Source organism: Bos taurus, chromosome 6, assembly GCF_002263795.3.
Source record: "Bos taurus isolate L1 Dominette 01449 registration number 42190680 breed Hereford chromosome 6, ARS-UCD2.0, whole genome shotgun sequence".
NCBI lineage: Eukaryota > Metazoa > Chordata > Mammalia > Artiodactyla > Bovidae > Bos > Bos taurus.
In genome coordinates this window covers 113,051,393-113,193,844 of record NC_037333.1, presented here as the reverse complement: position 1 = coordinate 113,193,844, position 142,452 = coordinate 113,051,393, and the positions used below count along the sequence as shown (strand labels likewise).

Here is a 142,452-nt window from a genome sequence, read left to right as displayed (position 1 = left end):
TAAACTTATTTTTGGCTGTGGAGGATCTTCATTGCTACATGGGCTTTTCTGTATTTGCCATGCACAGGCTTCTTACTGTGGCAGCTTCTCTTGTTGGAGAGCATGGGTTCTAGGCTGTGCGGGCTTCAGTAGTTCAGATCTTGGGCTCTAGAGCACAGGCTCAATAGCTTTGGTGCACCGGCTTAGCTGCTCCTCGACTCATGGAATCTTCCCAGATCAGGGATCAAACCTGTGTCTCCTGCATCGGTAGGTGGATTCTTTTATCACTGAGCCACCAGTGAAGCCCCTAACACCTTGCCTTTGACCTTGTCAGAACCAAAGCAGAGAAAACTGCTAAATTGACTTGGACTTTGGGTTTTCAGAACTGTTAAAATAAATTGTGTTGTTTTGAGGTGCTAAATTTGTAATTTGTTACAGTAGCAATAGAGAACTAGTGCAGGAGGGGGCTGTTGGAAGTGGGGCTTGAAGTTTAGCCTGTGGAGCATTTGTATAAGGTTAGAAGAAAGTTGGTCATGAGCCTAAGGATACAGGAAGGTGAATAAAGACCCCCCCATGTATGCAGGTCAGGAAGCAACAGTTAGAACTGGACATGGAACAACAGACTGGTTCCAAATAGGAAAAGGAGTCCGTCAAGGCTGTATATTGTCACGCTGCTTATTTAACTTATATGCAGAGTACATTATGAGAAACGCTGGACTGGAAGAAACACAAGCTGGAATCAAGATTGCTGGGAGAAATATCAATAACCTCAGATATGCAGATGACACCACCCTTATGGCAGAAAGTGAAGAGGAACTAAAAAGCCTCTTGATGAAAGTGAAAGAGGAGAGTGAAAAAGTTGGCTTAAAGCTCAACATTCAGAAAACGAAGATCATGGCATCCGGTCCCATCACTTCAAGGGAAATAGATGGGGAAACAGTGGAAACAGTGTCAGGCTTTATTTTTCTGGGCTCCAAAATCACTGCAGATGGTGACTGCAGCCATGAAATTAAAAGACGCTTACTCCTTGGAAGAAAAGTTATGACCAACCTAGATAGCATACTCAAAAGCAGAGACATTACTTTGCCAACAAAGGTTCGTCTAGTCAAGGCTATGGTTTTTCCTGTGGTCATGTATGGGTGTGAGAGTTGGACTGTAAAGAAGGCTGAGCATCGAAGAATTGATGCTTTTGAACTGTGGTGTTGGAGAAGACTCTTGAGAGTCCCTTGGACTGCAAGGAGATCCAACCAGTCCATTCTGAAGGAGATCAGCCCTGGGATTTCTTTGGAAAGAATGATGCTGAAGCTGAAACTCCAGTACTTTGGCCACCTCATGCGAAGAGTTGACTCATTGGAAAAGACTCTGATGCTGGGAGGGATTGGGGTCAAGAGGAGAAGGGGACGACAGAGGATGAGATGGCTGGATGCATCACTGACTCGATGGACGTGAGTTTGAGTGAACTCCGGGAGTTGGTGTTGGACAGGGAGGCCTGGCATGCTGCGATTCATGGGGTCGAAAAGAGTTGGACACAACTGAGCGACTGATCTGATCTGATGCCTTCTCACAGCTTTATTATTCTCTGACCTCTCTTTTCACTTATCTTTGACTCTCTCCCTCTTCTCTCTCTCTTTTGCTAAGATGTATGTGGCAAATATCTTCTCCCAATTGAGACTTGACTAGTTTTTAAAATAGCCTTTATAAAACACTTTTTGGTTTACAGAAAAGTTGAGAAGATAGTAGAGAGTATGTGGTTCAACTTTTCACTTTAAGTTTTCTTTGATAAATGCAAGATTGTAGTTAAATTTTTTTTAAAATTATGATAAAGTATGCATAACATAAAACCTGCCATTTAAACCATTTAAAAGTGAGCAGATCAGTGGCATTAAGTATATTCACATCACACAACCATTTGTTGTTCAGTCGCTAAGTTGTTTCTGACTCTTTGTGACTTCATGGATTGTAGCATGCCAGGCTCCTCTGTCGGAGAAGGCAATGGCACCCTACTCCAGTACTCTTGCTTGGAAATTCCCATGGACGGAGGAGCCTGGTAGGCTGCAGTCCTTGGGGTCGCTAAGAGTCAGACACGACTGAAGCGACTTAGCAGCAGTAGTAGCAGCAGGCTCCTCTGTCATCCGATATCTTCCGAAATTTGTTCAAATTCATCTCCATTGAGTAAGTGATGTTATCCAACCATCTCATCCTCTGCTGCCCCCTTCTCCTCTTGCTTTCAATTTTTCCCAGCATGAGGATCTTTTCCAATGAATCAGTTCTTCCCATCAGGTGGCCAAAGTATTACTACCGTCCATCTCCAGAACTTTTTCATCTTTCCAAATTAAAACCAAATTGGACCTATCAACCAATAACTCCTAATTTCCTTCCCCCAATCACTGGTAGCCACCATTCTGCTTTCTGTGTCTGTGAATTTGTGTGCCCTAGCTTAAAAAAACGGAGAAGGCAATGGCACCCCACTCCAGTACTCTTGCCTGGAAAATCCCATGGACGGAGGAGCCTGGTAGGCTGCAGTCCATGGGGTCGCTAAGAGTCAGACACGCCTGAGCGGCTTCACTTTCACTTTTCACTTTCATGCACTGGAGAAGGAAATGGCAACCCACTCCAGTGTTCTTGCCTGGAGAATCCCAGGGACGGGGGAGCCTGGTGGGCTGCGGTCTATGGGGTCGCACAGAGTCGGACACAGCTGACGCGACTTAGCAGCAGCAGCAGCAGCTTAAAAAAAATTGAGGTGAAAATCATGTCACATGCAGTTAATCAGTGTAAAGTGTAGAATTCAGTGACCTTTAGTGTATCCACAATGTTATGTGACTGCCAGTTCTCTAGTTTTTTGTTTTTGTTTTATAAAAAATTTTTCAGCTCTCTACTTTTCATCGCCCCAGAAAAACACTCATTACCCATTAAGTAATAACCCCATGCTCCCCTTCGCCTCACCCCCTGGCAGTCACTAGTCTACTTTCTGTTTCTATGCACTTACCTATTCTGGATATGGGCTTCCCAGTTGGCGCTGGTGGCAAAGAACCCACCTGCCAATGCAAGAGACATAAGAGATGGGGGTTTGATCTCTGGGTTGGGAAGATCCACTGGAGGAGGGCAAGACAACCCACTCCAGTATTCTTGCCTGGAGAATCCCATGGACAGAGGATCCTGGTGGGCTACAGTCCCTGAGGTCACAAAGAGTTGGACGTGACTGAAGTGACTTAGCACGCACACTTTTTGGATATGCTGTATGTAATAGTCAGCTAGGGCTGCCACAGTAGAATGGCACAGAATGAGTGGTTTAAACAACAGAAATTTATACCCTTACAGTTCTGGCGGATGGAAGTCCAGGATCAAGGTGAGAGCAGGTTGGTTTCTCCGGATTCTCTCTCCTTGGTGTGTAGATGGCCATCTTCTCCCTGTTTCCTCACATGGCTTTCCTCTGTGAATGAGCATCCTTAGTATCTCTTCTTCTTCTAAGAACACCAGCCGTATCAGATTAGGATGCCACCCTTATAACCTCACTTAACCTCAACTACCTCTTTAAAGGCTACCTGGTTGCCATGGTCTGGCTGTTTGTGTCTCTCCCAAAATTCATATGTTGAAATGTTAACTCCTGGGACTTCCCTGGTGGTTCAGTGGCTAACACTCCACATTCCCAATGCAGGTGGTCCGGGTTCAATCTCTGGTCAGGGAACTAGATCCTGTGTGCTGCAACTAAGACCCAATGTAGCCAAATAAATAAATATTAAAAAAGAAATCTTGACTCCCAGTGTGAAAGAATTGGGAGGGAAGTCACGAGGGTTGTGGAATTAATTAAAGAAAGAATCCTGAGCTGAAACTGGAGTCAGGACAGACGATGGATTGTCAACAACTCCAAACAGGAAGAGATCCATGCCTACCTCTCAGACAAGAAGGTATCGCCTACTTTACTATCCGGCAGTAAGAAGAAGACTTCTCTCCACCAGATGACAGTCCAGCCAACCAGAGACTGTAGCACCCCAACCGGTAAGAAACCTCCATACTTTGGACTGGACTCCTGGTTCCTCCACTGGACTCTGGTTATTATAGCCTTTCCCAAAGATCCCTTTTCCCCTATAAAAGCAAGTTACTCTTCCTTGTTGTCTGGATTTGCCTGTGGTACACCATAGTTTCAATATTCCAAATGCAATTCCCCTGGCTTTTCTTAAATCAGCTCAGTTCTGCTGGTAAAATAACCGACTATTATATTGTTAAAGTTGGCAGGGTAGAGTCCCCATAAATGGGATTAATGCTGTTATCAGTGAGACCACCCAGTATGTTCTAACCTTTCCCACCATGGGAGGATTTCGTGAGAAGGCTCTAGCTATAAACTAGGAAAAGAGACTCAGCAAAACTCAACCATGCTGGTGCCTTGATCTTAGACTTCCAGATAATTTTGTTTCTAGAAACCTAGATAAACTCTGCTAGTAATGCTGAAGCTTCCCTGGTGGCTCAGACAGTAAAGTGTCTGCCTGCAACGCAGGAGACCTGAGTTTGATCTCTGTGTAGGGAAGATCCGTTGGAGAAGGAAATGGCCACCCACTCCATTACTCTTGTCTGGACTGGACTGTAATAACCAAATGGCTGTAATAACCAAAGAGTCCAGTGGAGGATTTAACTATGCTGAGGATTTAATTTTCATTGTTGTTGTTCAGTCGCTAAGTCGTGACTTAGTGACTTAGGGTTAGGTCAACCCTTTGTGACCTTTGAACTGTGAGAAATAAATTTCTGTGGCTTATAAACTACGAAGTCTGTGATATTTTGTTATAACAGCCCAAATGTTAGACAAAGTCTTAGTCACATTTGGGGTCAGATCTTCAACATATGAATTTATTTATTATATTTGTTTTCAGATTCTTTTCCATTATAGTTTATTACAAGGTATTGAATACCATTCCCTGTGCTATATGTTTATCTATTTCATATATAGCAGTTTGTATTTGCTAATCCCAAGCTCCAAATTTAGCCCTCCCTCCCTTTTGCCTTTGGGAACCATAGTTGGTTTCCTATGTGAGTTTGTTTCTGTTTTGTAAATAAGTTCATTTGTATGATTTTTTTCGGATTCCACATAAGAGTAATATCACATGATATTTGTCTCTGTCTGACTTACTTCACTTAGTATCATAGTCTCTAGGTCCATCCGTATTGCTGCAAATGGCAAGACTTCATTCTTTTTATGGCTGAGTAATACTCCATTGTATGTGTGTATTTATATAAGGAGAAGTGGTTGGCAGAGGATGAGATGGTTGGATGGCATCACCAACTCAATGGACATAAATTTGAGCAAACTCTGGGAGATAGTGGAGGACAGAGGAGTCTGGCGTGCTGCAGTCCATGCAGTTGCAAAGAATTGGACACAATTTAGCGATTGAATAATGAACAACAGTATACATATCATATCATCTTTATCCATTCATCTGTCGATGGACACTTAGGTTGTTCCCAGGTCTTGGTTATCGTAAATAGTGCTGCTATGAACATGGGCTGCATGTGTCTTTTCAAATTACAGTTTTCTCCTTATATATGCCCAGGAATGGGATTGCTGGGTCATATGGTAACTCTATTTTTAGTTTTTTAAGGAAACTCCACACCATTTTCCACAGTGGCTGCACCAATTTACATCCCCGCTAACGGTGTAGGAGGGTTCCTTTTTATCCATGCACTGTCCAGCTTTTGTTATTTGTAGACTTATTTTTAATGATGACAACTAAATTAGCTTTATGGTAAGTATTGATATCTGGTTAAGTATGGCAAGTTCCTTTCCTGGTTCTTCCTTAGAAATGTCCTGACTTTTAAATGGTTAATTATTTTCTGGCTGCAATGGGTCTTCATAGCTGCATGGGCTTTTCTCTAGTTTCGGTGAGTGGGGGCTACTCTCTACTTGCAACAACAACAACAATGTATTTTAATAGAATATTATAATCTTATGCATGAAGATTTTACATCTGTTTGGTTAAAATTTCCTAGTTACTATTTGTGCTGGATTGAACAGTGATCTTTCCCCAAATTCATATCCTCTCTGACCCTCAGAATGTGACTGTATTGAAAACAGGTCTTTGCAGATGTAATGAGGTGAGATGAGATCTTACCGGCCTAGGGTGGGCCCTCAGTCCACGATGTGTATCCAATGTGAAGGCCAAGCAAAGACACAGAAACACTGGGAAGGTGGCCACGTGATGACAGAGGCAGAGACGGGGCTGAGGCAGCCACAAGTCAAGGAAGGCCACAGAGTGCCAGCTGTCACCAGAAGCTGAGGGGGCACAGAGAGATTCTCTCCTAGATCCTTCGGAGGGAGCATGGCCCTGCCAGCACCTTTACTTCTGATTTCTACTTTGCAGAACTGTGAGAGAACCAATGTCTATTATTATTACTATTTTAAATTAATTACTTTTTGGCTGTGCTGAGTCTTCACTGCTGCACGTGAGCTTTCTCTCTAGTTGCGGTGCACAGGCTCCCCACTGCGGTGGCTGCTCTTGTGGCAGAGCATGGGCTCTAGGGTGCTCAGGCTTCGGTAGTTGGGTCACGTGGGCTCAGCAGTTATGCTTCCTGGGTTCTAGAGCACAGGCTCAAACCCGTGGTGCACCAACTTAGTTGCTTCAAGGCATGTGGGATCTTCCCGGATCACAGATAGAACTTGAGTCTCCTGCACTGGCAGGCAGATTCTTCACCACTGAGCCACCAGGGAAGCCCCAGTCTGTATTATTTTAAGCCACTCAATTTGTGGCAATTATGGTATCCAAAGGAAAAATAATATATTGTTAAAAATGTTTTTGAATAAGTAAATGGGACCTTATCAAATTTAAAAGGTTTTTCATAGCAAAGGAAACCATAAGCAAAATGAAAAGGCAACTTACAGACTGGCAGAAAATATTCGCAAATGAAGTGGCTGTCAGGGGTTGATTTCCAAAATATACAAATAGCTCATGCAGCTCAATATCAAAAAATCAAACAACCCAATCAAAACATGGGTAGAAGACATAGACATGTCTGCAAAGGAGACATACAGGTGGCCAACAGGTACATGAAAAGATGCTCAACATCCCTAATTGCTGGAGAAATGCAAATCAAAACTACAATGAGGTATCACTTTATGCCAGTCAGAATGGCCATCATCTAAAGATCTATAAACACTAAATGCTGGAGAGAGGGTAGAGATAAGGCAAAACTCCTACATTGTTAGTGGGAATGTAAATCGGTGCAGCCACTATGGAAAACAGTATGGAGCTTCCTTAAAAAACTAAAAATAGAGTTAACATATAGTCCAGCAATCCCATTCCTGGCGCACATAAATAGACAACTCTAATTAAAAAAGATACATGTGCCCCAATGCTCATAGAAGCACTATTTACAATAGCCAGGACATGGAAGTAACCTAAATGTCCAACAACAGATGACGGGTTAAAAAAGATGTGGTACAATATGCAAAATAGACAGCCAACGGGAATTTGCTGTCTGGCTCAAGAAACTCAGACAGGGGCTCTGTATCAACCTAGAGGGGTGGGATGGGGAGGGCAGTGGGAGGGGGGTTCAAGAGGGAGGGGATGTATGTATACCTGTGGCTGATTCATGTCGAGGTTTGACAGAAAACAGCAAAATTCTGTAAAGCAATTATCCTTCAATAAAAAAATAAACTAAAAAAGAAAAGAGAAAACCAAAGAAAGATATGGTTCATATATACAACGAAACATGACTCAGCTATAAAAAATGAAGGAATAATGCCATTTGCAGCAACATGGTTGCAACAAGAAATTATCATACTGAGTGAAGCAAATCAGACAGAGAAAGACAAATATCACTTATATGTGGAATCTAAAAAATCTAAAAAATAATTTAACTGCATTTATTTATGAAACAGAAACAGACTCATAGACATAGAAAACCAACTGCTGCTGCTGCCAAGTCGCTTCAGTCATGTCCGACTCTGTGCGACCCCATGGACTGCAGCCTACCAGGCTTCTCTGACCATGGGATTCTCCAGGCAGGAACACTGGAGTGGGTTGCCATTTCCTTCTCCAATTAGAAAACCAACGTAGACGTAGAAAACCAAAGGGAAAATGTGGGGAGAGGGGAGGGACAAGTTAGGAGTGTGGGACTAACAGATACACACCCCTACATATACAATATATAAACAATAAGGATAATACTGTATAGTACAAAGAACTATTTTTAATACTTATAATGGAAAATAATCTGAAAAAGTTATATATAACTGAATCACTTTGCTGTACATCTGAAGCCGACACAGTATTATAAATCAATTATACACGAATAAAAAATTTTAAAAAGTGTTTTTTGGGTTTTTATTTTATTTTTTTTACAAACAATACCTTTCAGAAAATATATTTCTTTGGGGAATTCCCTGGCTGTCCAGTAGTTATGGCTCCAGAGTTTTCACTGCTGAGGGCCTGCATTCAAGATCCCGCAAGCCAAAAATGTGGCCAAAAAAGAGTGAAAAAAAGAAAAGAAAGTATATTTTTTCTTTGTTCCTGGTGAATAGAAACACTACTTACTTTTAGGTATTGATTTTTTTTCTAGAAAACGTGAAAACTTGCTACTTGCTAAGTACTAAACTCTACTACTAATCTGATAATTTAGACTCTTTCAAATCTATGATGTCTTAAAAACATTTCATCGGATTGTAATGATAATGGCTGTGGTGGTTTTAATGTGTCCACAAATTCCTTGCTATTTCCCTTGTTGAGTGGGGGAACTTTTTTTTTCTGGCCATGCCATGCAGCTTGTGTTATCTTAATTCCCTGACCAGGGATTGAACCCCGGCCCACAGTAATGGAAGCACTGAGTCCTAACCACTGGACCACATGGGAATTCCCCAGAGGTGAAACTTGATCCCCCTTTCCTTGGAATGTGGTTCTGGCCTGTTGCTGACGAGGCAAAGCAGAACCGTTGGTATATTTCACTTGTGATATCAAGTTGTCAAAAGACTGCAGCTTTTGGGGAATTTCCGGCAATCCATGGGTTAGACTCTGTGCTCTGACTGCTCAGGTGTTGTTATTGTTCTGTCTCTAAGACCTGTTTGATTCTTTGTGACCCCTTGGACTGCAGCACGCCAGGCTTCCCTATCCTGCACCATCTCCCGGAGTTTACTCATACTCATGTCCATTGAGCCGATGATGCCATCCAAACATATCATCCTCCGTCGCCCCCTTCTCCTCCTGCCTTCAATCTTTCCCATCATCAGAGTCTTTTCCAATGAATCGGGTCTTCGCATCAGGTGGACAAAGTATTGGAGTTTCAGCTTCAGCATCAGTCCTTCCAATGAATACTCAGGGTTGATTTCTTTTAGGGTGGACTGGTTTGATCTCCTTGGGTTCCATCCCTGGTTGGGGCACTAAGATCCTAGGAGTTCCTGAGGTGCTGTTACAAAAAAATAAAAGACTGGAATTTTTACCTGTGCTTTCTCCGTGTCTCTCGGATCATTCTCTTTGGGGGAAACCTGCTGCCTCGGAGTTGGTAAAAGACCACTGATTACAAGTTCCATTCAGAAAAGGGAAGAACGTTCAGCACACAGCCACCAGAGTCCACAGGCGGAGGGCAAAGCCCCAGCTCAGCCATCAAGCGCCTCCTGCTTTGCTGTGTAAGAGGACCTATGCAGGGAGGCTCTTCCTTGTCTTTCGCCTTCTCCGGCCACAGATCAAATACACCCTGGGGGAGTGCACCCTTTTGGGGGTAATGTAGCTTTGGAAGCCTGCTTCTTGCTGCTGCAAGTGCCAGACTCAGGAGTTCCTCCAAGGTTTAGCACACCTGGTCTGGAATTTCTTTGGTGATGTCATGTCTTCAATACCCAAGTATGCTTCCTGTTTACTTCTGGTCAGGTCAGTTCTAATGGGAAGGTAATCACAGACAAAAATCTCACGAAGACGCTTGGGTTTTGTTCAGTGGTCTCTGTGACATCCCTCCCGACTCTTTCAGCCCCATGATGTCTGTGTGAAGCGGTGGCCTTGATAGGACGGTGACAGTAATCCTTTGGTCTCTGTTGCTTGGCAGGCATTCACCATCTGGGGAAGCACCTTTAAAGGAGACACGTGAAAACAATCTTGGGGCCTCGGTCTCATCTCATCTGGAAGGCAACTTCTGGAGCCATCTTACAGCCGTTTCAGGTTGGGGTGCAGAGATCCTCGCCACTGTCCACCCCAAAGGACAGCGGTGGTGGCCTCCTAGATCTCCTTCAAGGACGCCATTCAGGAAGCACAGTTGGGTGACAACCTTCAGCCACAGCTTCTTTGGCTCCACCATACTGTTCATGGGGCTTCCCCGGTGGCTCAGTGGCGAAGAGTCCACCTGCCAAGCAGGAGACTCAAGTTTGATCCCTGGGCTGGGAAGATTCCCTGGAGGAGGAAATGGCAACCCATTCCATTATTTTTTTTTTAACTTTAAAAACATTTTATTTATTTTAAATTGGAGAATAATTGGGGCTTCCAAGGTGGCTCAGATGGTAAGGAATCTGCCTGCAGTACAGGAGACTGGGGTTCCATCCCTGTGTTGGAAAGATCCCCTGGAGAAGGGAATGGATACCCACTCCAGTATTCCTGCCTGGAGAATTCCACGGACAGAGGAACCTGGATACAGTCCATGAGGTCACAAAGAGTCAGACATAACTGAACGACTAACACTTTTACTTTCTGCTTTACCATAATGTGTTGGTTTCTGCCATACATCAACATGAATCGGCCACAGGTATACATATGATCCCTCCCTCTTGAACCTCCCTCCCACTTCCCACACCAACCCATGCCGGTATTCTTGCCTGGGAAATCCCATGGACAGAGGAGCCTGGCAGGCTACAGTCCATGGGGTCCCAAAGGGTTGGGGCATGACTTAGTGACTAAACAACAATAGTGTTCACACCAAAGGGATACCCTCCTCCCCGAGGAGATGGGGTTCGGGACTGCCTGTCACCCCTGTTTCTCCTGTGGATGATGCAAGTAGATGTCAGCCTTGGGTGCTATTCTTCTGCCAAGTTTCCCATAAAGCTCTCCTCCCCCAAACCCTCTCCTGAGCCACAGCTTCACGTGCCTGGCTCACCCACCCCCATCTTGCCCCTGGCTGGACTGTCCACGGAGAATTGTGCCAACTCTGTACTCAGGCCCGTGGAGGGAAAGCTGCTCAGTTCCCTGTGTTCCTCGTGCGTGCTCCTCCCCCGGCTGTGGCTACACTGCTGCTGTCTTCCCCGTGTCTAATGGACAGACATGCCTTTGGTGCTTGCTGCTCATCTGACAGTCCTCTTCCTTTGTCATCCTCCAAGCCCCTCCCCCACTGCATGGATGCCCCACCCACTGCAGGTTTCCCACCTGGCCCCTGGGCCTCTTCCCCACCCCACACCCTGCCTGCCACCATCATCCTAGCTGAGTTCCATGCTCATACGGTCACCATCCCACACCTGGGGCCCCAGGTCCTCAGTCTCTTCGTATCCAATAAGCAGTTCCCACTAGCTCAGGGCATTGTCCAAAAAAAAAAAAAAAATCTTTTTCTTTCCTTGGTAGCTGTTTGCTCTCCTCTGCCCTCTAATGACCCCAAGGCAAATCCATCCTCCCCCTTCCAGGCAGCAGATAAACATATTTTCACCATCTTCCAAAAACAAGTGGGGATTTGTTATCTGTGGCCAGAAAAATCTAAGTCCAAACAGGGCTTGCTTCTGTCACTCACTCCTAAGTGTGACTTAAGGCTTGTTACTGCCCCCAAACCTGCTTAGTACCTGCTCAGTCCTCTTTTCTGATCTCAACCCCATCCTTCCCACCATTTCCACTATAGTCGCTAGAACCGTTTACCTTATTTATTTGACTGCCTTGGGTCTCAGTTGGGACACTTGGGATCTTGGTTGCCTCGTGCAGGATCTTTCGTTGTGGTGCAAGGACTCAGTAGTTGCGGTGAGCCAGCATTTGGGATTTTAGTTCCCCGACCAGAGATCAAACCCATGTCCCCTGCATTGCAAGGCAGGTTCTTAACCACTGGACCACCAGGGAAGTCCCCACTGGCACCCTTTTTAAACTTCACCAGGCCCTCAGCTCACTTGAACAGCTTTCTCCCCTGCTCATCCACTTAGTGGGCATGGTCATGGTTGAAATAACACCCTTGTCATAACCCCAACCTCTTACTCCCCTTTTCTTTTTTTGCCCTTCATTCCTCTCTGTTGAAGAATGCAGCCCTTGATTGATTGGGTGTTGGAACCATCACCAGTGGGGCAGCAGGAAAGCCCAAGGCTTGGTGGCGTGTGGGGAGTCCAGTCTCAGCTGTTACACATGGTAAAGAAACTTTGTTTGAAGAGTCAAAGAATATGGATGAGTCTGGGAATAACAGAATGGAGGATTTTATGAGTCACAGAGAGCTTGAAGAAAGAAGGAATGGGGATATAAATCAGGAGAAAAGAACTACAGAGAAAGGGAGAAAGGATCAGGGGTGGGGCTTACTTCCAGCAGCAGCAGAAGCACTCCCTGTTTGGACTTAGATTTTTCTGGACACAGCATTAAGCAGATAACAAATCCCTACTTGTTTCTGGAAGATGGTTAAAACTCATGTTTATCTGTTGCCTGGGATGGGGAGGATGGATTTTCCTTGGTGTCATTAGAGAGCAGAGGAGAGAAAACAGCTACAAAGGAAAGAAAGAGAAAGATAATGTTTTTTTTTTGGACAATGCCCTGAGCTAGAGGGAGATGTGAGGATAAGTGAACATACAGGCCTCAGAGAGAAGGACAAGGCTTTCATCAAAACACAGGAAAGGAAAGGAATGAAAGTATCAGTCATCTCAGTCTAGACTGTGTCATCCTAACAATTTCCAAATCTCAGTGGCTTAAAACAAGCAAAGTTTTTCCTTGTTTGTGCGACATGTTCATCACTGGCCGGCAAGGAACACAGGCTGACAGTCAACCACCATCTGGAAAGTTGTGTCCCTGAGCCAGAAGAAAGAGCTCTGGATGGTCTCATGTTGGAGAATTTGGCTTGGATGTTTCCCTCACAACTCACACACACACACACACACACACACACACACACACACAACACAACCATAACTGCCGGGGGTCAGATGCATGCAAGGTGAAGAACTGGAATTTATTTCAACAGTACTCAGGACTTCTATGGCATTTTTACCTCAGATGAGCTTTATGCCAAAGAACTGATGTTTTCTAATTGTGGTGCTAGAGAAGACTCTTGAGAGTCCCTTGGACAACAAGATCAAAACAGTCAATCCTAAAGGAAATCAACCCTGAATATTTATAGGAAGGACTGATGCTGAAGCTGAAACTCCAATACTTTGTCCACCTGATGCGAAGAGCCGATTCACTGGAAAAGACCCTGCTGTTGGGAAAGGGTGAGGGTAAAAGGAGAAGAGGGCAGCAGAGGATGAGATAGCATCATTGACTCAATGAACATGAATCTGAACAAACTCTGGGAGATAGTGGAGGACAGGGGAGCTTGGAGTGCTGCTGTCCATGGAGTTGCAGAGTTGGACATGACTGAGCAACTGAACAACAAAAAGAAACCCAGGGCTGGAAACCTCAGAGACAAGCCAATACTTGCCCAAGATCACAGAAAGCGGCAGTGGGCTGACTGGGAGCCGGGTCTCCTGTCCTCCAGCCCCTGGATTCTGAGCTTTTATCTTTGGCAAGGTTAGAAACACTTGACTCACCTCCCTTCACCTGGAGTCAGACTTTCACTCATGCTGCCACACACCCTGCCTCAGAGTTGAAAGTGTCCTTGGCTATTGCCAGTACTTCTGTAGTGTCCACTAGAATTTTCTTTTCTCCCTGGGGCCATCTCAGCTGATGAAACCAGATGTCAAAACCTTTGTAGCACGAATTTTTGATCTCCCCAGCCTGATTGTGATCAAGTAGGACCAGCAGATTTTGAACATTCTGCACTTTTCATCAGATGTTCTGTTACGAAATACCATGTTTATCTCCTCCTGAATGCCTCTCCAGACCCCATGCTCCCACAGCCCTCATGCTTCTTCCTGTAATAGCACTTTGATAAAAAAAGGTCACTTGTCACATCTGAGCAAAGATAGATTCCAGCTCCAGTGGGCCTCTGCTAGCAGGAACCTGTCCAAGGACCCCAACAAGGCTTTTTGCACAGCTGTCCATGACCTACCTCTGAACAGCCTGGGGCCCAACAGGGACATATGGATCCATGGTAAAAATTCTGGCAACCCTAGTTAGACTCAATCTAACATTATACAGCCCTATCAGACTACCTGTCAGATTGGCTTCTTACCATTCTTTGCCCAGAAAAAGCAAGATTGAATTGCTCCAGCTGCTAGCAAGCCAAGACTGATTTCAGCAAATGGAGAAATTGGGACTTATCGGCTGCACTGTTAGTGAAATCATAAGAAAGACGAATTAAGGAGTGAAAATAATCTAGGACAAGTCTCAAACTTCTGGGTATGTAAGAAACCACCTCTGACTTCATAGTTCAGTGAACAAAATTCAGTCTTTTAAAAAAGAATGCAGGCCTGGACGTTTGGCTAGGTTTAACAGCCAAACTATAGTTTTAGGTGGAAAAAAAAGTCAAAGGACAGTCATAGATCAGTGTGTTCCTATTTATGCAAAATAAAAAGGTTGGAGAGAGCTATATATGTGTATGTTCAGACATACACATTTGGAAGGCTACACAAGACCCTGATGCTGGGAAAGAAGGCACTGAAGGAGAAGGGGCCGACAGAGGACGAGATGGTTGGATGGCATCACCGACTCAATGGACATGAGTTTGAGCAAGCTCTGCGGGTTGGTGATGGACAGGGAAGCCTGGCATGCTGCTGTCCATCGGGTTGCAAAGAGTCAGACACGACTGAGTGAGTGAACTGAACTGAACTGACCGATAAGACGCTAGTGAATGGTCATCTTCGAGGGGAACTGGGACGCTAAGGAGAGGGTCACTTTTCTTTTGAATTTTGGGCCATTTATATTACTTCTTTTAAAAATAAATCACCAAATGCAATGTGATATCCTGACAGAAAAAAGTGTTAGTGGGAAACCAGTCAAATTAGAATAAAGTATAGTCTAGTTAGTAGTACTGTACAGCATTAATGTCCTTGTTTTGGCAAATGTACCAAATGCAGCTTTTTTGGTGACTTTTTCCTGGTTCTTTTTTCATCATGCCCACTCTTCCCCATTCCTGGAACTCTGGCTTTTTCTCATGCTATTCCCTGCGTGTGGGATGTTCTCATTCTCTCCTCCTCCAACGCTGCACCCATCCTTCAAGGCCAAGTTCACCAGTTACTTGCTCTGAAGTGCTTTCCTCACCTTCCTTCCCTCAGTGCTCTAAGGTACCGTATCTGGCTGTGACAGTTGGTTTACTCTTGTTTCTTACTTGCCATCAATTGGATTCCCCACGAATTAGACTTTAAGGTGAAGACTGAAGTGCAGCTAAGTTCTGCAGGATGCAGAATCATGGGTACTGAGGGTTGGAGGGCTGACTGTGCTGTCATCTAACAAGGACCTTGAGTAGCCCTGGATTTGGACCTGTGGGAAGGTGGGGGTCCTAGAACCACCCCTTCCACCCTCTAGAGTGACAACTGCACTTTTTTCAGTCACACACAGCAACGAACCTTCCTTATGAGCCAGGCTTACTGAGAGCCTCAAAAACCGTAAGCAATGATAACATTAAATTTCATTCTTAAAGAAACAAAACTTCTTAGTCAATAATCTTTCAGGTCTTTTGTCTTTCCAAGCAAATGAATACTTTTATTAACATGGTAAATTGTTTTTAAACACACGGTAGGGTTTTGACCTCAAACGCTTGTCAGGTCTGCTACTGAAATGAACTTACAGCTAGACAATTTACAAATCTTGAAGATACCTAGTCCCTGTCCAGTTTAGGGTCCAAAATAGCCATTGCTTTTCTTCCCCAGACCCTTAAGGGCCTTTGCAAATATCGCTTTCATGTCCAGAACCCCCTGAAATGTATCAGGGTATCACAACCATTACACAGAATACGGAGACCTAGCTTGCGTCCTATTTTAGGTTCCGTGTCACATAAAGCTGAGTTACCTTTTCCAAACGAGCTGACCAGACAGGTTACATCAGTGTGCCGCATAAAACTTAAAACTTTGAACAAAATACATTTCTCCTCCTTTGGTCTCACACAGAAATCAAAGTCCCCAAACATAATATCATCCTCCAGCCCTTCTTCTGGTTCATCAGTCCCAGCCAGATCAGCTCCAGTCACATTCCCAGTTGAAGTCTGGTCCCTTCTTCAGCTTCTTTAGCGATCGTTGCATGGAGTCATCTTCCAGAAATAATGTAGTTCCTTCAGGACCTTCAGAGCCAGAGAACCCCAACTCTGAGTCTCATCTGTCACACACAGACCCAAAGTTCCAGGGAGCTATCAGGTCACACAAGAAAGAGCAAAGCACCTCAAAACTTAGGAACAAGTTTAGAAAAGCCCAGGAACAAATGTGGCTGCTGTAAGAGCTTACAATCTAGGCCCTAACTCTTGTGAGTGCATTTTCCAAATTTAAGTTACCTCTCCAAACAAAAACATTTAACAGTCAAAACTGAAATTGAGGTCATTAACCACAGACCATAGCAGAAACGTAGTGTAAGTGAGAACAGAGTATAGACAGAAAGGTGGGGGGTGGGGAGGGGGCGGGAAAGAAAGAGAAAACAAAAGGCTCTCTGGTTTCAGCTTCTCCAGGGTGTCAGCCAATCTCCATCAGTTGACCAGAATCCATTGGCTGTAAATCTAAAGTGAAAGTGGGAGAAACTCATCATTAACAGGTTAATCCGGAGTGGGAAAAAAACAACTCAATAACATTACAAATTCAGCCTCGCAGGAAACCATCTCTTCCGGAGGCCATTTGACTCCTTCAAGCAAAATCTGGGACCGTCCAATAATGGCCTTCTCTCTGTTAATTCTGTTATTTCTATCCCCGTCTGCTTAATGGTCTATACTGTGATTTTTGTTGTTTATTACCCTAGTAGTTATCCTAATGAGCGTGATTTTAGCTTTCAACCACTTACTAAGTCAAAACCAACCAACTGGCTTTCCCCCTAATTGCCAGTTCAAGAGTAAACAATTTTTGTACGCCCTAACACCTCCTAACGTAAAAACTTGAGTAGAATTCTATTCTCTTCTCCCAACTCCCACCCGCCAGGCATCCCCTGTAAACAAACGTCCCCGAGGCCGACCCAACCGTCGGGCAACCGCTGGGACCCCCCTGCTGTCCCCCACCCCCCGCCTTACCGCCGACCCTCCTTCAGGACGACTCGCTCTTCTCTATCCGCCGCACCAGCTCCACCAGCATCTCTGCCATCTTCGCGATCTCCTTGGCCTTCTCCTCCGCCTTCTCGCACCGTTTGGTCCCCCGGCCCTCGGCTCCGTCGTCCGGATTCTGCAGATGGTTGAGCGCGCTCTCCTCCGAGGCCTCCACCTGCGTCTTTATCTGGATGAGCATATTGTCCATCTCCCACAGCTTGCTTCGGTTCCGCAGGTAGGCCCGCCCGTGCTCACGGGAGAGTGCTGCGATGTCCTCGCGCATCTCGTTGATGACCGGCAGCAGGAACTGCTCGAAGTCCTCCTCGGGCTCCAGCACCTCCACCTCCTCCGGCTCCGCCAGCTCCACGATGTCCAAGGGCCGCATCTTCCCCGCTCTTCCCGAACCACAGGATGCGAGGCGGCTGCAGAGAGAAAATGGAGACCCGCGGGGCTTACCAACACACTTCCAGAATATTCTTTAAAACTTTCACCCCTTTTAAACTTTTCGCCTCACAGAAGCTACGGAAGACGAGCGACTTACGAGCAGAGAAGCGGAGGACAAAATGGAGGCTCAGCCGTCAACCAGCGCCCTGCGTGTTGCGGCCCCTTTCACGACACCGCCGTGCCTCTTTACGGTCACGCCGCTGGTGGAACTAGCTGCGGGCTCGCGCACGTCAGTAGAGGGCGACGCAACCCGCTTTACTGCGGCCGCACGCGCGCACACCCAAGCTCTCTCTACCCCTTCGCCTTCGGGCTGCGTCCTTCTGTAACACACGCACGCGCAGACGCACACGCACGAGCTCACTTATCTCCCTCCCCCTTCACCCCTGGCGGCCCGCTGCTGCTAACCCATGCAGTGTGCACGTGGGCTCTCGTGTTCTCCTCACCGTTACCATCATGCTGCGCTCGCCTCCGCAACCCACGCAGGGGCAGGCAACACTCCCTCTTGTTTCGCTTCGTTTTCATCCCCAAACCTCCATCCGGCTGCTACGCTGGCTTTGGGCCTGGGTCCAAAGTGTGTCTCCTGAAGGAATTTGTGTGTGTGGTTGTTATTGTTTAGTCCCTAAGTCGTGTCCAACTCTTTTGTAACCCCCCCGCGCCTTTGGATTGTACTCCCTGGTGGCTCAGACGGTAAAGCGTCTGCCCACAATGCGGGAGACCCAGGTTCAATCCCTGGGTTGGGAAGATCTCCTGGAGAAGGAAATGGTAACCCACTCCATTATTCTTGTCTGGAAAATCCTATGGACAGAGGAGCTTGGTAGACAACAGTCCAAAGAGTTGGACACGACTGAGCGACTTCACTTTGACTTGGGACTGTAGCCTGCCAGGTTCCTCTGTCCATGGATTCTCCAGGCAAGAATACTGGAGTGGGTTGCCATTCCCTTCTACAGGAGATCCTCCTGACCCAGGGATTGAAACCTGGTCTCCTGCATTGCAGACTGATTCTTTACTGTCTGAGCCACCAGGAAGCCCCCTTTATTCATAATTGCTAAAATTTGGAAGTGACCAAGATAGCCAACATTCGCTGTATCATCGAAAAAGCAAGAGAGTTCCAGAAAAACATCTATTTCTGCTTTATTGACTATGCCAAAGCCTTTGACTGTGTGGATCACAATAAACTGTGGAAAATTCTGAAAGAGATGGGAATACCAGACCACCTGACCTGCCTCTTGAGAAACCTACATGCAGGTCAGGAAGCAACAGTTAGAACTGGACATGGGACAACAGCTCAGTTCAGTCGCTCAGTCGTGTCTGACTCTGCAACCCCATGAATCACAGCACACCAGGCCTCCCTGTCCATCACCAACTCCCAGAGCTCACTCAGACTCACGTCCATTGAGTCATTGATGCCATCCACCCATCTCATCCTCTGTCGTCCCCTTCTCCTCCTGCCCCCAATCCCTCCCAGCATCAGAGTCTTCCCATGAGTCAACTCTTTGCATGAGGTGGCCAAAGTATTGGAGTTTCAGCTTTAGCATCATTCCTTCCAAAGAAATCCCAGGGCTGATCTCCGTCAGAATGGACTGGTTGGATCTCCTTGCAGTCCAAGGGACTCTCAAGAGTCTTCTCCAACACCACAGTTCAAAAGCATCAATTCTTTGGCGCTCAGCCTTCTTCACAGTCCAACTCTCACATCCATACATGACCACTGGGAAAACCATAGCCTTGAATAGATGGACCTTTGTTGGCAAAGTAATGTCTCTGCTTTTGAATATGCTATCTAGGTTGGTCACAAACTTTCCTTCCAAGGAGTAGACTGGTTCCAATAGGAAAAGGAGTACGTCAAGGCTGTATATTGTCACCCTGCTTATTTAACTTATATGCAGAGTACATCATGAGAAATGCTGGGCTGGAAGAAGCACAAGCTGGAATCAAGATTGCTGGGAGAAATATCAATAACCTCAGATATGCAGATGACACCACCCTTGTGGCAGAAAGTGAAGAGGAACTAAAAAGCCTCTTGATGAAGGTGAAAGAGGAGAGTGAAAAAGTTGGCTTCAAGCTCAACATTCAGAAAACGAAGATCATGGCATCTGGTTCCATCACTTCATGGGTAATAAATGAAACAGTGGAAACAGTGTCAGACTTTATTTTTGGGGGCTCTAAAATCACTGCAGATGGTGAATGCAGCCATGCAATTAAAAGATGCTTACTCCTTGGAAGGAAAGTTATGACCAACCTAGATAGCATGTTCAAGAGCAGAGACATTACTTTGTCAACAAAGGTCCATCTAGTCAAGGCTATGCTTTTTCCAGTAGTCATGTATGGATGTGAGAGTTGGACTGTGAAGAAAGCTGAGCACTGAAGAATTGGTGCTTTTGAACTGTGGTGTTGGAGAAGACTCTTGAGAGTCCCTTGGGCTGCAAGGAGATCCATCCAGTCCATTCTAAAGGAGATCAGTCCTGGGTGTTCTTTGGAAGGAATGATGCTAAAGCTGAAACTCCAGTACTTTGGCCACCCCATGCGAAGAGTTGACTCATTGGAAAAGACTCTGATGCTGGGAGGGATTGGGGGCAGGAGGAGAAGGGGACGACAGAGGATGAGATGGCTGGATGGCATCACCAACTCAATGGACATGAGTTTGAGTGAACTCTGGGAGTTGGTGATGGACAGGGAGGCCTGGCGTGCTGCAATTCATGGGGTCACAAACAGTTGGACACAACTGAGTGACTGAACTGAACTGAAGGTAGCTTTCAAAAGGTGGATGGAAAAGTGTGGTATATCCAGAGGATGGCTTATCAGTTCAGTTCAGTTCAGTCACTTAGTCGTGTCTGACTCTTTGCGACCCCATGAACTGTAGCACGCCAGGCCTCCCTCTGTCCATCACCAACTCCCGGAGTTCACCCAAACCCCTGTCCATCAAATTGGCGATGCCACGCAACCAACTCATTCTCTGTTGTCTCCTTATCCTCCTGCCCTCAATCTTTCCCAACATCAGGGTCTTCTCAAATGAGTCAGCTCTTCACATCAGGTGGCCAAAGGATTGGAGTTTCAGCTTCAGCATCAGTCCTTACAATGAATGTTCAGGACTGATTTCCTTTAGAATGGACTGGTTGCAGTCCAAGGGACTCTCAAGAGTCATCTCCAAAAGCATCAATTTTTTGGCGCTCAGCTTTCTTCACAGTCCAACTCTCACATCCATACATGACTACTGGAAAAACCATAGCCTTGACTAGATGGACCTTTGTTGACAAAGTAATGTCTCTGCTTTTCAATATGCTGTCTAGGTTGGTCATAACTTTCCTTCCAAGGAATAAGCGTCTTTTAATTACATGGCTGGAATTACTGTCTGCAGTGATTTTGGAGCCCACCCAAAATAAAGTCTGACATTGTTTCCACTGTTTCCCCGTCTATCTGCTGTGAAGGGATGGGACTGGATGCCATGGTCTTCGTTTTCTGAATGTTGAGCTTGAAGCCAACTTTTTCACTCTCCTCTTTCACCTTCATCAAGAGGCTTTTTAGTTCGTCTTCACCTTCTGCCACAAGGGTGGTGTCATCTGCATATCTGAGGTTATTGATATTTCTCCCGGCAGTCTTGATTCCAGTTGTGCTTCTTCCAGCCCAGCGTTTCTCATGATGTACTCTGCATATAAGTTAAATAAACAGGGTGACAATATATAGCCTTGACGTACTCCTTTTCCTATTTGGAACCAGTCTGTTGTTCCATGTCCAGTTCTAACTCTTGCTTCCTGACCTGCATATAGGTTTCTCAAGAGGCACATCAGGTGGTCTGGTATTCCCATTTCTTTCAGAATTTTCCACAGTTTCTTGTGATCCACACAGTCAAAGGCTTTGGCATAATCAATGAAGCAGAAATAGATGTTTTCTGGAACTCTCTTGCTTTTTCCATGATCCAGCGGATGTTGGCAATTTGATCTCTGATTCCTCTGCCTTTTCTAAAACCAGCTTGAACATCTGGGAGTTCATAGTTCATGTATTGTGGAAGCCTGGCTTGGAGAATTATGAGCATTACTTTACTAGCGTGTGAGATGAGTGCAATTGTGCAGTAGTTTGAGCATTCTTTGGCATTGCCTTTCTTTGGGATTGGAATGAAAACTGACCTTTTCCAGTGCTGTGGCCACTGCTGAGTTTTCCAAATTTGCTGGCATATTGAGTGCAGCACTTTCACAGCATCATCTTTTAGGATTTGAATTAGCTCAACTGGAATTCCATCACCTCCACTAGCTTTGTTCATAGTGATGCTTCGTAAGGCCCAGTTGACTTCACATTCCAGGATGTCTGGCTCTAGGTGAGTGATCACACCATCGTGATTATCTCATTCAGTACTAAATGGAAATGAACTATCTATGGAGGAAATGCAATTACACATCACAAAGTGAAAGAAGCTAATCTGAAAAGGCTACATAGTGTGTGATTCCAACTATATGACATTCTGGAAAAAAAAGCAATGGAGACAGTAAAAAGAGCATTAGCTGTCAGGGGTTTAGAGTCTGGGGTAAGGAATAGGTGCAGCACAGAGGAGTTTTTAGGGCAGTGACACTTATTCTGTGGGGAAAGGCAAAATGAGAAAAATAATAAAATATAAACAGAAGAGAAAAGAAGTAAAGTCCAATCAGTGAGCATGCTGACTTTCCTTAAAAGAATTTGGCATTTGGAGTCAAACTTAAAGTCCAGGTGTGTGTTATTTATGAGAATCACACCAGTGATGAAATGCAATGAAAGTATAAAAATGAAGGAATAAAGTAGAATTGAAGCTCCAAAGTGTGAAAGAGAAAAAAAGGACATTGTGCACTGATAAAAGATGTCTTGTGGCTCAGATAGTAAAGAATCTGCCTGTAATGCAGGAGACCTGGGTTTGATCCCTGGATCGGGAAGATACCCTGAAGAAGGGAATGGCTACCCACTCCAGTATTCTTGCCTGGAGAATTCTATGGCCAGAGGAGCCTGGCCAGGTATAGTCCATGGGGTCGCAAAGAGTTGGACATCACTGAGATACTAACACTTTCACTTTCACTATATGTTTCAGTCATCTATTGTTGCTTTCTAAAGACTCCAAAACACAATGGCCTAGAACCCTAAGGCTCACTTGTCACAATTCTGGGATTCAGGAATCTGGGCAGGGCTCGCTCGTTGCTTCTTCTGTTTCTTGTAGTGCTGCCTGGAGCCACTTCCTCAGCTTCATTGTCCTGCTGGCTGGATGGGCCGGGAGGCCCCCAAAGGTCTCACTGGTTTCTCTGATTACAGTGGTGAGGTTCAGATGCAGCCTTTGGATGAAACAGAAACTGGGAAATGTCTCTGGCTGTGGAGTGTAGAGGGGAAGAATGTATTTTGGTAGAGAGCTGACCGTCTTTGCCACAACAAAAGCATCTCCATCTTGTTTAATACTGGAATGGGTTGCCATGCCCTCTTCCAGGGGATCTTCCCAACCCAGGGATTGAACCCAGGTCTCCTGCATTGCAGGCAGATTCTTTAATGTTTGAGCCACTAGGGAAGCCCAAGAATGCTGAACTGGGTAGTATATCCCTTCTCCAGGGGATCTTCCTGACCCAGAGATTGAACCAGGGCCTCTTTCATTGCAGGCGGATTCTTTACCGCTGAGCTATCGGGGAAGCCCAGTTTATACCGTGGAGGGTAAGAATGGATTTTGGTAGAGAGCTGACCATCTTTGCTACAACCAAAGCATCTCCATCTTGTTTAAGTCGGTTTGTGTTAGGCCTGTGTGGTCTGGGTTAGGTAAGAAAACCTGTTAGAGGTAAGGTGTGAATTTGAACAATTTTTCTTCTTTTTTCACTTTGACATTGATTTTTTCACATATTTGTACTTTGAAACATTTTAAATATTTTTATGTGACAATGACATGTACATAAATATTATATATGTAATGTATGTCATATATTTATATAGGGACTATTTTATTACATATATTTGTATATTTACTATAATATGAAGTTTTAAAGGACATGTGAAGGGCACTCTTTTTAAAATTTCTTTTAATTGGAGGCTAATTACTTTACAATATTGTAGTAGTTTTTGCCATACATTGACATGAATCAGCCATGGGTGTACATCTGCTCCCTATCCTGAAGCCCCCTCCCCTCCCCTCCCCATCCCATGCCTCAGGGTAATCCCAGTGCATTAGCCCTGAGCACCCTGTCTCATGCATCAAACCTGGACTGGCATTCTGTTTCACATATGATAATATACATGTTTCAATGCTATTCTCTCAAATCACCCAACCCTTGCCTTCTCCCAGAGTCCAAAAGACTGTTCCATACATCTGTGTCTCTTTTGCTGTCTCACAGGGTCATCATTACCATCTTTTTAAATTCCATATATATGCGTTAATATACTGTATTGGTGTTTTTCTTTCTGACTTACTTCACTCTGTACAATAGGCTCCAGTTTCATCCACCTCATTAGAACTGATTCAAATGTATTCTTTTTAATGTCTGAATAATACTCCATTGTGTATATGTACCACAGCTTTCTTATCTATTCATCTGCTGATGGACATCTAGGTTGCTTCCATGTCCTGGCTACTATAAACAGTGCTGCAATGAACATTGGGGGTACATGTGCCTCTTTCAATTCTGATTTCCTTGGTGTGTATGCCCAGCAATGGGGTTGCTGGGTCATATGGCAGTTCTATTTCCAGTTTTTTAAGGAATCTCCACACTGTTCTTCATAGTGGCTGTACTAGTTTGCATTCCCACCAATAGTGTAAGAGGGTTCCCTTTTCTCCATACCCTCTACAGCATTTATTGCTTGTAGAATTTTGGATAGCAGCCATTCTGACCGGTGTGAGATGGTGCCTCATTGTGGTTTCAATTTGCATTTCTCTGATAAATGAGTGATGTTGAGCATCTTTTCATGTGTGTGTTAGCCATCTGTATGTCTTCTTTGTAGAAATGTCTGTTTAGTTCTTTGGCGCATTTTTTGATTGGGTCATTTATTTTTCTGGAATTGAGCTGCAGGAGTGGCTTTATATTTTTAAGTTTAATTCTTTGTCAGTTGCTTCGTTTGCTATTATTTTCTTTTTTCTTTTTTTTTTGCTGAAAGCACTTTATCAACATTGTATTTGGTTGGATGAAAACCAAACATGTTTGTCATCATTTCTTTTTTTTAACCACTTATCATTTCTCTATTATTATTATTTTACTTGACAATATTGTGTTGGTTTTGCCATACATCAACATGAATCCACCACAGGTGTACACGTGTTCCCCTTCCTGAGCTCCCCTCTCACCTCCTTCCCCGTACCATCCCTCTGGGTCATCCCAGTGCACCAGCTCTGAGTGCTATTGTTTTTTCCCATTCTGAAGGCTGTCTTTTCACCTTGCTTATAGTTTCCTTCACTGTGCAAAAGCTTTTAAGTTTAATTAGGTTTCATTTGTTTATTTTTGGGTTTATTTCCATTACTCTGGGAGGTGGATCATAGAGGATCCTGCTGTGATTTATGTCGGAGAGTGTTTTGCCTATGTTTTCCTCTTAGAGTTTTATGGTTTCTGGTCTTACGTTTAGATCTTGAGTCCATTTTGAGTTTATTTTTGTGTATGGTTTTAGAAAGTGTTATAGTTTCATTCTTTTACAAGTGGTTGACCAGTTTTCCCAGCACCACTTGTTAAAGAGATTGTCTTTTCTCCATTGTATATTCTTGCCACCTTTATCAAAGATAAGGCGTTCATAGGTGCGTGGATTTATCTCTGAGCTTTCTATTTTGTTCCATTGATCTATATTTCTGTTTTTGTGCCAGTAACATACTGTCCTGATGACTGTAGGTTTGTAGTAGAGCCTGAAGTCAGGCAGGTTGGTTCCTCCAGATCCATTCTTCTTTCTCAAGATTGCTTTGGCTATTCGAGGTTCTTTATGTATTTCCATACAAATTGTGAAATTTTTTGTTCTAGTTCTCTGACAAATACTGTTGGGAGCTTGATAAGGATTGCATTGAATCTATAGATTGCTTTGGGTAGTATACTCATTTTCAGTATATTTATTCTTCCAATCCATGAACATGGTATATTTCTCCATCTATTTGTGTCATCTTTGATTTCTTTCATCAATGTTTTATAGTTTTCTATATATAGATCTTTTGTTTCTTTAGGTAGATATATTCCTAAGTATTTTATTCTTTTCGTTGCAGTGGTGAATGGAATTGTTTCCTTAATTTCTCTTTCTGTTTTCTCATTGTTAGTGTATAGGAATGCAAGGGATTTCTGTGTGTTAATTTTATATCCTGCAACTTTACTATATTCATTGATTAGCTCTAATAATCTTCTGGTAGAATCTTTAGGGTTTTCTATGTAGAGGATCATGTCATCTGCAAAAAGTGAGAGTTTTACTTCTTTTCCAAACTGGATTCCTTTTATTTATTTTTCTTCTCTGATTGCTGTGGCTTAAACTTTCAAAACTATGTCCAGTAGTAGTGGTGAGAGTGGGCACCCTTGTCTTGTTCCTTACTTTAGGGGAAATGCTTTCAATTTTCACCATTGAGGATAATGTTTGCTGAGGGTTTGTCATATATAGCTTTTATTATTATGTTGAGGTATGTTCCTTCTATTCCTGCTTTCTGGAGGTTTTTTTTTTTTTAAATACCATAAATGGATTTTGAATTTTGTCAAAGTCTTTCTCTGCATCTATTGAGATAATCATATGGTTTTTATTCTTCAATTTGTTAATGTGGTGTATTACATTGATTGATTTGCAGGTATTAAAGAATCCTTGCATCCCTGGGATAAAAGCCCACTTGGTCATGATGTATAATATTTTTAATATGTTGTTGGATTCTGTTTGCTAGGATTTTGTTAAGGATTTTTGCATCTATGTTCATCAGTGATAGTGGCCTGTAGTTTTCTTTTTTTTGTAGCATCTTTGTCTGGTTTTGGTATTAGGGTGATGGTGGCCTCATAGAATAAGTTTGGCAGTTTACCTTCCTCTGCAATTTTCTGGAAGAGTTTGAGTAGGATAGGTGTTAGCTCTTCTCTAAATTTTTGGTAGAATTCAGCTATGAAGCCGTCTGGTCCTGGGCTTTTGTTTGCTGGAAGATTTCTGATTACAGTTTTGATTTCCATGCTTGTGATGGGTCTGTTAAGATTTTCTATTTCTTCCTGGTTTAGTTTTGCAAAGTGAAAGTGAAAAGTGAAATCGCTTAGTCGTGCCCGACTCTTTGTGACCTCATGGACTGTAACCTATCAGGCTCCTGTGACCATGAGATTTTCCAGGCAAGAATGCTGGAGGGGTTGCCATTTCCTTCTCCAGGGGATCTTCCCGACCCAGGGATCGAAGCTGGGTATCCTGCATTGCAGGAAGATGGTTTACCATCTGAACCACCAAGGAAGCTTGGAAAGTTTTACTTTTCTAAGAATTTGTTCATTTCTTCTAAGTTGTACATTTTATTGGCATATAGTTGCTGATAGTAGTCTCTTATGATCCTTTATATTTCTGTATTGTCTGTTGTGATTTCTCCATTTTCATTTCTAATTTTGTTGATTTGAATCTTCTCCCTTTGTTTCTTGAGGAGCCTGGCTAATGGTTTGTCTATTTCATTTATCTTCTCAAAGAACCAGCGTTTAGCTTTGTTGATTTTTGCTATAGTCTCTTTTGCATTTATTTCTGCCCTAATTTTAATGACTTCTTTCCTTCTACTAATCCTAGGGTCCTTAATTTCTTCCTTTTCTAGTTGCTTTAGATGTAGAGTTAGGTTATTTATTTGACTTTTTTCCTGTTTTTTTTTTTTTTTTTTTTGAGGTAAGCTTGTACTGCTATGAACCGTCCCCTTAGCTCTGCTTTTACTGAGTCCCATAGGTTTTGGGTTGTTGTGTTTTCATTTTCGTTCATTTCTATGCATATTTTGATTTCTTCTGTGATTTGTTGGTTATTGAGAAGTGTATTGTTTAGCCTTCATATGTTGGAATTTTTGTTTTTATTTTTCCTGTAGTTGACATCTAATTTTACTGCATTGTGATCAGAAAATATGTTTGGAATGATTTCGATTTTTTTTTTTTTAATTTACCAAGGCTAGATTTATGGCACAGGATGTGATCTATCCTGGAGAAGGTTACGTGTGCACTTGAGAAAAAGGTGAAATTCATTGTTTTGGGGTGAAATGTCCTGTAGATATCAATTAGGTCTAACTGATCCATTGTATCATTTAAAGTTTGTGTTTCCTTGCTAATTTTCTGTTTAGTTGATCTATCTATAGGTGTGAGTGGGGTATTAAAGTCTCCCAGTATTATTGTGTTACTTTTAATTTCCCCTTTAATACTTGTTAGCATTCCCCTTACATGTTGCAGTTCTCCTATGTTGGGAGAATATATATATATATATATATATATATATATATATATATATAATTGTGCATATATATTTATAATTGTTATATCTTCTTCCTAGATTGACCCTTTGACCTTTATGCAGTGTTCTTCTTTGTCTCTTTTCATAGCCTTTATTTCAAAGTCTATTTTATCTGATATGAGTATTGCTCCTCCTGCTTTCTTTTGGTCTCCATTTGCGTGAAATATCTTTTTCCAGCCCTTCACTTTCAGTCTGTATGTGTCCCTTGTTTTGAGGTGAGTCTCTTGTAGACAGTGTATATAGGGGTCTTGTTTTTGTATCCATTTAGCCAGATTTTGTTTTTATTTGGGGCATTCAACCCATTTAATTTAAGGTAATTATTGATAAGTATGATCCCATTGCCATTTACTTTGTTGTTTTGGGTTCTAGTTTATACACCTTTTCTGTGTTTCCTGTCTAGAGAAGATCCTTTAGCATTTGTTGAAGAGCTGGTTTGGTGGTGCTGAATTCTCTCAGCTTTTGCTTGTCTGTAAAGCTTTTGATTTCTCCTTCATATTTGAATGAGATTCTTGCTGGGTACAGTAATCTGGGCTGTAGGTTTTCCTCTTTCATCACTTTAAGTATGTTCTGCCATTCCCTCCTGGCCTGAAGAGTTTCTATTGAAAGATCAGCTGTTATCCTTATGAGAATCCCCTTGTGTGTTATTTGTTGTTTTTCCCTTGCTGCTTTTAATATTGTGTGTGTGTGTGTGTGTGTGTTTGATCTTTGTTAGTTTGATTAATATGTGTCTTGGGGTGTTTCATCTTGGGTTTATCCTGTTTGGGACTCTCTGAGTTTCTTGGACTTGGGTGGCTATTTCCTTCCCCATTTTAGGGAAGTTTTCAACTATTATCTCCTCAAGTATTTTCTCATGGCCTTTCTTTTGTCTTCTTCTTCTGGGACTCCTATGATTCGAATGTTGGGGCATTTGACATTGTCCCAGAGGTCTCTGAGATTGTTCTTATTTCTTTTAATTCTTTTTTTCTTTTTTCCTCTCTGCTTCATTTATTTCCACCATTCTGTCTTCCACCTCACTTATCCTAAGTTTTGCTTCAGTTATTCTACTGTTGGTTCCCTCCAGAGTATTTTTGATCTCATTTATCATATTATTCATGATTGATTGACTCTTTTTTATTTCTTCTAGGTCCTTGTTAAACATTTACTGCATCTTCTCAACCCTGGTCTCCAGGGTATTTATCTGTAACTCCATTTCGTTTTCAAGATTTTGGATCATTTTTACTGTCATTATTCTGAATTCTTTTCAGGTAGACTCCCTATCTCCTCCTCTTTTGTTTGGTTTGGTGGGCGTTTATTGTGTTCCTTTACCTGCTGAGTATTTGTCTGCCTTTTCATCTTGTTATATTGCTGTGTATGGGGTGACCTTTCTGTATTCTGGCAGTTGGTGGTTCCTCTTTATTGTGGAGGTTCCTCCCTGTGGATGGGGTTAGACGGGTGGCTTGTCAAAGTTTCCTGGTTAGAGAAGCTTGCGTTGGTGTTCTGGTGGGTGGAGCTGGATTTCTTCTCTCTGGAGTGCAATGAAATGTCCAGTAGTGAGTTTTGAGATGCCTATGGGTTTGGTGTGACTTTGGGCAGCTTGTATATTAAAGCTCAGGGCTGTGTTCCTGTGTTGCTGGAGAATTTGTGTGGTATGTCTTGCTCTGGAACTTGTTGGCTCTTGGGTGGAGCTTCGTTTCAGTTTAGGTATGGAGACTTTCGGATGAGCTCTTATTGATTAATGTTCCCTGGTGTCAGGAGTTCTCTGGTGTTCTCAAGTTTGGGATTTAGGCCTCCGACCTCTGGTTTTCAGTCTTATTCTTACAGTAGCCTCAAGACTTCTCCATCCATACAGAACCAATGATAAAACATCTAGGTTAATGGTGAAAAGATTCTCCACAGTGAAGGAGACCCAGAAAGGTTTGCTGAGTTACATGGAGAAGATAAGAGGGAGGAGGGAGATAGGGATGACCAGGAGGAGAAGGGGGGGGGGGGTGGTCAAAAGGAGAGAGACAGATCTAGCCAATAATCAGTTCCCAAAGTGTTCTCCATAGTCTGGAATAGCCGAAGAGATTCACAGAGTTGGGTAGAGAAGAGAAGGGGGAGGGGGGAGATAGAGGTGACCTAGAGGAGAAAAAGGAGAGTCAAAAGGGGGAGAGGGCAATCAAGCCAGTAATCACACTCCTAGGTAAAAATGGGTACTGAAGATTGGATTTTTAAAGGTAGAAAATTGATATCAAATACCAAAAAGCAAAGATTAAAAATTTAGAGTAGAGGTTAGACTCTCAAAAATACAATATTAAAAAAAACCACAAAAATTAAAAAAAGTATATATGAAATTTGCTTTAAAAATAGGTTTTTTCTTGCAAGGTAACAGTAGGTTATAAAAATGAAAATTAAAGGAGAAATAAAGGACTTAAAAATAAAAAAATTAAAAACTAAAAAATTTATAATAGTAAAAATATATCTAGGAATTTCTCTGGAGCTGTTGTGGGCAGCGTTCGGTCAGTTCAGTTTCAGATAGTTCCTTGTTCCAGCTTATACTTCTCAAGGTCTATAGGCCCCTTCCAATGTAGTTGGTGCTAACTACAGGGTTTTAATCTGTTGTACCTGTCACTTCCAAAGTGGTTCCCTTTTGTTTATTTTGGCTTCTTCTGTTTGCAAGTCTCTTCAGTGTCTAATTTCTGCCCTGACACAAGGGGGTGAAGGTGGTCACTTATTTGGGCTCACTTGTTCAGTCGTGCTGTGGGGAGGGAGGAACACTGCAAACAAATGTCCCTGGCGTGTGTGGGGAGTGCTCGCAGTGTGCTTGCAGTGTCGGGGCCACACTGGGTTTGCCCCCGCTCACGGTGTGTGTGCTTTCCCAGTCAACACTGCTCAGGCTCCAGGTTGCTCTGCAGGGGAACTGTCTAAAGTGGGCTCTGGGTTGCGTGCACTTCCCAGGTCTAAGCCACTCAGGTTCAGGTTCTCGGGTACTCCACAAAGGCACAGACTTGGTTGGGCCTGCGTTTTGTGCCTTTCCCAGGTCCGAGCAACTCAGGTGACCAGGTACTTGGCGAGCGCACTCTCCCCAGGTGGGGTAGTGTGTCTTATCACCTCCCCGGTCACAGCCGCTCAGTTTCCGGGTGCGCAGCAGGAGCGCTGTCTCAGGTGTGCCATATGTCTCCTCTGGGGAGCTAACCTCTGACTGCGACCCTCCCGGTGGATGTCAACCATCCAGGATCCTAGGAAGACTTGGTTAGCAACTGGGAGCCTGCTCACAGTTTGGTAGAGGATGCCGTTTCTGGGGCCGAGATTGCCCCTTTCTGGCTCTGGCTGTAGGCTGCCTGCCTCTCTGCCTCCAGCGGGGGAAGGGCTGGTCCGCAGCTGGCTAGCTCTCCTCTGGTATTTGCTCAGTCCTTTGTTCTGTGAGCAGGCCCGGCAGTGCCTTAGTTTATAGCTTTTCATGAGAAAGTTCTCTCTCTTCTTTTCTCTCTCTCTGGCTATCCCACAGTTGAGGTTGCCCTGTATACCATCAACTGTAAGTCACAATATGAACTTACTCTGGAACCCTAGGCCCTCAAGGTTTGGGGAGCCTTCTCAAGTTGCATTCATTACTTTGTAGATAAGTGCATTTTGCTATATGAGCCCCCATATTTCATAAGATTTTCAAAGGATTCATGGACTTCCAAAACATATTTTAAAAAGCAATTGGAAGTGGAAATTATTATGAGAAATTTAACAAGTACAGAAAGAGGACAGCAGATCTGGCTAGTGTTGCTGGATGTTGCTGAATTTTTCAAAGCCCTGCCAATGATCAAAATAATGATTATTTGCTCAATAAAACCATATTTTCCTGTTCTCTTCTAAATGATAGTTCCACTGTATGTGAAGTTCAAGGGTAAGAGGGAAACAACATGGGTATATTCAAAATTGGTCCTAGTTCAAGTTTAGCATCTGGTAGGAAGAGCATTTTGTTCCTTTCATAATTTATCCCTTGTAGTTTTCCACTCATGGCTGCCTAGACTCTTAGAACATTAGAGCTGGCTGGATGTTGCCAAGCATGGACTTTAAAGAGGGAGGGTTTCAGGTGTTGTGGTGCACAGGCTTAGTTGCTCTGAGGCATGAGGGATCTTCTTGGATCAAGGATTGAACTCATATCCCCTGCACTGGCAGGGGGATTCTCAACCACTGGGCCACCAGGGAAGTCATGAGACATCTCTTCTTAATCCAGCCCTCCCACTCCCCATTAGAGATAACCCCTTTTATGATTTTTGGTTATTTATTTATTTTGGCTTTTCTTTGTTTTATCAGCTATAAATGTAATCATAAATAATATGGTATAGTTTTTCTCCCATTTTTTAACTTTATATAAGTGAAATCATAATTATTTGTTTGTATCTTGCTTCTTTTACCAGTTTTATATATGAGACTCACCTGTGTTGACGTGGGTAGGTATGTGTGTGTGTGCGTGTGTGCTAAGTCGATTCAGTTGTGTCTGACTCTTTGTGACCCTTTGGACTCTAGCCCACAAGGCTCCTCTGTCCACGGGATTCTTCAGACAAGAACACTCGAGTGGGTTGCCATGCCCACCTCCAGGGGATCTTCCTGACTCAGGGATCCAACTCGAGTCTCATGTCTCCTGCACTGACAGAGGAGTTCTTTACCACTAGCGCCACCATGGTAGGGAGTGTTCTCTGGCAGTAGTTCTCAAATTTGATTGTGCATCAGAAAAATCTGTAGAATTTGTTGAAACACATATTTCTGGGCCCAAACCCTAGAGTTTTGGATTTATTTGATCTGGGGTAGGGTCTGATGGCGGAGAAGGCGTTGGCACCCCACTCCAGTACTCTTGCCTGGAAAATCATGGACGGAGGAGCTTGGTAGGCTGCAGTCCATGGGGTCGCGAAGAGTCGGACACGACTGAGCGACTTCACTTTCACTTTTCACTTCATGCGTTGGAGAAGGAAATGGCAACCCACTCCAGTGTTCTTGCGGAGAATCCCAGGGACGGCGAAGCCTGGGGGGCTGCCGTCTATGGGGTCACACAGAGTCGGACACGACTGAAGCGACTTAGCAGCAGCAGCAGCAGCAGCAGCAGGGTCTGGTGGTTTGTATTTCTCACAGCTTCCCAGGCAATGCTGGTACTGCTGGTCTTGGGGTCACACTTTGAGACCAACTGAACACTTTCCTCATCTGGCTGTCAAGGGATCTTTGGGTTATTCACAATTTACAGCTGTCACAAACAATACCACAACTTGCTCAAAAGCAAGTGCCATGATCTGTTAGTCCCATCTGTTCCTGAAAAACAGGTCTTGGGCACATCTTGGAAATTTTCACTAGGCTCTCCCAGAACATTTTGGTGCTTGGAAATCTCTCCACACCCACAGCGACACAAACTATACCATGTAGGGTTGCAGTCCGTTGAATTGTATCTCCCCAGAGATTTGATGAAGCTCTAATGCTCTGTGTATGTGAACAGCACCTTATCTGGGAATAGAATCTTTGCAGATGTAATCGAGTTCAAATGAGGCCCTGATGGCACAGGGCGGGGCCCTAATCCGATATGACTGCTTTTATGTCCTTAAAAGAAGGGGGTGGGGCTCACAAAGGGAAGATGGCTATGTGAAAACAGGGGAAGAATGGGAAGTGACGGAAGAATTGCTGGGAGTCACCAGAAGCTGGAATTGGTGAGAAACAACCTTTCCCATGAGCCTCAGAGAATCTGGCCCTGTGGACACCATAATTTCAGACTCCTGGCCTCCAGAACTGTGATAGAATAAATCACCTTTTTTCTTTTTCTTTTTTTTTTAAAAACCACCTAGTTTGTAGTACTCTGTCACTGCAGATAGTGATGCAGCCATGAAAACAAAAGACGCTTACTCCTTGGAAGGAAAGTTAGGACCAACACAGATAGCACATTCAATAGCAGAGACATTACTTTGCCAACAAAGGTCCGTCTAGTCAAGGCTATGGTTTTTCCTGTGGTCATGTATGGATGTAAGAGTTGGACTGTGAAGAAAGCTGAGCGCTGAAGAATTGATGCTTTTGAACTGTGGTGTTGGAGAAGACTCTTGAGAGTCCCTTGGACTGCAAGGAGATCCAACCAGTCCATTCTGAAGGAGATCAGCCCTGGGATTTCTTTAGAAGGAATGATGCTAAAGCTGAAGCTCCAGTACTTTGGCCAGCTCATGCGAAGAGTTGACTCATTGGAAAAGACTCTGATATTGGGAGGGATTGGGGGCAGGAGGAGAAGGGGATGACAGAGGATGAGATGGCTGGATGGCATCACTGACTTGATGGAGGTGAGTCTGACTGAACTCTGGGAGTTGGTGATGGACAGGGAGGCCTGGTGTGCTGTGATTCATGGGGTTGCAAAGAGTCGGACATGACTGAGTGACTGAACTGAACTGAACTGAAGAAAACTAATGTGAGGGTGTTCTTGTCATGGAGCCAGGCCCTGTGGTCCCCCTCCCCACATGTCCTCTGTTTGCCTTTTGTATGTGGAAACAGTTAGCCAAAGTTTAATCACAGAAGTGAGAAAAGGCAGAAACAAATGAAGATAGTCCAATAAGACTAAATAATTATAGTTTTGTCATTAAGCAAAGCCAGGGACCTTTAGTTCCTTCTTAAGGACTTATATTCCAAGCCATATACTGTGAGCTTTCTCGTAGATATTAAAACCCCCACTGGGTGGAAGAAGGTAACTACCTGACCAGACTGTAGCTATGGCATAGGCGGCCACAGTTCCAAGAACTGGCCTCAAAGAAATGGAAACAAACCACTGCAAGAACTGAAGATTAACTGTGCTTAAAACAATCAAGCTGATGCTAATGAATGAATTTCAAGATGATGATCAGAGCTGACTGTGCTGTTTCTTCATGTAGCCCCTTCCCTCTGTCTATAAAAGCTTTTGCCCACTGATTGTCAGTGGCAGGGAGTCAGCCTTTGGACAGGCATCTGTCCTCCCCCTACCCCTCTGGTTGTGGGGCTCCAAAATAAAGCAAATTTTACTTTCCACCATCCTTGCTTCTTTCCTGGCTTTTGAGCGTCGAGCAGGTGGACCTTTGCTTTTGGTTACACTCGGATTCACTTTTTCCTTCAACGATGTGTCAAGCACGTTTTTCTAAGCCAATTAGTGGGTCCCTCCCTGCAGGGTCCATCAGAGCCTGATGCTCAGAATACCCTCCCAGCTCTTCCCCTGGAGATTTGTCATGGGTATGAATAAGTTCAAGGCCCCTGTGTCCCTCTGGTGTCTGCCCTTCCTTGGTGATGCTTGGAGGGATTTGTTAACTAAATCCTCTAAAATTTATATAAGTAGAACCTGATAATTGACTTTAGGTTAATAAGTAAATTTTACGATTTAACAGTTATTCTAAATTGATTATGAATTTACAGTGCTCCACACTTGCTCAGCTGTAGTTCTGAAACCTAAAAAGCTCTGAAAATGAAACATTGCTTTTTAACCTCTTTGCTGGTAAACATGGCCTGACGGATGTGAGGGCATTTGTAGCACTTATTCGTGCTACTTCCTGTGCATATCATATCCTCACTGTGTAAATGTTCATGTGACGTTGCCAGGGTCAACATAACAAAGTAACAGGGACTGGGTGGGCCAGTGAATATAATTTTGTTATCTCACAGTTTTGGAGGCTGGAAGTCCAAGACCAGACAGAGTTGGTTTCCTTCCGAGGCCTCTCTCCTGGATGTGTAGACAACCATCTTCTCACTGTGTCCTCACACGGTCATCCCTCTGTGCATCTGTGTCCCAGCCTCCTCTTCTCACAAGGACACCAGTCAGCCTGGATTGGGACCCACTCTAATATCTCACTGAAAGAGCTGACTCATTGGACAAAACCCTGATGCTGGGAAAGATTGAAGGCAAAAGGAGAAAGGGTGGCAGAGGATGAGATGATTGGACGGCATCACTGATTCAATGGACATGAACTTGGGCAAACTCCGGGAGATGGTGAAGGACAAGGAGACCTGGAGTGCTGCAGTCCATGGGGTCGCAAAGAGTTGGACATAATTTAGCAACTGAACAACAAAACAACAAGATAACTTCTTTTATGTTAATTGCCTCTTTAAAGACCATATCTCCAAGTATAACCACATTCTGAGGTGCTAGGGGTTAGGACTTCAGCATACAAATTTTGGAGAGACACATTTTGTAGCCTGTGATCATGGGTGCTGTCCTAAATCCACTGCTGGGTGCTCTGTGATACAGGACAGGTACTGTTTATCTCTTTCTAAGATCCGAAGAAGCTCTAGGATCTGGGACACCTGGCTGGTCCCAGACTCTGTGTGAGGACCTCTGTTGCACACAGATCCTGACAGCCTGTGGGCTGTGATCTGGTGTCATCCCTAGGTGCTCCTCCAAGGGCCCAGGTGAGGTGTCCTGTTAGAAGTGACCTGGTTAGATATCTCCTGAGAGCCCCCTACAATCCTGACATCCCCTGCACCCAGGAGTCTGGCTCCACCAACAGCCCAGATGGGAGTTTTGGGGGTTTTCTTGGAATGACCCCCAAAGGCTCTGCTTGGCCACCCCACCTCTTGCCATTCCAGGTCAAGGCAGCAAAAGATCAGAGAGCCCCTTGACCTCAGCCAGCTCCATGAGTGCTCGTGGACATCACCCTTCCAAACACTTCACAATGCTGGAACTGGTTTAGCATCCATCCCAGCTGCCTGCCTCACCTCCCAGAGGATAGTGCCCAGTGGTCTCTCTTCTCAACCATCCTCCAACTTTTTCAAGACTCCTCTGGAAGAGGAGACTGGACGTACCTTCCTGCATGTAGCTGCTGTGTTTGCCTTGTTCTGTTTAGGGAAAGACATCCAGCCTGAGAGAGCATTGGAGCCACCACAAGAAGCCCTCTGCTGGGTGCCTGCATCACCCCGAATGGACTCCTCAATATGTCTGCCCCAGCTCAATGATAGATTTCTTGTCTGCATTTCTTTTTTGCAGGGAGTGCAGATGAAATTTTCCAGTGCAGGATGCGGGGGACCCTACAGGAAGAGGGGGCCTCAAGCTGTGTCTGTGAGGTGTTTATACAGTTCCAGCCAGGAATAACCTTTCCACAGCTTTCCCAACATAGAAACCATGGGCCATGAAGTCCTCTTGTCCCCACCATGCTGGCTCCTGGCACCTCAGGTCACTAGTCACACAGCAGGGTCACTGTTAACACTGGTGGACTTGCTGAGATCTGGCAAGGCTGCAGACATTTTGGTATCACTGGGGATTATTTCTTTCTGTCTTTGGGAGAACTTCCTGCCTTTGATTCTTGCAGGTGAAGCAGGAGTGTGAGTGTGTGTGAAGCTACTGTCTGTGATAGGAGAGGAGAGAGAGGGCTGGCTCCAGTGGGCAGGGGAAGACACAGGTCCTTAATGCAATTTTATTTAAGAAGTCAGAACACCCCCCATCCGTCCATTTCCTGCTGTTAGCCCTCCAGATTGGCAGCTTTCCCCTCATCCCTGTAGGCTGCTTTCCTGTGTCCTGGGACCAAGAATCTCCCAAGGGCTCACTGCTCTTGAAAGTGAATGAAGAACGTCCGGATCTCCTTCGGGTAGATGGTGACCTCGGGGCCTCTTGGTGGTGGTGAGGGCCGACTGGAGTTTCCTGGGAGCACAAAGAGTCAGTTCAGCATGGCCCCTGGACCACCTGCTTCTCCGGGGCCCCTCCTCCCAGCATCCCCCTTGCAACAGGGCTCCTGCTGCGTCTGTGGCTCCCACTGTGGTTACAGCCCTCAGCTGACCCCTCTCAACAGGACTTCACTGCCAGGGGCACTCTCTCATTTCTGGCCTCCTCTGAGGGACAGCACAGTGAAGGCATGTACAGGGGTCCTGGCCCCACTTGGCCTCATATCTCCATGGGTTGTGGCCCTGTATATGTATATAAGAGCCTTCTCACTGAGGCCACGAGGGGGCCCTGGTCCCTCTTGGCCTCCTATCCCATAGGGTGTGGAACTCAATTCCTAAGAGCTTTATCAGTGAGGTCATTAGTGGGCCCTGTCCTTGATCTCAGTGGACTCCACTGAGGGGTCACAGCCTGGGATTTAGGCTTCCTCCTTGGGTTGAAACACGCTCATCCATCCATCCTTCCATCCATGCATCAATCTATCCATCGAAACATTCACCATTTAATCATCCATCCATTCACCATCTACTCAACAATCCATCTTCTATCTTCTTTCCCTCCTTCCATCGTTCCTTTCCTCATCCATCCATCCACCCATCCATTACCCATCCATCTTCTTTTCTTCCTTCATCTTTCCAACCATGTATCATCCAATCACCCACCTGTCCAGCATTCACTTACCTTCCACCCTTCTTTATATCCTTTTTACCCAACTAACCAGCCTTCTATTAATCTTTCAGTCAAGACTGACAAAGTGTCTACCTATGTAGCCAGACTATGCTGTGTGCAGTAGACAAAGAGGAGATAAATGGGTCAGAGCAAACTGAGGGAGAGGGGAGAGCAGAGGAGGCCCCGGATTCAGCCCTGGACCTGGAAGAGCCCCATTAGGAGATGCCCAGATAAAGGGGACAAGGGCCTTGCAGGTAGAGGGAGCAGCGCAGATAGAGTAGTAAGACAGGCTGTGGTTTGCAGGAGCTGGCTGTGTGGCACAGTGCAACGCACAGCGGGGCAAATGTCAGAACCCGAGGGTATACTTGCAAGACGAGGCTCACCCAAGGCAGGGAGAGGGTGTGTGGTCTCGGACTCATGCACACACAGCCTACATACATAGTCTGTGTGATGACTCTCCTGAAGACTGTGAACCTTCTGTGGCGGATGCAGGCAGACCTAGACTTGGGGCAGGAGGGCACCACTTCAAGGTCACACAGGCCTTAGAGGAAGAGCTGGGGTCTGGCTGGGGGTCAGGCTGGCTACCCGGGGCAGGGTCAGGACCAGGGTGCCCGAACCTCTGTGGCCGTGAGGGTCCCGCGTGCTCCAGGTCCAGCGGTGCATCTCGCTCACGTCCCAGGTCCCTGTGAGTGAGCGCTCCTCCACGGACACCACGGAGCCCAGTCCCCGCAGCACAGACTGCAGGACAGAGCACAGGGAGGGCTGAGCACCCGGACCGCAGATCTGAGCAGAGAACCCGACGAAGAAGGGCGGCCACACCAGGGCCCAGGGACAGGATCCCCCACATTCATTGTATTGCAAGTCCCTGCGGGAGGAGGGGCAGTCCCATTTTACAGATGAGGAACAGGCTGGAAGGAGCTGCTCCCAAGTGCCGAGATTGATCAGCACTCCCAGCAGGTGGCAGGCACGTGGGGCCACCCCAGGAAACACCCAGTCACCAAGGTTTGTCTCCCGAGGTGCCTCCTCCTGGGGCCTGACTCAGTGATGTCGGAGCGGGACACGGGAGGGGCAGGTGACCTGCAGGTTCACCGTCACAGGCCGAGACAGCACGGGGTCCTGGTCCACCTCATACAGGTGCTGGAGCCGCAGCAGGACACGGCGGAGGTCTGCCTTGGCCTCGTGCTCTCGGTCTTGGGGACAGAAGGAAGGTGGAATGAGGACACAGTCTTGGCCTGGCTCTTCACACTCTCACCTCCCTTTCACATCTTCACCGTCCCTCAGAGGCAGCTAACACAGCCCCACTTCGCAGATGAGCCAAACAAGGCTCAGAGAGGGGCAGGCACTTGCCCAGACACACAGCTGGTGTGCATAAAGAAGGAGGGGGAGGATCCACCCCAGGTGCAGCCAAAGCTACCGCCTCCACCACCCACGCTGAAGCCGGCGCTGATTCTTATTCACTGGTGGGGTCTTCACTGGGCTCGTCCTTTCACCTTCCAGTTCTCTGGAAGATTCTCTCTGGCTTGGCCACTGTGAAGCATGGTATGGCCTCGTAACCCTGAAGATGAGGCGCCATCTTCAGGATTGATGTGTCAGGTCACTGCCACCAAGACCTAGGAAATGTGTTGTAATACAGCTTCCACTTTCTGGGTCCTTGGTGACCAAATGAAAAGACCCATGCTGACAACCCCACAGAGCACAGGGACGAAGTGACCTGTGCTGTGTGAGGAGGACTGAGAGCATGTGGGCTCCTTGTTACTGCAGCCTAAGAGGCCTGCAAAGTCTCTTGTTTCCATCAAGTGCTGAGATTAGGGACTGGAGCTCTAGAATCAGGGAAGGACTTCTCAGAGCAGAACACGAAGTTGACCAGGATAATGGTGATGAAGATGGTGATGTTGGTGATGAGGGCAGTGACGGTGATGCTGGTGATGGTCCTGATGCTGTGATGGTGGTGGTGATGGTGATGGTGATGGTGATAATGTTGGTGATTGTGGTGATGGTAGTGATGGTGGTGATGCTGTTGGTGATGGTGTGGTGATTGTGGTGATGGTGATGATGGTGATGATAATGTGGTGATGATGGTGATGGTGACGCTGAGGTGATGATGGTGGTGATGGTGATTGTGGTCATGGTGGTGATGGTGATGGTCCTGATGGTGCGATGGTGGTGATGGTGATGGTGGTGATGGTGATGATGATGGTGATGGTGGTGATGGTGATGATGATGGTGATGGTGGTGATGGCGATTGTGGTGATGGTCCTGATGGTGATGGTGATGCTGATGGTGATTGTGGTGATGGTGATGATGGTGGTGATGACAGTGATGATGGTGTGGTGATGATGGTGATGGTGATGCTGATAGTGATGATGGCGGCAGTGGTGATTGTGGTGATGGTGGTAATGGTGATGGTCCTGATGGTGTGATGATGGTGATGGTGGTGATGGTGATTGTGGTGATGGCGATTGTGGTGATGGTGATGATGATGGTGATGGTGGTGATGGTGATGGTGGTGATGGTGATTATGACTGTGATGGTGATGACAATAATGGTGAAGACAATGATAATGATGGCAATAATCATGCTGGTGGAGATTCCTCGAGGATTCAAGCATCATGAGAGGCAGCAGGCCTCACGCCATCCCCTGTGGCTCCCCTGATGCAGTCTCTACTGACGTCTCTCTAGGAGGGTGGACTTGCCCAGCCCAGCCCCCTTGGCCTCCTCTTTGGCACAAGCTGCCCCCGGAAGATGCGTTTTCAGTGCACTTAGCCTGACACACATAACAGTAGCAGAGGCTCTGTCACCCCAGGTGAGGCTCCCCCATCTCACCTTCTGTGACAAGTGGAGATGCTGTGTGTCAGTGTTAGAATTCTCATGTCTACAGACTTGAGCCACAGTTGGCAATGCCCCTCTATCAGGTACAAAGATGACCTCTGCCTTTTTCCACCTTCTCCTCATTTCACAGACACTTGGAGTGTGCCAGCCTTTGGTGGGTCTCATGGAGCAGGGGAGTGGCTGAGGCACAGCCAGTCCATCCTTTGAAAAGCATGGAGTTAAGGGAGCAGATAAGCTGCAGCAACCCCAATATGAATAATGGGTTCCTGGCAGTTGTTTCCTCCTCCAGGAAGCCCTCCCTGACCCCCTTGCTGGGGGCTTCCTCTGTACACAGTCACAGCACCTGACGTCATCCAGACGCACCTTGTTTCTGCTTGCTGAGTGACCCGCCTCCCTGAGGCTTCAGATCCGTCTTTGGCCAGATAAGGGAACCAGGTGACCTCACAGAGCTTGGACGACTCTGAGGAGAGTCCTTTGTACGGTGAAGGGCTGGGGACATGGCTGACATGTGGAGGCAGGAGTGAGTCTGGACACCTGAACACCTGCCTCACCTTTCTGGAGAGTCTGCAGGTGCTTTGTGTGGTTCGAGCTGTACTTCCAGCCGGGGATGCTGAGGATCTGCAGGTGGACACTTGAGGGGAGTGTCACAGCCTCTTGCTTCCAAGAACCATTCCAACTGCCTCTGTGGGCAGTTTCTGCAAGGCAGATGGACAACAAGGAAAGGCTTTGGGCCAAATTCTCCTCTCTGCATCCTTAGCTCTCCACACTAAGGCCCCCATTTAATCTGATCTCTTTCCTTCAACCACACCACAGGCAGCCTGAAGCACCTGCTGGTGCAAATGCCCCAAAATGCCTTGAATCTCTAGTCCAGCCCTTTCAAAACTGCAGACGGGGAGACTGAGACCAGAGAGAAGATGCCATTTCTTCCATAAAATGCAGCGAGTTTACACAGAGACCTGCTCTGTGAACAATTCTGGGAAGCCAGCTTCTGTGCTGTCATCTATCGCTGCCTCTGCCCAGAGGGACCGAGCTCTCCTCTTCCAGGAGATGTTCTGCTCAACTCTGGGCTCCAGCTGGAGCTACCATCCCCTCACAGTTCCCAGGCCATGGGGATTGGTCAGTCTCGGGTCACATGATTTGATCAGGACCAGTCAGAAACTTTCTCTGGGATCTCTGCTCTTGAAAGAGGAGTTTCATTTCCTCATACTAGCCGTATGACCTTGAGCAAGTCATTGAAACCTCTTTAACCTCAGGATGCCCACGTTTACAAGGAGGGGCTTAGATCTGAGGTCCCTGGTCACTTCCTGCCCCATAGTATCTCAGGTCCCTGCAGGCACCAGCTCAGCGCCAGTGCTAGACAGGTCGGCTCACCCGGCGCAGTGATGACAGGTGCACTGTGGGACCCCCCACCTCACCGTTCATCTCTCTGAGCATCACGACGGGCCGGTGCTGCAGCGCCAGCCCACTCCTCTGGCGCAGGCCACTGGTGAGTGTCCTGGGTCCCAGCAGGAGCCAGAACACTGGGTGGACGACCGAGGAGTCATTCAGTGTGACGTTATTGTCGAGGGCCCACTGGTCATTGTTCCACAGCCGCCGGTGGAGCATGACCTGCAGGGGACAACTGTCTGACCAGGCCTGCCTGGGCCCTGGGGTCCTGGAGAGTGACCAAAGGGGCCTCCTCCTACCTCCACCTGCCCGTTCCCTTGGCTGGAGATGCCGTGTGCCTGCTCAGACAGCAGCACCAGCCTGCTTGGTAAGTCCTCGATGGAAGCCATTTGCACCATGGGGTAGTAATTCTGTGGACAGAAACATTGGCAGGCTGGTGGTAAGAGCAGAGGGCCAGGTCAGCCAGCAGGTCTGGGGTCTCCTTCTGGCCCCAGGCGGCCTCCTGCATGGGCACAGCAGCAGCCCAGGTTGGCACAGTAGTGATGGGAGGGACTCTGACTGTGAGATGAACACACTGGGATTCAATCCAGCTCCACTGCTTCCTGACCTTATGCCCTGGGGACTCAGCCCAGCTAAGCCTTGGTTTCCCCATATATGAAATGTGCCCAAAAGGTCCCCCTGGTGGAGGGAGACAATAAGGCATCTGTGCCAGTCCAGCCAGGGATGGCCCCCAGCCAGGGGTTCCAAATAGAAAGGGCCTGGTGTCTGGGCTGGAAAGTGCTCATACAACTTTTTGTTCTGTTTGTTTGTTCTACTGGAGCAAGATGTCCTGGGCTGATTTCCCCAGACTCTCTGGAGCCCAGGTCACAATGGGTGAGGAACAGCTGCAGAGATGAAGGGACAGAGGTTCAAGGAAGACAGAGCAGGGAGGAACCACACCCATTCTCAGGGCTCCAGTGGAAGGAGCGAAAACTAACAGGGATGGAGGCTCAGGAGGTGGTCAGCACGGCACTGCCCCTGGATCATCCCAGGGCTCAGTGCACTTCTCTTCCCAGGAGAGTACCGAGGGCCAGGGACACCCAGGGACTCAGCCAAGGTCACGCTTTTGGAGGGCGAAGCCCTGGGAGCTGACTGATTTTGGAGTTCAGCCCCTGCTCAGCCCTCCCTGGCAGCCAGGCTGTGGCTCAGCTCAGAGCAGCAGAGGAGGGTCACACCCCATTCAGGCCTAGCCAGGTACCACATGCTTAATCCTCAAGCAGCCCCCAGTGGGTCACCCATTGACCGAGTAAGACCCGCGGTGGACATAGGAAACCTCAAGGACACACCTCACACACGGCAGCCCCAGACTCTGAGACCAGGTCTGAACATGCCTGGGCCACAGCCCCTAGGGGCGGACAAAGGGCAGTTGGGCTCTGGGAGATGCTCTAGACCTAAAGGGGCTCTCCTGCCTTCTGGAGAAAGGTCACCAGGACTGGATCTGTGGCTGCCACACCCCGGGACAGCTCAGGGTGTACCCGAGCAATGGTGTTCCACATGTTCTGCCGGTAGGGCCTGCGCTGCATCTGGTAGCCATTGTTGTCCGAGTGGAGGACCTGCCCCGTGTTCAGATCAGTGCTTGTCCTCAGGATGGCCTCACGGTTCAGCTCCAAGGGGCCCACCCGGTACTCCTGCTCTATGCGATGGCAGAGCAGCTCCCCGTCAGAGCTCTGGGGCCCGCGGGCCAGCCAGGAGTAGATGGCGAATGTGGGCTCATTGTCGTTCACCTCCCTGGAGGAGAAGCAGGAGAGGTAGGTCAAGACTTGGGAGCATTCTGGGTGCCCTGCCCTTCTTCTTTCTTCCTTCCTCTCCTTCCATTTCCCTTCCTCCATTCTTCCTGCCGCCAGGGGTACAGGGAGCCTGCTCAGGCAATAGAACAGGAGCAACCCAGTTCTCTGAAGGTTCTGGTTACCAAGTCATACCTGGGTGGCTCTGTCTGTCCTGCTAATGAAAACACAAGAACTGCTCTCATGTCTAGGTCACTGTCACTGTGGGCTCCTGTCCCGCCTCTAGACTTAGGTACCACCAAGGTGACACAGCACAGGCAAGCAGAGCAGGACTGCAGAGACTGGAGCAGCTCATGACTTCATCGAACTTCCATGGAGGAAGGACCATGTGCCAAGCCCAGGTCCAGGAGCTGGGTGTCTGAAGCATGACGGGCCCTCATTTCCCCATTCACCTGCCTGTGAGCACCTCCATGTGCTGAGCACAACCAGGGGGCCACCTTCACCTGTAGAAGTACTGCCGGATCTCAGTCACCAGCGGCCCCTCCACAATCTCCATCCTCACAGCCTCCCACGCTGGCTCTGCTCTACCACTGGGTGTGAACACATAATTATCTGAAATGGGGTCATGATTGGAATCACTCTTCACATGATACTCCATGAAACTCTGGGTCACCCGTACTGTTCGGTTACTCCGCCTGCACAGAAAGGAAAGAGAAAAGAGTGTCATCATCATGGCCATCTCATCCTCATTCTGGGACCCAGGCTGACAGAGCCTCTGGAGATGCCAGCCTGGGCCAAGGGGGGAACACAAACAACCTCCTAAGTGCACCAGTGACATGTGTGAGCTCACTTAGTGAAGCTCATGCACTTGGTTTGGATAAGAGCAGTATGGACCCACCAGAGCTCACATGACATCAGATCCTTTCCCTTTCCTGGTTGTTGCTGTTGTTCAGTTGCGAAGTCATGTCCGAATCTTCTGACCCCACGCACTAAAGCACACAAGGTTTCCCTGTCCTTCACTATCTCCTGGAGTTTGCTCAAATTCATGTCCATTGAGTTGGTGATGCTATCTAACCATCTCACCCTCTGCTGCCCCCTTCTCCTTTTGCCTTCCATCTTTCCCAGCATCAAGATCTTTTCCAATTAATGGGCTCTTCCCATCACATGATCAAAGTATTTGAGCTTCAGCTTAAGCATCAGTCTTTCCAATGAATATCAATGGTTAATTTCCTTTCGGATTGACTAGTTTGATCTCCTTGCAGTCCAGTGAACCCTCAAGAGTCTTCTGCAGTACCACACTTCAAAAACATCAATTTTTTGGCACTCAGTTTTCTTTATGGTTCAACTCTCAAACCCTCACATGACTACTGCGAAGACCAAAGCTTTAAGTATATGGATATTTGTTGGTAAAGTGGTATCTCCATTTTTTAATATACTGTGCAGATTTCACATAGCTTTTTTTTGCCATGGAACAAGGATCTTGAATTTCACGTTACGTCACGATCTGCTGCAGTAATTTGTGGAGCCCAAGAGAATTAAATCTGTCACTTTCTCCATTTTTCCTGTTTCTATTTGCCAAGACATGATGGGACCCGATGCCATAATCTTAGTGTTTTGAATGTTGAGTTTTAAGCCAACTTTTTCACTCTCCTTTTTTACCTTCATCAAGAGGCTCTTAGGTTCCTCCTTCACTTTCTGCCTTTAGAGTGGTATCATCTGCATATCTGAGATTGTTGATATTTCTCCTGGCAATCTAGATTCCCCCTTGTGATTCATTCAGCCTGGCATTTCACAGGATGCACTGTGCATATAAGTTAAATAGTCAAAGTGACACTATACAGCCATGAGGAACTCCTTCCCCAATTTTGAACCAGTTGGTTATTCCACATCCAGTTCTAACTCTTGCTTCTTGAGTTGTATACAGTTTTCTCATGAGATAGGTAAGGTGGTCTGCGGTTCCCATTTCTTTAAGAATTTTCCAGTTTCTTTTGATCCAAATCCAAGGCTTTAGTATAATTAATGAAGCAGAAATAGATATTTTTCTGGAATTCCCTTGCTTTTTCCCTGATCCGACATATGTTGGGAATTTGACCTCTAGTTCCTGGAAGTTCTCAGTTCACATACCACTGAAGCCTAGCTTAAAGGATTTTGAATACATCCTTGCCAGCATGTGAAATGAGAGCAACTGTACATTAGTTGGAACATTTTCTGGCATTGCCCCTCTTTGGGACTGGAATGAAAGCTGATCTTTTACAGTCCTATGGCCACTGCTGAGTTTTTCAAATTTGCTAACATACTGAGTGCAGCACTATCACACATCATCTTTTAGGATTTTAAATCGATCAGCTGGAATTCCATCACCTTCACAAGGTTTGTTTGTAGTAATTCTTCCTAAGTTGAAATAACTCTTACAACTGCACAATAAAGAACAGCCAAATTTTGAGATGGGCAAAGGATCTAAAAAGACATTTCACCAGAGAAGATGCACAAATGGCCAAGAGGCCCATGAATAGATGCTCAACATCTACAGTCCATAGGGTTGGAAATCAAAGCCACAGTGAGACAGCACGTCACGTTCACTAGGGTAGCTATATGGACCAGGCAGTTAATACAAATGCAGGTGGGGTATGGGGAAATCAGACCCTCATAGTTTTGGATAAGATTGAAAAATGGTGCAGCTGGGTGGGACACAGTCCAACAACTTCTCAAAGTGTTAAACATAGAGTTTCCTGTGACCAAACAATTCCACTCCTAGGAAATGACCCAAGAGAAAGGAAAGCTTTTGTCAACACAAAATCTTGTACATGCATGTTCACAGTGGACTTATTCACAAAAGCCCCAGAATGAAAACCACCCACATGTCCATGAGGTGAGAACTGGATAAATGAACCCAGGAATATCTGTCAGTGGAATATAAATCAGCCCCCCAGAGGAACTGGGTCTCACTCCCACTGCAATGTGAATGAAACTTGGAAATATGATGCTGAGTGGAAGAGTCATCATGCAAAATGTCAGGCTGGATGAACCGCAAGCTGGAATCAAGATTGTCAGCAGAACAACAATCTGAGATGTGCAGATGAAAGTGAAAGTGGAAAGCCCTCAGTTGTGTCCGACTCTTGGCAACCTCATGTACTTTACAGTCCATGGGATTCTCCAGGCCAGAATCCTGGAGTGGGTAGTTTTTCCCTTCTCCGGGGGATCTTCCAATACCAGAGATTAAACCCAGGTCTCCTGCATTTCAGGTGGATTCTTTACGTGCTGAGCCACAAGGGAAGCCCAAGAATACTGGAGTGGGTAGCCTATTCCTTTGCCAGGGTATCTTCCCGACCTAGGAATTGAACTTGGGTCTCCTACATTGCAGGTGGGTTCTTTACAAACTGACCTATCAGGGAAGCCCTACATGCAGATGATACCACTCTAATGGTGGAGAATGAAGATGAACTAAAGATCCTTTTGATAAGGGTGAAAGATGAGAGTGAAAAAGATGGCTTAAGTCTGAACATTCAAAAAACTAAGGTTATGGCATCTATTCTCATCACATCATGGCAAATAGAAGAGAGAAAAATGGAAACAGAGACAGACTTAATTTCTACCTCCAAAATCACTGCAGATGGTGACTGCAGCCAAGAAATTTAAATACACTTGTTCCTTGGAAGGAAAGCTATGACAAACCTAGACAGCACACTAAAAAAGCAGAGATATCACTTTGCCAACAAAGGTCTGTATAGTCAAAGCTATGGTTTTTTCAGTAGTCATGCAAAGATGGGAGAAGTGGACCATAAAGCCATAGATCTGATGCTTTCAAATTGTGGTGCTTGGGAAGACTCTTGAGAGTCCCTTGGACTGCAAGGAGATCAAACCAGTCAATCCTAAGGGAAATCAACCCTGAATATGCATTGGAAGGACTGATGCTAAAGTTGAAGCTTCAATACGTTAGCCATCTGATGAGAAGAGCAGACTCATTGGAAAAGACTCTGATGCTGAGAAAGACTGAGGGCAGGAGGAGAAGGGGGTAACAGAGGATGAGATGGTTGGATGGCATCACTGACACAATGGACATGAATGTGAGTGAACTCCCGGAGGGAGTCGAGGACAGAGGAGCCTGGGGCACTGCAATTGATAGGGTCACAAAGTCAGACACGCTGTAGCGACAGAACAACAACCACCGTGTGAAGGATACCAGGCTCCAAAGGGCCCCGTAGGGTGTGATTCCATTGACTGAAATGTCTAAATTAAGCAAGTCCAGGAGATTCCACTAGCCAGGTAGCCCTGTGTGTGTGCTTAGTTGCTCAGTGGTGTCTGACTCTTTGCAACCCCATGGACTCTAGCCTGCCAGGCTCCTTTGTCCATGGGATTCTCCAGGCAAGATTACTGGTGTGGGTTGCCATGTCCTTCTTCAGGGGATCTTCCCAATCCAGGGATTGAACCCAGGTCTCTTGCATTGCAGCTGGATTCTTTACCACCTGAGCCAGCAGGGAAGCCAGGTCCCTGAGGGAGGTGAAAAGAGGACATGTGAGGATTCTCTCGGGGGTGATGTAACTGTCCTAACCTGAGTGTGGAGATGCCTGTACGACGCTGTGATCACAGGGAACAGCACAGACGTGTACAGTGTAAAGTGATGACCCAGACGGTATGTGCCTTTCAGCAACACCCTTGATGTATATAAAAGAACAAAGGCCCTCCTCCAGCAAAACTGCCCTGGGGTGGTCTGTGCACATGCTGGCTCCCTGCCTTAGGCCTTTGCACGTGCGGGTCCTTCCCAGGAACCACTGCCCCCTCCTCTGACCCACAGACTCCTTCCTGCCCTTCAAGGCCTCACACCTGGCTCCAGGGGCCTCATCCCTGCCACGCCCACTCTGCACCACCCTTTCTCAGTCCCCACAGCCTCCCCTCTCTGACTCTGCAGCAGGCACTGGTGGTTTCCCTACTGGGACGTGAAGTGGCACCATAAGGAACATGCTGTCCTCCCTGAGACAAAAGCACCTGAAGACACACAGGGTGAGGAAGGTGGACAGCAGGACGCGTGCTCTTCCCCTGGGGAGCACCATGTGGGGTCCTGGCTTAGGGATGGGGTACCTGAGGGAGGGAAGAATGGGGTGGCGAGACGGACCTGGCTGTTCAGGGGTGTTCCAGAAGGGGCATGGGGCCTGAGTGATGACAGAGCTCAAGCTGGCCTGCAGACTCCACCTTTCAAAGCATGACCCCTTGGAGGAGGGGGGCAGTCACTCACAACCTACTGGGGTGACAGCCCATTTCTTCTGTTCCACCAGAGTCTCTGCAGTCAGCCCTGACTACGTGCCTCATGCCCTCTCAAGAAGGATCTGTGGGTTGACTGGAGGAGGGAGCCCTATTGAGGGGGTCCAGGTCTGTGCTTGCAGACTGCTGACAGATGACAGGGCTGAGCTGCAGGTGACACTCACCTCAGACTGATGTGCCCTGTCTTCCTCCCTTTCTCTGGCTGCCTCCTCCTTCTCTTTCCTTACCTCACTTTCTGCCCGGTGCCTGGACCCCCACCCCAGGTTCCTTGACCCTCTCCCTGGCAAACTTCTGTTCCTGTTAGGAGATCACATCAAGAAACAGCAGTGGGTGCGTTGGACAAAGAGCTGAAGAGGTGTCGAAACTGTCTATCGTGTGACCTCACCATGGACAGGGCTCTGGGGGCCTTTCCTGGGGCTCAGCTGCCCTCTCTGCTGCCAACGAATAGCTGGTGGTGAGTGAATAGTTCAGTGGATGGGTGGATGAATGGATGGATGATGCATGGATGGATGGATGATGGATGGAAACCAGGAAGGTTAGATGCATAGATAAGTGGTTGTGTGAGTGCATAGTGGATGGGACTGTGGGTGAATAGATGGATTTCATATGGCTCTCAGTTTTAAAAAGTTGATCTCATGATTAGTATGTTTTCCCGGGGTGTGTTAGGATATACCCCATTTTATGAGGATTAAAATTTTTGGAATGAACAAGTTCAAGAAAGGCTGTATGGACCTGGCTTAGATTCCCACAACTAGACTGGTTTCACTGCAGGGAGCTTCATCACCATCACACCCTCGCCCTGCAGCTGAGGAAATGGAGACCCAGGTGGGGCATCACCTGCCCAGGTCCAGGGTGCTCCTGGCCTCAGAGGCACAATGGCTGCACCTTACCTCTCCCAGATGCTGTGCATCAGGTTGGTGTCTGTGTCCAGGAACACGGTGTAGCAGTCATTCTCCACAAGCACCAGGTGGCAGCCCACTTGTCTGCCACGTCTCCTGAGTCTGGGTCCAAAATGCTGGGTGCTGGCCACAAAGGGTGCAGTCTCCCCAGTGGCCTTCTGGGAACTCCTGCTGGGCCGAATGCTGTAGTGCCGGTAACTGAGTCCTGGGATTGTGGTCAGCATGCGCAGGTCATAGGCAGAGGGCATCTCCTTTGAACTCTGGACCTGAAAGGCCTGAGGGAAAAGATGAATGATGGATGTCAGGGATGGAAGATGCCTCAGTCCCCTTGGAAATCCTGGGCTTACACACCTGGTGGATGGGGTGCTTGCTCTGCACAGAGACAGTTGGGTCATTCAAAACTGGGCTGAGCTGGGCTCCCCTCCTGCATCTTCCCTGCTCAACCGGGTCCAAACTCTTCTCCCTCCTTCCTCTTTCTCCATCGGGGCTGCAAACCACCTGCCCTCTTCACACATTCCCTCCTGTTCCTGCCTCTGAGCCGTTGTTCATGCCATTCCCTTGATCTCTTTGAAGGGGGCTCCCTTGTCTCTTAATCCTCCAGTTTTCCCAAGGAGGGAGGTTTCCAGATTATCCTACAGGACTTTCTCCATCTTCATGCCATCTGATTCAGGGAAGGGAGTTGGATGAGGACACGAGGTCTATGCAGGAGGTCCTTCACTTTCTAGGGAACATGTGTCATTTCTGAGTCCTGTGTGGAGGGTTTGGGGGATCTATGAAGAAACTCATGTTTCACTTCACAGTCTCCAGCACGGCCTTTCTCTGAGCTAAAGAAGACACCTGTTGCCACCTCACATCCCACACTTGTCCTGAAGGATTTCCTCCACCACAACTGTCATCTGTCACTCCTACACTTTCTTATTTTCTTCTTTCCTGCATCCCCCACTAGAATAGAAGCCCCATGAGAGCAGGGATTATTGTCTACATGATTATTAAAGTTTCTCCAGTGCCTAGAGTAACACCTGGCACATATTAGGTGTTCAGTAGGCTGTGGGGGAGGCCTTACAAATAGCTGTGAAAAGAAGAGAAGCGAAAAGCAAAGGGGAAAAGGAAAGATATAAACATCTGAATGCAGAGTTCCAAAGAATAGCAAGAAGAGATAAGAAAGCCTTCTTCAACGATCAATGCAAAGAAATAGAGGAAAACAACAGAATGGGAAAGACTAGGGATCTCTTCAAGAAAATCAGAGATACCAAGGGAATATTTCATGCAAAGATGGGCTCGATAAAGGACAGAAATGGTATGGACCTAACAGAAGCAGAAGATATTAAGAAGAGATGGCAAGAATACACAGAAGAACTGTACAAAAAAGATCTCCATGACCCAGATAATCACGATGGTGTGATCACTCACCTAGAGCCAGACATCCTGGAATGTGAAGTCAAGCGGGCCTTAGAAAGCATCACTACGAACAAAGCTAGTGGAGGGGATGGAATTCCAGTTGAGCTATTCCAAATCCTAAAAGATGATGCTGTCAAAGTGCTGCACTCAATATGCCAGCAAATTTGGAAACTCAGCAGTGGCCACAGGACTGGGAAAGGTCAGTTTTCATTCCAATCCCAAAGAAAGGCAATGCCAAAGAAGGCTCAAACTACCGCACAATTGCATTCATCTCACACACTAGTAAAGTAATGCTCAAAATTCTCCAAGCCAGGCTTCAGCAATATGTGAACCGTGAACTTCCTGATGTTCAAGCTAGTTTTAGAAAACGCAGAGGAACCAGAGATCAAATTGCCAACATCCGCTGGATCATGGAAAAAGCAAGAGAGTTCCAGAAAAACATCTATTTCTGCTTTATTGACTATGCCAAAGCCTTTGACTGTGTGGATCACAATCAACTGTGGAAATTCTGAAAGAAATGGGAATACCAGACTACTTGATCTGCCTCTTGAGAAATTTGTATGAAGGTCAGGAAGCAACAGTTAGAATTGGACATGGAACAACAGACTGGTTCCAAATAGGAAAAGGAGTTCGTCAAGGCTGTATCTTGTCACCCTGTTTATTTAACTTATATGCAGAGTACATCATGAGAAACGCTGGACTGGAAGAAACACAAACTGGAATCAAGATTGCCAGGAGAAATATCAATAACCTCAGATACGCAGATGACACCACCCTTATGGCAGAAAGTGAAGAGGAACTCAAAAGCTTCTTGATGAAAGTGAAAGTGGAGAGTGAAAAAGTTGGCTTAAAGCTCAACATTCAGAAAACGAAGATCATGGCATCTGGTCCCACCACTTCCTGGGAAATAGATGGGGAAACAGTGGAAACAGTGTCAGACTTTATTTTTCTGGGCTCCAAAATCACTACAGATGGTGACTGCAGCCATGAAATTAAAAGATGCTTACTCCTTGGAGGGAAAGTTATGACCAACCTAGATAGCATATTCAAAAGCAGAGACATTACTTTGCCAACAAAGGTCCATCTAGTCAAGGCTATGGTTTTTCCAGTGGTCATGTATGGATGTGAGAGTTGGACTGTGAAGAAGGCTGAGCGCCAAAGAATTGATGCTTTTGAACTGTGGTGCTGGAGAAGACTCTTGAGAGTCCCTTGGACTGCAAGGAGATCCAACCAGTCCATTCTGAAGGAGATCAGCCCTGGGATTTCTTTGGAAGGAATTATGCTAAAGCTGAAACTCCAGTACTTTGGCCACCTCATGCAAAGAGTTGACTCATTGGAAAACACTCTGATACTGGGAGGGATTGGGGGCAGGAGGAGAATGGGACGACAGAGGATCAGATGAGTGGATGGCAGCACTGACTCGATGGACGTGAGTCTGAGTGAACTCCGGGAGGTGGTGATGGACAGGGAGGCCTGGCGTGCTGCGATTCATGGGGTGGCAAAGAATCGGACACGACTGAGCGACTGATCTGATCTGAGTATTTAAGAGCATTTAGACTTAGTGGGTGGTGCCTTTGGGTTGGAGGGGGATGTTATATGTTGGGTCTACTCATCCCAACACCCTCATGTCTCCCGACCCTGACACAGAGGAATCTTCCTCCTCTGTCTCAGCTAAGGATCACTGCCCTGCCTGCCAGGTCATCACCCCATGCCTTAACTGTCCGTTTCTGTGTCTGTTTCTTGAATCCCAGGATGGTTCCACAGTCCAGGGATGAGCACTCATCTGGGGGCCAGGCTCAGAACAGACATTTGGCAGTGTTTCTGGAATGATGGACTGATGAAATTCCCTCTCTCACCTCTTCAAGAAAGGGCTGGCTTGGTAACAGGAGGGTCACCTCTAGAACCAAGTCTAGCCCCAGGTCTGGGAAGGAGATGAGGAGGGACCACACAGGATGTGGATGTCATAGCTGGGGCCTGCCCCTACGACAGCACCTCCATAAATGCACAATTAGGACTATTTCTGGCTTCCCCATGAGAAGTAGAAATGTACACATATGTGTATATATATATATTCCCAGTGAGGGGCTGGACTGTGGGTGGATGCCTCCCATGGAGCTGAAGATACCATGAGACCTTCCAGGGCAAGAAGAGTAGAGCAGACTTCTGGTCAACTCAGATGCCCAAAGCCCAGGGTCAGTCCTCAGGGTGGATCCACTGACCTTGATGGTGACTCACCCATAGGACACTGTCCTCACAGTGACGGCAGCGTGTCACATGTTCCTTTTAGATGCCTACTTCTGGGGCCCCAGCCCAAAGCAGGGGCAGCAACAGGGCATGCACCATAGATGGGATGTCACCCTTACCTGTGCAGGGACAGGGCGGCCTGACTCGTCTGTGATGCTGACACTGGGGAAGTCCAGAGTCAGGGTGATGATGGTGGTGACTGTCCAGGCCAGCGGGTTGTAGACCACTGCAAAGTGGCCCCCAGGCTCCGGGCCTGCACACAGAGAACAGGCTCTACTGCTGTACCTGACCCACCCCTCACCTCGGTGCCCCTTGGAACAAGAGAAACTGAGGCAGGTGAGACGAGTTCTGCAGAGTCCAGGGGGAGGAACAAGCAGACACGTGGGGTCTGACGTCCAACTCCCTCCTAATCTGTTCAAGCTGGGTCTTGGTTCCCAGGAGGGGTGGGAGAGCATCCACCCAGAGATGAGGGTCCATGAGCTCCTCACTCATCTCTTCCTGTCAGCCCACTTTACTGGTGCGGACACTGAGCTGCAGAAAGAAGGGTCAGCTGCCCAAGGTGACCCACGTTCTAAGGCAGGGTTCCAAAGCTTAAAAGCTTGGAAATGTACAGAAAATCCTCTGGAGCTTGAAGGGTCAAGGCCAGTCACCAAGGTCAGCACTGGAGGTCTCTTTGGTGTGAACCTGGATTCTCTTTCCACTCCATCCTCCACCAGATGTGCCCCAGGATAAGGTCGTGTCCGATGACTCCCGGATCCCTGAACACTGCACACACTGTCCAGTCTCTGGCCTCTGCCCGGGCAGCTCCCATGGCTGGATGCCTTTCTGGGGTCTCCACCTGCACCTTGCCTGGGGAGTCAGTCACCCTTCTGAGCTCATTGGAATAGCCAGCCCCACCAGGAACCGGAAGAACCCAGTTCTAAGTCCCTTACTGAGAAAGTCTTCCCCTCCCAACACCAGTCTGCATGGGCAGAGTTCCTGTGTGCTGCACCCCTGGTCTCCAGGGCCCTTCCAGACTCTGAAAGTGGGATGGGACTGCACACAGACACAGAGCAGAGGGCAGAGCTGGGCAGTACAACCGGGCAGACACCTGCCATGGCCCACTGTGCCCCCAGGGGCCTCCCTTACCTGAGTTTGCTGGAGACCTGTCCTGGGTGATGGAGGCCATCAGCTTGTGCACCGCTTGCATCCCGGTGCTCAGGTGCTCCACAAACATGTCACCAACCTTGCCGGCGTGAGTCCCAGTGATGGCATCGTGGTGCTGGACCTGGGCCCCCGCAGGAGCAGGACAGGAGTGGGGTCAGGCCAGCCTCTGCTCAGCACCTGCTGTCCTGACACCCACAGGGCCCTGACACCACTTCCCTCTCAGCAGGTGCTGCTGGAGAATTGGGGGTTCCTCCCACTTTACAGAAGAGGAAACTGAGGTCAGAGAGGTCGATGAACTTTCCCAAGTGTTTTTGACCTTGGGAAAACGCATAACTGTGTCCCTGACTCTGGACAGAAAACTGACTTCCGAAAAGGACCCTCCCCAGCTTCCCTCCATGACCCAGCCATCCCATAATGAGAGGGTAACAAGCAGGAAGGCCAGGGGTCTCCGAATGGAAGAGTGTCAAACATTTTTCTCTCTCTCTTAAGGGGCAGGAGGAAACAAACTAGTGTTATTTTTTTTTCCCCTTTTCTATACAAATTTAAAAAGAGGTTTCTCTTAAAACTCTGTGTTGCCATAATGACACCTGGTTCCACCTGAACCTAACTTTTCTCCAACCTTGAGCTCACCAACGCATTTTCCTTATGGAAGTGTTGGTCTTAAGCTGTGCTAATGTACAGTGTATTTTCCCCAGACTCTGTCTTCAAGTCGGTTCCCCCTAAAGACTCAGAACCCACTTGACAAGCCAGTATGTTGTACTCATACACTGTTCTCCTAATCTATGTTACCGAAACTGTGTCTGTGTATGACAGTCTGCCCTTCTTCAAGATTCACGTCAATCATTTCATGGCCCGGGATGACTCCCCTGGTGCTAATGTTATCTCAGTGAATCTTGTGGGTGAGGGGCCTGGTGCCATTCTCTGAGTTTTGAGACATTTCCTTTCTCTAATTAGCAGATTTCTAGTAGCTATGTAACACCCAGCTAAAGACTGGCAGGGGGATACTCTTTCTGCCCCCTTCTGATGTCTATGTCAGAAGCTTTCTCTATCTCTTTTATACTTTAATAAAACTTTATTACACAAAAGCTCTGAGTGATCAAGCCTCGTCTCTGGCCCTGGATTGAATTATCCTCCAGAGGCTAAGAATCTGGTGTTTTTCATGGTTCAGCAACAACCTTTCAATAAGTGCTGATACCCTGCTCCAGAAAAGCCCCACACATGGCCTATTACTTGCCTGCACCACGTAGGGTTGCATGACCTCCTCTTCACAGAAGGGAAACTTGAGTCCCCGTGAGGTGAAGCCACACGGCCACCCCCTCTGATGGGTGCTAAAGTCAATCCCCTTCACCCCCGCGCAATGACTAGTCCTGCCGACAATTCTTTTTAGTGACTATGAATGTCATGAGCAGTGTGGCCCATTTCTGACTAGTGAAGAGACAAGTTGTAGGAGATCTTCGGTCTCAGTTTTCCCATCTGTACAGTGGGGACAAGTAAGATGCAGAGTTATGAACAACTTCCTTTGCGGCAGCACAGAGCCCAACAACCTATGTGTGTTTGGATATAGGGTTCTCATTTTCCAAGGAGGAAATTAGAGCTCAGAGAGGGCAAGTCAATAGCCTGAGCTCACAGATCTGGGCTGAGATTTGAGCCCAGCATTGGATTGTTGGACATCAGTGCTACTCCACTTTGCCCTTTTCTCTCTGGGGCAATCTGGCTGTATATCTTCCTTAACCGCAAGCTTGACCCAGGCAGGCCATGGTCCTAGCCTTGGGGCAGCTTCATCATGCATGTGTCTTGTGATCAAAGGCGACCTTTGTGTTCTCATCTATAAAGTGGACGTGTAGTTACCAGGGACTGGGAGGTGTGCTGACCTAGGTGAAGAGGAAAAGTTAAAATTTTACATAACGTCCTGCTCCTTCTGCCTCTGTAACTCAGCGTGCTCCTTGCAACGTCTGGATCATGTAGGTCATGTAGTCTCAGAAAGTGGGGACTCATAGTACTAGGAACTGGATCATATTTCACTCAGCCTTGTCTTGCTCTCTGCAATAGCCCAGCCCCCTGCAAATGCACTGATCATCACTGTCTGTGTATACAAACTGTAAGCCCCGTGCTTGGGGCTCACAGCTTGGAGTGTTAACTCCTCTGGAAAACCTGAGTTTCTCCAACTCTCCGAGTGTGGTGCTTGGTTTCTCGAGTACTGGTTTCTGCAACATTTCTGGAGGCCCCAGCAAGATTGCAACCATGCCACCTGAGCCACCAGACTGGTTGCTCAGCCGGGTCGGAGTGGAGGAGCCCCGAAAGGGACGAGGTGGCACACCACCTGGTGGTATTCTGGGTTCTCTTTTGGACCAGCGTTCTGACTCTCCAGGTAGCTTAGCCCTGACCGGACTCATTGGAGGAATGGACCAACTCACCAGGAACGGCCACAGGATCAAATAAGGCCCTGTCAGGCCCTACCCTAACGGGTAGAAGAGGAGACTGATCACCTCCTTGGAGATCCCAGGAAGGGAGCATCAGATAGGGAGACCTGGGGACTCAGGAAAAGGGAGGTATTGTGATGACCTCTTGAATTACTGTGTATACATGATTGCTGATTGAAGGAAGTGGAAGTGAGCTACACAGTCCTCGGACTACAGAGCCTGAGAGGATCCAAAACCTGCAGTTCTGTGATGACCTCATAAGGCAGAAAGGCAGGGCCAGTCTGTGGGGGATTTGATCTCTCCCTGCGAGGCTGGTCTGGGTCGGCAGTTTATACCAACCTGCCAATGTTCAGAGGCATCTTAAATCTCCCTCAAGAGAGCAGCCAAGAGGATGAGACATGAATGTGAACGAGTGTGCAGCCTGATTCGCTTGCGCTTCCGGCTTGATTGTGTGGCTTCACGGCCGTCATGGCTACGGAGTCCGAGTAGGCCCTAACTTGTGGTTCCGTGGTGACCTCATGTGGTTCAAGGCGGTATCTGCTCTGAGGGACCCAGTCCCTCACTGCGAGACAGAACTGGATCAGGGGTATATACTGATCTGCCAATGCTAAGAGGCACCTAAGTTCCCCCCAGGGACGCAGGCAAGCAGTCACCTGAATGGTATTCTCTTTCGACGGGCCAGCCACCCTTGCTTGTCTTTGCACCACTGACTCAAGGCGGGATATACAGTGAGGGAGAAATTATTGGTTACTGGTTATTCTTCTGTTGACTGACTCCTTGAGCTGACAGGTAAGAGATGAGGTTTTCCTCAAAACCCTGCCAGATAGATTACGCTTGTCAACATGGGTGGCAGTTCCTCTGAAGCAACAGTTTTAGACTGATAAAGAACTTTAAGAAGGGCTTTGCAGGAGATTAGTCAAGATGACCCCCAGGAAACTTAACTTATGTGAGCTCAGTTGGCCATCCTTTGATGTTGGATGGCTGCCAGAGGGCAATCCTGACCTTCCCACTGTCCAAGCAGTGAACCAGGTAGTCACTGGGACTCCAGGCTTCTCTGTACATGGGATTTTCCAGGCAAGAGTACTGGAGTGGGTTGCCATTTCCTTCTCCAGGGGATCTTCCTGATCCAGGGATCAAACCCAGGTCTCCTGCATTGCAGGCAGACGCTTTACCTTCTGAGCCACCAAGGAAGCCCCCATACATAGACACCTGGCTTCTATAGCACAGATCCTGCCCCCATGGGCAAGATTTTGCATGAACAGATAGGGACAGAGTAGGGTATTTGTTCCCCAACCAGAACTCAGAAAAAGAAAGAAGAGAAAAAATATATATTCCAGGGAGATCCAGTGGAAGACCCATGACTGCCCCTGCCATACCTTCCCCGGACTCCAGACGCCCCGGCACAGTCAGCGCCAGACCCATTGCCAGACAGTCCACCTCCCTCCACGTCCCCCGCAGCACCTCATGAGCAAGACACCAGCCCTGAGCCAGTAGGGAAGCAGCTCCGCTCAGCCAAACAGTCTAACCAGCTGGCCACCGCCCATGAGACGCCACTGCAAGAAACTCAAGGTCCTCAACAAGTGGACAAGGCTCAGTCCAGCCTGGTCGCTCCCTCCTCTATCACCAGCCTTCAGCCCTACTGATCTCCTAAACTGGAAACACCATAACCCAGCGTACTCGGATAAACCACCAGCTATGATTGACCTCCTAGGGTCCATTTCCCACACCCATCAGCCTACATGGGATGACTGTCACCAGCCCCTTACGTCTCTCTTCACCGCTGAAGAAAGGTGATGCATCTCAACAGAAGCCCCCAAATGGCTCTGAGGACAAGTGTCCACAGAGGTCTTAGATGCAGAAGGATGGGCACAAGAAGTGATGCCAGAGATGAGGCCTGGTTGGGATTTCAATTTCAGAGGAGGATAAGAAACCCTGGGTTGCTACTGTGATGCCTTTCTACATGGATTTCAAGCAGGAGCCAAAAAGCCCACCAATATGTTCAAAATTACAACAACAGTCAAAAAAGGCAGATGACATTCCCACCAATTTCTATGAAAAACTGTGTGAAGCATTCCGGACATACAACCTGTTCATCCCTGAGACAATGGAGAATCAACCAATGATTAATGCTTCCTTTGTGGCTCAATCCTGTGCAGACACCCAACGAAAGCTCCAAAAGCCGGAAGGCTTCACTGGGATGAATCCCTCACATTTACTGGAGGTAGCAAATAAAGTCTTCGTGAACCTAGACCATGAAGCCCAATGAGAATCAGATAAATTAATGAAACAGAGAGCAGCCCTGCTAGCAGCATCATTGAGGAGCTCAGATCAAGTGAAACAGAATGTCCCCTTGTGGAAAGGGGAAACTAAGAAGAGACCACCTCTACACCACCACCAGTGCACCTATTGCAAGGACACTAGACACTGGAGGATTGAGTGCCACCGTCACAGAGGGACATCTAAGGGTCAAAGAAGTTCGGTCAACCCAAAAAGAAAGGCACCAGCCTGAGCTGGCCGTCCAAAACCTTGTTGGCCTGGCTGGAGCAAAATCAGACTAAAGAAGACTGGGCTCACTAATCCTGGGCCCTTGGGAGCCCCTGGTCACAATGAAAGTAGGAAGCCAATCAATGACTTTTGTGGCAGATACTGGAGCTGAACACTTCATGGAAACCACACCTCTGGCTCCCCTCACAGGCCGAACAGCAACTATTTTTGGGGCCACAGGGACATGGCAGCCTGCTCATTGTGCAAGGCCCATTCGTGTCAGCTAGGGGGCCATCTGGTGACTCATGAATTTCTCTGCTTACCTGAATGCCCCATTCCCTGGCTGGGTAGAGACTTACTGACAAACCTGGGGGCACAAATTACCTTTGCTCCTGGAAAGCATACAAGCCTCACTCTGAGGAGCCAATCAGCTCTGACAAAGGCCATGACTATGCCCAGGGAAGATGAATGGCATCTCTGCTACTCACGGAGGGAAAAAATAAATCCCCCAAGCTTGCTAATAGAATTCTCTGATGTCTGGGCAGAGAAGGAGCCCCCAGGTTTGGCCACAAACCATGCCCCCATTGTAGTGGACCTGAGGCCAGGAGCCACTCCTGTTATAAACAATATCCAGTACCTACAGGAGGCATGCCTGGGAATTTGGGACCACAGCCAGTGCCTACGAGATGCCGAGATCCTAATGGAATGTCAGTGTCCCCAGAACACCCCACTCTGACCAGTCAAAAAGTCAGGAGGGAATGACTACCGCCCCATCCAGGGCCTCTGTGGCATCAACAGTGCGGTGATCACCATCCATCCCGTGGTCCCAAATCTCAACATTCTCCTGAGTCTCTTACTGTCTCATGCAAGCTGGTTCACCTGCTTTGATCACAAGTATACATTCTTCTGGCTCTGGCTCTCACCAGCCTGCCAGCCAGCCCTTCTTTGCCTTTGAAAGGGAAGACCCACACACTGGGAGGAAGACACAGCTGACTTGGACCCGGCTGCCACAAGGCTTCAAAAACTCACCTACCCTGTTTGGTGAAGCCCTGGCTGAAGACCTTGCTGCCTTTCGCAGAGAAACTTTGAACTGCACACTACTCCAGTATGTGTATGTTCTGTTGCTAGCCAGTCCCACCCAGGGGATTGCTGGAGAGGCACCAAAGCCCTGTTGGCTTTTCTCTCCACCACAGGGTACAAGGTGTCATGGAAAAGGCTCAGCTCTGTACACAGGAGGTCAAGTACCTGGGCTTTGTCATTTGAAAAGGGCATCGGGCACTGGGACAGGAGGGGAAGCAAGCCATCTGCTCACTACCTCGGCAGAACACCACGAAAGAAGTCTGTGAGTTCCTCGGGGCTGGATTCTGCTGGATCTGGATACTGAGTTTCTCTGAAATTGCCAAGCCTTTGTTGAAAGCCACAACAGAGTGGTAAGGATCCCCTGGAGTTGCACCCTTAACAGGAAAAGGCCTTCAAGGAGATAAAGAGACTCTAGACCACTGTTCCTGCATTAGGGCTGCCAAATGCGGCACAGGACTTTAACCTCTTTGTGCATGAGAAAAATCACACTGCAGCAGGGCTCCTCACACAAACAGTTAGGCCATGGCAGCGCCCGGCCACATACCTGTAAAAGCGACTGGATCCAGCAGCTGTGGGATGGCCACCATGCCTCCGGGCATTAGCTGCCACTGTGATTTTGGCCAGAGAAGCAGATAAGCTTACTCTAGGACAAAATATAAAAGCAAAGGTTCCCCAGGTTGTTACTGCCCTGATGAACAGCCAGGGCCATAAGTGGCTGACCAACTCCAGGATGATTCGCTATAAAGGACTGCTCTGGGAAAACAAACAGGTACAACTCGAGACTGTGTGGATGCTGAACTCCGCCACAGTTTTACCTGTGTAAGTGGGAACCCCCGACCATAACTATAAGGAGGTCATAGATGAAATTCGCTTGAGCAGGCTTGACCTGATGGACATCCCCCTCCAGAACCCAGAGCTGGAACTGCTCACTGACAAAGGCAGTTTCATCCAAGACGGGCAGCACAAAGCAGGCTCTGCCGTAACAACAGTTGACGAGAAAGTGCAGGCCGAGGTCTTGCCACAAGGGTGGTCAGCACAACAGGCTGAGCTACGGGCATTCACCCAGGCGCTAAGGCACACCAAAGGGAGACGAGTCAACACCTATACTGATACCAGGCATGCCTTGGATACTGTACGTGTACATGAAGCCATTTATAACGAAAGGGGACTATTGACAGGAGGGGGAAAGGAGATTAAAAACAAAAAAGAAATCCTTTAGTTGTTAGACGCAGTCTGGAAGCCTTTCCAAATAGCAGTCATCCATTGTAAAGGCCATCAGCGAGGAACTGATCCAATCAGCAAAGGAAATTGGTCAGTTGACCAGGCAGTCAGGGAGGCGGCGACCCAACCAATCCCCAGAGTCGACCCTGAGGCAACCTTTAAGGTCCTCTTGGCACCAGAATTGCCTCCGTCCCCAAGATACACCAAGTAAGAAGACCAATGGGCTCTAAATGATGGAGGAATAAAAGATAAGGAGGGCTGGTGGAAGCTCCCAGACCAAAGACTCACTGTCCCCAGCAGTCATGCAGTCCAGCTGGTAAAACAACATCATGAGACAACTCATTTAGGAAAAGCTGTGCTGGAGAGCTTACTGAGCTGCTACTGTTTCGATTTTAAGCTCCCAACCCTGTGTGCCCAGATCAGTACTAGAGGTGTGACTTGTACACAAAACAACGCCAGCCAAGGACCAAGACCTAACCCAGAGATGCAGACAGTTGGGACTCTGCCCTTTGAAGATCTAGAAGTGGACTTTACTGAAGTCAAGTGGTATAGGGGCTGTTAGTGTTTACTTGTGGCAGTCTGCACCTACTAGGGATGGGCTGAAGCCACCCCACACGCACTGGACAGACATGAGAAGTGTCCAAGGCCCTACTAAGAGACATAATCCCGAGATACGGGCTGCCTCGGTCCTTAGGGTCTGACAATGGGCCAGCTTTTGCGTCTGAGATAATGCAAACTTTATCCAGGACACTGGGTATCGAATGGAAGGGTCACACCACTTACAGGTCACAGAGCTCAGGGAAAGTTGAACGCATGAATGACACCCTCAAGACTACATTAGCTAAACACTGTCAGGAGACTCATTTATCTTGGGTTGACATGTCACCGCTAGCCTTAGTCCGAGCCAGATGTATCTTGCAGTCCTCAGACAATTATCTTCTTGAGATCTTATATGGGAAAATGCCCCCAGGGATAGGAAAACTCAAAGGAAACCCCCAACAACCAGCTGGCCTGGAGATGTACTGACACTTCCAGGCTCTGGGAAAAGTCTTCCACCGTACAGCCCAAGAAACCTTAGAAAGGACACCCATTTCTTTGGGCAATTGGATTCATCCCTATCAGCCCAAAGATGAGCTATGGGTTAAAGACTGGAAAAAGAACCACTTCCACAAGTTCAGACAGGCCCTCTCACTGTCGTCCTGGCAACACCTACTGCTGTTAAAGTTATAGACTTCATGCCTTGGATCCACCCCCAGAGTCAAGAAGGCAGTGGCTTCCTGTGACGAGGACATCTGGAAAGCAATTCAGGACTCTGAAAATCCCCTCAAGGTCTGGTTCCAAATACAGTGGCCCTCACCCACAAAGGGCGCTCGCTGAGCTCTGCTCTAGTCACTTCAGAAGCTGACTAATCAATGCAGAGCAGAAGTTTGAGGATTGTTCCAGCCACACTCCGACAGCTGACTGGTCATTCCCTGGCGGAAGACTGAGGATCTGGCTATCAAAATATCAATGGATTTTCATTGTCAACCTTGGTCTGTATCCCTGGTTGGAGTTATTGCTGTGTTCTTTGCTCCAGGACTAGCTTTGGTCGCACTCCAGGACTGGGATTTGGGTCCAAAGCTGCAGTTAGCTGTCTGTTACCTCACTGTAGCGGGAAGCCTCAGAGATCATGTCTCTTATGATCAATTCGCCCTACTAACTAAATCGCTCACAGTATAGCTGACCCCCTTTATGATAGGCTCAGTTGCTATAGCCATGACAGCCCAAAGACGGGGAGAAAACCTTTTGCTAGTGTTCAGTTATCTGTTATGTGCAGGTTGCTTTGCAATCTTTTCTGTCGCTTGCTGTAACAGATGGTGCCGTTCCTTACCCATCACGCACCGGTCAACATTACAGTCAACCCTTGGAAAACTGTGTCCTTAATCATCAGCGTGAACAACGTGTAGATAGCCAATCCTATAGGCTGGTCACCTACTGCCTTAACCATGTGACGTATATCCAGAGGCCTGGGCACCGAAAATGTTCTCCATTCATGCCCCCCGCTGCTGCTACCTTTCCCCCACCAGGTGGTCCAAGCCCCAGCGGTATCCTGATGCCATGCCATTGTCATCATGCCCCTGTGCCTCCGTTTACCCCCAAACAGCACACAGATGCAATAAAAGAGAACAGGTGTCTGTCTACAAATAAATGGAAAAACCTACTGGACAGGAACAATAATGCAGACAGACACAATCATGGAGCAACTTTGCCCTGAACACTCAGACTCTGTCCTTTGGCAGTATGACTCAGGTTACAGAGTTAACTCCCCTTTAAACTCTCATCTGTACCAGGTTCTCAGTGCAACCCATCGCCTTCTTAAAGACACCATCCCCCAGCTGGTCAGGGACTGCCGGCTTTGCTTATCCTAAGGAGTGCCACGGCACTTAGGTACACCAGTACCACTGAATAATGCAACAGCCATGGGACCTCCTATATATTCACCCTTACAAGGGCCAGTCTTAAGGACAACTGAGCTAACTCAGAAGGCTCCAGAATGCTTTACAAATAATGCAGGAACTGAACCTGTAGACAAATCAGCCAGGGACCAATGTAATCAAACTTTAAAAGGTGAGTGGCCCACTCATCCTCCCACAAACACGATATGCTGCAGGGCCATCCAGTTTATGCCTCTACTAGTTGGTCTGGAAATTACTCCTGGAATAGGTATGGGAATAGGAGGAATTGTTTCATCAACCTCCTCCTACCATACACTATCCAGGGACTTCACAGACAACACTGAGAGAGCAGCCAAATCTTTAGTGGCTTTACAGGACCGAACAGATTCCCTGGCTAAGGTGGCTTTACAGAATAGGAGAGGACTAGACTTACTGACAGCTGAAAAGGGAGGCCTCTGCCTCTTCTTGAACAAAGACTGCTGCTTTTATGTAAACCAATCAGGAATAGTCAGGGACATGGCCTAATATCTAAGGGAATGAATGATGAAAAAGAGAGAGGAACTAGCAAATTCCTGGGGTCACTGGAACCACACATGGAGCTGGACATCGTGGGTCCGCCCTTAAGCCAGTCCTCTCTTCACGTTCTTTGTGCCGCTCTTGTTTGGTCCTTGTATTCTCAGTGCTATTACCCAGTTCATAACCTCTCGAACCGAATCCATAGTTACAATGGTAATCGCTCAATATACCCCCTAAACAAAGGGGAGCTTTGAATACCCTACCGAAACACGAGATGATGCTTTCTACAGGGAATGACAGAAGCATCAAGAGGGGGGAATGCAGAGGATAAGGTAAAGTTTTACATAACCCCCTGCTCCTTCTGCCTCTGTAATTCAGCTTGCTCCTTGCAAAGTCTGGATCACGCAGGTCACACCGTCTCAGAAAGTGGGGACTCACAATACTAGGAACTGGAGCTTATCTCACTCACCTTTGTCCTGCTCTTTGGAATCTCCCAGCCCCTGCAAACCCACAGAGTCATTCCTGTACGTGTTTAAAAACTCGGTAACCCCTTTTTTGGGGATCCCAGCTTAGAGTGCCAACTCCTCTAGGCCTGCCAGCATAGTAAACCTGACTTCTCCAACTCTCTGAGTGTGGTGCTTGGTTTCTCAAGCACTGGTTTCTGCAACAAAGCTCAGAGAGGGGAACTCAGCAGCCTGAGGTCACAGAACTGAGCCCAGCCTTGGATTGTTGGATATCAGTGCTATTCCACTTTGCCCTTTCCCCTCTGGGTAATCTGGCTCTGAATCTTACTGAACCACAAGCTGAACCCTTGCAGGCCATGGTCCTAGCCTTGGGGCAGCTTCAACATGCACAGGTCTTGTGACCAAGGCAACCTAAGTATTCTCATCTGTAAAGTGGACCTGTAGTGACCAGGGACTGGGAGGTGTGCTGACCTAGGGAGGGAGAAGCACACAGCCCAGGAGGGTCCAATCCTGTCCTGTCTCTGAGAGGCATTGTGTTACCTCGGAGACGGCCCAGCGGAGCTGCTGGAGCTGCTGCAGGCCCCAGGCCGGGTCCAGGAACCGGTGGGGAGCCAACAGCACGTAGCGTGTGAACATGGACTCCCCAGCGTACAGCAAACTGCTGGCTCGCCTTGCCAGCCCCTTGAGACCACTTCGGGAGGCGTAGAATCCGGTCCAAGCATGAAATATTTCTAGAAGCAAAAGGTCAGTAGTGGGTGTGAGGTCCTGCCCATGGAGGCCCCTGAGCCTCATCTGGGAAATGCTGAGGAAGATGAGGTCAGAGATAGATCTGCCTGGGTCCCCAGGGACACAGCCTAGGTCAGGGGGGGTGATCTCAGGGCTCCTGTCCCAGCCAGATCAGCAATGGTACAAGATTCCTGGATGGCTGGGCAGCTGGCAGGGACAGGCTGGGCTGGGGCAGGCCTGGAGAGGCCCGAGTGCTGAAGCACTGTGATGACAACAAGAATTCAGTGTGCACCTGAACCCTCAGTAGGGCCTGTGGGGAAAGGCCCTGAGTACCTCAGGGGAGGAGGGAGAGGGATGACGGCGAGGGCTGAGGGACCCAGGGGGAAGTGCTGGAGTGCTGGCAGCCCCTGTGTGCCTCTGGAGAAAAAGTGGGTCCCGGAAGGCATGCATTTCAGCAGTTCTCTCTGGATGCTCAGCAGGGAAGGATGGCAGCGGTGTGGGAGCTGTGAGAGCCCCGGAGCCACGGTCCTGACCCTGGACTAAGAGTGTGAGGCTGGTGGAATGGGCAAGAGTCTGAGCACCTTGGGGCTGGGATGTGTCTCAGCAGGTGGTTCAGGGTTCCCGAATGTTCACTCCTCCTGCCTCCTCCCCAGGCTGGGTTGTGCCTCCATTCTCTGTTCTTCCCTCAGAGGACCTTGGCTGGACAAGGAAGGGAAGCCAGGAGGACCTGGGAAAGGCTACAGTCTGAGGGGGGAGACACAGGGACCCTCCACAGCTCCTCCCGGAAGCTGAGCACACAGGTCAGGCACTGGCTCACCACAGCCTCAGCTCTAAGCAGGGACCCAACTAGACAAAGCTACCAAGATAACCCTGTGCTCAGATCAGGACCAAGTCTCCTCCTTGAACTTTAGTCTCTGATTAAATGGTGCCTCTCTAGAGGGAGGCTAAGTAGCCACACCCACCTCGCTTTTCACTGGACCTTTCAGCATACACTCCTTCCTGCCTCCTGGTAACCACGCCCACATCCTCTATCCCCTCCCACCTCAAGTGTGACCACGCCCACACGGCAGTGTCACACCCACCTCAATTGGGACACCGCCCACATTCTGGTAGCCCCTCTCATCTACTCTAGGAGCCAGCCCTCCCCCAATCTGATGAGGTCCCAAGGGAAGTGTCCTGAGAGATATGTAGCTCCCCTTTCTCACCACTCAGGCAGAAGACCAAGGCCGGAGAGGCACTGCAAATCCAGATCTGGGGCAGTCAGGGTGGCACCCAGCCCAGAACCAGCCCTGCAGCTGGGGGCCCATCCTGTTGTCTCTTCGGAAGGAAAGGAAATGAGAAGGGAAGTGGTTGTATTTGAACTGCCATGTGGGATTCCCTCCAGTCCTCTGAGAACCCATGTCATGGATGACAAAACCAAGCCTCAGAGCGGTGACGTCATTTACCCAAAGCCACCCAGCCCGTGGGGGCAGGAGCTGTGATCTCAACCCAGGTGAGCATCTGAGTCACCGCCTGGGGCCAGCCCTGCTGAGACACTGTGCCTGCTGAATGGTGAGGGCGGGCAGGGCACAGGCCCTGGAGAGGCGCAGCTCAGGCACCCTGGTCCCCTGGAAGATGCTCAGCCAGTGGATGCTGCTGTGAGCCTGTGTCTCCTAACTGTCCATGGAGACAGACACTCACCTCACCTCTCCCTTCTAAAACGACCTGTCCTGCTGAGTGATCCCACCATGGACCTACAGCTGGGCAAACCTGCCTGGGAAGTAGGACCTGATCAGGGTCCCTGGGCAATCCTGGCTCATGGGGTCCTGGCCACAGTCTCCTCCCACGACCATACCCCTTAGCTCCTCTTTTTTTTTGGAAAAGGGGAGCAGGACAACAAGGATCCTTCAAGGATTCTGGCATTGTATGCAGTAAGAGTTTCAGATACTCAATAATTTAGCCAACGCCATCCCCCGCGGATGCCCTGAGCAAAGGCTGGACTGGGGTGTGGAGGGCGTTCTGCCTCCCCAGCTGTCAGTGGGAAGCTGTGTGTGCATAATTCCTGTCTGGCTTGCAGATAGCGGGGCTGGACCTTCTAAGGGGGTCCGCTTGGAGGTGGGTGGGGCTGGACCTGGAAGAGACGCTGATGCTGGGCTTCCTTCAGGGCAATCAGGCCCCGGGCTAGCTTCCTCAACACGGAGTGCCCACAGCATATCCAGGATGGAGCCTGGCCTCCCAGGATGGAGATGCTGCTGTCAGTGTTAAAAGCTGCATCTGCTGAGCCCTGGCTCTGGCCCAGGCACTAGGCTAAGGGCTCTCCTCATCTCACTTCATTCTCACACTGGATGAGCTAACCAAGATGAACATCCCCCCTCTCCTGACACAGAGTGGTTCCACAGTGCACACAACCCAGCACAAGGCTCACTCCATGACCTTTCACTCTGAGCCTTGCTGGCCGCAGCCAAACCTGTCCTGGCCTCCAGGACACAGGCTTGTGGGAGACGTGGGCATTATTGTGCCCACTAATGACTCTGTGGCAATAGGTGAAAAGTGGGACCCTGAGGGGAAGAGGAGACACCCGATCTAGACTTAAGGTCAGGAAAGGCTTCCTGGAGGAGGTGACATGCATGCATGCATGCTCAGTCCTGTCCAACTCTGCGACCCCACGGACTGTAGCCCGCCTCTGTCCATGGGATTTCCCAGGCAAGAATCCTGGAGTGGGTTGCCATTTCCTCCTCTGAGGGATCTTCCTTACCCAGGGATGCAACCTGCATCTCCTGTGTCTCCTGCATTGGCAGGTGGGTTCTTTACCACAAGCACCACCTGGGGATCAGAGGAGGTGACATTACAGGACAACTGGGACTTTGCAGGAAGAGGAGGTGGGCACGGGGCAGTCCTTCCGGCAGCACTGCAATAAAAGGCAGAGACGGGACCTGCTGCATGTGGACAGCGTGAGAGGCTCCGGGAGCTAGGAAGCGGGCAGAGTGTGGAGGGGGTCAGGAAGGAGGGTCAGGGCCTGTACCTCCCCCAGGGCCCCTAGCAGGCTCCAAGCAGAAGCCTGAGCAGGCACTGAGTTGGGGGCCCCTTTCCTCCCTGACACCGAATCCCTCCCTGCTCCGCAACCAGCGGCTCCTACCTGAGGAATAAGGCAGGAAGTCTTGGTGGTCTCGGACCTTCCAGGAGAGCCGGTGTGCATGCACAGCCCGGAAGTAGTTGCCGAGCGAGGCATACTTCATCCGGATGCCGTGCTTGTCTGTGAACTTGTTGACCTCCTCCATTACACGGTCCATGTTGGTGAATTGCAGTGAGGCGTTGAAGAACTGCCTGTCACATCCCTGCAGGCCCGGGGACAGAAGCAACGTCCTGTCCTTCTGGGTGCAGAGCCCAGCCTGCACGGGGAGAGCCCCTCTTACTCCCATGACCGCCCACACTCCCCACGGCGGGCACGGATCCCGGGCCCTGTGCGGGCTGTGTCTGCCTCTTTGCCATGCTGAGGGTGATTCCCCAGCACTGGTTTGTCTTACAGCTGCAGGTTTGTACCCTTTCACAACATTCCCCCAATTCTGCACACTCTCCAGGGCCGCTTTTGGCTGCCCAAATCTGATCTCTTTCTGTATGAGACTGATTTTGTAAAATTCCACGTAAGTGAGATGATTTAGGTTTTGGTTTTCTGTGTCTGCCAGATTCCGTTTCCTGACAATTTCTTAAATCCCAGCACTGCTCTTAGGTATCAATAACCTTGATTATGATGAGATACTAAACAAGAATAAAAAACAGAATGGCTTGCTTGAATTTACTGACCTTAATCCCGTCCTCAGAAAGATGTCAAAGTAGAAAAACAGATAAATTCCTGGAAACACATAACCTGCCCAGTCTGAATTATGTGTAAATAGAAAGCCTGAACAAATGGATACTAGAACCAAACTGAACCAGGATCCAAATACTTCTCAAGAAAGCAAAGATCAACATTCAGCAGTGATGTCTATCGAATGTTGAAGAATTTATACAAATCCTTGTTCAATCAGTTCAATCACTCGGTTGTGTCCAACTTTTTGAGACCCCATGGACTGCAGCACACGAGGCTTCCCTGCCCATCACCAACTCCCAGAGTTTACTCAAACTCATGCCATCGAGTTGGTGATGCCATTCAACCATCTCCTCCTCTGTCATCCCCTTCTCCTCCTGCCTTCAAATTTTCCCAGCATGAAGGTCTTTTCCAATGAGTCAGGTCTTCGCATCAGGTGGCCAAAGTGTTGGAGTTTTAGCTTCAGGATCAGCCCTTCCAATGAATATTCAGGACTGATTTCCTTTACTATTGACTGGTTTGATCTCCTTGCAGTCCAAGGGAATCTCAAAAGTTGTCTCCAACACCACAGTTCAAAAGCATCAGTTCTTCGGTGCTCAGCCTTCTTTATGGTACAACTCTCATATCCATACATGACTACTGGAAAAACCATAGCTTCGACTAGATGAACCTTTGTTGGCAAAGGAATGTCTCTGCTTTTTAATATGCTTTCTAAGTTGGTGATAACTTTTCTCCCAAGAATCAAGCATCTTTTATTTTCATGGCTGCAGTCACCATCTGCAGTGATTTTGGAGCCCAATACAGTAAAGTCTTTCAGTGTTTCCATTGTTTCCCATCTCTTTGCCATGAAGTGATGGGACCAGATGCCATGATCTTAGTGTTTTGAATGTTGAGTTTTAAGCCAGCTTTTTCACTCTCCTCTTTCAGTTTCATCAAGAGGCTCCTCAATTCCTCACTTCTTCCATAAGGGTGGTGCCATCTGCATATCTGAAATTACTGATATTTCCCCCAGCAATCTTGATTCCAGCTTGTGCTTCATCCAGTCTGGCATTCTGCATGATGTACTCTTTATATAAGTTAAATGAGCAAGGTGGCAATATACAGCCTTGATTTACTCCTTTCCAAATTTGGAACCAGTCCATTGTTCCATGTCCAGTTCTAAATGTTGCTCTTGACCTGCATACACATTTCTCAGGAGGCAGGTAAGCGGGTCTGGTATTACCATCAAGGATTCAGGAATACAGATCCTTGTTAGTCTCTTTTACAAACTAGAAGGGGACTGAAAGTTTTCAACATAATTTTACAACTCCAAGACTACCCTGACACCAAACCAGGCAAAGAAGCCTCAAGAAAAGAAAATTATAGCTGAATATATCCTAGGAACATAGATGCAAAAATCCTCAACAATATAATAACAAACAAAATCAACAATACTTGAAGACAATATTGCATCATCATAAAGCAGAACGCAAGGGATTTATTCCAGGAATGCAAGGATCAGTCAACATCCTCAAATCAACCAATGAAAAAATGTGAGATAAAAATTATATGATCATCTCAACAGATGCAGAAAAGGCATAAGACAAAATTCAAATTCCATTTGTGATAAAAATTCTCCTCAAAGTGGGTGTGGATGAAAATTACAACATAGTAGAGGCCATACATGACAAGCTGACAGCTAACACCAACTCAAGGAAGAAAAGGTAAAACTATTCCTGGGAGATCAGGAAAAAGATGAGGATGATCCCACTCACCACTTATTTAATGTGGTATTATAAATCAGAGCTGCAGCAATTAGTAGTGAAAAAGCATGGAAATCAGAACAGAAGAAATAAAATTCTCACTAATAGCTGCTGTAATGATGTCATAAAAATAGTGACTACAGAAAACCCTAGAGACAAATCTTAAAAATTTTTTTAATATCAATGTATTTATTTTAATTGGAGGCTAATTACTTTACAATATTGTATTGGTTTTGCCATACATTGACATGAATCCACCACAGGTGTACACGTGTTCCCCATCCTGAACCTCCCTCCCACCTCCCTTCCCATGCCATCCCTCTGGGTCATCCCAGTGCACCAGCCCTGAGGATTCTGTATCATGCATCGAACCTGGACTGGCAATTCATTTCACATATGATAATATACTGGTTTCAATGCCATTGTCCCATATCATCCCACCCTTGCTCTCTCCCATAGAGTCCAAAAAACTGTTCTATACATCTGTCTCTTTTGTTGTCTCACATATAGGGTCATCATGGCCATATTTCTAAATTCCATATATATGTGTTAGTATGCAGTATTGGTGTTTTTCTTTCTGGCTTACTTCACTCTGTATAATAGGCTCCAGTTTCATCCACCTCATTAGAACTGATTCAAATGCATTCTTTTTAATAGCTGAGTAATATTCCATTGTATATATGTACCACAGCTTTCTTATCCATTCATATGCCGATGGACATCTAGGTTGCTTCCATGTCTTGGCTATTGTAAACAGTGCTGCGATGAACACTGGGGTACACGTGTCCCTTTCAATTATGGTTTCCTTGGTGTGTATGCCCAGTACTGGGATTGCTGGGTCATATGGCAGTTCTTGGAGAAGGAAATGGAAACCCACTCTAGTGTTCTTGCCTGGAGAATCCCAGGGACAGAGGAGCCTGGTAGGAGGCCGTCTATGGGGTCGCAGAGAGTCGGACATGACTGAAGCGACTTAGCAGCAGCAGCAGCAGCATGGCAGTTCTATTTCCAGCTTTTAAGGAGTCTCCACACTGTTGTCCATAGTGGCCGTGCTGGTCTTAAATGAATAACAGCAGTAAAGTTGCAGGATAAAATATCAACAGACACAATCACCTGCTGATTAGTGTTTCCACATGCTAACAACAAACCATCAGAAAGAGAAATGAAGGAAACAGTCCTCTTGATAGTTACATGAAAAAGGTAAAATGCTTGGGGCTGGTGCACTGGCACGACCCAGAGGGATGGTACGGGGAGGGAGGAGGCAGGAGGGTTCAGGTTGGGGAACACGTGTATACCTGTGGCGGATTCATGTTGATGTATGGCAAAACCAATACAATACTGTAAAGTTAAAAAATAAAAAAAAAAAATTAAAGAAAGGTAAAATGCCTAAGAATACATTTCACGGAGCAGGTGACAGCCCTGCACACTGAAAACTAGATGACACTGTGATGATCAAAATGGAGGAAGACACAAGTTAAGTGGGAAAATATTCTGAGCTCATGACTGCAAGAGGAGGGCTGCGTTTTCCAAAGCAATCTAAAGATTCAAGGCAAAACCTTTTAAAATTCCAATGACGTTTTTCACACAAATAGAACAACCAATCCTAAAATTTATGGGAACCACAAAGACCATGAGTGGTCAGAGCAATCTTTAGTAAGAACAAAACTAGAAGCATCGTACACCCTGATTTCAGAGTTCACTGCAAAGTCATAGCAATCTAAATAGTAGACAATAAAAGATACAGATAGATCAATGGGATAGAATAGAGAGCTCAGGAACAAAGCCATGTGTGTATGGTAATTACACTAAAGCAAAGGGCAAGAATATAAACTGGGAAAGGACGTCTTCTACCAGAAATGGTCTTATGAAAACTGCACATCCTCAGGTGTAGAATGAGGTTGGACCACTGCCTGACACTGTACTCAAACAGTAAGTCAAGCTAATTGAAGACTTGGTTGTAACTCCTGGAACTATAAGGGCTTCCAGAAGAAAACATACACTGTAAATTCCTCATCAATCTTGATGATGAGTTTTTGGATTTGACATCACATGGAAAAGGAACACAGAGAATAATAAGACTACATCAAACTAAAAGCTTCTGCACAGCAAAGAAACTTCATAAATAAAGACAGCCTATGAAATGGACTTCCCTGGTGGCTCAGATGGTAAAGCGTCTGCCTACAATGCAGGAGACCCGGGTTCGATCCCTGGGTTGGCAAGATCCCCTGGAGAAGGGAATGGCAATCCACTCTAGTACTATTGCCTGGAAAATCCCATGGACAGAGGAGTCTGGTAGGCTACAGTCCATGGGGTCACAAAGAGTCGGACACGACTGAGCGACTTCACTTTCACTTCCATGAAATGAAACATTTGCAAGTCGTAAATCCGGAAAGGCATAATACACAATATATAAAAAGAACACATATAGATCAGTAGTAATGATGAAAACGATCCAGGTAAAAAATAGGCAGAGGTCCTGAATAGATATTTGTCTGAGAAGACATGAAGATGCCAACAGACACAGGAAAAGATGCTGAACAAATCGAAACCACACAGAGGTACCACCTCACACCTGTTACGACGGCTATTGTCTAAGTGAAAAGAAACATCAAATGTACATCAGGATAAGGAGAAATGTAAACATTCACGCACTTTTGATTTAAAAGTAAATTGTTCCAGCAATTATGGAAAGCAGTGTGGAGGTTCCTCGAAAAACGAGTGATAGAGCTGCCACATGATTCAGTCTCCCCGCTTCTCTGTATTTATTCAAAGAGAACAAAAACACTAACTTGGAAGGACTTCTGCAACCCTGTGTTCACTGCAGCTGTATTTATAATCGGCAAGAAATATGGAATCAACCTACATGTGCATCAGTGGACGACGAGATCAAGAAAATGTTATATATGTACTCGGTATTATTCACCATAAAAAGAGGAAATCCTGCCGTTTGCAAGAGCATGGATGAAACTTCAGGGCACTATGCTCAGGAAACCAGTCAGACAGAGAAAGATGAAATACTATATGGTCTCAGGTATACGTGAATGAAAGGAAAACAGAAAGTATGTGGAAAATAACTTCATGTATGGAGAGAACATATGGGTAGATCCAAAGACAGGGGCTGCAGGGTAGGCTAAATGCTTGACAGAGGTCAGAAGTTATGTTTCCATCTGAAAAACACGTCATGAGGACGTAACGTGCAGCATGCTGAGTGCAGGAGCGTGCACACGTGCGTTCTCGCTCGGGAGCTTTTCTGACGGCTCTGAGCACAAATTCCACTTTCTTAGCTGCCCTGCTAAGCACCTATGTGGCCTCAGGAAGATTCCCTAACCTCTCTGGCTCTCAGTCCCTTATGAGTAGACAGGACACCATAGGGCCTGCCCCTATGCCCAGTGGGCAGAGGAAATGGAGGATACACATGCATCCCATAGAACGGGGTGCTCCCTACAGTTTAGCAGTGATGACATAACATCAGGCACTGTCCCCTGGGGTGTCTTTCCCACTTGACCTCAGATCCAGCCTATGGAGCAGGTCCTGTCATCATCCCCATTTCACAGATGAGGAAAGTGAGGCTCAGAGTGTTCCCAGTCCCACAGCCCCTGAGTAGGAAGCCAGGATTCAGGCCGAAGCCTCTGCTCCCAGCATTGAGAAGGAGAAAGGAGGGGAGAGCTGGGGAGAGGCTGGAGCCTGCGTCGGGCAGGGGCTGCATTGGAGGCAGAGGTTGTTGGGGTGATCCAGGGTGGGGTGAGGAGCTGGTAGACTGGGTGAGGACTCGGGGTGCAGGGAAGGAGGACTGAGCCGGAGCTGGGATGGCCCACTGTCTGGATGGACACTGGCCTGATTAGAACAGGACACACCATCCTGGGGTGGACCCGGCTGCTGGGGTGGGACACATGAGAGCAGCCCTTGTGCAAAGTTGAGCGATCAGGGCCAGGGACCCCCACTTACCCAGGGCCAGAGGATGTGTGGTGTCCGGAACCAGGTGGCTCGAGCCAACACGTTGTTCACCAGGAGATTGGTAAAGCTTGGGATGGTGTCCTCAGTGACAGGGATTTCCATGAAGGGGTACAGGCCATTCTTGGGTGGACCTGGGAAGACTGGGTCGCCATCCCAGTAAAATCCCTCACTGAGAGAGAGACAAGTGTTAGGGACCAGCCCTGAGAAGGGCAGCAGCCCGAGACCTAGGAGGTCGGGAGGACTCAGCAAGGCCAGAGCAACTATGCCTGCAGATCTGGCTTGGGGCCTCTGTCTCCCATCAGAGGATAGAGGGCGGTGGTGGGCAGATGAGAGCTGAGTGGACAGAAGGCGTCACCTTTCAGCCCTGCAGGACCTTGGGCACGTGACCCTACAAGCCCATATTTTTTCAGCTGTTCCGTGGAGCCCACAACCTCTGGGCCCCACTTCCTTCACGTGGATCAGGAGCAATTCATGCGATCACTCATTCTTTAGGTCATCCTTGTGCCCTTCAGTTCTGATTCCAAGAACCCCGAGCAGGGCTGGGACCAGAATGAGGCAACTGAGATACTTGCCTTCACACAAAACTGCGCACTTGTAAAAATCTCAGTAACAATTTAATGAGATTTTCACACTTTTCAAATAAAAAAAAAAAAAGCAAAAAACATCGTGATGAACAGAATCACAAAATTCTATATAAAGACAGAGCAGTATTACAAAATCCTCAGACCCAGGGAGACTGAGGACACGGAGGCCTTGGTGCTGCCTTCTGAGCCCAGTGCAGCTGCCCTACAGCTGCTACTGCGCATGTCCAGGCCTCAGTTGTTCTTTCTGTAAGATGGGTGCTCAGTGCGTGTCCTCAGGGCCGGCCATGAGGGGCGTGCCTGAGGTGGTCCAGGGAGGGAGCTGGGACGGGGGCTGGCCCGAGGCAGGTGCTCACGAGCAGTAGCCAAACTGGTCCAGGACGTGTGTGAAGATTTCCTGCTGTGCCGACAGGGATCTGGACCCTCGCCACACGAACTGCAGCTGCTGCAAACCCAGAGGGAAGGGAGTGAGGGCACAGGGGCGACACGGCTGCCGGCTCCCCGCCAGGCCCCGCCTGAGTCTCCTCGCCGCCCCCACTGCTCTCAGGGGTTCAGGTCAAGATCCTCCTCTGCTGCCCCCTCCTCAAGATTCGCCCTGACCTCCCAAAGCCACAGGAGGCGGGGGAATCGGCCCTCCAGATGGTGCCTGTCTGCACCTTCATCTGACCCTCCTCAGGGCAGGACTCTCTGTCAGGACCTGCCAGCCAGGCTGTCTCTAACTCGGCTTGAATGCCTGCAGACACCGGGAGCTCGTCACTATTACTAAAGGTACAGCAGCTTTTTTCAGTTCTGATGGTGAGAAAGTGGATGAGTAGATGCGGCTCACCACTCACCCGGTTATCCTGCATGGCCTCCTTCAGGTTGTAGTCGATCCTAGAGATGACGTGGGCATTGAAGCCCGCCAGGGCAAAGAGGGTGGGGGTCGTGGAGGATGCACCAAACGGGTCCACCTGCCAGGAGAACTGTGGCCGGACCCCAAATGTTTCATAGAGAAAGCCGTGTCCTTCTGCAAAGAGACAGCCAGGCGGTTGGACTTGGGGTGGGCTCTGAGAACTCAGGGACCAGTGGGAGCAGCAGAGGAGGTGCAGGAAGCAGAGGAGACCAAGGAGGAGCAGCTGGAGAAGAGGCGGAAGACTTGGGGATGGGGGGTCTGAGACGGGGGTTCAGCAATCTGTGAAGGGCACACCCTGTCCCCATATCATCTGCCTGAGGAGGGCAGGTCTGATGTCCCCTAATTCCACACTCAGAGTCCTCACTTCAGTCAGGGAATATTGACCCAGACCCAAGGGACGACTTAGCACTGGTCCCACAGGTCATGGAAAGATCACCCACCTCTGCCTGATTCTTGTTTCTCCACCTCTGTGGGAACTAGAAGTGGGCATGCAAATAGTTATAGCTGAAAAGATGTATGGGCTTAACTGGCTTGAGTTGCAGGGCAAGAATTCACACATTTTCTATTTTAAGAAGATTCAGCAAGCAATGTCCCCTTGTACCCCTTTTCTTTCCTGATGACTGGAGCTGTAGCAGCCATTCTGTGATCATGTGGGAGAGGATATGAGAATATGAGAAACATCAGTGGGCTGCAGAATCCGTCCCTAAATCCTCCCCCTTCTTTGTAAGGAAGCAGTAAATATCTTAATGACAGCTCAGTGTACCTCAGGTTTTTTCAACACTGTTAGAAAATCTTCCTGAGGTCCAGATGAACAGGTGATTAATGCATAAAACAATTAATCTTTGCCCAACATATACTCTCCCCTCTGCCTTTTAGGAACAGAACCACACAGCCCCTCCTAATTAGGACAGGGTAATAGACTCCCGGCAGGAGCCTGCATTCCCCTGCCTCCTGAGGATGACAGACCACGTGATGAGGTTCTGAACAGTGGATGTGCCCAGAAGTGATGAAGGTAGTTCAGGGTCACCTTTTCGAGGATGCACTGCCCTCTTCCCTTCATTCCCCTCCCCTTCCCAACTGAGATGATATTTCAGGGGGGTGAGGCACCTTCAGCCATGCAAGGAAGACAGGGACACCCTGTGGGGTGGCAGAGCAAAACACACCAGCTACTGGAAGCCTCATTACTCTGTGGAGCAGTGACCCCTGATGGCCCAGAACAGCCCTCAGTGTAGACTCCATGCCCCACCCCCTCGCTGAGAGAAGTAACCTTCCCTCTTGCTTGAGTCACTGTCACTCAGTCACCTTCTTGCAGCTGAACCAGCGTCCTAATGAGCACAAAGACCAGGTCAAGACCTCCCTGCCCAGTAATGGAGGGCGGGGCAAGAGTGCAGGGGCCAAGGTGCCTGAGAGGCCAAGGGGACACTGGAATTGTGGTCTCCCCTCAGCTGGAGAGACCTGCTTCCTTCCTCCTCAGGAGAATGTTAAGCAGTTTTTAACTCTGCTGAGGAGGAGTCAGAGAGAAGCAGGGAGGTGGAACAGAGGGGCACCCAGGAGACAGGGGATTACTGGTATTGGGAGGGGGAGGGGGTGGGCACAGGCCGAGAGCTGGGGCAGGAATAACCAGGACAGCAGGGTCCTCTCAGGACTGTCCCAGGCGTGTCCTTCCCTCTTGGGGACATTTGCTTCTGTCACTGCAGTTATGGGAGCCCCAGCCCCCATGTGACCTGAGCTGGGCTCCCTCCCAGAGGATGGGGTCACTGGGGGCACCCTTTTGTGTCCCACCTCTCTTCCAGGCCTCTGCTGAGAATCCCAGCTGAGAAGTGTCACCTCAGGGAGAGGATGAGCTCGCATCCCCAGGGCCTGATGCCCACACTCAGCTCGTCCTGTCCTCTGAGCTGCTGGGAAAACCGCCATTCCCCCATTGAGATATTCTATCTAAAACTAAGTCTCGAGAGTGTTTATCAAGACCTAGGAGAATGAAAACACAATGACTCAAAACCTATGGGATGCAGTAAAAGCAGTGCTAAAAGGGAGGTTTATACCAATACAAGCCTACCTCAAGAAACAAGAGAACCATCAAATACACAATCTAACTTTGCACTAAAGCAACAGAAAAGAAGAACAAAACCCCCCAAAGTTAGTAGAAGGAAAGAAATCATAGACATCAGAGCAGATAAATGAAAAAAAAAAAAATGAAATAGACAATAGGAAAGATCAATACAACAAAAATCTGATTCTTGGAGAAGCTAAACAAAATTGATAAATCATTAGCCAGACTTATCAAAAATAATAGAAAGATTCAAATCAATAAAATTGAAAATGAAAAATAAGTTATATCGGACAACACAGAAATACAAAAGATCATAAGAGACTACTATGAGGAAATATATGCCAATAAAATGGATAACATGGAAGAAATGTACACATTCTTAGAAAAATACTCCTTTCCAAAACTGAACCAGAAAGAAATAGAAAATATGAACAGGCCAGTCACAAGCACAGATTCCCAAAACTGTATTCACAAAATTTTCCAACAGAGAAACACCCAGGGCAAGAGAACTTCACAGGCGAATTCTGTCAAAAGTTTTGAAAACAGCTGTTACCTATCCTGCTCAAACTCTTCCAGAAAATTGCACAGGAAAAAATCATCCCAGTTCATTATACATGGCCACCATCACCCGGATAACAAAACCAGACAAAGATGGCACAAAAAAGAAACTTACATGCCAATATCACTGGTGAAAATAGATGTAAAAATACTCAACAAAATTCTAGCCAACTGAATCGAACAACACATTAAAAAGATCATACTTCATGATGAAGTAGACTTTATCTCAGGGGTGCAAGGATTCTCCAATATACAGAATATCACCATCACACAAGAGACAAATCAATCAATATGACATGCCATCTTAACAAAATGAAAGATAAAAGCCACGTGGTCATCTCAGTAGATTAAGAGAAAGCTTTTGACAAAATTCTACACTTATTTATTATAACTCTTCAGACAGTAGACATACAAGGAGCACACCTAACACAATAAAGGACTTACACGACAAAGCCAGAGCAAGCACTGTTCTCAACAGTGAGAAACGGAAAGCATTTCCTCTAAGATGAGGAATAAGACAAGGGAGAAGGCAATGGCAAGCCACTCCAGTACTCTTGCATAGAAAATCCCATGGATGGAGGAGTCTGGTGGGCTGCATTCCATGGGGTCTCTACTAGTCAGTCGCGACTGAGCGACTTCACTTTCACTTTTCACTTTCACCCAATGGAGAAGGAAATGGAAACCCACTCCAGTGTTCTTGCCTGGAGAATCCCAGGGACGGGGGAGCCTGGTGGGCTGCTGTTTATGGGGTCGCACAGAGTCGGACACGACTGAAGCGACTCAGCAGCAGCAGCCCACTCTTGCCACTATTATTCAACATAGTTTGGGAAGTCTTAGCTACAGCAATCAGAGAAGAAGAAAAAAAAAGAATCCAGACAGGAAAAGAAGTAAAATTCTCACAGTTTGCTGATAACACGATAATATACAGAGAAAACTCTAAAGATGCCACCAGAAAATTACTAGAGGGAATCAGTGAATATAGTAAAGCTCAGTTCAGTTCAGTTCAGTCGTTCAATTGTGTCTGACTCTTTGCAACCCCATGAATCGCAGCACACCAGGCCTCCCTGTCCATCAACTCCCAGAGTTCACCCAGACTCACGTCCATCGAGTCAGTGATGCCATCCAGCCATCTCATCCTCTGTCATCCCCTTCTCCTCCTGCCCACAATCCCTCCCAGCATCAGAGTCTTTTCCAATGAGTCAACTCTTCGCATGAGGTGGCCAAAGTACTGGAGTTTCAGCTTTAGTATCATTCCTTCCAAAAAACACCCAGGGCTGATCTCCTTTAGAATGGACTGGTTGGATCTCCTTGCAGTCCAAGGGACTCTCAAGAGTCTTCTCCAACACCACAGTTCAAAAGCATTAATTCTTTGGTGCTCAGCTTTCTTCACAGTCCAACTCTCACATCCATACATGACCACTGGAAAAACCATAGCCTTGACTAGACAGACCTTTGTTGGCAAAGTAATGTCTCTGCTTTTGAATATGCTATCTAGGTTGGTCATAACTTTCCTTCCAAGGAGTAAGTGTCTTTTAATTGCATGGCTGCAGTCACCATCTGCAGTGATTTTGGAGCCCCAATAAGCAGGGTGACAGTATACACCCTTGATGTACTATTTTTCCTATTTGGAACCAGTCTGTTGTTCCATGTCCAGTTCTAACTCTTGCTTCCTGACCTGCATATAGGTTTCTCAAGAGGCACATCAGGTGGTCTGGTATTCCCATCTCTTTCAGAATTTTCCACAGTTTCTTGTGATCCACATAGTCAAAGGCTTTGGCATAGTCAATAAAGCAGAAATAGATGTTTTTCTGGAACTCTCTTGCTTTTTCCATAATCCAGCGGATGTTGGCAATTTGATCTCTGGTTCCTCTGCCTTAAAACCAGCTTGAACATCTGGAAGTTCACAGTTCATGTATTGCTGAATCCTGGCTTGGAGAATCTTGAGCATTACTTTACTAGCGTGTGAGATGAGTGCAATTGTATGGTAGTTTAAACATTCTTTGGCATTGCCTTTCTTTGGGATTGGAATGAAAACTGACCTTTCCCAGTCCTGTGGCCACTGCTGAGTTTTCCAAATTTGCTGGCATATTGAGTGCAGCACTTTGACAGCATCATCTTTTAGGATTTGGAATAGCTCAACTGGAATTCCATCACCTCCACTAGCTTTGTTCATAGTGATGCTTTCTAAGGCCCACTTGACTTCACATTCCAGGATGTCTGGCTCTAGGTCAGTGATCACACCATCGTGATTATCTTGGTCATGAAGATCTTTTTTGTACAGTTCTTCTGTGTGTTCTTGCCACCTCTGCTTAATATCTTCTGCTTCTGTTAGGTCCATGCCATTTCTGTCCTTTATCGAGCCCATCTTTGCATGAAATGTTCCCTTGGTATCTCTAATTTTCTTGAAGAGATCTCTAGTCTTTCCCATTCTGTTGTTTTCTTCTATTTCTTTGCATTGATCACTGAAGAAGGCTTTCTTACCTCTTCTTGCTATTCTTTGGAACTCTGCATTCAGATACTTATATCTTTCCTTTTCTCCTTTGCTTTTCACTTCTCTTCTTTTCACAGCTATTTGTAAGGCCTCCCCAGACAGCCATTTTGCTTTTTTTGCATTTCTTTTCCATGGGGATGGTCTTGATCCCTGTCTCCTGTATAGTGTCATGAACCTCAGTCCATAGTTCATCAGGCACTCTGTCTATCAGATCTAGTCCCTTAAATCTATTTCTCAGTTCCACTGTATAATCATAAGGGATTTGATTTAGGTCATACCTGAATGATCTAGTGGTTTTCCCTACTTTATTCAATTTAAGTCTGAATTTGGCAATAAGGAGCTCATGATCTGAGCCACAGTCAGCTCCTGGTCTTGTTTTTGCTGACTGTATAGAGCTTCTCCATCTTTGGCTACAAAGAATATAATCAATCTGATTTTGGTGTTGCCAAATTTGCCTGTTACTCCAGGTGTTTCTTGACTTCCTACTTTTGCATTCCAGTCCCCTATAATGAAAAGGACATCTTTTTTGGGTGTTAGTTCTAAAAGGTCTTGTAGGTCTTCATAGAACCGTTCAACTTCAGCTTCTTCAGCGTTACTGGTTGGGGCATACACTTGGATTACTGTGATATTGAATGGTTTGCCTTGGAAATGAACAAAGATCATTCTGTCATTTTTGAGATTGCATCCAAGTACTGCATTTCAGACTATTTTTGACCATGGTGGCTTCTCCATTTCTTCTAAGGGATTCCTGCCCGCAGTAGTAGATGTAATGGTCATCTGAGTTAAATTCACCCATTTCAGTCCATTTTAGTTCGCTGATTCCTAGAATGTCGACGTTCACTCTTGCCATCTCCTGTTTGACCACTTCAAATTTGCCTTGATTCATGGACCTGACATTCCAGGTTCCTATGCAATATTGCTCTTTACGGCATTGGACCTTGCTTCTATCACCAGTCACATCCACGGCTGGGTATTGTTTTTGCTTTGGCTCTATTCCTTCATTCTTTCTGGAGTTGTTTCTCCACTGATCTCCAGTAGCATATTGGCCACCTAGTGATTGGGGAGTTCCTCTTTCAGTATCCCATCCTTTTGCCTTTTCATACTGTTCATAGTAAAGTTACAGGATATAAAAGTAATAAACTGAAATCCCTTGCACTCCTATACCCTAATAATGAAAGGCACATTGTACTCCTAATGTTCACTGTAGGATGATTTGCAATAGCTAGGATATGGAAGCAGCCTAGATATCTGTTGACATGGATAAAGAAGTTGTGATACATATATGCAATGGAATATTACTCAGCCATAAAAAGGAACACATTTGGAGGAAAGGAAACCCCAATGCCATTGTGATGTCCTACACACAGTGCCTCTTTAGTGGAGTGAGAATGGGTAGAGCTCAGCACACACTGCAGTCAATCCTGGCTCATCCACTGACTCTTTGTCCTTCTTGTATTCTCTATTCTGCTTGTATTCTCTATTCTATACTCTATTCTGCAAAGGAGCCTGAGAGCCATGATGCCCCTGCACACCCTGCCTTTACTGGTGAGTGAGGTGATATGTTATGACCAACCTAGATAGCATATTCAAAAGCAGAGACATTACTTTGCCAACAAAGGTCCATCTAGTCAAGGCTATGGTTTTTCCAGTGGTCATGTGTGGATGTGAGAGTTGGACTGTAAAGAAGGCTGAGCACCGAAGAACTGATGCTTTTGCACTGTGGTGTTGGAGAAGACTCTTGAGAGTCCCTTGGATTGCAAGGAGATCCAACCAGTCCATTCTGAAGATCAGCCCTGGGATTTCTTTGGAGGGAATGATGCTAAAGCTGAAACTCCAGTACTTTGGCCACCTCATGCGAAGAGTTGACTCATTGGAAAAGACTCTGATGCTGGGAGGGATTGTGGGCAGGAGGAGAAGGGGATGACAGAGGATGAGGTGGCTGGATGGCATCACTGACTCGATGGAGGTGAGTGTGAGTGAACTCTGGGAGTTGGTGACGGACAGGGAGGCCTGGCGTGCTGCGATTCATGGGGTCGCAAAGAGTCGGACACGACTGAGCGACTGAACTGAACTGAGGTGATATGTGTAGAGAACACTTGTTAAATGGAGAGGAATGTGCCCACTAGTTGCCATGTGAGTGGTGGTGCAGGGGATGGTGGTGATAATGGTGGTGCTGATGGTGGTGATAATGGTGGTGCTGATGGTGGTGCTGATGGTGGTGATGATGGCGGTGCTGATGGTGGTGATAATGGTGGTGCTGATGGTGGTGATAATGGTGGTGATAATGGTGGTGCTGATGGTGGTGCTGATGGTGGTGATGATGGCGGTGCTGATGGTGGTGATAATGGTGGTGCTGACGGTCGCAGTGACACTGGTGTTGGAGGTGGTGCAGGTGTGGATGGTGATGGTGGTGGGAATGGTTGTGATGGTGATCGTGTTGAAGGTGCTGGTGTTAGAAGTGATACAATGATGTGCTGAGCTGTTAGTGGTGGTGATGGTGCTGGTGCTGGTGGGTGAGGTGATGGCAGAGATGGCATCTGGCCTTTACTGATCATTTACTAGGGACCCACACACTGTACACTATGTGCTCTGTTGGAATTATCCCAATTTAATCCCGATAACCTGATGCTGGGAGGGATTGAGGGCAGGAAGAGAAGGGGACGACAGAGGATGAGATGGTTGGATGGCATCACCGACTCAGTGGACATGGGTTTGGGTGGACTCCGGGAGTTGGTGATGGACAGGGAGGCCTGGTGTGCTGTGGTTCATGGGGTCACAAAGAGTCGGACATGACTGAGCAACTGAACTGAACTGAAAGGAATCTCCATAACACCACTTTGAGGTAGACCTTCCATCACTACTGAGCACTTTCACAGAGGAGGGAACCGAGCCCTAATGAGGCTGCATCACATGCCAGGGTCACAGAGTTGGGAGTTAGCAGAGTCAGGAGTCAGCCAGGCTGGCTTGTCTAGAATCCACACCCTCATCCCCTGCACTCAGGCACAGACATGGACATGGTGCCAGCAGTCACAGTGCTGACTGGTCACAGTCTCCTGCTGAGAGGGGAAGATGGAGCCTAGGACCAGGGCTCAGACACCCAGTCCCAGCCCCACAGGAGGCCACAGGGACCCTGATCTGGGGAAGGGTAATCAAACCTGTGAGCTGGAGGATCTGGTCATCAAAGTGGGTCACGGCCTCGTCATGCATGACCTGGCCTCCGAGGACAAATTCCAGGCGACCTGTGGCCACAAGCTGGCGGACCTTGGGATAGTGGGCAGAGAGAAAAGGCCAGGTTACACCTTTCAGGCTGAGCCAGTTGTAGTTTCTGGGCACATGCCTATAACATCTCATGGTCCTTCCTTCAAACTCTGCAGCCTCATTTATTCTGCAAAAGCAGAACACTGTCTGTCCTGGTCAGCACTGCATCCAGCTCCGAGAACAGCACCTGTCCCTGGCTTCTGCTTCGTCAGGCATATACACAGATACATATGTTCACAGCTTTCGCTTTTGAATGATGCCAAGATTATGGAAAACTTGCAGGAACTGTACCAAAAAACTCCCACAAATCCTTCTCCAGATTATCTCATTGCTAATATTTTTTACCTCTTTCTGTTAACACTCTCCCATGTCATTACACACAGTATGATTTTTCTAAACCATTTGAAAGTACAAGTTATCAACTCTATGCCTTTATCTGAATAGTTTAGGTCATTTTTGAAAGAAAAAGATAATTACAACTGCTATATAATGATCAAAACTCAGGCTATTTCACATTAATAACGTGTGCATGCATTCATGTTTAGTTTCTCAGTAATGTCCAACTCTTTGCGACTCCATGGGCTGTGCCCCACTGGGCTCCTCTGTCCATGGGATTCTCCAGCAAGAATACTGGAGTTTATCCTCTAATTTCCAACACTTTCTGAGTATTTCTGTTTCATAATTTTTATGGTTTCAGGCCGGTACGTTTGTAGAATGCTCTTCCAATTGCATTTGTCACATGTCTGTCTAACAGATATTTTAGAACACAGGAATGAAGGAAATTTCCTGGGGCTTCAGTGTGTAGGATGCACTTTCAGTGCTGAGGATGTGACTCTGATCCCTTCTTGGGCTTCCCTGGTGTCTCAGATGGTGGGGAATCTGCCTACAGTGCAGGAGACTCAGGTTTGATCCCTGTGTTGGGAAGATGCCCTGGAGAAGTGAATGGCTATCCACTCCAATATTCTTATTGGAAAATTCCATGTAGAGAGAAGACTGGCAGGATGCAGTCCATGGGATTGGAAGGAGTTGGACACGACTGAGTTACTTTCCTTTTTACTTTAACTAGGGAGCTAACAACCCACAGACCTCATGGTGCAAACAATAAAGTATATCCATGAAAGAAGGGAAGAATGGAAGCATGAATACAGTCAGAGACCGTGCCACTGAGCACACCATGCTCTTGGTAGACTGGCTTGGATCTGATCTGAAAGTACTGTCTTTGCAGATCGTTCATTGAGAAATGTGGAACGACACCTACTGTGTACTGTTTCAAATGCGCACCTGCTTCATGTTGGGCCCCATCCAGGAACTGGGATTCAGCCCAAACAAATCACAGAAAATTGCTAGTTTCCAGGGACATATTATTGAATTTCCTGTCTAGGTCTTAGCCAGCACACCTAACTGTGAGAGTAAGGGTAAGAGTAAGTGATTTGGCTCTGGGCGTGTCCGTGTAAAGAAGGAAAAACTGCCCAGTGGACACCAGAGAGCAAGGCTCTGATTCACAATACTGACCCAGAATCCATCTGTCAGGTATAAGCTGTGTGACCTTGAGCCAGATGCCTGCCCTCTCTGAACCTGGACCAGCTCTGTGCAGTAGGATAAGGGTCCTCACCGTGCAGGCTGTGGGGAGGAGTCAGTAGAGTAACCTGTACAAACCTAAGCCCAGCACCTGGCCCGCGGCAGAGCCCATCAGATGGGAGGCTCGTTCTCTCGGCTCCACAGGCTGCAGGGTCACATCCCCTCTGTGGATCTGGTGGACACCGGCTTCACCGTCTGAGCTCTTTGCCTTGAGCAGGTGGCTGAGCCTCTGACTTCCACCGTCAGCGACTGCTCTGAGGGCAGGTGATGCCTGGAGGGGACCACGCCCCAAGCACCCTAGGTGCTTACATCCTGGGCACATTCTGGGCACAGCCTCTCTGAAGAGGGAGGTCACTCCTGCTTCCAGATGTGGGACCTGCAGCTGCAGAGCCAGCCCCAACTGTGACCATATGGGGATCGGGGGAGGACCTGGCCCCAGGCTGCCCCTCCAAGGAGCAGGGCCTCTGACCCTCTGTGACACGGAGTTAATCAGCCCTGGAGGCTAATCCACAGGGACTCCTGCACCCCTGTCTGGTCCTGGACTCTGGTGCCCATGAGGGCCACACAGATCCACAAATGAAGTCAGAAGGTGTGGACACAGGTCACCCCAGAGTGCGCAGTGTCAGAGGTGACCCCATTCACACCAGCTGAGTGCCTGGCTGGGCTGCCAGAGCCGCAATTATTCAGGAGAAACCAGAAAGGCAGGATCAAACACGAACCTGTCCCCTGGGTATGGGGCTGACCGCAAACCTGTACTAAATGGGCCCTGGGCACAGCCTCGCCGGGTTGTGGCCTCCTGGTTTATGCAGCCCTGCCCTGGCCTCATGGAGCACAACCCAGGAGCTTCCTGAAGGGTCGTCCCTGGGACCCTGAGGGCATCTGCTCTCATCTTCCTGGTGAGGACCCCCTGAGGGCAGCATTACCTGGCCTTTCTGCTTGTCCGAGGCGACGCCATCCCACCACAGCCGGAAATATTCCTGTTCCACAGCAATGAACCTGCGCTTCTTCTCAAGGGTTAGTTCCTCCACCACGGAGTTGTAGACGTTGGCGACATAAGCCTGCATGTTCTCCTGGGGTGGGGAGGGGGAGAGACCATCACTCCAGACCCGTGGGGGAAACCAGAGGGCATGGACCAGGGACCAACGAGGAACGTCCAGGGAGATACAGTGTCCGGGGGCCACTGGCGCTCCCCACAAGCCTGTCCAGGCCCTGCAGTTGGGTCCCCCTCCTCCTCAAACAAGGGAGCCTGGTATCCACTCTGTGATGGACACACGGTGACCCCTGCACTGAGAGAAGGACCCGGGCAGACAACCTTTGATGGGAGCCTTCCCCTGAGGAGAGTCATGAGGAGACAGACACTCTACGTGACAGAGGATCGTGCCAGTCCAGCCAAGTCCACGGGCCAGCCCAGAGGGGCGTGCTGACCACTCCTGCCTTGGAGGACAGACCAGTCGACAACGGGGCCCTGGGAGTGAGATCCAGGGACCCTGATGGGCCTTCTTGGGATGAAATGATGGGGAAGTGTGTGTCAAGAGCTGAGGCTGAGAGGAGCTGACAGCTCGAGCATCTCTCTGGATCTATCTCCCACTGCACACTGAGGCTGGGAGTCCCCAGAATGGAGCTCTGTCTGCTCCCATCTGGGTCAGGCTGCTCACTGTGGTTCCCAGAGATGCTGATAAAGGAATGCAAGGAGCCTTGGGCAGGGGGTGAGCGGGCAAGGCAGCGATGTATGCTGACTTGGGCAGCACCCCACCCCAGGCCTCAGTGTCCCATCTCTAAACTGGGGGTGACAAGCATGCTTCCCCACACATCAGCAGTTCCACATGCAGGTGGAACCACCCACAGAGGCTGCCCAGTGACCTGAGACCAGACTCAACCCTCAGCCTCAGGGCCTCTTGCTGCCCAACTCCCTTTAAAATGAGTGACTCGCTTACTAACGTTTCATGGAAAGTATTGTATCCATGATCACAGAGTGGTCCTATTCATTTATTTCCTTCCTCCTCCCAGAAAAAGCTTGTGTAGGCCTGGGTAATCATTTCAGTTACCTGCCCCAGAAACTTATGGAAATCAGTCCTGACCTCTTTTCCTCTGCCCTGGTTCATTCGTTCACTCCAGGAATATTTGAGGACACCTTCCACCCATTGCAGCCGGGGACGCATTCTCACCCCTGCCCAGAGCAGCCCATGTTTGTTGCTCATCGTGTCCGACTCTTTGAGGCCCCATCGACTGTATCCCGCCAGGCTCCTCTGTCCATGGAATTCTCCAGGCAAGAACACTGGTGTGGGTTGCCATTGCATTCTCCAGGGGAACTTCCTGACCCAGGGATCAAAGCTGGGTCTCCGTCACTGTGGGCAGATTCTTTACCATCTGAGCCACCAGGAAAGCCCTCAGCCAGTCCATAGCTGAGAAGTGATGGCGTCCAGGCTGAGACTCCTTATGGCACAAACCCATTACATGAACCCACTCTGGAGTCCAGATGGAAAAAGGACCGCAGCTTCAAGAGGTGTGTGGGGTCACTCGGGCCACCTACCTGTATGGTGTGCAGCCAGCCCACGTCCATGTGGCTGTGGGGAACCACGAAGACCCTTAGTTGGGGCTCAGGCTGAGCCCACGGGGGCCACATCAGGCCCAACTGCAGGAGCAGAGGCAGCCAGCCCCGCGGCTCCATCTCCTCGGCCAGCTCAGGGGCTGGAGGACGTCTGCCTGCCTGCAGGGCCCAGCCTCCTGCCAGCTGACTGGGCCACCACCCTTTGGTGGATGCAGTGGGAAGGAAACCAGAGTGACACCCACACAGATGCTGTCACCTGAGCAGTGCAGGCAGGTGGCACTCGCTCACTGCCCAGCAGCACTCTGCTCCCATCTGCGGTGTCCTGACCATCCACCTTTAGACAAACCCCAAATACCACCTCCCCTGGGGGGACTGCCAGCTTCCCTCTGGCCGGGCCTGGCTCTCCTCACACCAGTCCTCATGCCTTTCCCTTAGGCCTCTACCAGTGGTATTTCCCACTGGGCATCTTACCCATTCCTGCCCCCAACCCACTGGTCTGGCTCCTTGACACTGCCCTGAAAAACGTAACACTCAGTGTGGGGCCTGCCACCTCCAGGAGGCCCACCGTGATACACTCTCCTTCACATGAAACCCCAGACTGAGCCTGGCAATAGCAATTGTAATCTCTTTTTTAAGGAGAAAAGTGGGCTTTCACAAATAGGACCTGACTACTTGAGGTTGCAGTGCCAAAGAATGCTCAAACTACTGCACAATTGCACTCATCTCACACGCTAGTAAAGTAATGCTCAAAATTCTCCAAGCCAGGCTTCAGCAATACGTGAACCATGAACTTCCAGATGTTCAAGTTAGTTTTAGCAAAGGCAGAGGAACCAGAGATCAAATTGCCAACATCTGCTGGATCATGGAAAAAGCAAGAGAGTTCCAGAAAAACATCTATTTCTGCTTTATTGACTATGCCAAAGCCTTTGACTATGTGGATCACAATAAACTGTGGAAAATTCTGAAAGAGATGGGAATACCAGACCACCTGATCCACCTCTTGAGAAATCTGTATGTAGGTCAGGAAGCAACAGTTAGAACTGGACATGGAACAACAGACTGGTTCCAAATAGGAAAAGGAGTACGTCAAGGCTGTATATTGTCACCCTGCTTATTTAACTTCTATGAAGAATACATTATGAGAAACGCTGGGCTGGAAGAAGCACAAGCTGGAATCAAGATTGCTGGGAGAAATATCAATAACCTCAGATAAGCAGATGATACCACCCTTATGGCAGAAAGTGAAGAGGAACTAAAAAGCCTCTTGATGAAAGTGAAAGTGGAGAGTGAAAAAGTTGGCTTAAAGCTCAATATTCAGAAAACTAAGATCATGGTATCTGGTCCCATCACTTCATGGGAAATAGATGGGGAACCAGCAGAAACATTGTCAGACTTCATTTTTGGGGGCTCCAAAATCACTGCAGATGGTGATTGCAGCCATGCAATTAAAAGGCACTTACTCCTTGGAAGGAAAGTTATGACCAACCTAGATAGCGTATTCAAAAGCAGAGACATTACTTTGCCAACAAAGGTCTGTCTAGTCAAGGCTATGGTTTTTCCAGTGGTCATGTATGGATGTCAGAGTTGGACTGTGAAAGCTGAGTGCCAAAGAACTGATGCTTTTGAACTTTGGTGTTGGAGAAGACTCTTGAGAGTCCCTTAGACTACAAAGAGATCCAACCAGTCCATTCTGAAGGAGATCAGTCCTGGGTGTTCATTGGAAGGAATGATGCTAAAGCTGAAACCCCAATACTTTGGCCACCTCATGCGAAGAGTTGACTCATTGGAAAACACTCTGATGCTGGGAGGGATTGGGGGCAGGAGGAGAAGGGGATGACAGAGGATGAGATGGCTGCATGGCATCACTGACTCAATGGACATGAGTTTGGGTGAACTCCGGGAGTTGGTGATGGACAGGGAGGCCTGGCGTGCTGCAATTCATGGGGTCGCAAAGAGTTGGACACGACTGAGCGACTGAACTGAACTGAACCCCAGGTTGCACAACTAGTGGAGGAGCAAGAAGGCCTGAAACTCAAAATTAAGTCTGGATCAGGGCTAGTGACCTTGGCAAGAAGACTAAGCTCTCTGGGTCTCGGCAGCCCACCTGTAAAATGGGACGCCCTTAGAGGAGCTGGGCCCTGAGGGAATGCATGTGAGATGACAACACAGGGCCTCCTTCCTGGAGGACGGTGGGCGCGGTGATGCACCTGCAGGGGCCAGAGTGTTGCCTAGGGGTCTCTGTACCCTCGCTCAGGAGCAAGGGAGTGGGCTCTTCTGTCTGACACCCAAATGCCTGAGTGGCTCTTCATATCACTGCCAGACCTGAGACTCACTCTCCCTTCTGGCCACCTTTTCCTCTCCTCCAGCATACACATCTGGAGAACACGGTCTCCAAGCAGGTCTCCATCCTCTCTCTCCCATCCCCTCCCTGGTACCCACCTGACTTGACTCGACCAGCACTTTCCTCCCATGGAGGGTCTTAAACAGCAGACATGTATTATCTCACAGATCTGGAGACCAGAAGACCCCCAGAGAGTTAGGGCAGCTTCTATAAGAGCCTCAAGGCTCTCTGTCCTTCACCGGGTGCTTGCTAAACCGCTTTAGTCAAGTCCAATTCTTGGGGGCCCTATAGACTCCAGTCCTCTGTCCATGGGACTCTCCAGGCAAGAATACTGGAGTGTGTTGCCACACCCTCTTTAGGGTATCTATCCAAACCAGAGATCTAACTTAAATCGTTTATATCCCTGGCATTGGCAGGCAGGTTCTTAAGTAGGTGGCTCAGATGGTAAAGAATCCGCCTGCAAGCCAGGAGACTGGGGTTCAATCCCTGGATAGGGAAGATCCCCTCGAGAAGGGAATGGCTACTCACTCCAGTATTCTTGTCTTGAGAATTCCATGGACAGGGGAGCCTGGTGGGCTACCGTCCTGTGGATCACAAAGAGTCAGACATGACTGAGTGACTAACACACTTCAAGAGAAGGTAGCATTTCCTTGCAGGGACAGGCTACAGCACAGGAGCAGTTCTTTCTGGTCAGGCTCTGTCATGCCCAGTGGTCCAGCGGAAGAGGCTACTTGCGGTTCTGGGACACGTGACCTTGGTTCCTGGCAGCAAAGTGTTGTCAAGTAAAAGGGCCCTTGCACATGTGTTCAGCTCCAACGAGATGCACCATGACCTGCACGCTGAGCCCGGGCACCATGAGAACACATGGTCCTGGCAGGACCCCGCAGCAGTGCCAGCTTGTCCCCAGTGTCACACGTGGGCACGTGGCCTGTGACCTCTTCCTCATCTGGGCCATAGTGAATCGTGAGAGCGTGAAGCGTGCCTTGTGCTGGGTGTTCCAGAGAAGGAACAGCCCGACCCTACTCTGTGCTGCGTGGGAGTCTGCATGATGGACCCACCAGCACCACTTCCGTGTGTTCCTGGGGACATGTCGCTGTCTGTCCTCTAGGGCGTGTGACCAGCCTGGGGCTCAGGATGCCCTCATGGGCAGACTGCCTGGGCTGCACCCAGTGCCAAGCGCTCCCCACAGCAGCAGGGCCTGGCATCCTCTAGCTCCAGCCTTCCATAGCTCCCGTGTCTGCCCTCTGGGAGCCTGACCCGAAGCCTGCACCTGGGCCCTCCAGCACATGTCCCCCCTGCCTTTCTGGCCTCACCTCCCACCCACTCTTCTGCTCAGTCCACCCTGAAGCTGCTGGAAGGCCCACTGCCCCCCATACTCACGACCCTTTTCCTCTGCTGAGTCCTGGCCTCTGCTCCTGGCCTGAAAGGAGCGCCGTCCACCCATCACCACAGCTGCAGGGTCAGGGCCTCCCTACAGGTCGAGCCCTTTCCCAGGTCAGGGCCTTTGAGGTGCTGCTCCTTCTGCTGGGAAGCATCTTCCCCCACTTCCTGTCTGGCAGGGTGCTATTCCTCCTTTATGTCTTTTCATCTGTGAGAGATTTTCTCTGGGCCTCCCATCCTGCCTCCATAGCATTTACTGATGAGTATCTTTCTGTATTAACCTGTGTGCTTGGTCCACACCCTCCTCACCCACCAGACAGGCTTCATGTCCATTATGTCCTTTGCGGGATCAGCTCCAGGAACAAAGCAGGACCTCCTGATCTTTTGAGGGAAAGAACTCAGGGATGTAACGGTCATGGACATGGCTGTCCCCCTTCTACCATGGACGACATGGGTGATACCCACAGCACAGCATATAAAGCTCAGCTCAGCAGCTCCTCCCAACTCCACCTCCACCTACTGTGTGGGCGAGTCCCTCCCCCCTGGAGCAGGACCCTGCACACCTCCTGACAGCCTGACTCAGAACCCTGGGCTCCTGACCTGTATAGTGGGCACTCGTAGGTCTGTCCATAGGGTGGTTTGGATACTAAGCTGTTGGAGATGTAAGTGCCCCGCCCAGTGCCTGACCACAGAGATAACTCTCCTCATACACAGCAGGTGCACCCCACCCCAGGCTGCAGGGCTGTCCTGCACCCCATTCTCAAGTTTCCATCAGTTAACAGCCACTGAACCCTGACTCTGTGCCAGGCTCTGTGCTGAAGGTGAGGGGCAAGACTTGTGCTGCCCCCAGGATGTCCTTGTGGGGAGACAGGACTTGGCCGTGGTGGCTCTGCCCACAGAAGAATCTGCTCTGGTGGTTTGGATGTGCTTGGAGGACCCTGGAGGGCTTCCTCCGGGAGGGGTGGAGGGCACAGGGTGCTGGGGAGATGGCTGGTCCTGGGCCATGTTGTGGGAGGAAAGCCAGGGCAAGGCTGGGTCTTGCAGGCTCTTTCTCTCTCTCTGCTCTGGCTTCCTCTCTTATAACTCCACCTGTTCCCTCTCCCTGGCCATCTCTCCTCTAATCTCGCTCTGGGGCTGGGAGATGGGTAGGCAGGGTATTCAAGTCTATCCACTCCTGCAGTTTAGGGTCTTTAGTGTCCAGAGGGCAGGTTATTGTTCCGCATTGGGTGAGGCAGCTGGAATCAGAAGGTCAGTCCTCCATTCATGTCAGGATCACACGGGGAGCAGCTCTGTTTTCCTCCTTGGAGCTGGCTTCCAGGGCTTTGTCCAGCTCTATAGGGCATCCCTGGGGAGCAGGGGAGTTCAGACAGCTCTGCCCCCAACAGAGGGCATTTGGGGGCTGGGGAGAAGGAAAAGTTTCTCAGGGCAGAGTCAAACATCCACAGTTTGAGAACCTTCCTCTCTACCCATTCCCGTTCAGCTTGTCTTGCATAAAATGGGCTTCATACCAAGGCAGGCAACCCCAGTGCAGAACCCGGGCACAGAGGACACAGCTGCACGGCATTGACACACTTTCATATGGTCATCTGCTCCTGCCATCTCTTCTTTTCCCCTTCCTGTGCCAACCCTTCTGAGGGTACCCACCAGCTCCAGACCCCCTCCGTGTCCTGCTCTGTCTCATAATGGTCACCAGAAGCACAGAGTCCTGAGGCAGCTGCTGTTCGTGGTCCTGAAATTATGACACCAGTGGGATCTTTAATATTAATAACCCTTACACTGGGTTTTCCGTGTTTCACTTGCTACATGATTTCCTTCCATCCTTCAGTGGCCTGAGCTGTAGGAACTTCCTGTAGGGCAGGTGTGCCCAGGGGCCAGGACAAGAGTATGAGATTGGACACAGAGCTTGGCATCACACATCCGGGTCAGTAGGCCAGTGCTGTAGCTCCGTCCCATATATCTTAGGCATATCCCTCCACAGCAGGGGCGTCTCCACCCTGCGATGAGCCCATGAAGGTGCCCAGGACACAGCAGGGCCAGTGTTAACACTGGGGGACTTGCTGAGATCTGGCAGGATGCAGGCAGATGCATCTTGGTATACCTGTGGATTATTCCTTCTGTCTTTGGGAGAACTTCGTGGCTTTGACTCTTGCAAGTGAAGCCTGAGTGTGAGCGTGTGTGAAGCTACTGTCTGTGATAGGAGAGGAGAGAGAGGGCTGGCTCCAGTGGGCAGGGGAAGACACAGGTCCTTAATGCAGTTTTATTTAAGAAGTCAGAACACCCCCCATCCATCCATTTCCTGCCGTTAGCCCTCCAGATTGGCAGCTTTCCCCTCATCCCTGTAGGCTGCTTTCCTGTGTCCTGGGACCAAGAATCTGCCAAGGGCTCACTACTCTTGAAAGTGAATGAAGAACGTCCGGATCTCCTTTGGGTAGATGGTGACCTCGGGGCCTCTTGGCGGTGGTGAGGGCTGACTGGAGTTGCCTGGGAGCAGAGAGGGTCAGTCCAGCACAGCCTCTGGACCACCTGCTTCCCCAGGTCCCCTCCTCCCAGCATCCCCCTGGCAACACGGCTCCTGTTGCGTCTGTGGCTCCCACTGTGGATGCAGCCCTCAGCTGACCCCTCTTGACAGGACTGCACTGCCGGAGGGCCTCTCATTTCTGGCCTCCCCTGAGGGCACAGCAAAGTCAAGGCATGTACCGGGGGCTCTGGGACTGCTTGGTCTTGTTTCTCCATGGGTTGTGGCCCTGTATGTGTGCATAAGAGCCTTCTCACTGAGGCCATGAGGGGGCCCTGCCCTTGATCTCAATGGGCTGTCCTTAGACACAGCCTGGGGTTTAGGCTTCCTCCTTGGGATGAAACTTGCTCCTGCATCCATCCCTCTATCCATCCATCCATCCACCATCCACCACACACTCTTCCATCCTTTCATACGGCCCTCCATCCTGCATCCTCCTATCCATCTGTTCAACCTCCATCTACACAACAGTCCATGTTCCATCCATTTTCCCTCCTTTCATTCATCCTTCACGCATTCTCTTTCCTTCCTTCCTTCCTTCCTCTTTCCATCCATCCATCACTCAACCATTGACCTGTCCATCATCCATCTACTTTTTTTCCTTCCTTCCATCTTTTTTTCTATCAAACCAGCCCTTTATCCATCTGTCTATCATACATTGACTAAGTGCCTACCTATGCAGCCAGACTATGCTGTGTACAGTAGACAAAAAAGGAGATAAATGGGACAGAGCAAAGTGAGGGGGAGGGGAGAGCAAGGGAGGCTCCTGACTCAGCCCTGGACCTGGGGCACGAGTCAGGGGAGGCCCAGATAAAGGGGCAATGGCTTTCCAGGCAGAAGGAACAGCAGAGGCAAACATTCCCAGGCAAGAAGCAGTCTGTGTGTGTGCACATAATGCACAGCAGGGCAACCGTCAGAACACCTGGGGGTGCACCTAAAGTTTGGGGCTCACTCAAGGCCGCAGAGGGTTGTGGTCTTGAACACACAAGTGCATGCACACACACACACACAACCTGTCTGGAGCTTTGGCACGTGGAGACTGACCTGAAGCCTAGAGTATAACCTTCTGTGGCTGATTCAGGAAGACTGAGACCCAGAGAAGGACGGCCAGCTCCAGGTCACACAGGCCTTAGGGGAAGAGCTGGAGTCTGTCTGGGGGTCAGGCTGGCTACCCGGGGCGGGGTCAGGACCAGGGTGCCCGAACCTCTGTGGCCATGAGGGTCCCGCATGCTCCAGGTCCAGCGGCGCATCTCGCTCACGTCCCAGGTCCCTGTGAGTGAGCGCTCCTCCACGGACACCACGGAGCCCAGTCCCCGCAGCACAGACTGCAGGACAGAGCACAGGGAGGGCTGAGCACCCGGACCGCAGATCTGAGCAGAGAACCCGACGAAGAAGGCCGGCCACACCAGGGCCCAGGGACAGGATCCCCCACATTCATTGTAGTGCAAGTCCCCATGGGAGGAGGGGCAGTCCCATTTTACAGATGAGGAACTGAGGCTGGGAGGAGCTGACCCCCCAGGGCTGGCTGGATCAGCACTCCCAGCAGGTGGCAGGCAGGTGGGGCCACCCCAGGAAACACCCAGTCACCAAGGTTTGTCTCCCGAGGTGCCTCCTCCTGGGGCCTGACTCAGTGATGTCGGAGCGGGACACGGGAGGGGCAGGTGACCTGCAGGTTCACCGTCACAGGCCGAGACAGCACGGGGTCCTGGTCCACCTCATACAGGTGCTGGAGCCGCAGCAGGACACGGCGGAGGTCTGCCTTGGCCTCGTGCTCTCGGTCTAGGGACAGAAGGAAGGTGGAATGAGGACACAGTCTCGGCCTGGCTCTTCACACTCTCACCTCCCTTTCACATCTTCACCCTCCCTCGGAGGCAGCTAACACAGCCCCACTTCGCAGATGAGCCAAACAAGGCTCAGAGAGGGGCAGGCACTTGCCCAGACACACAGCTGGTGTGCATAAAGAAGGAGGGGGAGGATCCACCCCAGGTGCAGCCAAGGCTACTGCCCCCCACCGCCCACACTGGGGCCGTTGCTGAAGTCTGGAAAGTCTTCCTTCTTATTCACTGGTGAGGTCCTCATTGGGCCTGTCCCTCCAGCCTCCTGTTCTCTGGAAGATTCTCCCTGCCCTTCCCCTGTGAAGGGGAGTGTGGCCTTGTAACCCTGAAGATGAGTCACCATTGCAAAGGTAATGTGTCAGGTCATGCCACCAGGACCTAGGAAACGTGTCGTAATAGAGCCTCCATCTCTGGACGTTGGAGAACGAATGAGAAGGGCCACCCTGCTGATCCCACAGAGCAAGGGGTCGAAATGAACCGTGCTGTGTGAGGACAGAGAGCGTGTGGGCTCCTTGTTACTGCAGCGTAAGAGGTCTTGCAAAGTCTCTTGTCTCCATTCAGGTGATGGGTTTAGGGACTGGAGCTCGAGAATCAGGGAAGGATTTCTGCCACTGGAAAATGATGCTGGAGATGATGGCAATGGTGATGCAGGTGATGATGATACGGGGGTTGTTTGTTCCTGGGGAGGCAGGCGGCCCTCCTGCCATCCCCAGTGCTCCCCTCGCTCAGCTTCTTACTCACTCCCTGGGAAGAGGGTCTTGCTTGGCCCAGCCTGTGTCTCCTTTACTTCATTCAGTACAAGCAGCCTCTAGGAGGTGCTTTCTCAGTGGCTTGGCCATACACACACACACACACGTTGGAGCCAAATGACTCTACTGCTGCTGGGAACCCCGTCCACCCCATTAGATGTGTCAGGTGGGCAGTGGTGCAGGGATGATGGAAGTCAGGGTCAGGAAGCCATGTGGCTGCAGGCGTGAGCCCGTCTTTCAAAGATCTAGTTTATCAGGCACAAAGGTAACATCTGGCCTTGACTTCTTTCTGTTCCTCCTTCTTAATTGGGCTGACACTTATATGGGAACATCCTAGGCCCTAAGTGCGGCTCTGGGGACACAGCAGTGGCAGGGGCATGGTCAGCCCTGCCCTGGAACTGCTCAGAGCCTAAAGGGGCAGGTAAGGGGTACAGCACCTATTAGTTTCTGGAAGGTGTTGCCTCCACCAGGAAGCCCTCAGTGATGCCCAGCTGGAACCTTCCTCGGATCACTGTCATTGCTCTCTGATGAATTGCCTGCTTCCCTCTGTAGATAGGGGCCCACCGAGCCCAGGGATGTTTCCTGTGTCATCCACGGCTCAATCCGCAGTGCTTGACATTAGAATCATTTTTACAGGCTTGAACGGAACCTCATCAAAGTCATGCCTGAGCTGAAAATACAGGCAGGACAACGGTGTCTGAGGCTCCAGGAGAAGACCTTGGAAGAAGCAGGATCTCAAAGAGCCTGGACGACTCTGAGGAGAGCCCCTCTGTGCAGTCATGGGCTGGGGGACTGGGCTGATATGTGGAGGCAGGAGTGAGTCTGGACATCTGAACACCTGCCGCACCTTTCTGGAGAGTCTGCAGGTGCTCGGTGTGGTTTGAGCTGTACTTCCAGCCGGGGATGCTGAGGATTTGCAGGTGGACACTTGGGGGCAGCGTCACAGCCTCTTGCTGCCTGGAGCCTGACCCACGTGGGGCAATCTCTGAAAGGCAGATGGACAACAAGGGGAGGCTTTGGGCCCAACTCTCCTCCAGACACTCACAGCTTGCCACACTAAGTCCCCCACTTCATCTGATACCACTCCCTCCCACCTGTGGCCCACATGGCAGGCAGCCTGAAGGACTTGTTGGTGCAAAAGCCCCAGCCTGCCTTGAATCTCTGGTCCAACCGGTTCAAACTGCAGACTGGGAGATAGGCCAAGAGAGAAGACGCCATTTCTTCCAGAACTTGCAGGGAGTTTACAGAGACCTGCTCTGTGAACAAGGTCTCAGACGCCAGCTCCCGTACTGTCATCTGTCGCTGCCTCTGCCCAGAGGGACTCAGCCTTCCTCTCCCAGGAGATGCTTTGTTCAACTCTGGGCTCCAGCTGGAGCCGCCATCTCTTTACAGTTCCCTGGACTCAGTGATTGGTCTGGCTTGGGTCACGTGATTCGACCAGGGCCAATCAGAGCCTTTCCTGGGATTTCGGCCCTTGACACAGGCGTCTCAGTTCCTTTGGTCCCAGAGCTGTTCACAGTCACCTCCCAGACAAGAGGACAAACAAGGTCTGCAGACAGTGACGCTCAGGTGACGGAAAGAGAGGGTGGACAGTGCATGAAGGGCCCAGCACCAGAGGAAGCAATACACGCTACCCTTCCCTCAGGTGCGTCTGCCCCAGAATAAAGGCTCCTCTGGCTCCGTCTCACACCTTTGGTTTCTGTCTGTACAGGTGAAAGAGCCCAGGGCTGAACCTGGGATGGAGCTGGCCACAGCCATGGACGGGACCGTGGATGGAGCTGGCCACAGCCATGGACGGGACCATGGATGGAGCTGGCCACAGCCATGGACGGGACCGTGGATGGAGCTTTCTCACCACGGCAACATCCTCTTTGCTGCCAGGAAGGAACCACTGACTGCCACAGGAGCAGTCCCAGCCCAGCTGGCCAAACCCGTCTCTCTCCTCAGAGTCTGCCCCTGGACACAGGCGTGGCTGGGCAGGCAGCTCCTGACAGTCCCCAAAGAGATGGACATGACCACCTGCTCCCAAGAGGCCCAGAGCTACCCTGTCTCCCTCCTGCCCCAGCCTCTTGTCCAGCTCATCCTTCCATTCCACTTGCTTCCCCACGTCCGGCTCAAGTACCTGCCGCTTCAGTCTCTTTACTTCCAAACAAGAGAACATCAACTGTTATCTCTTGAAGTTGATCACTGTACACCACCTGGTCTGGGGTTGCAAACTCCACCAAACGTACAGACATCAGGTCTCTCATGACCTCTAATTCCCCTTCACCCTGCAGTTGGATCCCGTGACTTGTTCCCCAGCAGAGCCCCTGAGAAGGCCTTCAGGACAAGAGCTGGGTCAAGCGCAGGAGCAGTCTGCAGCGTGCCAGGCACTCAGCAAATGCTCAGTGAGCGCGTCAGCTACCACCTGCCTTCTTCTAATGCCTTGTGGAAGTCTAGCCTAAATCTCAAACAGGGAAAACCTAAAATCACGCCCTCATCAAAACTTCTGCAAGTGATGAGAAATAGGAAAAGGTTAAGGATTACAGGCAACATTTGGAATTAATGTGGGTTTGACTCCATCCACTGAAATAAGTCAAATATTGTAATAAAGCCAGACAGGAGTATCTTGGTTTCATAGTGCATATAAAACTTATGTTTACACTTTATTATAATCTATTGCGTGCAGTAGCATTATGTCTAAGAGAAACAGTTTATATATACATTAGATTTTAAAAGCTTTCTTGTTAAAAAAAAAAAGTTACGTCAGGTGAGACTTCAGTGATTAGCAATCTTTCTGCAAGAACAATGACAAAGATCACTAATCCTATGGCAATTATAGTAGTAATGAAAAATATTTGAATACTGTGGGAAATAGCAAAATGTGATACATTGGTGTGAACTGAGCAAATGCTGTTGAACGAGCAGTGCAGATGAACGTGCTGCATGTAAGATGCAGCAAACCTTCAATTTGTAGACAATGCAGTATCTTCAATGCTCAAAAAAAAAAAAAAAAAAAAGAAAAGAAATGCATATATGTTGAGGTATGCCTGTAAAGAGAATGACAAATACACACTTTGTGTTTATGTCTCTAAAATTTGAAAGATTCTCTATAGTAGCATCTTCAAATACTTTCAAACGCACTCATTGTTTAAACTATTTCATGTTCAACTATTTAGTTATGCTACCCAACTGTAGTGAAGGAAATTTATAGAAGCCTCAGGAGAGGCAACTCATAAAACTTGCAGATCAGGACATAGAATAGAATCACCCTCACTTGGTGACAATGCACTTAATTCAGATAAAGCCGGTCTCTTAAATGCTGAGCAACCAGACCTGAATGGTGACATATATCACAGGAAGAAGTAGAAAGTGTCCTCAGAGAAGGAAATAGAGGAGATTGAGGGAACAGAGGTAAGGAGGGCATTGCAGTAAGTCCCAGCTGTGAACCTACTAGCTGTATGACCTTGAACGAGTCACTGAACCTCTGTGCACCTCAGGTTGCCCACATTTAAAATGAGGGGCCTGGATGTGAGGACTCTGGTCCCTTCCTACCCCGAAGTAGCCCAGATCCTGGCAGATACTGAGAGACTTAATCCTTAGGTAGATTGATAAGCAGTCCAAAGCCCTCGAGGAGAAGAAAGGGACAAACATTTTTTTTTTACATTTCTTTGTCTTTGACTTCCCTGGTGGCTCAGGCAGTAAAGCATCTGCCTGCAATGTGGGAGACCTGGGTTCAATTCCTGGGTTGGGAAGATCTCCTGGAGAATGAAATGGCAACCCGCTCCAGTATTCTTGCCTGGAAAATCCCATGGACGGAGAGCCTGGTAGACTACAGTACATGGGGTCGCAAAGAGTTGGACACGACTGAGCGACTTCACTTTCATTTTTGTCTTAGACACAAAAGATGTTTTTACTGAAACTCTGAGGTGTTATGACAACAATCTTTAAGACTAACTCTCTTTAAGCCCAGAGCTAATGATTGTACAACAAAACAACTTATCTTGCTCAAGAGTATGTTTTCCTTTAAACTCTGTACTAACTATAATATAATAAAAAACTATCCTGCTCCAGGACATGTTTTTCCTTCTTAACAAGTTCAGTTCACTTCAGTCGCTCAGTCGTGTCCAACTCTTTGCAACCCCATGAATTGCAGCACGCCAGGCCTCCCTGTCCATCACCAACTCCCGGAGTTCACTCAGACTCGATGTCCATCGAGTCAGTGATGCCATCCAGCCATCTCATCCTCTGTCGTCCCCTTCTCCTCCTGCCCCCAATCCCTCCCAGCATCAGAGTCTTTTCCAATGAGTCAACTCTTCACATGAGGTGGCCAAAGTATTGGAGTTTCAGCTTTAGCATCAGTCCTTCCAATGAACACCCAGGACTGATCTCCTTTAGGATGGACTGGTTGGATCTCCTTGCAGTCCAAGGGACTCTCAAGAGTCTTCTCCAACACCACAGTTCAAAAGCATCCATTCTTTGGCGCTCAGCCTTCTTCACAGTCCAACTCTCACATCCATACATGACCACTGGAAAAACCATAGCCTCGACTAGACAGACCTTTGTTGGCAAAGTAATGTCTCTGCTTTTGAATATGCTGTCTAGGTTGGTCATACCTTTTCTTCCAAGGAGTAAGCATCTTTTAGTTTCATGGCTGTAGTCACCATCTGTCCCTTCTGACTAATCTTATCTTAAGACTTGCTTGTGGCAGTGGGTCTTGGTGAAAGTGAAAGTGAAGTCACTCAGTCCTGTCCGACTCTTTGCAACCCCATGGACTGTAGCCTAACAGCCTCCTCCATCCATGGGATTTTCCAGGCTAGAATACTGGAGTGTGTTGCCATTTCCTTCTCCAGAAGATCTTCCCAACGCAGGGATTGAACCCGGGTCTCCCACGTTGTAGGCAGATGCTTTACCATCTGAGCCACCAGGGAAGTTCTGGTTAATTCTAACCTTGTTAATTTAGGATGTCTGTTGTGGGAGTGGGTCTGGTAAAAGTATATAAGCCCTTGATAAAGGGTTCTCCCCCTCCTCCTTCTGACATCTATGTCAAACACTTTCTCTGTCATTTTCCAGTGTAATAAAACTATTGCCACACAAAAGGTCTGAGTGATCAAGCCTGGGTCCTGATTCCAAAGCTAAATCTTCTTCTTCAAGATCACAAATCAACATCATTCACCCTGAGCTATCAATACGAGCTCAGCCCCATCCCTGGAAAGGTGGGCTCCCCTGGGGGCAGTGATGGCGGGTGAAGTGAAAGGACCCCCACCTCACCATTCATCTCTCTGAGCATCACGACGGGCTGGTGCTGCAGCGCCAGCCCGCTCCTCTGGTGTAGGTCACTGGTGAGGGTCCTGGATCCCAGAAGGAGCCAGAGCACTGGGTGGACGACCGAGGAGTCATTCAGTGTGAGGTCGTTGTTGAGGGCCCATTTGTCATTGTTCCACAGCCGGCGGTGGAGCATGACCTGCAGGGGACAACTGTCTGACTGGCCTGCCTGGGCCCTGGGGTCCCCAAGAGTGACCAGTGGGGCCTCCTCCTACCTCCACCTGCCCGTTCCTTTGGCTGGAGACACCGTGCGCCTGATTGGACAGCAGCACCAGCCTGCTTCGTCTGTCCTGGATGAAGGCTGATTGCACCATGGGGTAGTAATTCTGTGGACAGAAACATTGGCAGGCTGGTGGTGGGGGCAGTGGGCCAGGTCAGCCAGCAGGTCTGGGGTCTCCCTCTGGCCCCAGGCGGCCTCCTGCATGGGCACAGCAGCAGCCCAGGGTGGCACAGTACTGATGGGAGGGGCTCTGACTTGTGAGATGAACACACTGGGATTCAATCCAGCTCCACTGCTTCCTGACCTTATGCCCTGGGGGACCAGCCTGCCCAAGCCTCAGTTTCCCCATATATAAAATGTGCCCAAAAGGTCCCCCTGGTGCAGGGAGACAATGAGGCATTTGTGCCAGTCCAGCCTGAGATGGCCCCCAGCCAGGGGTTCCCAAATAGAGAGAGGTTGGTGTCTGGGTTGGAAAACACTCGCACAGCCCTGCCCTTTCCTGTTTTGGAGGAAGATGTCTGGGGCTGGTAGCCCTGGACCCTCTGGAGCCCAGGGCACAGTGTGTGAAGACCAGCTGTAGAGATGAACTGACAAGCTCAAGGAAGACAGAGCAGGGAGGAGCCACACCCCCTTCTCTGGGTCCCTCTGGAAGAAGAGACAACTGACTAGAGGAAGGCTCAGGAGGCGCCCAGCATGGTGCTGCCCCTGGTCATCCCAGGCCTCAGCACAGCTCAGGGGGAGGTCGCTCTCTTCCCAGGAGAGCACTGAGGCCCAGGGACACCCAGGGACTCGCCCAAGGTCATGCCTCTGGAGGGTGAGACCCTGGGAGCTGATTGATTTTGGAGTTCAGCCCCTAATCCGCTCTCCCTGGAAGACAGGCTGAGGCACTGCTCTGAGCAGCCAAGGAGGGTCACACCCCGTTCAGGCCTAGACAGGCACCATGTGCTTAATCCTCAAGCAACCCCCAGTGGTTCATCCATCTGACCGAGGAGGGCCCGCGGTGCACACAGACCTCAGGGACACAGCTCATCCACAGTCAGGGACACAGCTCATCCACGGTGGCCCCAGAGCTCTGACACCTGGTCTGAACAAGCCTGGCCACAGGCCCCAGGGGCAGACTCAGGGCAGTGGTGCTCTGGAGAGGCCCTGGCCCTAAGGGGACTCTCCTGCTTTCTAGAAACTGGCCATCAAGATTGGGTCTGCAGCAGCCACACTCCAGGACAGCTCAGGGCATACCCGAGCGATGGTGTTGTTCTTGTAGTTCCTGTACGGCCTGCGCTGCATCTGGTAGCCGTTGTTGTCCGAGTAGAGGACCCGCCCTGTGTTCAGGCTGGTGCTTGTCCTCAGGATGGCCTCTCGGTTCAGCTCCAAGGGGCCCACCTGGTACTCCTGCTCTATGTGATGGCAGAGCAGTGCTCCATCAGAGCCCTGGGGTCCACGGGCCAGCCGGGAGTAGATGGTGAACGTGGGCAAACTGTTGTTCACCTCCCTGGAGGAGAAGCAGGAGAGGTAGGTCAAGCCCAGGGTGCCTTCTGGATGTACCTCCCTTATTCTTTCCTTCCTCTCCTTCTGTTTCCCTCCCTCCATCCTTCCTGCAGCCAGTGGGGTGGGGAGACTGCTTGGGCAATAGAACAGGAGGGACCCAGTTCCCTGAAGGTTCTGGGCACCCAGTGATGCCTGAGGGCTCTGTCTGTCCTGCTAATGAAAACATAAGAACTGCTGTCCTGTGTTGGTCACTGTCACCGTGGGCTCCTGTCCCACCTCTGGACTTAGGTACCACCAAGGTGACAGTGCAGGCAAGCAGAGCAGGACTGCAGAGACTGGACTGTAGAGTGGAGCAGCTCATGACTTCATCGAACTTCCGTGGAGGAAGGACTGTGTGCCAAGCCCAGGTCCAGGAGCTGGGTGTCTGAAGCATGACAGGCCCTCATTTCCCCATTCATCTGCCTGTGAGCACCTCCATGTGCTGAGCACAACCAGGGGGCCACCCTCACCGGTAGAAGTACTGCCGGATCTCAGTCACCAGCGGCCCCTCCACGATCTCCATCCTCACAGCCTCCCACGCTGGCTCTGCTGTACCACTGGGTGTGAACACATAATTGTCTGAAATGGGGCCTTGCCAGACATCACTGTTTGCGTGATACTCCATGAACTGCTGGGTCATGTATACCTTTCGGTTACTCTGCCTGCAAACAGAGGAAAGAGAAAGCCGTGTCATCATGACAGAAAACATGTCATCCTCATGCTGGAACCAGACTCACAGAGGCTCCATGGAGATGCCAGCCAGGAGCCAGGGATGAACAGAGACCCTTCAACAGGACGAAAGTGGTCCATCTGTACAACAGAATGTTATTGTGTCTGCAAGAAGAATGAGGGGTCTCATTGACCCTGCAACGTGCCTGAAAGTTGGAAACATGACAAGAATTGAAAGAAGGGAGCCTGCCAAGGACCCCATATGGTATAATCTCATTGCATGATACGTCAGTGTAGGCCAGTCCCAAGAGACAGAAAGGAGGTTCGAGTCACCAGGGCTTGATCAAGGTGAAAGATGTGTGGGTCCTGAGCCATGATGGAGCCTAAGTCCACAGTGCTGACTGCACCTTTCCCAGCCTGATCAGGGAGACTCAGAACGTTCTGGGGCTGCACCCCATTTCTGCTGCTCCCCACACTCTCCCCCTGACCACCTCTGCTGGATCCTGTAGGTCCTGGCTGCTTCTGTGTCCTGGCCTAGACTCACACACTTAGGAATAGAGCTCGATGCACTACAGGGAGCTTCACCATCACAGCCTTGCCCTTGGCTGAGGAAATGGAGATCCAAGTAGGGCATTACATGCCCAGGTCCCAGGGTCCTCCTGGCCTCAGAGGCAGCAATGACTGCACCTCACCTCTCCCAGACACTGTGCATCAGGTTGGTGTCCAGGTCCATGAAGACGATGTAGCAGCCATTTTTCACAGGCACCAGGCTCCCGCCCACCTGCCCACCGTATCTCCTGAGTCGGCCTCCAAACTGCGTGGTTTTGGCCACAAAGGGCTCAGGCTCCCCCGTTTCCTCCTGGGAACTCCTGCTGGGCCGGATGCTGTAGTGCCGGTAACTGAGTCCCGGGATCGTGGTCAGCACGTGCAGGTCATAGGCAGAGGGCATATCCTTCGAGCGCTGGGCCTGCAAGACCCGAAGGGCGGGATGAATGATGGATGTCAGGGATGGGAGGTGCCTCAGTCTCCTCGGAAATCCTGGGCTTACACACCTGGTGGATGGAGTGCTTGCTTGACACAGAGACAGCTGGTCATCCAACACTGGGCTGAGCTGGGCTCCCCTCCTGCACCCTCCCTGCTCAACTGGGTCCAATCTCCTCTCCCTTCTTCCTCCTTCTCTACTGGGGCTGCAAACCACCTGCCCTCCTCCCACACTCCCTCCTGTTCCTGCCTCTGAGACTGCTCACAGTGTTCCACCTCTTTAGAGAGGGCTCCCTTGTCTCTTAATCCTCTGATTTTTCCAAGGAGGGAGGTTTCCAGGTCACCCTGCAAGCTTTTCTCTAGCTCCACATCATCTGATTCAGGGAAGGGAATTGGATGAGGACACTGGGTCCATGCAGGAGGTTCTTCAGTCTCTAGGGAGCAAGTGTCACTTCTGGGTCTTGTGGGAGGATTTGGGGGGCTATGAGCAAGCTCATGTGGCTCCTTGCAGGCTCCAGCCTGGCCTTTCTCTGAACTAAAGGAGATACCCATCTCCACCCCACACCCCTAACCTGTCCTGATCTTTTCCTCCAGCACAATTGTCATCTGTCACTCCTATACTTTCTGATTTTCTTCTTGCCTGGATCCCCCACTGGAATAGGAGCCCCCCGAGTGCAGGAACTTTTGTCTACTTGGTTATTAAAGTTCCTCCAGTGCCTAGAGTAACGCCTGACACATACTAGGTGTTCAGTAGTATTTAAGAAAGAGCATTTCGGCTTGGTGGGTGGTGCCTTTGGGTGGGGAAGGGAGATGTTCCATGTTGGGTCTACTCCACCCAACACCCTTCCCTCCCCTGACCCTGATATAGAGGAATTGTCCCCCTCTCTCTCAGCTAAGGATCACTGCCCTGGCTGCCTGGTCATTACCCCAGGCCTTAACTGTCCATTTCTGTGTCTGCTCCTTGAATCCCAGGATGGCTCCCGAGTCCAGGGATGAGCACTCATCTGGGACCAAGCCCAGCACAGGCTTTCAGGAGTGTTTGCTGAATGGCTGACTAATGGCATTACTCGATCCAGCTCCCCAAGGAAGGGCTGGCTTGGTAACAGGAGGGTCACCTCTATAATCAAGTCTAGCTCCAGGTCTGGGAAGGAGATGAGCAGGGACCACACAGGATGTGGGTGTCATAGCTGGGGCCTGCGCCTACGACAGCACCTCCATAAAGATGAACAGTGAAGACTATTGCTGGCTTCCCCATGGGAAGTAGAAATTTATACACGGTTATAGGGAACATTTCATGCAAAGATGGGCTCGATAAAGGACAGAAATGGTATGGACCTAACAGAAGCAGAAGATATTAATAAGAGGTGTCAGGAATACACAGAAGAACTATACAAAAAAGTTCTACACAAGCAAGATAATCACGATGGTGTGATCACTCACCTAGAGCCAGACATCCTGGAATGTGAAGTCAAGTGGGCCTTAGAAAGCATCACTACGAACAAAGCTAGTGGAGGTGATGGAATTCCAGTGGAGCTATTTCAAATCCTGAAAGATGATGCTATGAAAGTGCTGCACTCAATATGCCGCAAATTTGGAAAACTCAGCAGTGGCCACAGGACTGGAAAAGGTCAGTTTTCATTCCAATCCCAAAGAAAAGCAATGCCAAAGAATGCTCAAACTACCACACCATTGCACTCATCTCACACGCTAGTAAAGTAATGCTCAAAATTCTCCAAGCCAGGCTTCAGCAATACGTGAACCGTGAACTTCTAGATGTTCAAGCTGGTTTTAGAAAAGGCTGAGGAACCAGAAATCAAATTGCCAACATCTGCTGGATCATGGAAAAAGCAAGAGAGTTCCAGAAAAACATCAATTTCTGCTTTATTGACTATGCCAAAGCCTTTGACTGTGTGGATCACAAGAAACTGTGGGAAATTCTGAAAGAGATGGGAATACCAGACCACCTGACCTGCCTCTTGAGAAACCTGTATGCAGGTCAGGAAGCAAGAGTTAGAACTGGACATGGAACAACAGACTGGTTCCAAATAGGAAAAGGAGTACGTCAAGGCTGTATATTGTCACCCTGCTTATTTAACTTCTATGCAGAGTACATCATGAGAAACGCTGGGCTGGAAGAAGCACAAGCTGGAATCAAGATTGCTGGGAGAAATATCAATAACCTCAGATAAGCAGATGATACCACCCTTATGGCAGAAAGTGAAGAGGAACTCAAAAGCCTCTTGATGAAAGTGAAAGTGGAGAGTGAAAAAGTTGGCTTAAAGCTCAACATTCAGAAAACGAAGATCATGGCTTCTGGTCCCATCACTTCATGGGAAATAGATGGGGAAACAGTGGAAACAGTGTCAGTTTTTTGGGGCTCCAAAATCAGTGCAGATGGTGATTGCAGCCATGAAATTAAAAGACTCTTACTCCTTGGAAGGAAATTTATGACCAACCTAGATAGCATATTCAAAAGCAGAGACATTACTTTGCCAACAAAGGTTCGTCTAGTTAAGGCTATGGTTTTTCCTGTGGTCATGTATGGATGTGAGAGTTGGACTGTGAAGAAGGCTGAGTGCAAAGAATTGATGCTTTTGAAATGTGGTGTTGGAGAAGACTGTTGAGAGTCCCTTGGACTGCAAGGAGATCCAACCAGTCCATCCTAAAGGAGATCAGTCCTGGGTGTTCATTGGAAGGAATGATGCTAAAGCTGAAACTCCAGTACTTTGGCCACCTCATGCGAAGAGCTGACTCATTGGAAAAGACTCTGATGCTGGGAAGGATTGTGGGCAGGAGGAGAAGGGGACAACGGAGGATTAGATGGCTGAATGGCATCACTGACTCGATGGATGTGAGTCTGAGTGAACTCCGGGAGTTGGTGATGGACAGGGAGACCTGGCGTGCTGCGATTCATGGGGTCGCAAAGAGTCGGACACGACTGAGCGACTGAACTGAACTGAACTGATACATACTTATACACCAAGTCACCTCAGTGTTGTCTGACTCTTGGTGACCCCATGGACTGTAGCCCGCCAGGCTCTCTGCCCATGGGATTCTCCAGTCAAGAGTACTGGAGTGGGTTACCATGCGCTCATGCAGTGGATATTCCCGACCAGGTATCGAACCCATGTTTCTTGTGGCTCTGCATTACAGGCGGATTCTGGTCAACTCAGATACGCAAAGGGAAGGGTCAGTCCACTGGGTTGATCCACTGACCCTGAAGGCAACTCACCCTTAGGACACTCCTCACAGTCAGGGCAGCATGTCACATCTTCCCCTTAGATGCCCACTTCTGGGGGCCCGTGCAGAGCAGGGTCAGCAACAGGGCATGCACCACAGATGGGATGTGCCCCTTACCTGTGCAGGCACAGGGAGGCCTGACTCGTCTGTGATGCTGACTTTGGGGAAGTCCACAGTCAGGGTGATGATGGTGGTGACCGTCCAAGCCAGTGGGTTGTAGACCACTGCAAAGTGTCCCCCAGGCTCCGGGCCTGCATACAGAGAACAGGATCTACTGCTGTACCTGACCCAACCTTCACCCCTGGTGCCCCTCGGAACAAGAGAATCTGAGGCAGGTGAGACCAGCTCTGCAGAGGCCCAGGGGAAGGACAGACAGACACATGGGCTCTGATGTCCAACCCCCTCCTCATCTGTTCAAGCTGGGTCCTGATTCCCAGGCGGGATGGGGGAGCATGCCCCCTTGAGCTCCTCACTCATCTCTACTTTTCAGCCAGCGTTACTGGTGAGAAGACTGAGGCCTAGAGCCAAGGCTTAGGTGTCCAAGGTGACCCACGCCCTATGGCCTGGCGCCAAAGCTGGAGAGCTGGCAATGTACAGACAATTCTCTGGAGCTTGGAGAGTCAAGATCAGTCACCAAGGTCAGCAGTGGAGCCCTCTTTGGTATGAACCTGGACTCTCTTTCTGCTCTACCCCCAACCCCAGGTGACCATCTATGACCACGTCCAATGACTCCCAGATCCGTGAACACTGCACACACTGTCCAGTCCCCGGCCTCTGCCCATGCAGTTCCCATGGCTGGATGTCTTTCTGGGGTCTCCACCTGCCCCTTCCTTGGGGAGCTGCCCCCCTGAGCTCATGGGAATGGCTGGACTCACCAGACACTGGAAGGACCCGGTTCTACCTCCCTTTCTATGTCCGTCATCCCCTCCCGACCCCATTCCCTGTGGACAGGATTCCAGTCTGCTGCACTCCTGACCCCGGCCCCTTCCAGTGTCTGAAGGTAAGATGGGACTGTACACAGAGAAGAGGGCAGAGCTGGGCAGGTGAGGGGTGAGGCAGAGTGGGGAGAGCACAGTGAGAGAGAGCAGGGTGAGTGTGGATCCTGGGAGGGTGGGCGGGCCACATGCTCCTGCAGGGAAGACACCTATCTCTGATTGCCCAGGATTTGCAGGGGTGAATCCCCTCAGCTCCAGGAAAATGAGGTGACCACTCATCCTCTACTGTGAAGCCCGCAATGTCAAAAGAACGCATACATCCTGTCTGCGGAGGTGGGCAGCACAGGGGTTATGGGGACCGTCCTCCCTGTGTGACCCTGGGCAGCTCAGGGGTATGGGGACCGTCCTCCCTGTGTGACCCTGGGCAGCTCAGGGGTATGGGGACCGTCCTCCCTGTGTGACCCTGGGCAGCTCAGGGGTATGGGGATCATCCTCTCTGTGTGACCCTGGGCAGCTCAGGGGTATGGGGACCGTCCTCCCTGTGTGACCCTGGGCTGCTCAGGGGTGTGGGGACCATTACAACCTGTGTGACCCTGGGTAGCACAGGGGTGTTTGGACCATCCTACCTGTGTGACCCTGGGCAGCTCAGGGGTGTGGGGACCATTCCTACCTGTGTGACCCTGGGCAGCTCAGGGGTATGGGGACCATCCTCCTGTGTGACCCTGGGCAGCTCAGGGGTATGGGGACCATTCCTACCTGTGTGACCCTGGGCAGCTCAGGGGTATGGGGACTGTCCTCCCTGTGTGACCTTGGGCAGCTCAGGGGTATGGGGACCATCCTCCCTGTTTGACCCTGGGCAGCTCAGGGGTATGGGGACCATTCCTCCCTGTGTGACCCTGGGCAGCTCAGGGGTATGGGGACCATCCTCCCTGTGTGACCCTGCGCAGCTCAGGAGTATGGGCTCCATCCTCCCTGTGTGACCCTGGGCAGCTCCATGATCTGTGTTCCTTGTGTGTCCTCAGCTGTGAAGTGAGGACAGTAGCACTTCTAGCTTTTCAGAGATGTGAGGTGTTACACTAAATTGTGCAAGCCGTGTGCTTGGCAACATCTGGACTGCATTAGCATTTATTCCTGCCTCTAGTTGGCATATCAGCCTTTGCTGAATCACACAGAGGAGACGGCTCGGTGAAGTGAAGGCACCTGCCCAGCTCATGCCTAAACGAGAGCCTCCCCTGGATGGAAGTCGAGTCTGAAGCTCAGGTGTCCCAGCCTGTCCCCTGACCCTCAGGCTCTCTTCCCAGACTGGGGCGGACACCTGTCGTGGCCCACTGTGCCCCCAGGGGCCTCGCTTACCTGAGTGGGCTGGAGACCTGTCCTGGATGATAGAGGCCATCAGCTTGTGCACCCCTTGCATCCCGGTGCTCAGGTGCTCCACAAACATGTCACCCACATTTGGGACATGAGTTCCGGTGATGGCATCATGGTGCTGGACCTGGGCCCCCGCCAGAGCAAAGCAAGAGTGGGGTCAGGCCAGCCTCTGCTCAGCACCTGCTGTCCTGATGTCCGCTGGGCCCTGACAGCATTTCCATCTCAGAAGGTGCTGCTGGAGAACTGGGGATTCCTGCCACTTTACAGAACAGGAATCTGAGGCTAGAGCGGCTGACAATCTTGCCCGAGTGTTGTTGACCTTGGGAAAACACATGGCTGTGTCCCTGATGCTGGACAGAAACAGACTTCTGGAAAGGACCCTGCCCAGCTACCCTCTGTGACCCTGTCATCCCATAAGTGCTGATAACCTGCTCCAGACAAGCCCCACACATGGCCTGGTACTCATCTGCACCATGTTGGGTGGATGACCTCCTCTTCCCAGAAGGGAAACTTGAGTCCCCGTGGGGTGCAGCCACGAGTCTACTCACCCTCATGGATGCTAAAGTCAATCCTATCACACCCTGCACAATGACTGGTCCTGCCAACAATTCCCTTTAGTGACTATGAATCTCATGGGCCGTATGGCCCATTTCTGACTGGAGAGGAGACAAGTTATAGGAGATCTCTGGTCTCAGTTTCCCTTCTGCACAGTGGAGGACAAGTAAGATGAAGATTTATGAACAACTTCCTTTGTGTCGGCCACAGAGCCCACCAGCATATGTGTATTATCACATTCAACTGTCCCATTAGTGTCCTGAGTGAGCATGTAGTTCTCATTTTTCAAGGAGGAAATTAGGGCTCAGAGAGGGAAATCCTGAGCTCATAGAGCTGAGCTGAGATTTGAATCCAGCCAGGATTGTTGGACACCAATGCTGCTCCACTTTGCCCTTTCTGCTCTGGGGCAGTCTGGCTTTAAATCTTACTGAACCACAGCTGGACCCTGGCAGGCCATGGTCCTAGCCTTGGGGCAGCTTCATCATGCATGGTCTTGTGACCAAAGGCGACCTCAGTGTTCTCATCTGTAAAAGAGTCCTGTAGTGACGAGGGACAGGGAGGTGTGCTGACCTAGGGAGGGAGAAACACACAGCCCCGGAATAGCCAATCCTGTCCTGTCTCTGGGAGGCATTGTGTTACCTCAGAGACTGCCCAGCGGAGCTGCTGGAGCTGCTGCAGGCCCCAGGCCGGGTCCAGGTATGGGTGGGGAGCCAACAGCACATAGCGTGTGAACATGGACTCCCCAGCGTACAGCAGACTGCTGGCTCGCCTCGCCAGTGCCTTGAGCCCACTTCGGGAGGCATAGAATCCAGTCCAGGCGTGATGCATGTCTAGGAGGGAAAGGCCAGGAGTCGGTGGGAGGGCCTGCCCTTAGAGGCCCCTGAACCCCACTTGGGAAATGCTGATGAAGAATAGATCAGCATGGATCTGCCTGGGTCCCCAGGGACACAGCCTAGGCCAGCGGGTGATCTCAGGGTTCCTGGTCCAGCCAGATCAGCAATGGTATGAGATCCCTGGAAGGCCTGGGCAGCTGGCAGGGTCAGGCTGGGCTGGGGCAGGACTGGAGAGGCCCGAGTGCTGAAGGACTGTGACGAGGAAAGAATCCCAGTGAGCACCTGGGCCCCTGGGATGGCCTGTGGGGAGGGGCCCTGGAGGACTTCAGAGGAGGATGTAGAGGGATGAGGGCCCAGAAGTCAGGACACAGAATGGAAGGGCTGGAGTGCTGGCTGCCCCGTGTGCCTCTGAGGAAAATCAGGGTCTGGAGAGGCATGCCTTCCACCAGGTCCCTCTGGTTGTCCATGGGGGCAGGCCGGCAGAGCCGTTGGGAGCTGAGATCCCTGAAACCACTCTCCTCACCCTGGACACAAAGGTGATGGTGTGACGAAGTCCCCAAGGGGCATGACCAACCCCCGCCAGTGCCCCGCTGGGAACCATGGCTGCCTCTGGACATCACTCAAGCCTCTCTTGTGAAAGAAAGGAACCGGCAAAGGAACAGTGGACAGCACTGAGCTCGCCTGTATCTGTCCCCACCCTAGGCAATCCACGTTAGGCAGGTGGGTGAGGTAGGGCTGTCTGTGCACCAGTGGCCCTGTGGGCTCCACTGGCAGAGCTGAGGAAGCTGGGAAACCACATGCCACTGCTTTGGTGACATCTCCCTTGCACCGAATCCCCCTCTACCCCCAGAGGCTCCTACCCGACGAATAGGGCAGGAAGTCGCGGTGGTCTCGGACCTGCCAGGCGACTTGGTCAGAGTGCACAGCCCGGAAGTAGTCGCCGAGCGTGGCATACTCCACTGAGAAACCGAACTCCGATGCTTCACTGTTGATGTAATCCATCACAATGTCCATGTTGGCGAACTGCAGTGAGGCGTTGAAGAACTGCCTGTCACATCCCTGCAGCCAGGGGACAGAAGCAATGCCCAGTCCTTCTGGGTGCAAGCCCAGCCTGCACAGCCTGCACATCTCTTCATCTGCACGACCGCCCCCCTCTCCCCATGGAGGACACTGAAGCCCTCCACGGGGCTCACTAGCTCTCTCCTCTGGGAGCACAGCAGGTGCTCTGCCCAGTTGAGCTGCGACTATGTTGACTGGTGTCCCGCACTGTCCCATGAGGGTGCCTTTCATGATAAGACAAATTCAGCCAATGCAGCAGGTCCTGTCATCACGCCCATTTCACAATTCAGGAAAGTGAGGCTCAGAGGGTACCAAGACTCACAGCCCCTGAGTAGGGAGCCAGGATTCAGGCCGAGGCCTCTGCTCCCAGCATTGAGAAGGGGAAAGGAGGGGAGAGGTGGGGAGGAGCTGGAGCCTGTGTAAAGGAGGGGCTGCCTTGTAGGCGGAGACTGTGGGGATGATCCAGGGAGGGGGGAGAAGCTAGTAGACTGGATGAGGACTTGGGGTGCAGGGAAGGAGGACTGAGCCAGGGCTGGGTGACCCATTGCCTGGATGGACACTGGAATGGTTAGAGGTGGACACACAATCCTGGGTGGAGCCAGTGCTGGGGTCAGATCGAAGAAAGCAGTACCTGCACAGAGTTGAGGAACCAGGGCCAGGGACCCTAACTTACCCAGGGCCAGAGGATGTGTGCTGTCTGGAACCAGGAAGCTTTATGCAACACACGTTTCCCCAGGAGATGGGTAAAGTCTGGGATGCTGTCCTCAGTGACAGGGATTTCCATGCTGGGGTACTTGCCATCCAGGGATGGACCTGGGAAGATGGCTTCGCCATCCCAGTTAAATCCCTCACTAAGAGAGAGAGGAGCATTAGGGGCCCAGCCCTGAACATGGCAGCAGCACAAGTTCTGGGAGGCAGGCAGGGCTCAGGCAGGCCAGAGCATTGAGGCGTCTGTGTCCCATCATGGGGTGCACAGTGCAGTGCTAGGCAGATGACAGCTGTGTAGACAGAAGATGCCCCCGTGTGAGCCCTGTGGGTACTTGGGTATATCACTCTGGTCTTACAGAGCACCCAGAACCTGCTAGTGAGTCCCCCTTGCCTCTTCTCTCAGCTGCTGCTTCATCCCACCTCCCCTACTCACGGGGGCTCAGCCCCTACCCACGACCTCCCAGGAACAGAGGGCAGAGGGACTGGACACAGGGCCCCCCACCAGAAAGCCCGCAGGAGGGCTGATGCCAGAACTTGGAAGTCTTGATTCAATCGCCTGAGCCACTCCATCTGCCCCATGGCTGCTACCGCGGGACCTTGGCTGGGGTCCAGGCCTCAGTTGTTCTTTCTGTAAGATGGGTGCTCAGTGTGTGCCCTCAGGGCTGGCCAAGAAGGATGTGGCTGAGATGGTCCAGGGAGGGGGCTGGGATGGGGACTGGCCAAAGGCAGGTGCTCACGAGCAGTAGCTGAACTGGTCCAGGACGTGTGTGAAGATTTCCTGCTCTGCTGACAGGGACCTGGACCCTCGCCACACGAACTGCAGCTGCTGCAATCCCGGAGGGAACAAAGTGAGGGCTCAGGGGCGACACGGCTGCCAGCTCCCCTCCGCAGTCCCCGCCTGAATCTCCTTGCCGCACCCGCAGCTCTCAGGGGTTCAGGTCAAGATCCCCCTCTGCTGCCCCCTCCACAAAGTTCCCCCTGACTTCCCAAAGCCACTGGAGGCGGAGGAATTCGCCAGACGCCGCCTGTCTACACCTTCATTTGACCCTCCTTAGGGCAGGACTCTTTGCCAGGACCTGCCAGCCAGACTGTCTGTAACTCGGCTTGAATGTCCCCAGACACGGGGAGCTCATCACCATCCCTAAAGGCACAGCTGCTTTTTTCAGTTCTGATGGTGAGAAAGTGGATGAGTAGACGCGGCTCACCACTCACCCGGTTATCCTGCATGGCCTCCTTCAGGTCGTAGTCGATCCTGGAGATGACGTGGGCATTGAAGCCCGCCAGGGCAAAGAGGGTGGGGGTCGTGGAGGATGCACCAAACGGGTCCACCTGCCAGGAGATCTGCGGCCGGACCCCAAATGTTTCATAGAGAAAGCCGTGTCCTTCTGCAAAGAGATAAGTTTCTGCACTCCCTCAGGGCCCCGTGCCCTTCTCCAGGGCTGGGATGCCACCTAATAGGCAAGGAAGGGTTGTGAAGTAGATGCTAATATTAGGACTTCTTCCCAGAATCATTGGTCTATTCACATCTTAATGCATGATTTAAAAGCCACCCCATAGGAGCAGAAATCAGGGTGACTGCAGAAAGTCCCGTATTTGATATGCGATTGATTCCCCAAGGGTTTTCCCCCAATATAATCTAATCTCTGGCCAACCCCCCACCACCTCCTGGGTATACATATACTGGCCTGGTTACACTCAGATAGGATATCTGGGCTGACGTTTGCCCTTTATGACTCACTGCTTCTACTGCAGACAGGACTGTGCTCTGGAATGCACACAGGCATGTGAACGCTGGATGCTCCCCTGCAGCCCTGGCTTGGGGAACATTCTGGGAAAACTCCTCTGCTCCACCCCGGGTGGCGTCAGAGAAGAGGGCCCATAAACACAGGCTTTGGTGGTGTGGGACCACAGCAGCCTGGGGTGTTATCAGGTCTGCCCCTTCTGCGTCTCCACCCCGCCTCAGTGGTAGAACCGAGAGGGATGAGGGAGATGCCTGCGTCGGTGAGGGACTGACAAAGTCTGACCAGGGAAGGAACGCTTTGGTGGAGAGTCTGTGTACAGCCCCATCTAGAGCAGGGAAGGACGCATCTGATGGAAAAACCATGGTTGTGGTTGTCGCTTTTTCTCTCTAACAGATGGGAGCCAGCAGTTCCAGAACGACTCCTTTAAAATGGTTTTTTTTTTTTTTTTTTTAATGCCGGGAGAAGTTTGATCCTCAGAGGTTAAGAAGACATGCCTGATCTTCTGGGATACTGAATGGTCATGGTATCCTGTGAAAGATGGGGAATCCTGGCCATTTGAAGGGTCTCTTAACTATGATACTGTTTTACAAGTAGACCGGTTCTGAAGAAAACAAGAGAAACGGGTACAAGTGCCATCTGTCTTGCTCTTTATCTCTCTGTGAGACATTCCAGACTTGTGTCCCAAGGGTACAGATTTGGGTGTGAAACCTACAGCTCCCTCCTGTTCTCTTACTTTGCCTCTGTATCTGAGGCTCCCAAATGAACAGGCTGAGAATCAGGGCAGGGTTCTAGGAGGGGTTGCCTCAGTCTCAGTAGACTATTTAGAGGATCTGAAAGGTACATGGAAGGCTTTATGGGACTAACTTTACCTTATGACCTTATTTGGCGAGATGTAGCACATGTTTTGGGACAGACACTGACTCCTGACTCAAGAGCTTGAGTTTTGGGGGAAGCTACTACTTTTGGCAAAGAATGGCTTAAGTAAGGAGAAAGTGGGAACACGAAATAGCCCTCCTCCCTACTTGGAGCCAAGCAGTTCCCATAACAGACTCCCTCTGCTGGATGTATTCTTGCGGGACTCAAGCGAGTGCTCACTGACTTTTAAATACGGTAAGTTGGCTGAGATAGAACAGGGAGAGAAGGAAACTCCTGGTAAATTCCTAGATAATTATGGGAGGCTCTCTACATGTTCACTGATGTTGACCCTGAAAGTTCAGATGGAGAAATGGTCCTAAAAAATAGATTCCTCACTCAGTCAGCTCCACATATCTGCCATAAGTTACTAAAACAGGCGTTTGGACAAAATCAGTTTTTAGAAAAACTGTTGCAGCTGGCTCAGACAGTATGTTATGGCAGAGAAGATGAGGAGGAAAATAGGAAAACATAACCAGTCAGAAGACTGATGCCCCAACAATGGCTGTTAGACCTGCTCTGAAACAGCCTGAGCAAAATGCCCGGAGGGACCTAGGTAAAAAGGGATGGGCTTGCTATTACTGTGGAAAGGACAGACATCTCAAGCAGGATTGCCCTCAGGCATCTAAGCTGCCTTCGGCTCCATGTCTGGTCTGCAAAGACCATACTGGAGAAGAGACTGCCCTCTGAGGTGTAGCCCCCTGGGGCTGGACTCTCAAGATAATTGTCACTGAAGGTGCTTTGGGTCCCCACACAAGCTCCCCTCCTAATTACACCTGAGGAACTCCAGGTATTAATAACTGTGAAGGGCCAATCCGTCCATTTCTTTTGGAAACTGAGGAAAATTTCTCTGTGGTCACTGAAGACCTTGGTCCGCTTTCCTCCCAGTCCACTTCTGTAATGGGACTGTCAGGACGAGACATATGCTGTAATTTCAGTCATCCTTTAAGCTGTGACTGGGACTCTGTGCTGTTTTCTCACAAGTTTCTAATGGTGCTGAAGTCTCCCTCACCCCTTCTGGGGAGGGATATACTAAGCAATGTCCAGGCTTCTGTTTTCATGCATATGGAGCTTTCTGTTTCTTTCCCATTGGTTGAACAAAATGTAAATCTCAAAGTGTGGGCTGATGGAAAAACTGTGTGTTGAGCACACACAGGTTAAAGCCAATCATTAAAAATGTAAAGGAACAAGGACTGTTAATTCCCTGTAACAGTCCATACAACACTCCTATTTTGGGTGTAAAAAAAGTCAAATGGTAAATGGAGACTTGTTCAAGACATACAAATAATTAGTGCCTAATTGTTATACTTTGTTTGTAGTGATGCTTTCTAAGGCCCACTTAACTTCACATTCCAGAATGTCTGGCTCTAGGTGAGTGATCACACCATCGTGATTATCTGGGTCGTGAAGATCTGTTTTGTACAGTTCTTCTGTGTATTCTTGCCACCTCTTCTTAATATCTTCTGCTTCTGTTAGGTCCATACGATTTCTGTCCTTTATCGAGCCCATCTTTGCATGAAATGTTCCTTTGGTATCTCTAATTTTCTTGAAGAGATCTCTAGTCTTTCCCGTTCTGTTGTTTTCCTCTATTTCTTTGCACTGATCGCTAAAGAAGGCTTTCTTATCTCTTCTTGCTATTCTTTGGAACTCTGCATTCAGATGTTTATATCTTTCCTTTTCTCCTTTGTTTTTAGCTTCTCTTCTTTTCACAGCTATTTGTAAGGCCTCCCCAGACAGCCATTTTGCTTTTCTGCATTTTTTTTCCATGAGGATGGTCTTGATCCCTGTCTCCTGTACAATGTCATGAACCTCATTCTGTAGTTCATCAGACACTCTATCTATCAGACTTAGGCCCTTAAATCTATTTCTCACTTCCACTGTATAATCATAAGGGATTTGATTTAGGTCATACCTGAATGGTCTAGTGGTTTTCCCTACTTTCAATTTAAGTCTGAATTTGACAATAAGGAGTTCATGATCTGAGCCACAGTCAGCTCCTGGTCTTGTTTTTGCTGACTGTATAGAGCTTCTCCATCTTTGGCTGCAAAGAATATAATCAATCTGATTTTGGTGTTGACCATCTGGTGATGTCTATGTATAGAGTCTTCTCTTGTGTTGTTGGAAGAGGGTGTTTGTTATGACCAGTGCATTTTCTTGGCAAAACTCTATTACTCTTTGCCCTGCTTCATTCTGTATTCCAAGGCCATGGCAGAAAGTGAAGAGGAACTAAAAAGCCTCTTGATGAAAATGAAAGTGGAGAGTGAAAAAGTTGGCTTAAAGTTCAACATTCAGAAAACGAAGATCATGGCATCTGGTCCCATCACTTCATGGGAAATAGATGGGGAAACAGTGTCAGACTTTATTTTTTGGGGCTCCAAAATCACTGCAGATGGTGACTGCCGCCATGAAATTAAAAGACGCTTACTCTTTGGAAGGAAAGTTATGACCAACCTAGATAGCGTATTCAAAAGCAGAGACATTACTTTGCCAACAAAGGTTCGTCTAGCAAGGCTATAGTTTTTCCTGTGGTCATGTATGGATGTGAGAGCTGGACTGTGAAGAACGCTGAGCGCCGAAGAATTGATGCTTTTGAACTGTGATGTTGGAGAAGACTCTTGAGAGTCCCTTGAACTGCAAGGAGATCCAACCAGTCCTTTCTGAAGGAGATCAGCCTTGGGATTTCTTTGGAAGGAATGATGCAAAGGCTGAAACTCCAGTACTTTGGCCACCTCATGTGAAGAGTTGACTCATTGGAAAAGACTCTGATGCTGGGAGGGATTGGGGGCAGGAGGAGAAGGGGATGACAGAGGATGAGATGGCTGGATAGCATCAATGACTCGATGGACGTGAGTCTGAGTGAGCTCCGGGAGTTGGTGATGGACAGGGAGGCCTGGCATGCTGCGATTCATGGGGTCACAAAGAGTCGGACAATACTGAGTGACTGAACTGAACTGAACTGAAACCTTATACTTTATTGTCTAAAATTGCTGAAAGAGAAAATATTTTTCAGTCACTGATTTGAATGATACTTTCTAGAGTTAACCCTATATTAAGTCATCCCCTTCCTATGACTTTAAGACAAGAGAGGATTTTTAGGTATCAGGCTACTGCCCCATTTGGATTCTGGGTTATACAGAACTTGACTGGCCTTTATATTAACTTATAACTGAGACTCAGCAGGTCCAAACTGACAAGCTAGTTTTGCCCCCAGGAACTCAAAAGGTTTTTAAGACTCTTTAAACTGGTCTCTGGTAGGCTCCCGCTTTGAGCTTACCCACAGGATCAGAATTTAGTTTGTTTGTTACTGAAAAAAAGGCTATGGCTACATTGCTTAAAGGATAATTGACGCTATTGTTGTGCTAATGCCTAAAAGCCTCTTGATGAAAGTGAACGTGGAGAGTGAAAAAGTTGGCTTAAAGCTCAACATTCAGAACACGAAGATCATGGCATCTGGTCCCACCACTTCCTGGGAAATAGATGGGGAAACAGTGGAAACAGTGTCAGACTTTATTTTTTGGGCTCCAAAATCACTGCAGATGGCGACTGCAGCCATGAAATTAAAAGACACTTACTCCTTGGAAGAAAAGTTATAACCAACCTAGATAGCATATTCAAAAGCAGAGACATTACTTTGCCAACAAAGGTCCGTCTAGTCAAGGCTATGGTGTTTCCAGTGGTCAGATATGGATGTGAGAGTTGGACTGTGAAGAAAGCTGAGTGCCGAAGAATTGATGCTTTTGAACTGTGGTGTTGGAGAAGACTCTTGAGAGTCCCTTGAACTGCAAGGAGATCCAACCAGTCCATTCTGAGGAGATCAGCCCTGGGATTTCTTTGGAAGGAATGATGCAAAGGCTGAAACTCCAGTACTTTGGCCACCTCATGTGAAGAGTTGACTCATTGGAAAAGACTCTGATGCTGGGCGGAATTTTGGGCAGGAGGAGAAGGGGACAACAGAGGATGAGATGGCTGGATGGCATCTCTGACTTGATGGACATGAGTCTGAGTGAGCTCTGGGAGTTGGTGATGGACAGGGAGGCCTGGTGTGCTGCGATTCATGGGGTCGCGAAGAGTCGGACACAACTGAGCGACTGAACTGAACTGAACTGAAGTGAACTGAAAGCTCCTAAGCTTATTAATAGACAAAATCTTACTGTACTGACTTCTCATGATGTAAGTGGGATCTTAGACTCTAAAACTCAGAGTGACAATGGCTCCATCTTTAAAACTGCTGTAACTCAAGGTGTGTCAAAAGCTCTTGGAATAGAATATCACTTACACTGTTCCTGGAGATCCCAATCTTCAGAAAAAGTTGGAAAGGCTAAGGACATTATTAAGAGGCATCTGTGTAGGAAACTCAGAAACATGAGACAGTTGGTTTAAAGTTCTCCTTGTAGCTTTAACGAGGGCTCGAACTCCCCCTAAGAAGAAGGACCTGTCTCCATGACAGACTGGTTTTGTGCACAGATATTGTCATAGATCCTGAAGGGTTAAAATTAACTATTTGACTCAGCTTTCAACTTTTCAACCTCCTGATCAATTGAAAGCTTCCCATGGTGGGTTTCTCCACTTCAAGGAAAAGACTTTCTTCAGCTTTTCTTCATCTGATGACATCAACCAATTTTAAGAAGGACTGATATAACGTATTGTTCCTTAACTGTGGACATAATGTAACTTTTAATTTTGATTATGTTTTGACTTGGCTTAATGCCTATTTTGTCTTATATCTGTAACTGCTAAATGGGGTTTGTTTCTAACTGTCTGAAAGCTTTTAAGTTACAAATGGTTGTCCAGGCTCCTACAAGAGCCACAACCTCCTCCAAGTGCTACTTGGGTCCCCTGGATCAGAGACTCTCAATATGAGGGTAAGGAGAATATGTTACATCAACAATTTAGGGACAATGCCCCTCAACAGCAGGAAGTAGCTATGGAATGAAAATGATGCCCCCTTTCCCTTGGCAACATAATTCTCCCAAAAGAAAAAGGAGGATTGAGCGAGTCAATCCCTGGGCAGTTTGATCAGAAGTCCAGGGTCCCTGAGGAGGAGACAGGTGTCTGGGGCTCTCAAGGAGGAGATAGGGGTCTGGAATTCTCAAGGAGGAGGAAAGGACAAATGCTATTTTCCTTATGTTTCCTTACTAAGGATTATGTAAGAATAATGTATCCTGCTTAAGGTCATGTTTCTCCTTCCTGAAAACTTTCTGACTAATCCTGTTGTCTTAAAATGTATACTATGGGAGTAGATCTAGAAAGGTCTTTACAACCTTGGGACATTCTTTTGATTCATTGTAATAATCGATTAAAAACTATGTAATTCCCTTGCTTAGACTAGAGAGGGGGGCATTCTCCGACCCCTTCTGATGTCTATGTCAGAAGCTTCCCCTGTCCCTTTTCATAGTTTAACGAAACTCTGCTACACAAAATCTCTTGAGTGATCAAGACTGGTTCCTGGTCCCAAAGGAAAATCTTTGCCTTCGTAAATTACCAATCTGGTATTGATATTGTTCACAGTAAGCTATCATATAGGCTTTAGCTGGCCAGGCTCTTCTGTCCATGGGATTTCACAGATCACAATACTGGAGTGGAGTCTTCTCCAGGGTCTCTTCCTAACCCAGGGATGGAACTCATGTCTCCTGCATTGGTAGGTGGATTCTTTACCCTTGAGCCACCAGGGAAGACCCCCACCCCACCCAGTTAGGTCAGGGGAATAGACTTCTAGCTGGCACCTGCATTCTCAAGCCTCCCACAGTTCCACAGTGGCTAGAACAAATGCCACATTACAGAAAGTTAATCAGGGTGAAAAGGCAGAAAGATATGTCCCAGAATAAGGGACAAGATAAAAACCCCAGAAAGGCAACTAAATGAAGTGGAGATAGGCATGCTTCCAGAAAAAGAATTCAGAATAATGATAATGAAGATGATGCAGGATCTTGGAGAAATAATGGAGAAGAGGCAAGGAATGTTTTCCAAAGACCTGGAAGAACTAAAGAACAAACAGCAATGAATAATACACTAGAAAGAATTAATAGCAGAATAACGGAGGCAGAAGAATGGAAAAATGACCTGGAAGACAGGATGGTGGAAATGACTGCCATAGAACACAATATTGAAAAATGATGAAAAGAAATGAAGGCAAACTAAGACACCTCTGGGACATCATTAAATGCACCAAAATTTGCATTATACGGGTCCCAGAAAGAGATGAGAGAGTCCCAGGAAGGAAAAACTCAAAGAGGAGCACACCAAGATACATAGTAATCAAACTGACAAAAATTAAAGACGATGATAAAATATTAAAAGCAACAAGGGAAAAACAACAAATAACATACCAGGGAACTCCCATCAGGCTATCAGCTGATTTCTCAACAGAAACTCTGCAAGCCAGAAGGGAATGGAAAGATACATTTAAAGTGATGAACGGGAGAAACTACAACCAAGAATACTCTACCAGCAAGACTCTCCTTCAGATTTGATGGAGGAATCGAAAGCTTTCCAGACAAGCAAAAGTGAAGAGAATTCAGCACTATCAAACCAGCTGTCTTTTTTTTTTTTTTAATTGGAGGCTAATTACTTTACAATATTGCAGTGGTTTTGCCATACATTCACATGAATCGGCCATGGGTGTACATGTGTTCCCCATCTTGAGCCCCCCTTCCACCTCCCTCCCATCCCATCCCTCTGGGTCATCCCAGTGCACCAGCCCTGAGCACCCTGTCTCATGCATCAAACCTGGACTGGTGATCTGTTTCACATATGATAATATACATGATTCAGTGCTATTCTCTCAAATCATCCCAGCCTTGCCTTCTCGTACAGAGTCCAAAAGAGTGTTCTATACACCTGCATCTCTTTTGTTGTCTCGCATATAGGGTTGTCCTTACCATCATTCTAAGTTCCATATATATTTGTTAGTTACGGTATTGGTGTTTTTCTTTCTGACTTACTTCACTCTGAATAATAGGATCCAGCTAATAAAACTGATTCAAATTTATTCTTTTTAATGGCTGAGTACTATGTATTATGTTGATTGATTTGCGGATATAGAGGAATCCTTGCATCCCTGGGATAAAACTCACTTGGTCATGATGTATGATCTTTTTAATGTGTTGTTGGATTCTGTTTGCTAGAATTTTGTTAAGGATTTTTGCATCTATGTTCATCGGTGATGTTGGCCTGTAGTTTTCTTTTTTTGTGGCATCTTTGTTTGGTTTTAGTGTGATGGTGGCCTCATAAAATTAGGGTGATGGTGGCCTCATAGAACGAGTTGGAAGTTTACATTCCTCTGCAATTTTCTGAAAGAATTTGAGTGGGATAGGTGTTAGCTCGTCTCTAAATTTTTGATAGAATTCAGCTGTGAAGCCGTCTGGTCCTGGGCTTTGGTTTGCTGGACGATTTCTGATTACAGTTTCGATTTCTATGCTTCATGGATCTGTTAAGATTTTCTCTTTCTTCCTGGTTCAGTTTTGGAAAGTTGTACTTTTCTACTAATTTGTCCATTTCTTCGAAGTTGTCTATTTTATTGGCATATAGTTGCTGATAGTAGTCTCTTAGGATCCTTTGTATTTCTGTGTTGTCTGTTGTGATCTCTCCACTTTCGTTTCTAATTTTGTTGATTTGATTCTTCTCCTTTTGTTTCATGATGAGTCTGGCTAATGGTTTGTCAATTTTATTTATCTTCTCATAAGCCAGCTTTTAGCTTTGTTGATTTTTGCTATGATCTCTTGTTTCCTTTGCATTTATTTCTGCCCTAATTTTTAAGATTTCTTTGCTTCTACTAACCCTGGACTTCTTCATTTCTTCCTTTTCTAGTTGCTTTAGGTGTAGAGTTAGGTTATTTGATTTTTTCCTTGTTTCTTGAGGTAAGCCTTTATTGCTATGAACCTTCCCCTTAGCACTGCTTTTACAGTGTCCCATAGGTTTTGGGTTATTGTGTTTTCATTTTCCTTCGTTTCTATGCATATTTTGATTTCTATTTTTATTTCTTCTCTGTGATTTGTTGGTTATTCAGCAGCATGTTGTTCAGCCTCCATATGTTGGAATTTTAATAGTTTTTATCCTGTAATTGACATCTAATCGTACTGCATTGTGGTCAGAAAAGATGCTTGGAAATATTTCAATTTTTTTGAATTTACCAAGACTAGATTTATGCCCCAGGATGTGATCTATCCTGGAGAAGTTTCCGTGTGCACTTGAGAAACAGGTAAAATTCATTGTTTTGGGGTGAAATGTCCTATAGATATCGATTAGGTCTAACTGATCCATTGTATCATTTAAAGTTGTGTTTCCTTGTTAATTTTCTGTTTAGTTGATCTATGCATAGGCGTGAGTGGGGTATTAAAGTCTCCCACTCTTGTTGTTTTATTGTTAATTTCCCCTTTCATACTTGTTAGCATTTGCCTTACATATTGTAGTGCTCCTATGTTGGGTGCATATATATTTATAATTGTTTTATCTTCTTCTCGGATTGATCCTTTGATCATTATGTAGTGTCCTTCTTTGTCTCTTTTCACAGCCTTTATTTTAAAGTCTGCTTTATCTGATATGAGTATTGCTACTCCTGCTTTCTTTTGGCCTCTATTTCCATGGAATATCTTTTTCCAGCCCGTCACTTTCCATCTGTATATGTCCTTTGTTTTGAGGTGGGTCTCTTGTAGATAACATATATAGGAGTCTTGTTTTTGTATCCATTCAGCCAGTCTTTGTCTTTTGGTTGAGGCATTCAACCCATTTACATTTAAGGTAATTATTGATAAGTATGACCCTGTTGCCATTTACTTTATTGTTTTGGGTTCGAGTTAAACACCCTTTCTGTGTTTCCTGTCTAGAGAAGATCCTTTAGCATTTGTTGGAGAGCTCCACCAAACCGGCTTTATAGCAAATGCCAAAGGAACTTCTCTAGCCAGGAAACACAAGGGAAGAAAAAGATCTACAGAAAATAAACCCAAAACAATTAAGAAAATGGTAAATTGGATCAAACATATTGTTAACCACACCAAATGTAAATGCATGAAAAGCACCAACCTCCAGTTACCAGGTCACTCTGCTTAACCCAAGCAAAAAATTTGTTCCTATTTTATATTGTTAGGTTAATCATGTTTCCATAATTGTTTATAATTGTAACTGTCTTTTATTTTTTGTCTGGCTATTTATTGTGAATACTGATAAGAATCTTTTACATTTGTGATTATGTAGTTCAGTTCAGTTCAGTTCAGTCGCTCAGTTGCGTCCGACTCTTTGCGACCCCATGAATTGCAGCACGCCAGGCCTCCCTGTCATCACTAACTCCCGGAGTTTACTCAAACTCACATCCATCGAGTCAGTGATGCCATCCAGCAATCTCATCCTCTGTCGTCCCCTTCTCCACCTGTACCCAGTCCTTCCCAACATCAGAGTCTTTTCCAATGAGTCAACTCTTCGCATGAGGTGGCCAAAGTACTGGAGCTTCGAGCTTTAGCATCATTCCTGCCAATAAACACCCAAGACTGATCTTCTTTAGAATGGACTGGAGGGACTCTCAAGAGTCTTCTCCAACACCACAGTTCAAAAGCATCAATTCATCGGTGTTCAGGGTTCTTCACAGTCCAACTCTCACATCCATCAATGACTACTGGAAAAACCATAGCCTTGACTAGACGGACCTTTGTTAGCAAAGTAATGTCTCTGCTTTTGAATACGCTATCTAGGTTGGTCATAACTTTCCTTCCAAGGAGTAAGTGTCTTTTAATTTCATGGCTGCAATCACCATCTGCACTGATTTTGGAGTCCCCAAAATAAAGTCTGACACTATTTCCACTGTTTCCCCATCTACTTCCCATGAAGTGATGGGACCAGATGTCATGTTCTTCACTTTCTGAATGTTGAGCTTTAAACAAACATTTTCACTCTCCTCTTTCACTTTCATCAAGAGGCTTTTTAGCTCCTCTTCACTTTCTGCCATAAGGGTGGTGTCATCTGCATATATGAGGTTATTGATATTTCTCCCAGCAATCTTGATTCCAGCTTGTGCTTCTTCCAGCCCAGCGTTTCTCATGATGTACTCTGCATAGAAGTTAAATAAGCAGGGTGACAATATACAGCCTTGACGTACTCCTTTTCTTATTTGCAACCAGTCTATTGTTCCATGTCCAGTTCTAACTGTTGCTTCCTGACCTGCATATAGGTTTCTCAAGAGGCAGGTCAGAGGGTCTGGTATTCCCATCTCTTTCTGAATTTTCCAGTTTCTTGTGATGCACACAGTCAAAGGCTTTGGCATAGTCAATAAAGCAGAAATAGATGTTTTTCTGGAACTCTCTTGCTTTTTCCATGATCCAGCAGATGTTGGCAATTTGATTTCTGGTTCCTCTGCCTTTTCTAAAACCAGCTTGAACATCTGGAAGTTCACGGTTCACGTATTGCTGAAGCCTGGCTTGGAGAATTTTGAGCATCACTTTTCTAGCATGTGAGATGAGTGCAATTGTGTGGTAGTTTGAGCATTCTTTGGCATTGCCTGTCTTTGGGATTGGAATGAAAACTGACCTTTCCCAGTCCTGTGGCCACTGCTGAGTTTCCAAATTTGCTGGCATATTGAGTGCAGCACTTTCACAGCATCATCTTTCAGGATTTGAAATAGCTCAACTGGAATTCCATCACCTCCACTAGCTTTGTTCGTAGTGATGCTTTCTAAGGCCTATTTGACTTCACATTCCAGGATGTCTGGCTCTAGGTGAGTGATCACACCATCGTGATTATCTTGGTCATGAAAATCTTTTTTTTGTACAGTTCTTCTGTGTATTCTTGCCACTTCTTCTTAATATCTTCTGCTTCTGTTAGGTCCATACCATTTCTGTTTGAGTACGTAACTATTACTCAATACCATTGTGTCATGATTGGTCAACAGAAAAATAATAGAATGTATCACTAAAACTACCATTTCATAGAAAAACCTGTAATCACTTTTTAAAATGCAGATATATATCACAATTTTCTTGGAATCTTTTTTTTAAAATATAAATGCCCAGGCATTGCTGTTTTTTCTCCAGAGCTCCAGATACATTTGTTATGAACCACCATAGTTAAAAAACAACTGGACTATATGATGATTTTTTACTTTTATCTAGTTTGTTTCACTTTTGCTATTTAACATTCAGTGCTTCTCACTTCGTTTAGTTTTTGTTTTCCAATTTCTGCATCTCTTTTTTTGTTCTTTTTCACCCCTTCTTCATTTGTAGTAGCAATGCTTTTGTGTATATATATATATATATATATATATGCATAACATATACTTATATATCTTAGAATATTTATGAATTTCTGCCTAAATAAAAAATGCATGACATTTTGATTTCAGTTGTTTGACTAAGGATGAATAGATGCTAGATTTTTAATTAAAAAACAGGTATGCAACAAACAAGAAAGGTGTACTGTACAGCATAGGGAACTTTATTTAATGCCTCATAATAACCTATAATAGAAAAACATTTCAAAAATAATATGTGTGTGTATGTACACCTGCATCAATCGCTCTGCACCTAAAACCCTGTAAGTCAGCTGCACCTCAATAATATACATAATAAGAAAAAGTAAGTAACTTTTTAAAAAAGAATGCGACCATCACCTGCTAGCAGCGTGATTCATGTAAGTTTCAGCAGCATTTTTGCCTCATATTCAACCTCCAAGAATGGGTTTTGTAAGTCTCCCCATCTCCAGGACTGCGACCAGGACTGAAGGAAGGAAGTGTATGCCTTGTTTTTAGAACAGGAGGTCATCATGAGATGAAGTCAGGGCCCATCCTCTGAGGGTCCCAGGAGCCTGATGGTGTTGGAAATGGAGCCTCAGAGAATATCCTGGGGAGGATCAAGAGGTCCACAGCCCTTCCTGCCCCAGTGATGGGAACCTATCTTAGCTTAGATTCTGGCTCTTCTGGTCTGCCTTTCAGGGTCAGCTGTGCGGTGTTTAAGAAGGTGAGCATGGTGGTCTGAGGCCAGAGATGAGGAATGATGATTCTGTAGGTACCCGGAGGAAGACAGCTCAGTGCCCTTTCCCTCCCTCTATGCCCACCAGCCCTGGCTGGTCAAATCCTGGACTGAGCCCTGGGGACCCAGATAAGAATCAGATACCGGTCACTGCCAGAAGCAAACTGTAGGTCACGGTGAAGAGGGGAGGTGCTTGAGCACTGTGGCCCCAGTGGAAGGTTCCTGGACATGAGACTCCCTAGGTGAGTCTGACTGGAAACAACAGGAAACCTTGTTCTGAACCACAGGAGGCCTTGTCTTAGGGGCAGATCTGGGAAGCAGGAAGCAGAAGGAACAGGAGGAAAGCAGGAGGTGAGGCCTGAGGCTGCATTTTGCAGACAGGGGAGTTTCTATGGTAAAACATAAAGATTCCCATGAGCTTATCACTTCCATCTAGAAATAAGGCAGTAGAAACTCAGAAGGAAGGAAGCACCGATTAAAGAGTTGAGAGGAGAGACGAGGTAAGAAAATCCAAAGAGAGAGCCCAGTGCCATCGTGATGTCCTGCACAGGGTCCGACTTCAGTGGAGTGACAGTGGGCTAGAGCCCAGCCCACACTGCAGTCAACCGGGCTCTCCCACTGACACTCTGCCCTCCTGTAGCTTCAGTCTTAGTGTCTCTTCTGCGAAAGAGACTGCGAGCCTGATGCCCTCTGGACACCCTGCCTTCCGGGGTGAGTGAAGTGATGCCTGTGAAAAACACCTGTTAAGCAGAGGAGAATGTGCCCTTCGTGGCAGTATGTGTGGTGATGGAGGTTGTGAAGGTGATGGTGGTGCGACCGTGGTGGTGTTAGTAATGCATATGGAAGAGGCGATGGTGGTGATATGGTGGTATTGATGAGAGCTGTGTTGGTGTGACGGCTGTGATGCCAGTGGTTGTGGTGTTGACAGGGATAATGATGATGCGAATGGAGTTGGTGGTGATGATGGTGGTAGTGAGGATGGTAGAGGCGGTGGTAATGTTTGTCAGTTTCTGTTAGGCTGTTGGCACGGATGATGGCGGTTGTGCAGTAGGTGGTAGAGTTAGCCCTGGAGGTTTGGTGGTGGTGCTGGAAGTGGTGGTGCGGGAAGCAGTTGGGGTGTTAGAGGTCACCATGAAGGTGATAGTGCTGGTGATCCAGGTGCTGCTTGTGGTGGTGGAGACGGTGCTGCTGGTGGCAGGGGGCTAATGTTAGCAGTAGACGAGCGGCTGTTGGTTTTTGGGGTGGTGAAGGTGATGAGATTTGGATGGTAGTAGAGGTGTTGGTGTTGTGATGGTGTGGATGTAACAGTTGAGAGAGTGGTTGTATGCACTGGTGTTAGAAGGGGTATTGAATTGGAGGTGAAATGAGAAATGGGGAAACGGGAAATGAATACATTTTCAATAGATTTCCCATATTTTTCTACATTTGCTTCCTTTTGTCCCCTTCTCTACAAGAATGGTGTTTAAAATAATTAACACACTTTTAATTTTGATGGTGGTCGGAATGCAAATAGTGGTGGGCAATGTGGTGGTTTTGGAAGAGGTGCAGGATGGGTAGGTTGTGGTAATGGTGATAATTTTGGTGTTGGTTGGGGGTGTTGGTGTTAGAAGCGATGCAATGATGGGCTGAGGTGTTAGTGGTGGTGATGGTGGTGCTGGAGGATTCACTATGACTTGGAGGCAGTGGTACCACAGGTGGTACAGGCGCAGACACAGGTGACATTGGTGATGGTGATGGCGCTCATGTTGGAGGTGCTGGTGTTATAAATTACGCAATGATGTGCCAAGATGTTAGTGGCGGTGATGGTGGTGATGGGCATTCATGACAGACTTGGAGGTGGTGTTGTTGGAGGTGGTACAGGTGCGGGTATGGATGGTGGCAGTTGTAATGGTGGTGATGGTGGTGGTGCTGGAGGTGTTGGTATGGTTGAACAGTTGGTGGGTGAGGTGATGGCAGAGACGGCATCTGACCCTTATTGATCATTGACTAGAGATCCACATGCTGTACTCAATGTGATCTATTTGAATTATTTCTATTTAAACTTTATAACACCCCTTTGAGATAGATCATACATCATTACCAAATATTTTTATACAGGAGGCAACTGAGGCTTATTGAGGCTGCATCCTTGCCCAGGGTCACAGGGTTGGGAGTTAGCAGAGTCAGGAACCAGCCAGGCTGGCTCGTCTAGAATCCACACCCTTATCCCCTGTACTTGGGCACACATGGACACGGCGCCAGTAATCAGTGTTGACTGGGCACAGTCTCCTGCCTAAAGGGGAAGACAGAGCTCAGGACCAGGGCTCAGACACCCAGTCCCAGACCCGCAGGAGGCCACAGGGACCCTGATCTGCGGAAGAATAATCAAACCTGTGAGCTGGAGGATCTGGTCATCAATGTGGGTCACGGCCTCGTCGTGCATGACCTGGCCTCCGAGGACAAACTCCAGGCGACCTTTAGCCACAAGCTGGTGGACCTTGGCGTGATGGGCAGAGAGAAACGCCATGTTACACCTCCCAGGCTGAACCATTTTTGTTTGCTAGTCTCATGCCTACTGCATCTCCAGGTCCTTCCTTCAGACTCCTCAGCCTCATTTCTTCTGCAAATATCAGGACACTGTCTGTCCTGGTCAGCACTGTGTCTACCTCTGAGAACGGCACCTGGCCATGGCTGATGCTTCATCAGGCATACATACAGGTACACAACTTTTGTTTTGAAATAATTTCAAAGTTATGAAAGTGTTGCAAGGATTGTAAAAAATGCTCCCCTCCCATAAATCTTTCCACTGATGGTTGTTTTTCAGTTGATCAGTCATCTCTGACCCTTTGTAACCCCATGGACTGAAGCATTCCAGGCTTCCCTGTCATTCACTATCTCCCAGAGTTGGCTCAATCGGATGTCCACTGAGTTGGTGATGCCATCTAAGCTCCTTATCCTCTGTCATCCCCTTCTCCTGCCTTCAATCTTATCCCGCATGAAGGTTTTTCCAGTGAGTTGGCTCTTCTCATCAGGTGGCCAAAGAACTGGCGTTTCAGCTTCCCCCAGTTATCTCTCTGTTAATATTGTTTACCCATTTCCTTAACACTATTTATTTATTTTAATCCAAGATATGGTTTACTTAAACCAATTGAAAATAAACGTTAGAAGCGTCATGTCTTTAATTCCGTAGTTCACTAAGTCTTGAGCAAGAAGATCATTATAGCTCTTATATAATTAACTAAATCGGGAATTTAACATTAATCATGCTCCGAGTGAATTCACATACAGCTGAAGAGGCTAGCCCCATCCTGTGATGACATGGAGATGGGGAGAGGACCTGGCCCCAGACTGCCTCTCCAAGGACCATGGCCTCTGACCCACTGTGATACAGAATTAATCAGAAGGGTAATCCACAGGGACTTCTGCACCCCTGGATGGTCAGTGGCTCCAGTGTCCATGGGAGCCACGCAGATTCATAAGTGAAGTCAGAGGGTGTGGACACAGGGTCACCCTGATGTGCCCAGGGTCAAAAGTGACCCCATTCACACCCGCTGAGTGCCCAGCTGGGCTGCCAGAGCTGCAACTTTTCAGGAGGAACCAGAAAGGCAGGATCAAACACAAACCTGTCCCCTGGGCATGGGGCTGACCACAAACCTGTACTAAATGGGCCCTGGGCACAGCTCAGCACAGTTGGGGCCTCCTGGTCTATGCAGCCCTGACCTGGTCACACGGAGCACAACCCAGGAGCTTCCTGAAGGGTCATCCCCGGGACCCCCAGGACATCTCCTCTCAGCTGGTGAGGACACCCTGAGGGAAGCGTTACCTTGCGTTTCTGCCAGTGCGAGGCGACGCCATCCCACCACAGCCGGAAATATTCCTGCTCCACGGCGATGAACCTGCGCTTTTTCTCAAGGGTCAGTGCCTCCACCACGGAGTTGTAGACGTTGGTGACATAAGCCTGCATGTTCTCCTGGGGTGGGGAGGAGGAGAGACCATCACTGCAGACCCGTGGGGGAAACCACAGGGCGTGGACCAGGGACTGACGAGGAAGGTCCAGGGAGACATGGTGCCTGGTGCTCCCACCAAGCCTGTCCAGGCCCTGCAATCGGCTCCCCCTGCTCCTCAAACAAGGGAGCCCAGCGTCCACTCTGTAATGGACACACGGTGAGCCCTGCATTGAGAGAAGCACCCGGGCAGACAACCTTTGATGGGAGTCTGCCCCTGAGGAGAGTCATGAGGAGGCAGACACTCTACGTGACAGAGGGTCGTGCCAGTCCAGCCAAGGCGGGGCCAGCCCAGAGGGGCATGCTGACCACTCCTGCCTTGGAGCACAGACCAATTGACAACAGGGCCCAAGAAGTGAGGTCCAGGGACACTGATGGGCCTTCTTGGGATGAAATAGTGGGGAAGTGTGTGTCAAGGGCTGAGGCTGAGAGAAGCTGACCCCGCGATCTCTCTGAATCTATCTTCTCCCCAGGGGCTGGGAGCCCCCAGGATGGAGCTGAGCATGCTCCCATCTGGGTCAGGCTGACTTGGGCAGCACCCACCCCATTCCTCAGTGTCCCTTCTGTAAACTGGGGGTGACGAGCATGCTTCCCCACTTGTCAGCAGTTCCACACGCAGACGGGTAGCCGGAACCAGGCTCAACACTCAGCCTCAGGGCCTCTTGCTGCCCAACTCCCTTTAAAATGAGCGACTCAGTTATTAACATCTCATGGAAAGTATTGTATCCACGATCATAGAGTGGTCCTATTCATTTATTTCCTTCCTCCTTCCAGAAAGAGCTTGTGCAGGCCTGGGTAATCATTTCAGTTACCTGCACCAGAAACTTATGGAAATCAGTCTTTCCCTCTTTTGCTCTGCCCTGGTTCATTCGTTCACTCAATAGAATTTTGAAGAACACCTTCGACACATTGCAGCTGGGGACACATTCTCACCCCTGCCCACAGCCAGTCTACCTTAGTTGCTCTGTCGTGTCCAAATCTTTGTGACCCCGTGGACTGTAGCCCACCACACTCCTCTGTCCTTGGGATTCTCCAGGCAAGAATACTGATGTGGGTTACCATTTCCTTCTCCAGGGGATCTTCCTGACCCAGGGATCGAACCTGGGTCTCCTGCATTGAAGCCAGATTCTTTACTACTTTAGCCACCAGGGCAGCCGACATTCAGTCCATAGCCAAGTACAGGTGGGCCCAAGGCCAAGTTCCCTGATGGCAGAGACCCAGGACACAAACCCACTCTGGAGTCCAGATGGAAAAAGGACCGCAGCTTCAAGAGGTGTGTGGGGTCACTCGGGCCACCTACCTGTACGGTGTGCAGCCAGCCCACATCCATGTGGCTGTGGGGAACCACGAAGACCCTTAGTTGGGGCTCAGGCTGAGCCCACGGGGGCCACATCAGGCCCAACTGCAGGAGCAGAGGCAGCCAGCCCCGCGGCTCCATCTCCTCGGCCAGCTCAGGGGCTGGAGGACGTCTGCCTGCCTGCAGGGCCCGGCCTCCTGCCAGCTGACTGGGCCACCACCCTTTGGTGGATGCAGTGGGAAGGAAACCAGAGTGACACCCACACAGATGCGGTCACCTGAGCAGTGCAGGCAGGTGGCACTCGCGCACTGCCTAGCAGCACTCTGCTCCCATCTGCGGTGTCCTGACCATCCACCTTTAGACAAACCCCAAATACGCCTCCCCTGGGGGGACTGCCAGCTTCCCTCTGGCCGGGCCTGGCTCTCCTCACCCCAGTCCTCATGCCTTTCCCTTAGGCCTCTCCCAGTATTTCCCACTGGGCATCTTGCCCATCCCTTTCCCCAGCCCACTGGACTGACTCCTTTACACCGCCCTGCAAATCATAACTCTCAGGGTGGGGTCTGCCACCACCAGGAAGCCTGCCCTGGTACACTCTCCTTCACATGAAGCCCCAGTCTGAGACTTGCAATAGGAATTGTAGTTGCTCTTTTAAGAAGGAAAGTTGGCTTTCACAAATAGGACCTGACAACCCGAGTTTGCACAGCTAGTGTAGGAGCAGAAGGCCTGAAATTTTCAGAATTAGGTCTGGATCAGGGATAGCGACCGTGGCAAGATGCCTAAGCTGTCTGCATCTCAGCAGTCCATCTGTAAAATGGGGCGCCCATAGATGTGCTGGGGACCCGAGAGGGAATGCACAGGAGATGACAACAGCGGTGTCTCCTTCCTGGAGGATGCCTGGCACGTGGTGCAGCCTGCAGGGGTCAGAGTGTTGCCTGGGGATCTCTAACCCTGACTCAGGAGCAGGGGTTTTGGAGTGGGCTCCTCTCTCTGACCTCCAAATGCCTGAGTGGCTCTTTCTATCGCTGCCAGACCTGTGACTCACTCTCCCTTCTGGCCACCTTGTCCACTCCCCCAGCAAATACAACTGGAGAGCATGGTCTCCAAGCAGGTCTCCATCCTCTCTCTCCCATCCCGTCCCTGCTATGCACCTGACCTGACTTGATCTTGACTTCCTCCTATTGAGTACAGGACCTGCGTCTTCTCCCTTTGTAGCTGGTGAACTTGTGACTGTCTAGGAACCAACAGAATGGAGAAAAGATGGCCTGTGTGACTTGGAGGCTGTCAGAAGTGGCAAGACACAGTTTGCCTTGGTCCCTGGTGTGCTCGTGTGTGGATCCCGGCGCGCCCGGCTATGGGGAGCCCTAACCAGGCCCTGTGGAAGGAGATGCGCAGCAGCCCTAGGAGCCCTGCAGAGAGAGGGGCAGGCCAGCCCTGCTGCTCCAGCCCCTGCCCCGTGCACCTGTGCCCACGTGGGGATGTCTTCCATGTCCCACAGGTGTCTACTCTCATCCCTCCACCAGGCCTGTGCATTAGCTGTTCTTGTCATAGATCACGGGGGATGTGGAAGATGCTCATGTCCCTCCCTGCCATCCATCTCCTTTCACCTCCAGTGGGCACCTGTGCTGGTATGATGCTGACCTGGTGCTACCCAGAGCCTCTTTCCTGAGGGCCTGACCCTTGGTCAGCATCCCTTCCTGAGCCACAGCGCCTGCCTGTCCATTCAGCATCCAGAGGAGGCAGAGAAGACCAGAGATGCCCATGTGAGCTCCAAACCAAGTCTTCTTGGCCTCCTTGTGCTCAGCTGGCCTGATCTACCTCCTCACATGGTCTGGGTCAGTTTTCCTCGCTACACTGCTGAATCTTTTCTACTGGCCTTTTGGCAGGAATAACCCATAGTGACCAGGCCAGCAGGAACTTCTCCCATGGTGGAAGCACCCCCACTTTGAATGCCCAGACCTCTGAACTGGCAGTGTCCAGAGTCGTATATATGAGATTCCAGTTCCCAAGTAGGTCCCTGGGAGTGATGACAATGGGCCCCACCTGTTTCCTTCCCACATATTCTACCCCTTCAGATCACCAGGCTCTGGTCACTGATTTGGGGTGTACATGCCTCCTAGAGGGTGGTGCCCCAGTGTCACAGGTGCCATCTCCAAGCTCCTGCTCAGCAGAACCTCCAACTGGTTGCTCCATTCCTCTCTCAGGTCGGCAGTTCACAATTGGAGTGTAGTCACCATGGTTGTGTACCCACTGCCACACCTCCTTACTCGATGGCATGCCTTGACCCGCGGTCACTATGTCCTCTCCCGGATTGCTATCCCTGGAGGAACCAGCCATCACATCAGGATACTCAAGCAGCCTTGGAAGAGGTCACTTTGTTGTTCAGTTGCTCAGTCATGTCCAACTCTTTGTGACCCCATGGACTGCAGCACACCAGGCTTTCCTGTCCTTCTCTATCTCCCCCAGTTTGCTCAAACTGATGTCCATTGACTCAGTGATGCCATCCATCCATCTCAGCCTCTATTGTCCCCTTCTCCTTCCACCTTCAATCTTTCCCAGCATCAGCGTCTTTTCCAATGAGTCAGCTCTTCGCATCAGGTGGCCAAAGTATTGGAGCTTCAGCTTCATCATCAGTCCTTCCAGTGAGTATTCAGGACTGATTTCCTTTAGGATTGACTGCTTTGATCTCCTCTGGCACCACAGTTCAGAAGCATCCATTTTTTGGCACTCAGCCAATTTTATGGTCCAACTGTCACATCTGGTCATGCCTCCAGGTAAAACCATGGCTTTAATTATATGGACGTTTATTGGCAAAAGTGATGTCTCTGCTTTTTGTTACACTGTCTAAGTTTATTATAGCTTTATTTTCAAAGGAGCGAGTGCCTTCTAATTTTGTGGCTATAGTCACTGTCCACAGTGGTTCTGGAGCCCAAGAAAATGAAATTGGTCACTGTTTGCATTGTTTCCCCATCTTTTTGCCATGAAGTGAAGGGGCCAGATATGATAATCTTAGTTTTTTGAATGTTGAGTTTTAAGCCAGCTTTTTCACTCTTCTCTTTCATCTTCGTCATGAGACTCTTTGGTTCCTCTTCTCTTCCTGCCATTATAGTGGTATCACCTGCATACCTGAGATTGTTTACATGTCTCCTGGCACTCTTGATTCCAGCTTGTGCTTCATCCAGCCTGGTATTTTGTAAGAGGCTACTAGAGAGCAATATGGGGTCCTCCCAACAGCCTGCACTGATCTGCCCCCAGCTGCAGGCACCTGGTCTCCCCTTTCTGCATCTTATCACTTCGAATGCCACCAGGGAGACCCGCAATGGCACCCCTCCATCCGCCCTAACCTGAAGGGCAAGCCCCATCTCTGAGCTTGTTGGTGGTACTAGTGTTTGGGTTAAGGACGTCCTCTGGGCCTCCTGACCTTACCAGACAGCTCCATCCAGCCCATTCCTACATCTCTGCATCTTTACTCTTTCCTCTTCCGTGTGCCATGGCAGAGCTGGCATCTCAGTGTGGGTCAACACTGCACACCTTCAGAGCATCTCTGCAGCCTGTTAGTCTGTCTCCTGCTGTTAAATCCTTTGTGAGTGACACATAGTCTGTTTAAACTGCCATAACAGTGTTCCAGAGATGGGACATAAACAGCAGACATGTATTTTCTCACAGCTCTGGAGGATGGAAGGGCCCTGGGGAGGTGGGGGATTAGAGCAGCTTTTGTGACAGCCTCAGGGGCTTTCTGTCCTTCATGGGCAGGTGTCATTTCCCTGCAGGGACAGGCTATAGGGCAGGAGCCCTATCTTTGGGACTGGCTCTGTTATGCCCAGTAGCCTAGCAGAAGAGACTACTTGAGGTTCTAGGACCCGTGACCTTGGTTCCTGGCAGCAAATTGTTGTTAAGCAAAAGAGCCGATGCACATGTGTTCAGGTCCAATGAGATGCACCATGAACTCCACGCTGAACCCGAGCACCGTGAGAAGAATGCAGGGTGCTGGCAGTGCCATCTTGTCCGCTGTGTCAAAGGTGGGCATGCAGCCTGTGACCGCTTCCTGATCTGGGCCATAGCAGCTCATGAGAGCGTGAAGCATGACTTGTGCTGGGTGTTCCAGAGAAGGAACAGCCCGACCTTACTCTGTGCTGCGTGGGAGTCCGCACGATGGACCCTCCAGCACCACTTCCGTGTGTTCTTGGGGACATGTCACTGTCTGTCCTCTAGGGCGTGTGACCAGCCTGGGGGTTCAGGATGCCCTGATGGGCAGACTGCCTGGGCTGCACCCAGTGCCAAGATCCACCCCACAGCAGCAGGGCCGGGCATCCTCTAGCTCCAGCCTTCCTTAGCTCCCGTGTCTGCCCTCTGGGAGCCTGACCCGAAGCCTGCACCTGGGCCCTCCAGCACATGTCCCCCTGCCTTTCTGGCCTCACCTCCCACCACTCTTCTGCTCAGTCCACCCTGAAGCTGCTGGACGCTCCACTGCCTCACAACCCTTTTCCTCTGCTGTGTCCTGGCCTCTGTGCTCTTGGCCTGGAAGGAGCCCCGTCCTCCCAGCACCATAGCTGCAGGGTCAGGGCTTGAGCCCTTTCCCAGCTCAGGCCCTTTGACGTGCTGCTCCCTCTGCTGGGAAGCATCTTCCCCCACTTCCTGTCTGTTCCTCCTTTATGTCTTTTCACGTGTGAGAGACTTTCTCTGGGCCTCCCATCTCACCTCCATGGCATTTACTGAAGAATATTGTTCTGTATTAACCTGTGTGCTTGGTCCACACCCTCCTCACCCACCAGACAAGCTCATGGGTCCATTATGTCCTTTGCTGGATCAGCTCCAGAAACAAAGCAGGACCTCTTGATCTTTTGAGGGAAAGAACTCAGGGATGTAACTGTCATGGACATGGCTGTCCCCCTTCTACCATGGACGACATGGAGCACAGCATATAAAGCTCAGCTTAGCAGCTCCTCCCAACTCCACCTCCACCTGCTGTGTGAGCGAGTCCCTCACCCCTGGAGCAGGACCGTGCACACCTCCTGACAGCCTGACTCAGAGCCCCGGGCTCCTGACCTGTACAGTGGGCACTCGTAGGTCTGTCCATAGGGTGGTTTGGATACTAAGCTGTTGGAGATGTAAGTGCCCCCCACCAGTGCCTGACCACAGAGATAACTCTCCTCATACACAGCAGGTCCACCCCACCCCAGGCTGCAAGGCTGCCCTGCACCCCATTCTCAAGTTTCCATCAGTTAACAGCCACTGAACCCTGACTCTGTGCCAGGCTCTGTGCTGGAGGTGAGGGGCAGGAGTTGTGCTGCCCCCAGGATGTCCTTGTGGGGAGACAGGACTTGGCCGTGGTGGCTCTGCCCACAGCAGAATCTGCTCTGGTGGTCTGGATGTGCTTGGAGGACCCTGGAGGGCTTCCTGGAGGAGGTTTGGAGGGCACAGGGTGCTGGGGAGATGGCTGGTCCTGGGCCATTGTGTTGGAGGAGAGCCTGGGCGAGGCTGGGTCTTGCAGGCTCTTTCTGTCCCTGTGCTCCTCCTTCCTCGCTTTTCATAGCTGAAGCTGGCCAACTGCTTTGCCCATCTCCTCTTTACTTCTTTACTGAGGCTGGAGGAGGGGCAGGAAAGGTATTCAAGTCCATCCACTCCTGCATGTTAGGTACATTTGTGTCTTGAATGATAGACTTTTGCTGTCATGTTAAATGAAGTAGCTGGGAACAGGCGGGGTTCAGTCCACCACGTGGCCTTCAGGATCACTCTGAGGTACCTCTATTTTCCCTCCTCTTACTTGCCTTCCTAATCCTTGCTGCACTTTATAGATTATGCCAAAATTATGGTGGGGAGAACTGTAACCCCATCCCCAGCAGGCATTATGTTTGGATGGGAACAGTCAGTTTGAGTTCTGGTTTGGCAAGCTACTCTGTCTTTCTCTCTCCTCACCTCAGTGACTTCTCCATAAGATGGGAATAATAAATAGGCAGGTGATACAGTAACTGAGTGTTGGAGAGGTGGCCACAGTGACTACTTGGCAGAGCACTGTCATCTGGGACCCAAGGCTCCATCCTCCCCATCATCTTGTGACCAAACCCTGGGGTTGCCCTCTGACGGGTGCCCCGTGCTCCCCATCCCCTGCTTGGAGCAGAGTCACATGCAGGAAGTGGAGTTCAAGGGAGAGGGGCATGCCATGTGGGTGGGGGAGGAGATACAGGAGTAGGTTGGGAAGAGCTTTCTCCACCCTTCAAAGTTTCTTTCAGCTGGTCTAATAGTCAAATAGACATGAGACAGATTAAGAGGAGGAAAATAATTTCAGACATCAGGAACCCCGCATACTTCAGAAGTTCAATGACAGTAGGTAAAATAAGGTATACATGTCCCTCTGAGCCAGGGGACTGGAAAGAGGCCTGGGGCTTCAAAGGGAGAT

At 48.8% G+C, this 142,452-nt stretch overlaps 3 protein-coding genes across 6 annotated transcripts; all 3 read right to left on the bottom strand.

Moving 5' to 3' along the window:
- Positions 1–15,655: 15,655 nt before the first annotated feature.
- MRFAP1L1 (Morf4 family associated protein 1-like 1) lies at positions 15,656–17,797 on the bottom strand. 2 transcript variants are annotated; one of them, XM_005208342.5, is made up of 3 exons: positions 17,738–17,797; positions 17,185–17,618; positions 15,656–16,683 (listed from the first exon to the last, which is right to left on the bottom strand). In XM_005208342.5, exon 2 carries the CDS (start codon positions 17,579–17,581, stop codon positions 17,198–17,200), a length of 384 nt encoding a protein of 127 aa, XP_005208399.1. In that variant the 5' UTR covers positions 17,582–17,618; positions 17,738–17,797; the 3' UTR covers positions 15,656–16,683; positions 17,185–17,197. The 2 variants fall into 2 exon arrangements, with proteins under 2 accessions (XP_005208399.1, NP_001030421.1); NM_001035344.2 differs by lacking the exon at positions 17,738–17,797 and having other exon boundaries at positions 15,663–16,683; positions 17,185–17,737.
- Positions 17,798–37,335: 19,538 nt separating this feature from the next.
- LOC528518 (epididymis-specific alpha-mannosidase-like) lies at positions 37,336–90,153 on the bottom strand. 3 transcript variants are annotated; one of them, XM_024993662.2, is made up of 19 exons: positions 89,943–90,152; positions 88,336–88,482; positions 85,732–85,837; positions 77,419–77,591; positions 76,942–77,030; positions 75,996–76,173; positions 69,643–69,841; positions 66,342–66,532; positions 55,164–55,302; positions 54,155–54,288; positions 50,385–50,668; positions 44,742–44,933; positions 43,990–44,242; positions 42,775–42,885; positions 42,505–42,697; positions 41,641–41,784; positions 39,338–39,450; positions 38,878–38,998; positions 37,336–37,573 (listed from the first exon to the last, which is right to left on the bottom strand). In XM_024993662.2, exons 1-19 carry the CDS (start codon positions 90,078–90,080, stop codon positions 37,476–37,478), a joined length of 3,003 nt encoding a protein of 1,000 aa, XP_024849430.1. In that variant the 5' UTR covers positions 90,081–90,152; the 3' UTR covers positions 37,336–37,475. The 3 variants fall into 3 exon arrangements, with proteins under 3 accessions (XP_024849430.1, XP_024849431.1, XP_024849432.1); XM_024993663.2 differs by lacking the exon at positions 42,775–42,885 and having other exon boundaries at positions 89,943–90,153; XM_024993664.2 differs by lacking the exon at positions 41,641–41,784.
- A 5,771-nt stretch (positions 90,154–95,924) lies between these two features.
- On the bottom strand, positions 95,925–136,242 carry LOC532207 (epididymis-specific alpha-mannosidase-like). The gene is made up of 19 exons (XM_024993661.2): positions 136,062–136,242; positions 134,581–134,727; positions 133,149–133,254; positions 117,389–117,561; positions 116,914–117,002; positions 116,142–116,319; positions 115,270–115,468; positions 114,216–114,406; positions 113,007–113,145; positions 110,836–110,969; positions 107,190–107,464; positions 106,299–106,490; positions 105,541–105,793; positions 104,300–104,410; positions 104,031–104,223; positions 99,628–99,765; positions 97,863–97,975; positions 97,401–97,521; positions 95,925–96,162 (listed from the first exon to the last, which is right to left on the bottom strand). The coding sequence occupies exons 1-19, from the start codon at positions 136,197–136,199 to the stop codon at positions 96,068–96,070; spliced, it is 2,985 nt and encodes a 994-aa protein (XP_024849429.1). The 5' UTR covers positions 136,200–136,242; the 3' UTR covers positions 95,925–96,067.
- Between the last annotated feature and the right edge of the window lie 6,210 nt (positions 136,243–142,452).

Excerpts from the sequence above, each read along its gene's own strand:
- MRFAP1L1 (XM_005208342.5), bottom strand. The coding sequence starts at position 17,581 with ATGCGGCCCTTGGACATCGTGGAGCTGGCGGAGCCGGAGGAGGTGGAG.
- LOC528518 (XM_024993662.2), bottom strand. The coding sequence starts at position 90,080 with ATGGAGCCGCGGGGCTGGCTGCCTCTGCTCCTGCAGTTGGGCCTGATG. Across the intron at positions 66,533-69,642 it reads CTTCCTGCCTTATTCCTCAG|AAATATTTCATGCTTGGACC; the intron begins GTAGGAGCCGCT and ends TTTTGCTTCTAG. Across the intron at positions 44,934-50,384 it reads ATGCACAGCATCTGGGAGAG|GCGGAGTAACCGAACAGTAC; the intron begins GTAAGGTGCAGC and ends CTTTCTGTGCAG.
- LOC532207 (XM_024993661.2), bottom strand. The coding sequence starts at position 136,199 with ATGGAGCCGCGGGGCTGGCTGCCTCTGCTCCTGCAGTTGGGCCTGATG. Across the intron at positions 110,970-113,006 it reads CAGGTCTCCAGCCCACTCAG|GCCCGGAGCCTGGGGGACAC; the intron begins GTAAGCGAGGCC and ends CTCTGTATGCAG. Across the intron at positions 104,224-104,299 it reads AAAGGAACGGGCAGGTGGAG|GTCATGCTCCACCGCCGGCT; the intron begins GTAGGAGGAGGC and ends TGTCCCCTGCAG.